Source organism: Panulirus ornatus, chromosome 2, assembly GCF_036320965.1.
Source record: "Panulirus ornatus isolate Po-2019 chromosome 2, ASM3632096v1, whole genome shotgun sequence".
Taxonomy (NCBI): Eukaryota; Metazoa; Arthropoda; class Malacostraca; order Decapoda; family Palinuridae; genus Panulirus; species Panulirus ornatus.
Window position 1 is genome coordinate 100,980,345 of NC_092225.1, and position 107,001 is coordinate 101,087,345.

At 41.2% G+C, this 107,001-nt stretch overlaps 2 protein-coding genes across 4 annotated transcripts; both read left to right on the forward strand.

The window, feature by feature from the left end:
- The first annotated feature begins 14,289 nt into the window (after nucleotides 1-14,289).
- On the forward strand, nucleotides 14,290-65,038 carry LOC139758862 (glutamate-gated chloride channel-like). 2 transcript variants are annotated; one of them, XM_071680736.1, is made up of 10 exons: nucleotides 14,290-14,434; nucleotides 39,949-40,028; nucleotides 47,668-47,777; nucleotides 48,453-48,514; nucleotides 49,494-49,560; nucleotides 52,632-52,779; nucleotides 55,204-55,286; nucleotides 57,525-57,659; nucleotides 58,206-58,537; nucleotides 63,730-65,038. In XM_071680736.1, exons 1-10 carry the CDS (start codon nucleotides 14,429-14,431, stop codon nucleotides 63,907-63,909), a joined length of 1,203 nt encoding a protein of 400 aa, XP_071536837.1. In that variant the 5' UTR covers nucleotides 14,290-14,428; the 3' UTR covers nucleotides 63,910-65,038. The 2 variants fall into 2 exon arrangements, with proteins under 2 accessions (XP_071536837.1, XP_071536830.1); XM_071680729.1 differs by lacking the exon at nucleotides 14,290-14,434 and adding an exon at nucleotides 31,283-31,400.
- A 2,166-nt stretch (nucleotides 65,039-67,204) lies between these two features.
- On the forward strand, nucleotides 67,205-102,827 carry mRRF1 (mitochondrial ribosome recycling factor 1). 2 transcript variants are annotated; one of them, XM_071680773.1, is made up of 6 exons: nucleotides 67,212-67,477; nucleotides 75,863-76,095; nucleotides 80,045-80,185; nucleotides 87,206-87,416; nucleotides 92,135-92,294; nucleotides 102,668-102,827. In XM_071680773.1, the coding sequence occupies exons 2-6, from the start codon at nucleotides 75,870-75,872 to the stop codon at nucleotides 102,749-102,751; spliced, it is 822 nt and encodes a 273-aa protein (XP_071536874.1). In that variant the 5' UTR covers nucleotides 67,212-67,477; nucleotides 75,863-75,869; the 3' UTR covers nucleotides 102,752-102,827. The 2 variants fall into 2 exon arrangements, with proteins under 2 accessions (XP_071536881.1, XP_071536874.1); XM_071680780.1 differs by lacking the exon at nucleotides 80,045-80,185 and having other exon boundaries at nucleotides 67,205-67,477.
- Nucleotides 102,828-107,001: the final 4,174 nt, after the last annotated feature.

Here is a 107,001-nt window from a genome sequence, read left to right on the forward strand (position 1 = left end):
TTTATTATCGTAATGGCATTAAACAGAGTTCCGGTAGAATTATGTAATGTTGTCTACACGTTTCCATAGCGCGAAGGAAAATTATTTTCCTTGAAACCATCCAGCACCGAACTTTCCACGTATTCCCTGCATGTCGTAGAAGGCGACTAAAAGGGGGGGGAGCGGGGGGCTGGAAATCCTCCCCTCTCGTTTTTTTTTAATTTTCCAAAAGAAGGAACAGAGAATTGGGCCAGGTGAGGGTATTCCCTCAAAGGCCCACTCCTCTGTTCTTAACGCTACCTCGCTAATGCGAGAAATGGCGAATAGTTTGAAAGAAAAAAAGAAAGATATATATATATATATATATATATATATATATATATATATATATATATATATATATATATATATATCATACAAACCTCCAACAGCCAGGATCGACCCGGGACTCCTGTGCAAGAGGCAGGCATGTTAACCGCTAGGCTATGGGACTGTATAATGGTACACAAATATTCGAAATAAGTTTGTTGAGTATTCCTGGTAAATTATATGGGAGGGTATTGATTGAGAGGGTGAAGGCATGTACAGAGCATCAGATTGGGGAAGAGCAGTGCGGTTTCAGAAGTGGTAGAGGATGTGTGGATCAGGTGTTTGCTTTGAAGAATGTATGTGAGAAATACTTAGAAAAGCAAATGGATTTGTATGTAGCATTTATGGAGATGGAGAAGGCATATGATAGAGTTGATAGAGATGCTCTGTGGAAGGTATTAAGAATATATGGTGTGGGAGGCAAGTTGTTAGAAGCAGTGAAAAGTTTTTATCGAGGATGTAAGGCATGTGTACGTGTAGGAAGAGAGGAAAGTGATTGGTTCTCAGTGAATGTAGGTTTGCGGCAGGGGTGTGTGATGTCTCCATGGTTGTTTAATTTGTTTATGGATGGGGTTGTTAGGGAGGTAAATGCAAGAGTCCTGGAAAGAGGGGCAAGTATGAAGTCTGTTGGGGATGAGAGAGCTTGGGAAGTGAGTCAGTTGTTGTTCGCTGATGATACAGCGCTGGTGGCTGATTCATGTGAGAAACTGCAGAAGCTGGTGACTGAGTTTGGTAAAGTGTGTGGAAGAAGAAAGTTAAGAGTAAATGTGAATAAGAGCAAGGTTATTAGGTACAGTAGGGGTGAGGGTCAAGTCAATTGGGAGGTGAGTTTGAATGGAGAAAAACTGGAGGAAGTGAAGTGTTTTAGATATCTGGGAGTGGATCTGTCAGCGGATGGAACCATGGAAGCGGAAGTGGATCATAGGGTGGGGGAGGGGGCGAAAATTTTGGGAGCCTTGAAAAATGTGTGGAAGTCGAGAACATTATCTCGGAAAGCAAAAATGGGTATGTTTGAAGGAATAGTGGTTCCAACAATGTTGTATGGTTGCGAGGCGTGGGCTATGGATAGAGATGTGCGCAGGAGGATGGATGTGCTGGAAATGAGATGTTTGAGGACAATGTGTGGTGTGAGGTGGTTTGATCGAGTAAGTAACGTAAGGGTAAGAGAGATGTGTGGAAATAAAAAGAGCGTGGTTGAGAGAGCAGAAGAGGGTGTTTTGAAATGGTTTGGGCACATGGAGAGAATGAGTGAGGAAAGATTGACCAAGAGGATATATGTGTCGGAGGTGGAGGGAACGAGGAGAAGAGGGAGACCAAATTGGAGGTGGAAAGATGGAGTGAAAAAGATTTTGTGTGATCGGGGCCTGAACATGCAGGAGGGTGAAAGGAGGGCAAGGAATAGAGTGAATTGGAGCGATGTGGTATACAGGGGTTGACGTGCTGTCAGTGGATTGAATCAAGGCATGTGAAGCGTCTGGGGTAAACCATGGAAAGATGTGTAGGTATGTATATTTGCGTGTGTGGACGTATGTACATGTGTATGGGGGGGGGGGGGGTTGGGCCATTTCTTTCGTCTGTTTCCTTGCGCTACCTCGCAAACGCGGGAGACAGCGACAAAGTATAAAAAAAAAAAAATATATATATATATATATATATATATATATATATACTTTGTCGCTGTCACCCGCGTTAGTGAGGTAGCGCAAGGAAACATGAGAGAATGGTCCAACCCACCCACATACGCGTCCACACACGCACATATACATACCTATACATTTCAACGTATACATTCCCGTCGCCACCCCGCCACACATGAAATGACAACCCCCTCCCCCCGCATGCGCGCGAGGTAGCGCTAGGAGAAGACAACAAAGGCCACATTCGTTCACACTCTGTCTCTAGCTGTCATGTATAATGCACCGAAACCACAGCTCCCTTTCCACATCCAGGCCCCACAAAACTTTCCATGGTTTACCCCAGACGCTTCACATGCCCTGGTTCAATCCACTGACAGCACGTCGACCCCGGTATACCAAATTGCTCTAATTCACTCTTTTCCTTGCACGCCTCTCACCTTCCTGTATGTTCAGGCCCTATGAATTCTACGTACGATTTTGTAGGACATTGGTAGATTCAAGCCCTCCGATTCCTTGTCTACTCGTTTTTGTGAAGGATTACCAAACTATCCCTCACCCAAACGACTCCCTCCTACCCTAGCTTCCTCAGCCTCCTTCACCACCACCACCACCTTTCCCTAACTGCCATATCCCCCCTCCCTAACTCTTTCCCCCTTCCCTGTTCATCACATCCTGAAGGGTGCAATGACATTGTTGGGTGGTTTGATCACTTACCGCTGCTAATTTTCTCTTCACACTTCCCTTGTTGGCGGAACAACCTTCCTGGTCAACTGTTTACTGATGTAGTACAATATTTTCCCGATATATCGTCCTAGCAGCAAACAAAATCTACCGTGCCAAGGAAATAGATGAATTATAAGCAGCTGTTTTATTGGAGTTAGTCGTCTTACGTCCTGCAATTGTCGACTAGGGACGGATGGATATGAGCACAAGGTTTACAACAGTAAAGCAAACAATAAAAACCCTTAAGTTGCGTTATTTTACAGGCGACCCCCAGTTCTTAAGAATTAGACTTTCTCTCAAATCTGAGTGGTAAGTCATTGTACTGAATAAGGGGAGTAAAAATTGTATTTCAGCTCATAACCTTCTGCCTCCTATTGCTCAGAGGATTCCTCTACGATATACATTTCCTTTTATACCTTAAGCATAGAATTTTTGTTTGACAAGGTATTATTGTTTCGATGGTCGTTATAAACTCCATTTAGTACATGCATCTAACTTACACAAACTTATTTTTGAAAAGTGTTTCATGAGTATGTTTGAGTGCTCTTATAGGGAGAATCAACTTTTGTATGTAGAATCAACTGGAGCGTCTTCCAGTTGTGTGTAGTGGTAAACAGAATGTGGTGTCTGGCGAGGTCGGCTGCTGCAGATGGTGGGTTGGGCCCAGTCTGGTGAGTGGGTTGGTTGCATAGGTTGAGGATATTGCTAGGATGCAGTTTGGTGTACTCAACGAGCTGTCCCCATAATAATGCATGAGGCCAAAACAAGAATTTGTTTCTCATGTTCGTTCACCGCACTTAAAGAAGCACAACGAGCCAACAGAGAAGGTCCAGAGGAGGACAGGAAAAATTATACCAGAAACAGGAGCTGGATTTTTAGGGAAAGTCGAGAAGCCTTAGATTCGCCCATTTTAGAAGAGAGAAGATAAAGGGGTGACCTGATCACAACCTTTAAGTTTTGAAGACATCAATCACAGGGAATAGTTCTTCGAAAGGCGTAGCGATAGAGCAACCGAGGACATAAGATGAAATTAAGAAAAAACAAAATGTGAGGAAGTGCTTTTAAAGTAAAGGAACGGTAGATGAATGGAATATCACCATTTATGACATGATTAATGCAGACAGCATACAAAATTTAAGAAACTGTATAACAGCAAAGAATGCTCAAGAGATGGGGCCCCCACGAGTGTAACACTGCATCCATGTACAGTATAAATGGGTAACTACAAATAGATAATAACACACATTATCACGAAGAGTAATTACACATACAACTGAAATAAGAGAAGTGATTTATATGGAGACTATAGATTTGTGAACATTATTGGGAATGAGACGAGAACTGATCACAAATCTCAGATTTCTGAATTTGGCAATGTTGACTGAATTATATTTCAAATTAGGAAAGTTCAACGAGATCAACGAACTCAGTGAGAAATATTGGGAAAGACGTGAGGAAGTAATTTCTATAATAACAACGTGGAAATAACTTTATTGATGAAACTGTCGAGGTAAAAGGAGTACACCAAGAATTGAATTGTAAAGGAGTAAGAGGCGGGGTCCCAACGGGTGTAGAACACCCTGTGCCTATTGTACAGCTCGCTACCCACACACACACACTCACTCGCACTCAACTTGGGGTCTGGTTGTATTTATAGTGATGACCCCCCCCCCCCACCGGGGAGTTGTTTGTGTGTGTGTGTGTGTGTGTTCAACTGTTGCTAGGCGCTAAAACTGAAGTTCGGGCCATTCCGTTAACATGTCCATGGTACGTGGAACATGTCCAAGGTACGTACGTGGCTATTATGTATACGTACACACACGATATTTTCGTTTCTAAGTGTTGTTTACCCAGGGGAACTCTTAACACCCTTCTCAAACCTGATTTTATTACTCATATGTTTGATAGTAATATATGAAAAGGAAAGTACCCAAGCATGGAATACAGTATGTGTCTTCACACGAGCGGGTGAATTGTTTAATTAAAGACAAGGATGTATGAAGAATAACTGATTACGGGTTACCAGCTACAAATATTCTCAGTGGACAGCCCAACTACTTTGTACTTGCCTTAAACATCTCATGTTCATATATGTTTTACACCATCCGTTCAAACTTACCTCTTACCTCCCAGTATATTCCTTGGGACAAGAGAAATTCTTACCTCTGACGAACAACAACGGGTGACCATAAACCAAACATGCAGCAGGGAGGCTACTGCCTGCCAAACATATGTGAGGGAGGCTACTGCCTACCAAACCTATGTGAGGGAGGCTACAGCCAGCCAAACACATGTGAGGGAGGCTACTGCCTGCCAGACATACGTGAGGGAGGCTACTGTCTGCCAAACATATGTGAGGGAGGCTACTATCTGCCAAACATAAGTGAGGGAGGCTACAGCCTACCAAACATATCTGAGGGAGGCTACTGTCTGCCAAACATATGTGAGGGAGGCTACAGCCTGCCAAACATATGTGAGGGAGGCTACTGCCTGCCAAACATATGTGAGGGAGGCTACAGCCTGCCAAACATATGTGAGGGAGGCTACTGCCTGCCAAACATATATGAGGGAGGCTACAGCCTGCCAAACATATGTGAGGGAGGCTACAAGCCTGCCAAACATATGTGAGGGAGGTACTGTCTGCCAAACATATGTGAGGGAGGCTACAGCCTGCCATACATATGGGAGGGAGGCTACTGTCTGCCAAACATATGTGAGGGAGGTACAGCCTGCCAAACATATGTGAAGGAGGCTACTGCCTGCCAGACATAAGTAAGGCAGGCTACTGCCTGCCAAACATATGTGAGGGAGGCTACTGTCTGCCAAACATATGTGAGGGAGGCTACTGTCTGCCAAACATATGTGAGGCAGGCTACAGCCTGCCAAACATATGTGAGGGAGGCTACTTCCTGCCAAACATATGTGAGGCAGGCTACTGCCTGCCAAACATATGTGAGGGAGGCTACTGTCTGAAAATTATTTGGAACGCTTACGTAGAGGAATTTAAGATCGTCGATTGTTGACTATAACTTGATACTGCTAACCTCATTATATATAACAGGCAACAAGGAAGGATCACAAAATGAAGCGCGTTTGGCGAACCTATTTTGAATACCCGGTGTTCACTATATTTGGATTGGTGGATGTAATACAACGTTGACGGCCTTATTAACCCAGGCAATTGGTAGGCCTAAAATTCAAATAACTAACCAACCAACAATGGTGATTTCAGGAGATAAAGTGGATGGTGGGGCAGGCTGAAACAGCCTGTGCTAGGCAAGGCCTGACAAATCTTTGAAATTGAGGGTCGCTTGCGATTAATTCGAAAACAGATATAACAGCTTAAAGACAAGCACCTATGTGGAGTGAAGGCTAAACAAATCCACAATTAGGAATACATTAAGAAAATTTTGGCATCATTGTAGGTTTGAATTGAGTTCCGATTTGTGGTTCCACGACCAATTCATCACTCATAGTCATCCATTCCAACGCCCATATCATACTTAACGGAAAATCCTCTACTCCTGAGCATTGATTAGAATAAGATATGGGGAAATAAAACATTGATAACTGAAAATAAATGTCAGGTATCATATTTTACGTTTCTCATTGATGTTACTTTTGATTTTTCCTGAATGATTGTCCTAAACATGTTTTGGACAATCACATGTTTACCAAATGGCGTCCTAGCTTCGTCTCTTCGATGTATATCAACTGACTGTTATATTTCTCTCTTGTGTCTCCCCTGATGATGTGATTATTACACGAAAGTGCACTTGGGAACTTTTCGTGTTTCATTTTCCCCGGGGACTCATAGGAATATCTACATCACGCGCAAAATTGTGATCCTTTCCATATATATATATATATATATATATATATATATATATATATATATATATATATATATATATATATATAAAACAGGGCATGTAAAGCGTCTGGGGTAAACCATGGAAAGTTTTGTGGTGCCTGGATGTGGAAACGTGCATTATACATGACAGCTAGAGACAGAGTGTGAACGAAAGTGGCCTTTGTTGTCCTTTCTTGACGCTACCTCGCTCGCATGACAAGAGAGAAATATAAGTCAGTTGATATACATCGAAGAGACGAAGCTAGGACGTCCTAGCTTCGTCTCTTCGATGTATATCAACTGACTGTTATATTTCTCTCTTGTGTCTCTCCTGATGATGTGATTATTACACGAAAGTGCACTTGGGAACTTTTCGTGTTTCATTTCCCCGTGGACTCATAGGAATATCTTTTCAGCGCGCAAAATTGTGATCCTTTCCAATATATATATATATATATATATATATATATATATATATATATATATATATATATATATATATATATATGTGTGTGTGTGTGTGTGTGTGTGTGTGTGTGTGCGCGGGTTGGGCCATTCTTTCGTCTGTTTCCTTCTGCTACCTCGCTAACGCAGGAGACAGAGACAAAGTATAATATCCCTGGGGATAGGGGAGAAAGAATACTTCCCACGTATTCCCTGCGTGTCGTAGAAGGCGACTAAAAGGGGAAGGAGCGGGTGGCTGGAAATCCTCCCCTCTCTTTTTTTTTTTTTTTTTTCAAAAGAATGAACAGAGAAGGGGGCCAGGTGAGGATATTTCCTCTAAGGCCCAGTCCTCTGTTCTTAACGCTACCTCGCTAACGCGGGAAATGGCGAATAGTATGAAAAAAGAATATATATATATATATATATATATATATATATATATATATATATATATATATATATATATATATATATCCCTGGGGATAGGGGAGAAAGAATACTTCCCACGTATTCCCTGCGTGTCGTAGAAGGCGACTAAAAGGGGAGGGAGCGGGTGGCTGGAAATCCTCCCCTCTCGTTTTTTTCAGTTTTCCAAAAGAAGGAACAGAGAAGGGGGCCAGGTGAGGATATTCCCTCATAGGCCCAGTCCTCTGTTCTTAATGCTACCTCGCTATCGCGGGAAATGGCGAATAGTACGAAAGAATATATATATATATATATATATATATATATATATATATATATATATATATATATATATATATATATATATATATCGACATATTTTGTTACCCGCACCGTTTCCTAACCCAGTTCATAGCCCATAAACCTATATAACTGTATAACCTGTATAACTATATAACCGATATATCCCAAACCTTCCCCACACCCACTCCCTTCCCCCCCCCCCCCTTATTTACATTATCATGGGTTATTATCTTCCTTGTGGTCGCCATGTGTACAGGGGCTGTAGGTCATGGGTTAATTTGCTTTCATTGAGCTTATAGAAAAAATTATACAAATGTTGGCTACACGTTTGATGATGATGATAGAATTTAATATGCACAACCACGACAGGGTTGTAAGGCTCCTTAAGGTACAAGAACTTGTAGAGAAACGAACACTTAAAGTATTCTTTCTCTTCAAGCTCAAGTTTCAGTGCATACCATATTCTGTTGATAATGCCCATCTTAGCCTGTAAACATGTGTTATCACTAATCAACAATAACTGGTGTAACGTAAACCATAAGGTGTTTGCAAAGTACGGTAGATTACCAGGTGACATATCAACATAATGTGATTGAACATATAATTATGCACGATAGAGTTAGTATGGTAGGATAAAACACTTTAAACAAACAGTTCTCGTAAAATACACATAACTGTATTAAACCCGATTTGGTTTGGGTATTGTATTATCAGGACTGGATTAAGTGCTAGCGGGGACCTAGGCCATTTTGAATGTTTACAGGAAGACCGATTGATGTAAACCATGACTAAAAGCACAGATTTCTGTTAGACATATTTTCGTATTACATTACAAAAATAAAGGACGTTATCTCTGGTTGAAAAATGATATAGCCATGTAAGAAAAATGTTACGTAGGAAGCCTAAGCCTAGTGGCTGGACTATAACCTAACTGGTCTACGACTTAATCCGGCCCTATCCATATAATAGTTTGATATCAACTTTTTTCCCGGGTAAGCATGGCATCTAACCATACAATCACATGTAGTTGATAAAAGTACAAAAAATTATCACATAAACGCCATATTTTTGGTGAGGTACGATAGTTGGAAATGATGTGTGATCTTGATAAGATGTACAATAACTTAGTGATCTTGAAGTTAATAGTACGATAACTTTCAGATAAACTAAGGCCATACCTGACCAAATATTCGGATTCTGGTTTTTTTTTTTATATATTTCCCTTCCACCATGCATGGCAAGTTGTTTCGTTTATGGTTAATATTTCCTGGTATTCCTATCTTTTCGGTTAGAGACTGAAGAATTCTCTTGAAAAGACAAAAAAAGAATTGGAATTCAGGGTCTCAGTCGGACCTGGTCCCCCAGACGTGGTATAAATAAACACAAGAGTTTGCCAAGGAAAAAGATCCAATGTTGTCAGACAAGCTTATAATTATAGTCTGGTAAAAGAGCTGTACTTAGGGTTGTTCCAGTTGTTAAGAACAGCTAGTCACCATTTCGATCAGAATCCGTTCTCTTGATCACACATCTTCGGTGCAGAAATAGTTCATGTATATGTTAAGTCGATGAGTTCAATGGTTATTATCGTGTAAGATTAAGCCAGCGTTCTTACCGTACCACATGAAGTACGAGAGGATATGTCTGTATGTGGGGAATGTGGAGAGAGAGAGAGAGAGAGAGAGAGAGAGAGAGAGAGAGAGAGAGAGAGAGAGAGAGAGAGAGATGTGTTACTGGACTCGCCTGCCAGAGGTTAACACCGCGAGTTAAAAGTTAATTTTGGCGAAGCTGTATCACTGCGAGTACAGTCTCGTCAAAATAATTTCTCACTCCAAAAGAGCGTGCATTTCCCTGCTACTGGAAGTAGCGCAGCCTAGGCTGCAGGGGCCTGGAGGAAAAATCTTAGATAACCTCAGAACTCTTTCAAAGAAACTCTCCCGGGGTAGTTACACACACACACACACACACACACACACACATATATATATATATATATATATATATATATATATATATATATATATATATATATATATATTTATATTTATATTTATTATACTTTGTCGCTGTCTCCCGCGTTTGCGAGGTAGCGCAAGGAAACAGACGAAAGAAATGGCCCCCCCCCCATACACATGTATATACATACGTCCACACACGCAAATATACATACCTACACAGCTTTCCATGGTTTACCCCAGGCGCTTCACATGCCTTGATTCAATCCACTGATAGCACGTCAACCCCGGTATACCACATCGCTCCAATTCACTCTATTCCTTGCCCTCCTTTCACCCTCCTGCATGTTCAGGCCCCGATCACACAAAATCTTTTTCACTCCATCTTTCCACCTCCAATTTGGTCTCCCTCTTCTCCTCGTTCCCTCCACCTCCGACACATATATCCTCTTGGTCAATCTTTCCTCACTCATTCTCTCCATGTGCCCAAACCACTTCAAAACACCCTCTTCTGCTCTCTCAACCACGCTCTTTTTATTTCCACACATCTCTCTTACCCTTACGTTACTCACTCGATCAAACCACCTCACACCACACATTGTCCTCAAACATCTCATTTCCAGCACATCCATCCTCCTGAGCACAACTCTATCCATAGCCCACGCCTCGCAACCATACAACATTGTTGGAACCACTATTCCTTCAAACATACCCATTTTTGCTTTCCGAGATAATGTTCTCGACTTCCACACATTCTTCAAGGCCCCCAGAATTTTCGCCCCCTCCCCCACCCTATGATCCACTTCCGCTTCCATGGTTCCATCCGCTGCCAGATCCACTCCCAGATATCTAAAACACTTCACTTCCTCCAGTTTTTCTCCATTCAAACTCACCTCCCAATTGACTTGACCCTCAACCCTACTGTACCTAATAACCTTGCTCTTATTCACATTTACTCTTAACTTTCTTCTTCCACACACTTTACCAAACTCAGTCACCAGCTTCTGCAGTTTCTCACATGAATCAGCCACCAGCGCTGTATCATCAGCGAACAACAACTGACTCACTTCCCAAGCTCTCTCATCCCCAACAGACTTCATACTTGCCCCTCTTTCCAAAACTCTTGCATTTACCTCCCTAACAACCCCATCCATAAACAAATTAAACAACCATGGAGACATCACACACCCCTGCCGCAAACCTACATTCACTGAGAACCAATCACTTTCCTCTCTTCCTACACGTACACATGCCTTACATCCTCGATATGTGTGTGTGTGTATGTGTGTGTGTGTGTGTGTGTGTGTGTGTGTGTGTGTGTGTGTGTGTGTGTGTGTGTGTATTAGTGTAAGCAGGGAGCAGGTTTTCTCTACGACTGCATATTTAAAGTGATTAATCTTCATAATGTTCTCTAATTTCCTCAGTATTATTCTACCATAAGGTGGATGCTCAAACATCAGTTGTCCATAGTTATTCATTCATTTCAATCGAGCTTTCGCCTTCACAGAGGCATCATCAGGAATCTACAAAAAGAAAAAAAAAAAACTACAGTAGAGCTAAATAATAATGGTAAGATTCCTTTCTTGGATGTAAGAGTTAGTGCCACAACAGGATCTTTCGTCACCGACATTAACAGAAAGTCCACCAACCAAGAAAAATGCATGAATAGAATAAGTGAATGTACTCAAAGTTAAAAGAGGAGTGTCATTCGTGCATACGTGAGGAGAGCGATCAAGGTGTGCTCAACCCGGCATCTTCTACACCAAGACGTGTCCGGCAAATGTTAAATAACGATGGATATACAAATACTAAATTGGATATCATTGTGAACAACATGCTGGAGCAACGTCTCGTGGGACACAGACAACCTCAACGTGACAACATTAAAGTTTACTCCAGGAACACATTTACGACAACATATCGAAAGGACGAGAAGGTCGTACGAGATATTGTGGCCAGAAACTGCAAAGTGATTGATGAAGACAAGGCTATCAGTCTGATAATATGTCACAACCATCCGGACACATGTTCGCTCGGTTGGTTGTAGGGTGGACAGACTCAGGACCCGCTCAACATGGGCCAATAGGCCTCTTGGAGTGTCCTCACTTCATATGTTCTTATATGGTAGGTCGCTCTGGAAGTTTGAACGTACCGATGCAACACTGGGGACTGCCAGCCCCACCACATAAACTTTATTGGACATACAACCTGCACCCTGAGCCGCCGCCTCTCGCTCCACTCACAAGAAGGTGGAATCAAACAACCATCATGAACCAAAGCATGGAACGAGGCTAACGAGGGAGATTATAATGAATAACACCAAAATCATTATTAAAGTTGCAGTGATCACAGGAGACAACAGATATCATAAGTAATTCACATCAGAAAGTATCTGTCATCCACATCCAGACGAATATATATATATATATATATATATATATATATATATATATATATATATATATATATATATATATATATTTATATGTACACCCAATTTTGCTCTCCAAGATAACGGTCTCGCCTTCCTCACATTCTTCAACGCTCCCAGAACCTACGCCCCCTCCCCCACCCTGTAACTCACTTCCACTTCCATGGTTCCACCCGCTGCCAAATCCACTCCCAGATATCTAAAACACCTCACTTCCTTCAGTTTTTCTCCATTCAAACTTTCCTCCCACTTGACTTGTCCCTCAACCCTACTGTACCAAATAAACTTGTTTTTATTCACATTTACTCTCAGGTTTCTTCTTTCACACACTACCAAACTCAGGCACCAACGTCTGCAGTTTCTCACCCGAATCAGCCACCACGCTGTATCATCAGCGAACAACAATTGACTCACTTCCTAAGCCCTCTCATCCACAACAGACTGCATCCTTGCCCCTCTCTGCAAAATTCTTGCATTCACCTCCCTAACAACCTCATCCATATACAAATTAAACAAGATGGAGACATCACGCATCCCTGCCGCAAACCTACATTTACTGGGAACCAATCACTTTCCTCCTTTCCTACTCGTACACATGTCACACATCTTCGATAAAAACTTTTCACTGCTTCTAACAACTTGCCTCCCACACCATATATTCTTAATACCTTCCACAGAGCATCTCTATCAACTCTATCATATGCCTTTTCCAGATCCATAAATGCTGCATACAAATCCATTTGTTTTTCTAAGTATTTCTCACATTCTTCAAAGCAAACACCTGATCCACACATCCTCTACCAGTTCTGAAACCACATTGCCCTTCTCCAATCGGATACACACACACACACACACACACACACACACACACACACACACACACACACACACACATATATATATATATATATATATATATATATATATATATATATATATATATATATATATATATATATATATATATATATATCACATACAAACCTCCAACAGCCAGGATCGAACCTGGAGGTTTGTATGTTCTATGAAGGTGCGCGTTCATATACACTTTATTCGTATATATATATATATATATATATATATATATATATATATATATATATATATCTTTCTTTCTTTTCTTTCATACTATTCGCCATTTCCAGCGTTAGCGGGGTAGCGTTAAGAACAGAGGACTGGGCCTTTGACAGAATATCCTCATCCGGCCCCCTTCTCTGTTCCTTCATTGGAAAAAAAAAAAAAAAACCAAGAGGGGAGGATTTCCAGCCCCCCGCTCCCTTCCCTTTTAGTCGCCTTCTACGACACACAGGGAATATGTGGGAAGTATTCTTTCCCCCCTATCCCCAGGGATAGATAAATAGATAGATAAATATATATATATATATATATATATATATATATATATATATATATATATATTTATTTTTTTGTTCATACTATTTGCCATTTCCCGCGTTAGCGAGGTAGCGTCAAGAAGAGACGACTGAGCCTTTAAGGGAATATCCTCACTTGGCCCCCTTCTCTGTTCCTTCTTTTGGAAAATTAAAAAAGAGAGGTGAGGATTTCCAGCCCCCCCCCCCCCCCCCCCCCCCCCCCCCCCCCCCCGCTCCCTTCCCTTTTAGTCGCCTTCTACGACACGCAGGGAATACTTGGGAAGTATTCTTTCTCCCCTATCCCCAGGGATAATTTATCTAGATATGACATGAAATATTTTTCAACATGATTTAAGAATTGTTTGTAAATTCTGTATATTCCTGAGCGCACTGGAATTGTTCAACGCTTATGATATTAAAGAATACAGAAATATGTAAATGACTGAGAGCATTTTGACACAGAGCATTGTGCAAAGGTCATGAGGTGCTTAAGTTTGTCAAAATAAAGTGAAGAAGAGGATGCATACTGGCGCGAGGGCGACCAGTACAATGACTGGCAGACTCTGTGTTCCTCGAGTGTATTTTAGGCGTATTTCACAGAGCCAGTAGACTAGGGTAGGCTATAAGCAGCTGTATAGATAGAAAACTAAATAGATAGATAAATACAGTATGTAAATTTGTTGAATAATCATTAAGATGGAATAGAAGTATATGAATTAACTTATTCATAAGCAAAATGTTATGTTTTTTTTCAGGGAAAGTATCTCGGTGACAATGAAATTCAAGAGACAGAAGAGGAACAGAAGAAAAGGGTACGGAGACCCAAAGTTACATGTACGAGGCAGTGGGTGGTTGAGGCGAGGCTCCCTCTGTCCCCCACACACACGACACTCAGTGTGGGAGGCTACAGTGGGCGAGTTAGCTGCCGCTTTCTGTGGACGTCCGCTGCAGCATTATACATGAAGGTAAGTTACTCCCCTAAATTCTCATATTTAGGTCTAAACGCATTATGATACGTGTGTGATCTTATCATTGTCATTATTGTGTGATGTCACATATTTGTTTATTGTTCTCTTCATTGGTGGTTATGAACTGATATTGAAGGCCTTAAGTACCCTGGGGTCTTATTTAAGACCATAGTTGCACTAATATAACCAACAAAAGACCCACAGAAGCAGACGTATGTACGTGACCCCGCCGTACTGTGTGACCTTAAGGCAGGCTGGTCCAACATGACCAGAAGTTAATGCTTACACACACACACACACACACACACACACACACACACACACACACACATTAAGCTTCAGTGATCATTTGATAACTAATTGCCATTACTTTCGTACAAAATATATCGTTTGAAATGGGAATGATACCCATTTCTTTCAGTTGGCATAGATAGACGAGGTGGTTTTATGTGCCTTAATCCTCCAAATGTGGCAATGTTAGTGAGGTGTTTGCTATGGATAATGTGGTAAGTTGTGGTTAAGGCTGTTGTCGTGTGTGAGAATTGTACTTTCAGTCTGTATTTCGGAATTACAGAACGTAAGAAAGTCAAAGACACTAAAAACAAGGCATATGGAACATGCTGCTTACCTCTGGAATCTATAAGACAAATAAATTTGTGCGACCTCAGCAAGAAATGTGTTTGTTCCAGTCTCCACATTCGTATATAATGTTCTTCCCAGTTGTTTACTGTTAATAAGTGTGCTTATACCTATAGCTATAATGCTTAACATATTCGTTTATACTTGAATACACTGGACGTGTAGCTATAATTGAAGTGTTTAACATATTCGTATCTTGTTAATATAGTGTCCGTATATTTACCTTCGGAATTATATGATGGTTCTGTTTTATAACTTGACCCCGCACAAGTGTCATGTTCTCCACTATAACTTTCTTAACTGATCTGTTCTCTGCCCTTCTTCACCACCCAATTAAAAAAAGAAAATGGGAGCTATTCTTTATCAGCCGTTCTAACGACAAGACTCACTCCCTCTGGACGACCTTGAAAAGTACTTGTAGGGAATAGAAATTTATGTCGCACGTCAGAACGGAGTCTACCACCAAGTGGCTGAGGGTGACTGGGGATTGCTTGATGGGGCAGGAAGCGGGCTGCTTCGTACTCACTTCATTCATGGGACAATAGAGGAGGAAGCCAACCCTAGCGTCGCCCCGATTGCTTTCAAGTCAGGATTCATCAGACATTTCCTCTCTCCCTTATTGATTTACAGTACACTGCTTGCCCTACCCACCGTCTCTGCTTGCCTGCACTACCAGTAACTACTATGGATGTTCCCTGCTTGTCACCACCCACCCTGCTTGTCATCACCCACCCTGCTTGTCACCACCCACCCTGCTTGTCACCACCCACCCTGCTTGTCACCACCCACCCTGCTTGTCACCACCCACCCTGCTTGTCATCACCCACCCTGCTTGTCACCACCCACCCTGCTTGCCACCACCCACCCTGCTTGTCACCACCCACCCTGCTTGTCACCACCCACCCTGCTTGCCACCACCCACCCTGCTTGTCTCCACCCACCCTGCTTGTCACCACCCACCTTGCTTGTCACCACCCACCCTGCTTGTCACCACCCACCTTGCTTGTCACCACTCACCCTGCTTGTCATCACCCACCCTGCTTGTCACCACTCACCCTGCTTGTCATCACCCACCCTGCTTGTCACCACCCACCTTGCTTGTCACCACCCACCCTGCTTGTCACCACCCACCCTGCTTGTCACCACTCACCCTGCTTGTCACTACCCACCCTGCTTGTCACCACCCACCCTGCTTGTCATCACCCACCCTGCTTGTCACCACCCACCCTGCTTGTCACCACCCACCCTGCTTGTCACCACCCACCCTGCTTGTCACCACCCACCCTGCTTGTCACCACCCACCCTGCTTGTCACCACCCACCCTGCTTGTCACCACTCACCCTGCTTGTCACCACCCACCCTGCTTGTCACCACCCACCCTGCTTGTCACCACCCACCCTGCTTGTCACCACCCACCCTGCTTGTCACCACCCACCCTGGTTGCCATTAAGCACCCAAACTTATCACCAAACACCATGTTTTTAGTCACCAAGCCCCCGGCTTACCATCAAGCTCGCTCCTCCCCACCTCACACCCTGCTTGCCATAATTCAACCTGTTACAGAGGGCCAGTCTGGTTACCTACCCCAGTCTTTTACAGGGGGTTCGTCTAAGGGCCCCAGTCTGTTAACAGGGGGTTAGTCTGTGTCCAAGCTTGTTACAGAGGGCCAATCTCCTACAATGACCGCCATAACAACGTATGTGAATGCGCTTGAATCGTACTCAGAGACCCATCACAGAAAACGTGATCTGAAAGTAAAGGCTTTGTAACATATTATGTTATTCGTACATGGCGTTAAACTCTGTATCGTTAATAAACTATATCGTGTGAGATATTTGGGGAGGTTAAAGAATGATAAATAATACTCTTCCGTGTCCGTCGAATGAGCATTACAACTCACTGCAATACTTATAATGGGAAACAATATCATAGGTTTGAATCAAATATCGGTCACCAAACAGCTGAATTTATTTCAAGGATAATACATACGCTGAGAGCGTGTGATATTAGAATATTATCGATTGCCCGAGGAAAGTGTCCAATATCTTTAATTTGGTGGTAATAACTTGACGTTAACGACCTTAACGACCCTGGCAGTTGTCGGGATTAAACCCCCAACTAACCATCCAACCAGTTAAAGATTATGTCAGTGTAATTGATTTTTTAGTCGAGATTGAATTCTGCACACCAACACAATGACAAATGACAAGCGTAATGATTAGAAAAGATATTATTATCATTATTATTATTATTATTATTATTATTATTATTATTATTATTATTATCATTATTATATTATTATCATAATTATTATTATTATTATTATTATCATTATTATTATTATATGCCGTAGTATTAGTAGTTGTTGAACTGCTACTACCACTAGTATTCGTACAATCAAACTATTATACAGTTAAAGTAAGAATTTCAGATCAGTCCCGTCCCATTACTTTTAAATGCCCTGGGAGGGTTGACAGCACATGTGTCAGCTGGAAGGGCAACTTGATCTTCATTTAGCATAACAGCTGTGTGCTTAGCTCCCCGTCCCCCATCCTAGGAGTGGGGTACCATCTGGCCTCTCACTCAGCCACTGTTCTTCCCATTCGTCCCCACAGACACGGTCAAACGGACAAGGAACCAGAGGGAATGTTAAGTCGGCGTGTCCTACCAAAAACTGCAACTTAGGAGTCTTAGACAACACTCAAGTACAAGAAATGATCTCTAAATGGCTTTATTATGCCACTATTCATCAACCAATTACGGTTTAGGGACCATATTTCCATGGAATTGAGGGCTTGTTTTCTTGCTAATGCGGTCCTCTTTCAGCTTATTTACTGATGATGTCATTTCCGTTGCAAAATGGACACCCGAGAACGTAGGTATTCACCTGAAGATATCTCTTACATGTATCATGTAATCACTCCGTATTTGGTTCATGTTATTTACGCAAAGGCGATTTTTTTTTTTCTTTACTCAAATAAGCGGCCGCTGAATATTTATGATCCATCGGTCATTTTAGAAATTTGAACTTAAAGGAGAAAGAAGAATTGACAGACGTACAAAAGAAAAATTAAATTGTTCAATATCAAGGTTACTGAGATGTTCACCATGAAATATAAGATATCTCGCATATATTAAGGTACTAAATGGCTTTAGTGACGCGATGCCACCGGCTGTGCAACACAAAATAAGTGATAGCGTACGATAGCGTTAATTTGGTGGTGCCAGGCGTGTGATTCAAACGCATGTTGACATGATGGTGCCAGATGCTCTGTTCCAGGCGATGCATTTTGTATGGTAGTGTTGAAACTAATTTGTCGCTAAAACGATACCATTGAACGAAACTGATTCTATAAGGAAATGACACGAAGACATCTCTCTCTGGCAAGATATAAATTGTTGGAAAACACCGGAGCGAGAGTTCCTGTACAACGCCATCTGTTGCATGGCAGTGACACAAATCGTACGAGGCGATGCGACATCTGTTGTATGACACTAGTCATACCCTGACATAAGCTTACGTCTGTTGTCTGCCACCATCCACGCCCTGACACCATCCGTGTGACACATGGCATGTCTCAGATGCTTACATTAAAGCCTTAGTAACAAGTTTTAAATGGCAACTTGAGGAGCGTAACCTGATGCTGTGGGAGGCGCTGGGTCTGGGCGGGAGACGCCGTAAGAGAGAGAGAGAGAGAGAGAGAGAGAGAGAGAGAGAGAGAGAGAGAGAGAGAGAGATAACAGTGGAGAGGACAATACAGGAGAGAAATAAAGAAACAGTTGCGTAGAGAAAGGAAATGTATAAAACAATGAAGAAGGGAAGGTAGCCACATATTTCCTGGGTTCGGAAGACACGCCAGTTAGATGATATATTGTTACTTATCATTACTGTTATTATTATTGTTATTATTATCATTATTATTATCATTATTATTAATTATTATATTTATTATTATTATTGTTATTATTATTATTATTAATTATTATTATTATTATTATCATTATTATTATTATTATTATTATTATTATTATTATTATTATTATTATGCCAGAAGGTAATACTGCGTGCGTTCACTTATTCACAAAGTACTAATTCCAGTGGCAATTTATTTCAAACTACTGATAACTAGAGATACTATTTTAAAGGGTTTTAGATGTATTGCTGTAGGAACTGTGATGTATAATGAATTAGGGACACAGACGTGTTGTGTTACAGGATAAGTGTTGTAGAAGTCTTGATGAATTGTACTGTAGGAGAGACGATGAGACCTGGTTGCCCGCCAGGGTCATTGAGGCAGGCCATCAACCTCAAGACGTATCCAGCGCTCACAATATCTTGAGCAATTTCAAGTGTTCAAAATAAGGTTTGGATCGCCTGAAAGCTTGCCCCACTCCACCAAGGTTTTCTACGGCAGGTTAGGTTTATACTGTGACCTAACCTAACCTGACTCAATGAAACGTTGGAGTAGGGGGGTTTCGCTTCACTTTCAGGGTAATTATAAAAAAAAACATTCACCATATATATATATATATATATATATATATATATATATATATATATATATATATGTGTGTGTGTGTGTGTGTGTGTGTGTGTGTGTGTGTGTGTGTGTGTGTGATCACACTTGCCCGTGATGATAGTATGAAGGTGAAATCGCAATTCAGTAGGAACTCAGACAATCTAACATTACGTAATTTTTCTATACATGTGGCACGACAGGATTCGTGGAGACAGTCCACCTCATAAGGTGCCAGTACTTAACAATGTTATTCAAATCCCAACATCACACATGGTTCCCGCCGTACAACACCAGTCTCTCTAGGCCAAGCCCTGTCTACTGTGTTTGGCCGTAACCCTTATAAGGTGTAGCCCGCCACCTGACCCCACCTTAATCACTCTCCCTAACAAGGGTTACGACCAGACTGGCACTTGATGATGAGGTGGATTGTCTCCACGAAACATGTCGTGCCACATGGATAGAAAAATTACCTGTTAATGAAAATTGTATGAACTCACACTAAAGTGCGATTTCACCTTCATATATATATATATATATATATATATATATATATATATATATATATATATATATATATATATAACGCGGGAGACAGCGACAAAGCAAAATAAATGAATATAGATTTCTTTTCTTTTCTTTCATACTATTCGCCATTTCCCGCATTAGCGAGGTAGCGTTAAGAACAGAGGACTGGGCCTTTGAGGGAATATCCTCACCTGGCCCCCTTCTCTGTTTCTTCTTTTGGAAAATTAAAAAAAAAAAAAATGAGAGGGGAGGATTTCCAGCCCCCCGCTCCCTTCCCTTTTCGTCGCCTTCTACGACACTCAGGGAATACGTGGGAAGTATTCTTTCTCCCTTATCCCCTATTCGCCATATCCCGTGTTAGCGAGGTAGCGTCAAGAGCAGACGACTAAGCCTTAGAGGAAAAAAATCCTCGCTTGGCCCCCTCTGTTCCTTCTTGTTGGAAAAGTAAAAGCTGGAGTGGAGGATTTTCAGCCCCCCTCTCCCTCCCCCTTTTAGTCACCTCCTACATGCAGGGAATACGTGGGAATTATTCTTTCTCCTCTATCCCCATATCTATATATCTATCTATCTATTTATCTGTCTATCTATCTATCTATCTATCTATCTATCTATATATATATATATATATATATATATATATATATATATTTTTTTTTTTTTTTTTTATTATACTTTGTCGCTGTCTCCCGCGTTTGCGAGGTAGCGCAAGGAAACAGACGAAAGAAATGGCCCAACCCACCCCCATACACATGTATATACATACGTCCACACACGCAAATATACATAACCACACAGCTTTCCATGGTTTACCCCAGACGCTTCACATGCCCTGATTCAGTCCACTGACAACACGTCAACCCCGGTATACCACATCGCTCCAATTCACTCTGTTCCTTGCCCTCCTTTCACCCTCCTGCATGTTCAGGCCCCGATCACACAAAATCTTTTTCACTCCATCTTTCCACCTCCAATTTGGTCTCCCTCTTCTCCTCGTTCCCTCCACCTCCGACACATATATCCTCTTGGTCAATCTTTCCTCACTCATTCTCTCCATGTGCCCAAACCATTTCAAAACACCCTCTTCTGCTCTCTCAACCACGCTCTTTTTATTTCCACACATCTCTCTTACCCTTACGTTACTTACTCGATCAAACCACCTCACACCACACATTGTCCTCAAATATCTCATTTCCAGCACATCCATCCTCCTGCGCACAACTCTATCCATAGCCCACGCCTCACAACCATACAACATTGTTGGAACCACTATTCCTTCAAACATACCCATTTTTGCTTTCCGAGATAATGTTCTCGACTTCCACACATTCTTCAAGGCTCCCAGAATTTTCGCCCCCTCCCCCACCCTATGATCCACTTCCGCGTCCATGGTTCCATCCGCTGCCAGATCCACTCCCAGATATCTAAAACACTTCACTTCCTCCAGTTTTTCTCCATTCAAACTCACCTCCCAATTGAATTGACCCTCAACCCTACTGTACCTAATAACCTTGCTCTTATTCACATTTACTCTTAACTTTCTTCTTTCACACACTTTACCAAACTCAGTCACCAGCTTCTGCAGTTTCTCACATGAATCAGCCACCAGCGCTGTATCATCAGCGAACAACAACTGACTCACTTCCCAAGCTCTCTCATCCCCAACAGACTTCATACTTGCCCCTCTTTCCAAAACTCTTGCATTCACCTCCCTAACAACCCCATCCATAAACAAATTAAACAACCATGGAGACATCACACACCCCTGCCGCAAACCTACATTCACTGAGAACCAATCACTTTCCTCTCTTCCTACACGTACACATGCCTTACATCCTCGATAAAAACTTTTCACTGCTTCTAACAACTTGCCTCCCACACCATATATTCTTAATACCTTCCACAGAGCATCTCTATCAACTCTATCATATGCCTTCTCCAGATCCATAAATGCTACATACAAATCCATTTGCTTTTCTAAGTATTTCTCACATACATTCTTCAAAGCAAACACCTGATCCACACATCCTCTCCCACTTCTGAAACCACACTGCTCTTCCCCAATCTGATGCTCTGTACATGCCTTCACCCTCTCAATCAATACCCTCCCATATAATTTGCCAGGAATACTCAACAAACTTATACCTCTGTAATTTGAGCACTCACTCTTATCCCCTTTGCCTTTGTACAATGGCACTATGCACGCATTCCGCCAATCCTCAGGCACCTCACCATTAGTCATACATACATTAAATAACCTTACCAACCAGTCAACAATACAGTCACCCCCTTTTTTAATAAATTCCACTGCAATACCATCCAAACCTGCTGCCTTGCCGGCTTTCATCTTCCGCAAAGCTTTTACTACCTCTTCCCTGTTTACCAACTCATTTTCCCTAACCCTCGCACTTTGCATACCACCTCGACCAAAACAACCTATATCTGCCACTCTATCATCAAACACATTCAACAAACCTTCAAAATACTCACTGCATCTCCTTCTCACATCACCACTACTTGTTATCACCTCCCCATTTACGCCCTTCACTGAAGTTCCCATTTGCTCCCTTGTCTTACGCACTTTATTTACCTCCTTCCAGTACATCTTTTTATTCTCCCTAAAATTTAATGATACGCATATATATATATATATATATATATATATATATATATATATATATATATATATATATATATATATATATATATATATGCGAATAGTTTAAAAGAAAGAAAAGATATATATTTATCACTTTGAATAAGTTTTTACCCTTTGGGAAGATAATAATAGCAACACGTAGAAGGTAGTTTACCAATTTGGCTTGAATGTTTAATTTGCTGTGACTAATTAACTGGTCGTTGAACAGTCAGTCGTTGTTAGTGAGACGGGTAGAGGTGAAGCAAGGAGGGTTATTTCCTTGTTAACCTGGTTAATGATAATCATTATTCATGGGCGTTTGTTATGTCTCACCCGAACCGTCCCTCTCCACACTATCTCATTTAAAATGTCTTGTGTTTGTCCAGTTTTCGTCTAAGAATGACTGGTGATCCAGGAGACTGGAAAGTCTCTGCTGTGCAGCTCCTTTGTAACGGTCTTGGTTAGTGTTACTGTAATATGTTGGGGCGACTTGGTTAGTGTTACTGTAATATGTTGGGGCGACTTGGTTAGTGTTACTGTAATATGTTGGGGCGACTTGGTTAGTGTTGCTGTAATATGTTGGGGCGACTTGGTTAGTGTTACTGTAATATGTTGGGGCGACTTGGTTAGTGTTACTGTAATATGTTGGGGCGACTTGGTTAGTGTTACTGTAATATGTTGGGGCGACTTGGTTAGTGTTACTGTAATATGTTGGGGCGACTTGGTTAGTGTTACTGTAATATGTTGGGGCGACTTGGTTAGTGTTACTGTAATATGTTGGGGCGACTTGGTTAGTGTTACTGTAATATGTTGGGGCGACTTGGTTAGTGTTACTGTAATATGTTGGGGCGACTTGGTTAGTGTTACTGTAATATGTTGGGGCGACTTGGTTAGTGTTACTGTAATATGTTGGGGCGACTTGGTTAGTGTTACTGTAATATGTTGGGGCGACTTGGTTAGTGTTACTGTAATATGTTGGGGCGACTTGGTTAGTGTTGCTGTAATATGTTGGGGCGACTTGGTTAGTGTTACTGTAATATGTTGGGGCGACTTGGTTAGTGTTACTGTAATATGTTGGGGCGACTTGGTTAGTGTTGCTGTAATATGTTGGGGCGACTTGGTTAGTGTTACTGTAATATGTTGGGGCGACTTGGTTAGTGTTGCTGTAATATGTTGGGGCGACTTGGTTAGTGTTACTGTAATATGTTGGGGCGACTTGGTTAGTTTTACGAGTATTCTGTTGGGATGTGTCATAGAATCTGTTAACATTTCATTTCTTGGGTGAAAGCTTGAGCTTAGTTCTCGTTTTTAAGCTTAGTTCTCGTTTTCTCATAGCCCTAGAGGACTATTTCTTGTATAATTGATCATGAAATGATAATTACAGTTAATTATGCCACCGGGAAACGGCGATCAGGTAGTATGAAAAATTATAGAAAAAATGGTTTTCAAACTTACGAAACTCTGTCATCTACTACCTCTATCTTCACTTACTTATTCATTATATTTCTTCTTCTCTAGCAAGAAAAAAAAAAAATTACAAAGTTCTCTTATATTTCATTTTCTTCCTCATATTTTTTTTCTTCTTTCGCGTTGCGAGGGACTGGGAGGGGGGGGGGGACTTGATTATTCTCACGACCAACTGGTCCAAACTGCAACAGCCTCTTATTCGTGTTGATTATAATGTTCTCCGTCTTAAGTAGCAGTAGTGTATGTCTCGTACAGGCTTCTTAAGTTACTTCTGTATGTGTGTGTGTGTGTGTGTGTGTGCGTGTGTGTGTGTGTGTGCGCGCCAAGGAAAATGTTTACAGTGTGTGTGTGTGTGTGTGTGTGTGTGTGTGTGTGTGCGCCAAGGAAAATGTTTACAGTGTGTGTGTGTGTGTGTGTGTGTGTGTGTGTGCTGTGGTGGGGGGGGGGGGAGGCACAGCTTTTTGTACATATCGCGGGGTAAGTTTTTGCTACGGGAGGCGACGGTGATGATAGTGGTAATGGTGATGGTGGTGATGGTGATGGTGGTGATGATGGTGATGGTGGTGATGGTGATGGTGATGGTGGCGGAAGTTGTAGCGGCGTTCCAAGCTCCTGGGAAGCCGTTGGCTCAGGCGTGCGGGCGTGGCTAGGTTTTTTTTTCTTTTTTGCTCTCCGCTGGGTAGGACTTAGACGCTTGTGTAGGGAAAACATCTGCTGGGGTCTGGGAGAGCTGCCAAGGGAACTAGAGAGAGAGAGAGAGAGAGAGAGAGAGAGAGAGAGAGAGAGAGAGAGAGAGAGAGTACTCAAGTGCTGCTATCAAGCTAGGCTACCCGAGCACCTTGAACATGCCAGAGGACTAGCAGAGACACCACTGAGCCTCCAACATTCTCTCTCTCTCTCTCTCTCTCTCTCTCTCTCTCTCTCTCTCTCTCTCTCTCTCTCTCTCTCTCTTGTGAGATCAACACGCCATTCCTACCTTTTGGGCAAAATTTCATCATAAAAAGTCGTAAGGCAGTACTTTATTTTCCTCACTTCCTATATTCCAGTGTTCATACCCAACATCATCTGATTTTGTCTCTTCTGTTTGTTTCAGTTTACGTTTTTTCTTACCAGTTCTCTCATTTGATGTTTTTCTTTTATATCTCGTGTTATTGGTATGTTGTGCTTTGGTTCATTTTCAACTGTTTAATTCTAATGTCCTGTATTATTCATTCGTTTAGTTTAGTTTTTTTTTGTTCCTTCTCTAAGATATTCGTGATAGCTTTGAAAACAAATAATTTGTTTATTTTTTCTTTTAATTTCGAAACGTTGTTCTTAACAGACAAAAATTTTCATGCATTCTTTTCTTTCAAGCGTATTTCTCAATTTCAATATCTTATCCCAAACACAGTGACAGACGATTGTAAAAACCAGCTTACATCGTAACTATATCTTTTTTTTATTACCATTTTTATATTTTGTTATTCAAAACTTCAGTTATGATTATTCAATTATATTTACATAAGAAATTCTTGGATTTACTTTTAATTTTATAGAAAAAATTTAATATAATTGTTAGGTTACTATGATAGCAACCAAATTCACAGTGATCTTACATTACCTTTAAAAATATATGACAAGGGAATGGTCTGCCCGTTGTATATATTATCATTTGTTATCATTTGTGATCTTCAGCGACAATTGTTCTGCTTCGGGTTTAGTGTCAGCTGTTAACACGTCATAGAGTGGCAGTAGACGTTTTCATGACGTCATCCTGACGTTTTTTTTTATCTCCATTTATCTTTATCCTTTTTTTTTTTTCCATCTCGTTTTTGTTAAAGGATTCTTCCGTCGCCATTAATTTCATAGATTAAAAACATTCCGCTTCCTTTTCTAAACTGCTTCACTCTACCACAGTTACTCTCTCTCTCTCTCTCTCTCTCTCTCTCTCTCTCTCTCTCTCTCTCTCTCTCTCTCTCTGTTCCCCAACTACCACCATGACAACCACCAACTTGGTAGTTCTCAGGCCACTCACGTAACCACTACCCTTCTCACAGAACAACGAGACATGGTAAAAAAAAGGAAAAAAAAAACGCATTTCTTACTGAGCAATGAATGGGTTATTATAAGGGCACGTTAATGATAATACTAGGTATAGAAATAAAAAGGGCTTAAGACCCACACTTTACGTGGCATTTGACTATCGTTTTCTGGATCTCTTGGCTGTGGAAACGAACTGTGTTTGTCTCCGTGAGAGATATTTCTAAGGTTATGTGTTGTACCCCAGCCCCAACCAAATTCTATGAAGTTCTTTCTGTAATAAATATATATATATATATATATATATATATATATATATATATATATATATATATATATATATATATGTATATATATATATATATATATATATATTCCTATGAGTCTACGGGGAAAATGAAACACGATAAGTTCCCAAGTGCACTTTCGTGTAATAATCACATCATCAAGGGGAGATACAGGAAAGAAATACAAGTCTGCTGATATGCAACGGATATATATATATATATATATATATATATATATATATATATATATATATATATATATATATATATTTTTTTTTTTTTTTTTTTTTTTTTTTTTTTTTGCCGCTGTCTCCCGCGTTTGCGAGGCAGCGCAAGGAAACAGACTAAAGAAATGGCCCAACCCACCCCCATACACATGTGTATACATACGACCACACACGCAAATATACATACCTACACAGCTTTCCATGGTTTACCCCAGACGCTTCACATGCCCTGATTCAATCCACTGACAGCACGTCAACCCCGGTATACCACATCGATCCAATTCACTATATTCCTTGCCCTCCTTTCACCCTCCTGCATATTCAGGCCCCGATCACACAAAATCTTTTCACTCCATCTTTCCACCTCCAATTTGGTCTCCCACTTCTCGTTCCCTCCACCTCCGACACATATATCCTCTTGGTCAATCTTTCCTCACTCATTCTCTCCATGTGCCCAAACCATTTAAAAACACCCTCTTCTGCTCTCTCAACCACGCTCTTTTTATTTCCATACATCTCTCTTACCCTTACGTTACTTACTCGATCAAACCACCTCACACCACACATTGTCCTCAAACATCTCATTTCCAGCACATCCATCCTCCTGCACACAACTCTATCAATAGCCCACGCCTCGCAACCATACAACATTGTTGGAACCACTATTCCTTCAAACATACCCATTTTTGCTTTCCGAGATAATGTTCTCGACTTCCACACATTCTTCAAGGCTCCTAGAATTTTCGCCCCCTCCCCCACCCTATGATCCACTTCCGCTTCCATGGTTCCATCCGCTGCCAGATCCACTCCCAGATATCTAAAACACTTTACTTCCTCCAGTTTTTCTCCATTCAAACTTACCTCCCAATTGACTTGACCCTCAACCCTACTGTACCTAATAACCTTGCTCTTATTCACATTTACTCTTAACTTTCTTCTTTCACACACTTTACCAAACTCAGTCACCAGCTTCTGCAGTTTCTCACATGAATCAGCAACCAGCGCTGTATCATCAACGGACAACAATTGACTCACTTCCCAAGCTCTCTCATCCCAACAGACTTCATACTTGCCCCTCTTTCCAAAACTCATGCATTTACCTCCCTAACAACCCCATCCATAAACAAATTAAACAACCATGGAGACATCGCACACCCCTGCCGCAAACCTACATTCACTGAGAACCAATCACTTTCCTCTCTTCCTACACGTACACATGCCTTACATCCTCGATAAAAACTTTTCACTGCTTCTAACAACTTGCCTCCCACACCATATATTCTTAATACCTTCCACAGAGCATCTCTATCAACTCTATCATATGCCTTCTCCAGATCCATAAATGCTACATACAAATCCATTTGCTTTTCTAAGTATTTCTCACATACATTCTTCAAAGCAAACACCTGATCCACACATCCTCTACCACTTCTGAAACCACACTGCTCTTCCCCAATCTGATGCTCTGTACTTGCCTTCACCCTCTCAATCAATACCCTCCCATATATTTTACCAGGAATACTCAACACACTTATACCTCTGTAATTTGAGCACTCACTCTTATCCCCTTTGCCTTTGTACAATGGCACTATGCATGCATTCCGCCAATCCTCAGGCACCTCACCATGTCATACATACATTAAATAACCTTACCAACCAGTCAATAATACAGTCACCCCCTTTTTTAATAAATTCCACTGGAATACCATCCAAACCTGCTGCCTTGCCGGCTTTCATCTTCCGCAAAGCTTTTACTACCTCTTCTCTGTTTACCAAATCATTTTCCCTAACCCTCTCACTTTGCACACCACCTCGACCAAAACACCCTATATATATATATATATATATATATATATATATATATATATATATATATATATATATATATATATAGCAGGTGTTTGCTCGTGTCAGAGGATGGGAAACGGCGCTAGTGTGTGTGTGTGTGTGTGTGTGTGTGTGTGTATACGAGAAAGAAATAAAATGGATGGAGTGGAAGGGATATTGGTGCCAACAGTTCATCCACGCTACAATCAAGGATCATGTTAGTAAAGAGGAGGCAACTCTTGCGACCTTTTCAGTGCACGTCAACAAACAAACGACGCACTGCACGTTCTCCCTCTCGTAAGCACTTGCAAACACTTGAGTCTCGTTGCAAGCAGTTGAGACTCGTTGCACGTATAACCCGTGCAGCTGTCGAAGCGGGAAGTAAGACCTACTTGAGCCATGCTTGTAAATAGCTGCCAGAATTATGTCCTACAAAGTGATGTGAAATACTTACTCCTCCTTTACCTCGAATTTATGCCATGGCGCGTGTTATTTTGGCCTATCGTGCTGGTGTCTATCACGGGGAGGAGTAGGTAAGAAGGGTGGGTGATCCTGTCGCCTATGATTATGGCTGACCTCCAGCTGCTGCCATGGAAAATGTCTGTTGTCTGTTGAGATAATACACTCTTAAAAATCTATTTTTTTCCTTTGATATGGACGGAATTGTCAGATACAGAACATTGTTACTGGCAGAGTTCTACATAATCAATCATGACCTTGAACTTAACCTCCTTATGCTTCGAATTCTCAACGAGACAGCTTCGTTCGGTGTCCGCAAATTACTGTTAGGTGTGCCAGTCTGACAGGAAAAGAAAGACTAGGAATTGTGAGATATACTGTACATTATTCATTGCATTATTCCTCTACAGGTTACGATACAAATGAACCACGGTAAGTGACAAAACAAGCAATCTCCACAAGTTAGAGTACGTTGATGTATCTACAAACGAACCAACACAAGTTCCAATACAAAGTGAACACTACGAACGAAACGCTATGCAACACACACGTTTGGTTAGGTTATGATATCAATTGTAATATCCTCAAGCGACTCCTGGCTTGCCATATTGATAATACATCTTAATCATATCGATTACAGTGCAACATGCTATTGAGTTTACATGATTTCCACATCAAGAATTCATGATGTAATCAGTTATTGACAGCTCTTTACACAGTAGTTGTCTGTTAAACAAGGTGGTTACCTCCCATTAAATGGGAGCATTAAGTCAAAATATATTCTGAGGAAATCAGACGGCCATAATGCAATAAATGTGATTGCGTGTTTCTGAATGCAATAGCTATCAACACACGACAGCTTAAGGTGACAAGCGTCACACATTTACCAGAGTTGCATGCAACATGACTGATAGTGGATTTAATGTCTAATCAATAGATAAGCTCTCTGAACAAAAAACAAACAAACAAAAAACTTTGCATACAGATGTATGAAACAAAATTTGTCCAATGAAAGTTTGGTTCGTAAGTTAGGCTTTTGGGCCTGTCGACTGCCAGGGGTCATTAAGGCCGTGAGAGTCAGGTTAAACCCACCAGCCGAAAGATGTTTAACATCTGGTGTTCCTGATGATGATGATGCTTGGGGGCCACGCTGGCTGGCTGGCTGGCTGCAAGCCACGAGAACCTCGAAATGTGAAGAAAAGGAAAAGTTTTGGGCGCCGAAGAATTTAAAAGAGCTGAGTTGGATGGATCTTGAGGAGATAAAATCCCGTCCGTCTGTTTTGAATCACTGAGCGGGCCGCCATAGGAAAGGCCCCGTCACCCGTGTCGAGCTTAATGTATGAAAATCTTTAGCGACAATGTTTACAAACAGCTTGTAAAAGAGAAGAAAGGAGCCGCAACAGTTCCCGAGTGTCAACCATGTGCTGTAAGAAAATATATGTCGTATTTTAATGATGGCGAGACGTTCCTGTAATGACAAAATATGAAGAAATATTTGGACAACTTCGTTCATTGAAGAAACTGAGGCGAAAGCTGACCAATCAGGTTGCGCGGAGCTGTCACGTGACCACGCACTTTCATTGCTCAAAAATTCATGATAACATTGTAAGATTTTATATATTCTCATGACCTTTAGATGAAGTTCATGTATAGTTAGAGTCTAAGGTGTTCAGCTGACAATACCACTGACTTAGAATTGTTTTTACTCAATTAGGTATTGGTTAAAAACAGAAAATCTTATATGTTCCTCACACTCGATATAAATCCTGAAAACTGAGAAATACACTGAACACATCTGAGGCCGAAAACTGATTATAATGGGAAAAATGGGTACATGGACCGAAAACAGAAATGAGACCGGAAGCTGAGAACGCAAAGCGAAACCTGAGGACACAGACCAAATGTAGTCTAATTACGTTTAGTGGAGTCGACTGAGAATTACACTTGCTCAGGATGAGAAAGGGTAACTAGGTAGTCATGAATTAAAAAGGGGAGAACAAATGGCTTTACAAAAGCATCTGTCAAAAGATGATGATAAAATGGAAGATGGTTATATCCAAAAGAACATGTTTAAGGTAGGTGGCAGGTTCAGCGTGGAAGATGTAGCCCCAAAAGAGTCCTAACGGGTCAGAGGGCATTAAGATACTGACAGGTGGGGGGGTTCAAGGAGCTGGGGTTTGGGGGGAGGGAGCTGGAGGGAGGGTTCCTGGTTGGTGGGGGGGATGTGAGAGAGGGGAGAGGAGGGCGTGGGAGAGAAGCATAGCTTCTGGCAGTCTGTCTCTCTCCCCGCAGTACTTGGCCGTCTTGTGGAGCTAGTGTTTGTCTTTTAAGAGTTGCGCTCTCACCTCACACCTCCGAGTAAGTATGGAAATAATCATCTACCTTCGCAACACCGAATAGATAATTGCTCTGTTTTCTTAACAGGTACACCACTAGTTAGTATGGCACCTGCCCAGTTTGTGTTTGTTATATACAGAATATATCACTTTTTTAGTTCGTTTTGCTTCGACTTGAAGGAATGTTTTGTGTTCCTTGTGTGTGATACGTGACATCAGACTGAGAGTTCTTGGTTTGCTTTACTATTATTTATGTCATCTAAGATTTTATTGATAGACTAATTTACATAATAGTAATATATGAATGACTTTGATATCACAGAGAATGGATGCGTTTTTGGTCTTATACACCAACTACTACTCTATACAGTAATTTCCTGTAACATTAATATTGATAATTTGTCATAATGTCGGATATAGTGTGGTTCATCATTCAATAATTTTTAGCAGTTAGATATCTTAACAAATTTCAATATCATGAACGAGAAACATCGATTGGAGCGATGTAGATGGTGGTTATACATTTTGCTTATGAAAAATATACTTGGCTGTTGTGACTATTTCAACTGGCCTTGAGACTTACGTGTATCATATGTCCACCATGGGTAGCCACAAGGGCCACCACATACATTGTAAGAGTGTATGTCGTCTTAGAATTACCCTTGACCTCTGAAGGTGTTTAAAAATTTTCGGTTGCTAGGTTGTAGCTTGACGCTAACGGCCTTAATGACCTTGGCTGTTGATTGGTCTAAAGTCCAAACATCGAACCAACCTTGACAGTGTGTTTGTGTGTGTGTGTGTGTGTGTGTGTGTGTAAAGATTCGCTTGGCACAGGTTCTTGTCAGTGACAGCTGTTGGGTGTTTCATTATTGGCTGAGGTCGGGTAATTGGTTTTTCATTTTTGTCGCAGGAGCTGCTGTTTTATTGTGCTCCCCTGTGAGCGGTGGTGCCTAAGGAGCTCCGATTCATATCGCACAAAAGGTCCAGGGACTGGACTCCATTAATTGAAATACGTTATCATTATATAGAGGGAAACGGGTTAACTTGTTTGGGGCAACGCAATGAATGATTTGGCATTTTATATGCTGTGTGAAGTTTACTACAGTTCAACAAGAATGACTGGATTACGTATCGAGATAAATGAAGAAAGATTATTACTTACAATAAGTAAATTTATACCAAAGTATCTGAGATGGAACATTGTTGCGGAAGAAATGTTTGCAAATATTTTGTAATGTTTAGTAAATCCCAGAACTCACTGATTTTACAACAGTAAAGAACAGGTCTCTAGTATGTGTATGCTCGGGGTGCCATTACTGGCACAGGCCGGATGTGTGTGTGCTCGGGGTGCCATTACTGGCACAGGTCGGGTGTGTGTGTGTGCTCGCGGTGCCATTACTGGCACAGGTCGGGTGTTTGTGTACTCGCGGTGCCATTACTGGCACAGGTCGGGTGTGTGTGTGCTTGCGGTGCCATTATTGGCACAGGTCTGGTGTGTGTGTGTGTGTGTGTGTGCTCGGGTTGCCATTATTGGCACAGGTCGGGTGTGTGTGTGCTCGGGGTGCCATTATTGGCACAGGTCTGGTATGTGTGTGCTCGGGGTGCCATTATTGGCACAAGTCAGGTGTGTGTGTGCTCGGGATGCCATTATTGGCACAAGTCAGGTGTGTGTGTGCTCGGGATGCCATTACTGGCACAGGTCGGGTGTGTGTGTGCTCGGGGTGCCATTATTGGCGCAGGTCAGGTGTGTGTGTGTGCTCGGGGTGCCATTACTGGCAAAGGTCGGGTGTGTGTGCTCGGGGTGTCATGATTGGCACAGTTCGGCCGTATATAACGATAGTGTAGTGGGCTCTTTAGGCAGATGAGTGTAGTGTAAACCGTGATGCCTGGCTATTTATTCTTGTAACTATGATTGTCTTAATGTCATGAATATATACATTTTCATAGAACACCTTTATATATATATATATATATATATATATATATATATATATATATATATATATATATATATATATATATATATATATATATATATATATTCTTCTTTCACACACTTTACCAAACTCAGTCACCAGCTTCTGCAGTTTCTCACATGAATCAGCGAACAACAACTGACTCACTTCCCAAGCTCTCTCATCCCCAACAGACTTCATACTTGCCCCTCTTTCCAAAACTCTTGCATTCACCTCCCTAACAACCCCATCCATAAACAAATTAAACAACCATGGAGACATCACACACCCCTGCCGCAAACCTACATTCACTGAGAACCAATCACTTTCCTCTCTTCCTACACGTACACATGCCTTACATCCTCGATAAAAACTTTTCACTGCTTCTAACAACTTGCCTCCCACACCATATATTCTTAATACCTTCCACAGAGCATCTCTATCAACTCTATCATATGCCTTCTCCAGATCCATAAATGCTACATACAAATCCATTTGCTTTTCTAAGTATTTCTCACATACATTCTTCAAAGCAAACACCTGATCCACACATCCTCTACCACTTCTGAAACCACACTGCTCTTCCCCAATCTGATGCTCTGTGCATGCCTTCACCCTCTCAATCAATACCCTCCCATATAATTTGCCAGGAGTACTCAACAAACTTATACCTCTGTAATTTGAGCACTCACTCTTATCCCCTTTGCCTTTGTACAATGGCACTATGCACGCATTCCGCCAATCCTCAGGCACCTCACCATGAGTCATACATACATTAAATAACCTTACCAACCAGTCAACAATAAATGTGAATAAGAGCAAGGTTATTAGGTACAGTGGGGTTGAGGGTCAAGTCAATTGGGAGGTGAGTTTGAGTGGAGAAAAACTGGAGGAAGTGAAGTGTTTTAGATATCTGGGAGTGGATCTGGCAGCGGATGGAACCATGGAAGCGGAAGTGGATCATAGGGTGGGGGAGGGGGCGAAAATTCTGGGGGCCTTGAAGAATGTGTGGAAGTCGAGAACATTATCTCGGAAAGCAAAAATGGGTATGTTTGAAGGAATAGTGGTTCCAACAATGTTGTATGGTTGCGAGGCGTGGGCTATGGATAGAGTTGTGCGCAGGAGGATGGATGTGCTGGAAATGAGATGTTTGAGAACAATGTATGGTGTGAGGTGGTTTGATCGAATGAGTAATGTAAGGGTAAGAGAGATGTGTGGAAATAAAAAGAGCGTGGTTGAGAGAGCAGAAGAGGGTGATTTGAAGTGGTTTGGGCACATGGAGAGGATGAGTGAGGAAAGATTGACCAAGAGGATATATGTGTCGGAGGTGGAGGGAACGAGGAGAAGAGGGAGACCAAATTGGAGGTGGAAAAATGGAGTGAAAAAGATTTTGTGTGATCGGGGCCTGAACATGCAGGAGGGTGAAAGGAGGGCAAGGAATAGAGTGAATTGGAGCGATGTGGTATACCGGGTTTGTCAGTGGATTGAATCAAGGCATGTGAAGCGTCTGGGGTAAACCATGGAAAGCTGTGTAGGTATGTATATTTGCGTGTGTGGACGTATGTATATACATGTGTATGGGGGGGGTTGGGCCATTTCTTTCGTCTGTTTCCTTGCGCTACCTCGCAAACGCGGGAGACAGCGACAAAGTATAAGAAAAAAAAAAAAGAATCTATATATATATATATATATATATATATATATATATATATATATATATATATATATATATGGATTTGTATGTAGCATTTATGGATCTGGAGAAGGCATATGATAGAGCTGATAGAGAGGCTCTGTGGAAGGTATTAAGAATATATGGTGTGGGAGGCAAGTTGTTAGAGGCAGTGAAAAGTTTTTATCGAGGATGTAAGGCATGTGTACGTGTAGGAAGAGAGGAAAGTGATTGGTTCTCAGTGAATGTAGGTTTGCGGCAGTGGTGTGTGATGTCTCCATGGTTGTTTAATTTGTTTATGGATGGGGTTGTTAGGGAGGTGAATGCAAGAGTTTTGGAAAGAGGGGCAAGTATGAAGTCTGTTGGGGATGAGAGAGCTTGGGAAGCGAGTCAGTTGTTGTTCGCTGATGATACAGCGCTGGTGGCTGATTCATGTGAGAAACTGCAGAAGCTGGTGACTGAGTTTGGTAAAGTGTGTGAAAGAAGAAAGTTAAGAGTAAATGTGAATAAGAGCAAGGTAATTAGGTACAGTAGGGTTGAGGGTCAAGTCAATTGGGAGGTAAGTTTGAATGGAGAAAAACTGGAGGAAGTAAAGTGTTTTAGATATCTGGGAGTGGATCTGGCAGCGGATGGAACCATGGAAGCGGAAGTGGATCATAGGGTGGGGGAGGGGGCGAAAATTCTGGGAGCCTTGAAGAATGTATGGAAGTCGAGAACATTATCTCGGAAAGCAAAAATGGGTATGTATGAAGGAATAGTGGTTCCAACAATGTTGTATGGTTGCAAGGCGTGGGCTATGGATAGAGTTGTGCGCAGGAGGATGGATGTGCTGGAAATGAGATGTTTGAGGACAATGTGTGGTGTGAGGTGGTTTGATCGAGTAAGTAACGTAAGGGTAAGAGAGATGTGTGGAAATAAAAAGAGCGTGGTTGAGAGAGCAGAAGAGGGTGTTTTGAAATGGTTTGGGCACATGGAGAGAATGAGTGAGGAAAGATTGACCAAGAGGATATATGTGTCGGAGGTGGAGGGAACGAGGAGAAGTGGGAGACCAAATTGGAGGTGGAAAGATGGAGTGAAAAAGATTTTGAGTGATCGGGGCCTGAACATGCAAGAGGGTGAAAGGAGGGCAAGGAATAGAGTGAATTGGATCGATGTGGTATACCGGGGTTGACGTGCAGTCAGTGGATTGAATCAGGGCATGTGAAGCGTCTGGGGTAAACCATGGAAAGTTGTGTGGGGCCTGGATGTGGAAAGGGAGCTGTGGTTTCGGACATTATTGCATGACAGCTAGAGACTGAGTGTGAACGAATGTGGCCTTTGTTGTCTTTTCCTAGCGCTACCTCGCACACATGAGGGGGGAGGGGGATGGTATTCCATGTGTGGCGAGGTGGCGATGGGAATGAATAAAGGCAGACAGTGTGAATTGTGTGCATGGGTATATATGTATGTCTGTGTGTGTATATATATATGTGTACATTATGTATGGGTATGTATATTTGCGTGTGTGGACGTGTAAGTATATACATGTGTATGGGGGTGGGTTGGGCCATTTCTTTCGTCTGTTTCCTTGCGCTACCTCGCAAACGCGGGAGACAGCGACAAAGTAAAATAGAATAAATAAATAATATATATATATATATATATATATATATATATATATATATATATATATATATATATATATATATATATATATATATATATATATATATGTGTGTGTGTGTGTGTGTGTGTGTGTTTGTGTGTGTGTGTGTGTGTGTGTGTGTGTGTGTGTGTGTGTGCAAAACCTTCACCGTAAAGAGGTGTATGCACAATCACCACTGGAAAGAGAAAATAAGAACTGTTCTTATTTTCTATGTCCACTGGTGATTTTTACGCTTCCAACGGAAGGAACGGAGAAGGGGGCCAAGTGAGGATTCTTCCTCTTAGGCTCAGTCCTATGTTCTAATATATATATATATATATATATATATATATATATATATATATATATATATATATATATATATACAAAACTATTTACTGTTTAGTGTGTTACAATGCTGTAGTCCCCCATGCAAACATTTCTATCCCCCCTTATTATACCTCAATGTCTCCTGTCTCCCGCCATTAATGACCACTTGTTTCACTTTCATGAACGACCATGCATCTTGTGATTATGATAATTCATTTAAATCTAGAGAGTGATCAATATGCAAATGTTAGGTCCACAGTGAAGTTAGCAGTAGTGTCAACTCTGTTTTAGGGGTAATATGTCGGCATGAGCAATGGCTGCTCGCTTTTAATGTTTCTGTGTCAACAGGTTCGGTGCGTTGATCAGCAGCAGTGAGATACAGGAATAGCCACGTATATTTCTACCACTTATTTACTTTAGGAGATAACCATCAGCCATCTCTGAAGATAAACTGTCACGCGGAATAGCGATGAAAGACTTTTTATGAATAAAAAAAAGAAGAAAAAGAAATCGAAGATGCGCTTTCGTTAGACATGTAAATGAGACTTAAATTCTGTGCAGGCTGTTGTTAGATGTGTAAGCGATGGGTCTACGAATGCCACACACACCCCTCAGGTTAAAACACACAGTCTCGTGGGGAAAAGCATATACACATCTCTGAGTCAAAGCCTGAGACGTGAACCCCCCTTGCTGTTCTGGCTAGGCTGGATATTATTTGTTTATCTTGGGTTTTAAAAAGACCATCAGCAGGTGTGGAGTGATGTATATATGAACAGATCACTGAGGGACGGTTGGAGGCCAATGGACGTCAGCAGGGGTTCACCCACGTCCACTTATTCCAAAATTAAGGTAAACTCCCTTACTGACCTCCATTTCCACCCCCCATACCTCTTGATCATGACCTGCCATGATCTTCAGTCCTACCCGCGGTACTTGGGCTTCGCTTTTGCCACACAGATTCCAGAGCTTCGTCTGCAAATTCCTTTGCGATTCAAAATAATGCTGCTGCTCTTACTACATACTGGAGACCATATGATCCTCTCCCTCACCGTCATTAAGCTAGGCTTTCTCATCCCTCACCCTACTCACTGTCGCCCTTACCTCCCTCGTCTGCCGCCATATGCCTTTAGCAATTGCTTTCTCCCCACCACTTTTTCCTCCCCATAACCATCCATTCCTCCTCCCGTCCCTCTGTTACCGTCTGCTGCCTCCCCCCCCCCCCCCCCCCCCAACACTCCATCGCCTCTCACGCCAACATCCACCATCCCGCCCCTTGCGTGACGTAACCTAAGCTGGGTTGTTGACGGCATTGAAGCACTTGTTCAGCTGTGGTCTGATTGCAGCTAGGCACCACTGGTCGTGGTGACCAGCTGGCTCGTTACTATGAATACCTCACTTGAAGAATTCATTTACAGACACAAGAGAACAAATGAGAACATCGGTGAAGGGGGCAAAAAGGGGGAGTGGTAACATGTAGTGATGAGGTGAGGCGTATTTTGAAGGAGTTGACCATGTGCTTCATAATAGGTTGGCAGATGTGACGTGTCTGGGGTCTGGGTGGTATTAGAAATGAGTCATGGCAGGTGGTTTGGTGAAGAGAGAGTTTATCCTTGAGTAAGTTGAAATGTGGTAAGGCAGCAGGAGTGGATGGTATGGTAAGGCAGCAGGAGTGGATGGTATAGTAAGGCAGCTGGAGTGGATGGTGTGGTAAGGCAGCAGGAGTGGATGGTATGGTAAGGCAGCAGGAGTGGATGGTATGGTAAGGCAGCTGGAGTGGATGGTATGGTAAGGCGGCAGGAGTGGATGGTATGGTAAGGCAGCAGGAGTGGATGGTATGGTAAGGCAGCAGGAGTGGATGGTATGGTAAAGCGGCAGGAGTGGATGGTATGGTAAGGCAGCAGGAGTGGATGGTATGGTAAGGCAGCAGGAGTGGATGGTATGGTAGGGCAGCAGGAGTGGATGGTATGGTAAGGCAGCAGGAGTGGATGGTATGGTAAGGCAGCAGGAGTGGATGGTATGGTAAGGCAGCAGGAGTGGATGGTATGGTAAGGCAGCAGGAGTGGATGGTATGGTAAGGCAGCAGGAGTGGATGGTATGGTAAGGCAGCTGGAGTGGATGGTATGGTAAGGCAGCAGGAGTGGATGGTATGGTAAGGCAGCTGGAGTGGATGGTATGGTAAGGCAGCAGGAGTGGATGGTATGGTAAGGCAGCTGGAGTGGATGGTATGGTAAGGCAGCTGGAGTGGATGGTATGGTAAGGCAGCAGGAGTGGATGGTATGGTAAGGCAGCAGGAGTGGATGGTATGGTAAGGCAGCTGGAGTGGATGGTATGGTAAGGCAGCTGGAGTGGATGGTATGGTAAGGCAGCAGGAGTGGATGGTATGGTAAGGCGGCAGGAGTGGATGGTATGGTAAGGCAGCAGGAGTGGATGGTATGGTAAGGCAGCAGGAGTGGATGGTATGGTAAGGCAGCAGGAGTGGATGGTATGGTAAGGCAGCAGGAGTGGATGGTATGGTAAGGCAGCAGGAGTGGATGGTATGGTAAGGCAGCTGGAGTGGATGGTATGGTAAGGCAGCAGGAGTGGATGGTATGGTAAGGCAGCAGGAGTGGATGGTATGGTAAGGCAGCTGGAGTGGATGGTATTGCATTTGAATTTCTTAAGAGAGGCGGTGACTGTGTTGTTGATTGGATAGTTAGGATCCTCACTCTCTGCACGGATCATGGTAAGATGCCTGAGGATTGGGGGAAATGCATGGATAATGCCATTCTAGAAAGGCAAAGGCGATAAAGATGAATGTTTACATTCCTGAGGTACAAGTTTGTTGAGTGGAATTGAGACATAGTTTACTCCGATTATGCGTAATACGTTTATTGCTTAAGTTCCCAAGGGTCGAGGCGTAAAAAATCATTTGATCTTTTATATATCTTATGATAAACGGGTTTTTATTCATTTACAAGCTTGTCAATAGCATAATGTCTTATGTTTGCAGGTGATATTCAAAGCTGGTAAGATGTGGGAACCTGGACGACACTTGGCTTTGGCCATCCTCCTCTTCGCCGGGACTAGCGGGTAAGGCTTGGCTAGGCTGCCGTGTTTTATTTATATGTGCTTGATTTCCACTTATATGTTAAGGCTTCTTAGACGACCGTGTTTTATTTATATGTGCTTAATTTCTACTTATATATTTAGGTTTCTGGCTCATGCCCAGCTAGTAGTCAAAAGCCACAAAATCCAGCTACGTACAGACATACAGATTAAAAGATCCAACGTGCATTAAATGCAATATACATTTCTTTGTTTGAGTTCTCATATTGCATACCTTGTCTTGTCTTACATTTCTTCAACAGTCTTTCTTGTCTTTTACTATATCATCCATTATCCCGTCACTTTCTTGTCTTTTACTATATCATTGATTATCCGGTAACTTTTCCTTCTAAGTGTTTGGGTACCTACTTGCACTGTACGGGGAGGGAGTTGTACACTCGTAGTGCCCTATCTCTTGAACATTCTCTACTGTCATACAACTTCAACTTCAATGTGCTGTTCGTAAATATTTTTTTTTCATTCAGTGTATGCCATTCATCCAGCACCCTTATACTGTAAGAGTACTTCATTGCATCTTTTCTAACGTGTCTCGGTTAATACCATGTTATGGCTTCTGGCTGTTGTAGCCATGCATTTTTCGAAGACCTGTTCACTGTTAACATCATCATGTTGGTTTAAAAACAGAAAGGTAGTAATAAGGTCATCCCTTACTCTTTTGCCTTTCATGGTGGACAAATTCATGGCCTGCAACCTTTCCCTGTAGCCCAATTCTCTTAACACAGTTTTCAGTTACTATATTTGTCCCTCCTCCCCCTCTGGACCTCCTCTATTGGTTCTTAGTTTTTATCAAGTTAATTGACCAGACATAACAAACTTTCTTTTTTTTTTTCAAGTTGGAGGCTCCAGTCTTGGACAAAAGCCCACATCAAGGCCGGACCTGAATTGGTATGTAGAGGGGTTACTGAAAAGGAAAATGATGAGACAAGGGAAAGTATTTAAGAAATTTTGGAGGAAGTGAAAACTTGTAGTTTTGTCGTAATGTAGTAAGTGAGTAGGTCGCTTCCTGATCTCCCATACTAATTCTTCCAAAGCGGGATTCTGGCAACGAGCTGGGGCCGATATTTACTCCCAGTTTTTCATGAATACATTTCTGTAGCTTAGTTCCTAATTGTTATTTTTCATATCGAGACCGTCTTTTACTGTTCCAGCGTCATTACACTTTGCTTGAACTTCATCAACCATGTATCAGACCAACTTTGGAGTTTGTCTAGGTCCCTTTGTAGGTAGATGCAATCCTTTTCGCTTTTCACTCTCCTCATCATCCGCAAACCTATTCACGTCAGAGTCCAGTCTGTCTGGTGAGTCGTGTACAAGGATCTTGTCAAGTAATGGTCCACAACAGACACCCTACGGCTCGCCGCTGGTGATCTTGACCTGTTCCGAGAGGCTTCCCTGAAATGCGTCCTTTGTTCCATTCCACTAGGATGATCTATTCATCGAGATAGTCTCCTCGTTATTTCTACCTGAAGTTACAGCATTTTTTACCAACCTCCTATGTGTTATTGTGTCAAATGCCTTCTGGCAATCCAGATAAAGGTAATCCAACCAAGCCTTCTCTTCTGTGTAGAACGGAGCTTACTCTCTAGTAGAAATCTAAGAGGTTCAGCACGCATGACCACTCTTACCTGAAACTGTCTTTTACTTAGGTAGCTTCTCCTCCGAAGGAAGTCATCTAGATTTTGGTCTTTGACTTGCCTTTCCAGTATCTAGGTCAGCAAGACCGACTCCGTAGCTCAGTGCCTCCTGTGAATGTGAGTGTAAATATTCTTGTTTCCTGACGGACCTTTCTTAGTAAAGGTACGTCTCTTTTTTCTTTTTTTAGGGGTAGGGATGGGGTATTTAGGCCCATCGACTGCCAGAATCTTAATATTAAGGCCGTTAACGTCAAGTCGTACCCACCAGTCGAAATCATCTTAAAACCTTCTACCTGGGTTCAAGATAATTCTAAGCCCAGACAAGCTCCAATTGTATATAAGATGCACGTATGTACGCCAGGGGCAGCCACGGACTTACCAATCTTATTAGATTACTATTTACGTCTTGTGGGAAAACACTTCGCACGAAATCAGATATTTGAACAGTAATGCCGTACCATGATCTGGTGGGTATAAATCCTGAGTTAACAATATTTCTGTCTTGACGTCAGCTGTTTGGAAAATATTTTTATGCTTCTCTCAGAAACGCTGAACGTAGATTTATGCATTTATGCATTTCGGTAAGAATACAATTATTTGATAATTTTCACTCAGGGTGAACTACACACTTAAATCATTCTTATACGTATCTTAGCACGAAAGACAGATCTGGCTCAAATTCTTCATCTTTGTTAAGATCATATGTTGAGAACCTGGGTGTAAACGAATGTGACCTTTTTGTTTGTTTTCCTGATGCTGCCTCGCTGAAGCAGGGTAGCGATGCTGTTCCCTGTGGGACTGGGTAGCGCCAGGAATGGATGAAGGCAAGCAAGTGTGAATATGTACATGTGTACATATGTATATGTGGGTGTATGGCGTTTATATGTATATATATATATATATATATATATATATATATATATATATATATATATATATATATATATATATATATATTATCCCTTGGGATAGGGGAGAAAGAATACTTCCCATGTATTCCCTGCGTGTCGTAGAAGGCGACTAAAAGGGGAGAGAGCGGGGGGCTGGAAATCCTCTCCCCTCATCTTTTCTTTTTTTTTTTTATTTTCCAAAGGAAAGAGCGGAGAGGGGGGCTAGGTGAGGATGTTCCCTCAGGGGCCCAGTCCTCTGTTCTTGACGCTACCTCGCTGATGCGGGAAATGGCGAATAGTTTAAAAGAAAAGAATATATATATATATATATATATATATATATATATATATATATATATATATATATATATATATATATATATATATGTGTGTGTGTGTGTGTGTGTGTGTGTGTGTGTGTGGGACATTCTTCGTCTGTTTCCTAGCTTTACCTTGCTGACGCGGGAAACGGCAATAAGTATTTTGAATAAATAGATAAGATATATATCAACTGTGATTAAGGTTAGATTTTGCTATTTGAATATAACATCGTTCCATTCAAAAGATGAGCATTTTTAACTGCGTTACCAAATAGTCATGACGAGTAAGTGTAGAAAACTTTGGTGACGATAATGGTCAATTGGCAACCAATGGCCTCACCTCTGTGTGACATACAAACAGCTGTGGCATCAGCAGAATGTGCTCCTGCTGAACTCATCAATAATCGTTCACCAGCCGTCCAACCCTCCGATACTTCTGACAGATGTGCTGACAGTTATGTATCAACAGTATATTTGTCGTGGCTGTATATCGAAGCTGAAGTCCAGGTCTAACCGAGCCATGATCATTCGAACGTTTGTTGACATCATTCCTCACTCGCAAGGGAGCGGTTCTCGTAACGGTCACTTCTCATTGCCGACAAGTTTGCTAAGTAACTTAACCTGAGTAAGGTTGGTTTCCTAACTTACTTTGATTCCCGAAATGATTTGTTAAAACATATCTCTCACATTTGGCCACTCGTTGTCTTCACTGTCGTGTGTAGTGTGTGTGTGTGTGTGTGTGTGTGTGGGTTTAGAATGATCTTGAATACCTCAAGAATGTGTTTGCCCTCCGACAGGTGATTATAACTTGACACTGACGGCCTTAATCACCGTGACAGTCGTTGGCTTGAAAACCACATAATCCAACTGACCGTTCGTTCGTTTGGTAATAAAGTGCTATATATCCAGTGACGGTATGTGTGGTCAAGAAATTTGCTTGTGTACTTGCTCTGAATTGAGTTTTCCTGGTTGTTATTTCTCACTGATGTTGGCGGCCTTACTAAACCAAGAAGTCCAACTGTGAATATTGTTTTCAGTTATGGATTAACAACCTGTAGCTGTGGAAACTTATTATAACTTGTAGCTATAGAGACCCATTTAAACTTATAGCTGAAGAGAGCCATTATAACCTGTTGCTGTAAGAGCTATGATAACCTGCAGCTTTAGAGAGGTCTTATAACCTGTAGCTGTATAGAGCTATTATATCCTGTAGCTGTATAGAGCCATTATAACCTGTAACTGTATAGTCATTGTAATCTGTAGCAGCAGAGAGACATTATAACCTGTAGCTGTACGGAGCCACTATAAGCTATAGCTGTAGAGAGCCATTATACCCTGTAGCTGTAGAGAGCCATTGTATCGTAGCTGTAGGGAGCTATTATAACTTGCTGTAGAGCTATTATAACGTGTAGTTGTTGACTGCAGTTATCGCTTGTAGCTTTAGAGATAGTATAGCCTGTAGCTGTAGAGATTGTAGAGACTTGTAGCCGTAGAGAGCCATTATAACCTGTAGCTTTAGAGAGCTATCATACCATGTAGCTGTAAAGAGCTATTATAGCCTGTAGATGTAGAGAGACATTAGTAGTGTATTTCACACAATGCTGCGAACAACAGCCTCCCGAAGCCTTACCTCTTCCATGTTATGAATAACTTGTACCAAGGGACTAAATCATATGTTCTTGAAAATTCAACAAAAGTCGCAAATAGTTTAATCTTTATTTCGTCTCTCTGTGACTGCCAGGAGGCGCGGGGTAATAAGGTTCTCTGAGCATCCTAGTAGGCTTCTCTGCGTCCCCCCCAACCTGCTACCCTTAAACGGCCGAAACCACTGACTGACTCACCCACCACCACCCGCTCGCTCGCTCGCTTAAAACAATATTACGTCAATTGGAAATACAATTGATTACGCTGGTTCCTCCATAGTTGTCGGTGTTCCATATACCGCCCTTCATAGAGATAATCAGACTTAAGCCCGTATCCATGAGCGCGGTTAAACACCAGAGAAGAAAATTCAAATATATATAGTGTTGTTATGGATGACGCCACGCCCGAGGGGCGAGGCCCATCTAGCCAGCACGCTCTCATCACGCTTCATCTTCCTCACTTGCTCATGCACCTGTGTGACCTCGTCTAGGACATCTGTGTTGACATCTGTGGTCACGTCACCTTCCTCACGACCAGCCAAGTCTGGGGCAAACTCAAGATAGCTTGAAAGTGAGTTCTGAACTTCCTCGTCACAAAGACTCAAGCTATCGCTATGCCTCACCAACGCTTGTGTCACTAACCTTCCAGCTGATGGCCCTCCACACCTTGGCACCGTCTAGTATTTTCTCACATCTACCCAGATTAACACAGCCCTGCTCCACTACACCCTTCTCTACTCACACGAATATAAAGGCATTTGTTATAGTGATCTCACAGTCATCAGTATCTAGATCTACGTCAATTTGGTCCTTAAGTGCAGTGTGTTTTAAATCTAAGTAGCTTCCTAAACCACTCTTGCCTGGCCAGCAATAGCATCATGAGCGGATTGGTCACCCAGCGATGCCGTACTGGGAAAATGTGTGACGCCTCTCGTACCGGGGAACATGTGCCACACCTTCCGTACCGGGGAACATGTGTCACGCCTTCCGTACCGGGAACATGTGTCACGCCTTCCGTACCGGGGAACATGTGTCACGCTTTCCGTACATTACATTACCAGGGAGAATGTTTAAGATGGGACTTTAAAGATCACGGATCATAAGCAAGGAATTATTCATGCATATGGCAGATAACAGTTCAGCGTTATCATTTGGTATATTGATATCATCATGAATCTAGGTATGACAGTTCGTTGGCGTTAGGTAACTCAGTGTCATTAACTACCTCACACTCCTACCGAACCCCAAGTTCATATCGCCAGTTACGACTTATCAGTCATGCATAAATCTCGAGTACAGTTTATTCTGAATTGATTCAATTGGATTATGAAAATAGCATCGTGAATCACATGGTGCAATACAACAGGAACCAAACATATATCCTCGTTGTATGTCACGGAATTGCAACCACATTTGGACCCCAGTTCCCGTGTTAGTAAATGAGACAGCCTGTTTTTACCACTTACCACCGTCCCTCCCCTGTCAGTAGAGCCAACCACTTTAAAGCACATTATATCATAATCAGCTGCTGTACATCTGGGTTACCTAATTTCGTGCATACTTTTTTAACGTCGCACGATACTATTCTCAAGTTGCTCACCTGCTGTGGTGGCTTTAGTATAAAAAAGGAAAAAAAATGCTGGTCGCTGCTATTGATGACGACTGCGTCCCTCTGTACAGCATGTGTTCTCGGGTTGAGTGTCTAGTTGACGGATGACTGCGCACCGGAAGCCCTCCGTCGCCTCTGCATCAGCGCAGGCGACGTCGGCCACTCCCTCCTGACGCTCGGGTGGACATCTCTCTTGACCTACATCCTGCTGTAGTTGTGGCCGGAGTGTCTCCGACGCGTAGCGTTGTCCCAGGATACGGGTGCGCTGAGTCTCGTCCACCAGCGTGAATGAAGAGTCCAGACACCTCAAGACTCCCTGGTTCGCCTCCAAGCCGACGTGTGTGTGTGCGCGCGCGCCAACCAGCGCCGTCCACGCCGACTTTTGAACAAATTTTAGTGATTCATTTTCTCTTGATTCGTCACAGCGCCATCCATCCAGTGCCTCATGCTCGTCAAGCGCACCCAGGATGATGATGCTAACCTCACGGTCCTTTCGACCCTGCGCCTCCCAAAACAACTGCTGCTTGCTTCGATATGATTTCCCTCCCCCATTGCCAATCTACGCGAGGCTTGAGCTCAGCGTAAGGTCTTGTTTTACCTAAGTACTTGTGGATGTGGGAGACGTCATCATATCTTTTAAAGTCTGCATTTCTTTCGTGACCTCATCAAGCTCTCTCTCGCTCCCCTCCTCTTCCCTGGACGGTGGCTGATATGCTGTCTGTTACATCATCTTTGTTGATGTTGGCTGACTGGTGACGCTGTGGCTTTCGTAGCTCACACGGGTTGGTTGGGTTCACGTGGACACGTCGACGCTACTCCGGCTGAACTACTTGTAGCTGTAGAGAGCCATTATAACCTGTAGCTGTAGAGAGCCATTATAAGCTGTAGCTGTAGAGAGCCATTATAGCCTGTAGCTGTAGAGAGCCATTATAACATGTAGCTGTAGAGAGCCATTGTATCCTGTAGCTATAGAGAGCCATTATATCCTGTAGCTGTAGAGAGCCATTATATCCTGTAGCTGCAGAGAGCCATTATATCCTGTAGCTGTAGAGAGCCATTATAACCTGTAGCTGTAGAGAGCCATTATAACGTGTAGCTGTAGAGAGCCATTATATCGTGTAGCTGTAGAGAGCCATTATATCCTGTAGCTGTAGAGGGCCATTATATCCTGTACCTGTAGAAAGCCATTATATCCTGTAGCTGTAGAAAGCCATTATATCCTGTAGCTGTAGAGAGCCATTATATCCTGTAGCTGTAGAGAGCCATTATATCCTGTAGCTGTAGAGAGCCATTATAGCCTTTAGCTATAGAGAGCCAATATAACGAACATAGATGGACACCTGACAAGAATTATGAAAATAAACATATTCATCCTCGCTTTCTTCATCGCCTTCCCTTACCATCTCTGCATCATCACCCCCCCCCCCCCCCCCACCACCACCACCACTGCTACACTCTCGTGTTCTGTGTCACATCTCATCCACCTGTGTGTTGTTTACCCCTGCAGGGTGTTGGCACAGGAGGAGCCCCCCACCACCTCGGCCAACAGGGAGGTGTTGGACATTCTCTCTGACCCGGAGCTGTACAACCGCGCCATTCGTCCTTCAGCCGACGGAGGTGAGATTCCGCCCATGTTGCGCGGAGTGTTGTGTTGACAGACAGACCTGGATGCAGCGCGCGGGAGACTCGTCTCTTTTCGTTGCCCGGCATTTATTATCTCAGTGGTTCCATATTTACCTTCATCCTCGAGCACAAGTTCAACTTATTTCCTCATCATCTTCAAAGCCTATTTTTTTTCCCCCCATGACCCGTAGGTTTTTGTTCGATATACCTACTTGGTTGGATTAGGGGCTTTTAATTCCTTTTATATCTTGAAGCGCCTTCTCTGTATTCCGACGCCAATTTTGTTTTACCTTTTCTTGGATTCCAGTTTCTCTCTCTCTCTCTCTCTCTCTCTCTCTCTCTCTCTCTCTCTCTCTCTCTCTCTCTCTCTCTCTCTCTCTGAAGGCTACAACTTACAACTTTCCCCGTACCTTCTGACGTGTGGTAATTTTTCCCTTTCCCATAAGTTTTAAGAAGTTCATTTTCTTGGGATTTTAAACGTTTAGTACTATTGCCCAAGGTTATGGAAGGTGTTAGTAAAGTTCATTTATCCTCTCCCTTTTATATAGTTCAGCATCAAAATCGATATACAGTTTTCTCTTTTCGTAATATAATCAATCATTGAAAATGGGATATATCATATAACGGCAGCTGACCGGTGAAGCTAACGTGTCTTTTCTCCTTCGCCAGCACCGACCACTGTCCAGCTACAGATGTATGTACGAGACATCGACATCGATGACGTGACCATGGTGAGTATAGGCGTAGTACTACTGATCCGTATGCTCTTTTGTCTTCTCCAGTCACTTAGAGGTAGAGAGTTGGATGATTCAATGTAGGATCACATCTAGAGACTTGATGGAATTCGGGTATTTTTTTTCTTTCACAATGGACTTCAGAGTTCGGTACTCTCTGCTTCTGCATTGATACATCTTCGATATATGTAACAGTGGATTTATGCAACTTCTGTAGATTTCATTAATACCTTGGAAATTTTATATAGTTTTTCTAGTGGAGAGAAAAATGTCAATATTATTGCGCGTAACACCGTCATGAGTGTACATGACAGTTCGTATACGGGTGTGCCATTGTGGCACAGGTCGGGTGTGTGTGCTCGGGGTGCCATTACTGGCCCAGGTCGGGTGTTTGTGCTCGGGGTGCCATTACTGGCACAGGTCGGGTATTTGTGCTCGGGGTTGGCCATTACTGGCACAGGTCGGGTGTGTGAGTGCTCGGGGTGCCATTACTGGCACAAGTCGGATGCGTGTGTGTTCGGGGTGCCATTACTGGCACATGGCAGCCCATATGTAACTCTAGTATAGTGAGCTCATAGGCGGGTGTGTGTGTGTGTGTTGTGTAAAATATGATGAATTGCTTCAACCTAATTTATTCAGTTGAAGGAATATCACTGCATATTGCACTTATCATCCTTCCTCTGCCTCAGTATCAAATATGACGGCATAGAATATTTGATATACTGCAGAGAATGTATGTAGTAACTAAAATTTCGAAGAATTTGAATAATTTAAAGCCATTAGATTGTTTGATATTAATAGGGACATCTTTCAAAAGTTGCTACTTATGTCTCTGTCATATCAATACGACATAAGCAGAAGGTTGTGGATCGACATAAAAACTTAGTGCATCTAACTTTCAAGAATATTGCTGTCCTCCCTGCAACACCTGATGTGATGTCATAATATTTTCCGTTTTCTCTCGTCTCCTCCTCAGGGAACCACCTTCGACGCCACCTTCCGCATGATCTGGACGGACTATCGTCTGGCCTACGAAGCCAAAGGTAAAACTGTCTTGTCCAGTGACGAATCTGAAGCGATTTTGGGTTTCGTTGTGAGAAGGTTCTGTTGTTATGGTGTAGGTCACAGGAGTAATTCTATTGGCTGAAAGAGCACTTTATGTCTTGTCCAGTTAGAAACTAGGCTAAAAATATGAAAAGCTTTTTTTTTTTTTCTACCTTGGCAACTGTGCAGCAACCGTTATTTTGTTAGCTTATTCTCACCGTTATTCATTTTCCTTAGTGGAACCTTTGAGGTGACACGGTGAGGTAGGTTGGGGTTAGGCGGGAGGGGGGGGTTTCTCTCTCTCTCTCTCTCTCTCTCTCTCTCTCTCTCTCTCTCTCTCTCTCTCTCTCTCTCTCTCTCATGGCTGGGGTTTAGGTAAGATAAATTGATTTTATTTCTTAATAACACTTTCCCTAGACTTCAAGATGGCGACGAGTTTGGCCTTCCCCGCGAACCCGGAGAACTTCATACACTTGAAATTGATATTTCAGCTCCTGAACTGATGTTAGTTCAGATTTCAGCATATACAAAAACTGTACTTTTGAAGAAAAAAAAGTCAATCAATCCAATGATAATATGAAACTATGGGATATTAAAAGTCGATTAATTACTGGATGGCTTACTGGTGCCGATTCGAAAGTATGTAAGGTGATTAATTATAATATCAGTATTCCTAGCACTTTGAATATATTTACCCCGGGGGTAATTCAAAGTGAATCATGCTCTTTAATTTATATGGAAAGAGACAAAACACCTGTCTCTTCGATATATATCAACTGACTGTTATATTTCTCTCTTGTGCCTCCCCTGATGATGTGATTAGTACACGAAAGTGCACTTGGGAACTTCTCGTGTTTCATTTTCCCCGTGGACCCATAGAAATATCTTGATCACGCGCAAAACTGTGATCCTTTCCAATATATATATATATATATATATATATATATATATATATATATTTTTTTTTTTTTTTTTTTTTTTTTTTTTTATACTTTGTCGCTGTCTCCCGCGTTTGCGAGGTAGCGCAAGGAAACAGACGAAAGAAATGGCCCAACCCCCCCCCCCCATACACATGTACATACACACGTCCACACACGCAAATATACATACCTACACAGCTTTCCATGGTTTACCCCAGACGCTTCACATGCCTTGCTTCAATCCACTGACAGCACGTCAACCCCTGTATACCACATGACTCCAATTCACTCTATTTCTTGCCCTCCTTTCACCCTCCTGCATGTTCAGGCCCCGATCACACAAAATCCCCTTCACTCCATCTTTCCACCTCCAATTTGGTCTCCCTCTTCTCCTCGTTCCCTCCACCTCCGACACATATATCCTCTTGGTCAATCTCTCCTCACTCATTCTCTCCATGTGCCCAAACCATTTCAAAACACCCTCCTCTGCTCTCTCAACCACGCTCTTTTTATTTCCACACATCTCTCTTACCCTCACGTTACTTACTCGATCAAACCACCTCACACCACACATTGTCCTCAAACATCTCATTTCCAGCACATCCATCCTCCTGCGCACATCTCTATCCATAGCCCACGCCTCGCAACCATACAACATTGTTGGAACCACTATTCCCTCAAACATACCCATTTTCGCTTTCCGAGATAATGTTCTCGACTTCCACACATTTTTCAAGGCTCCCAAAACTTTCGCCCCCTCCCCCACCCTATATATATATATATATATATATATATATATATATATAGCGTGGGCTATGGATAGAGTTGTGCGCAGGAGGATGGATGTGCTGGAAATGAGATGTTTGAGGACAATGTGTGGTGTGAGGTGGTTTGATCGAGTGAGTAACGTAAGGGTAAGAGAGATGTGTGGAAATAAAAAGAGCGTGGTTGAGAGAGCAGAAGAGGGTGTTTTGAAGTGGCTTGGGCACATGGAGAGGATGAGTGAGGAAAGATTGACCAAGAGGATATATGTGTCGGAGGTGGAGGGAACAAGGAGAAGAGGGAGACCAAATTGGAGGTGGAAAGATGGAGTGAAAAAGATTTTGTGTGATCGGGGCCTGAACATGCAGGAGGGTGAAAGGAGGGCAAGGAATAGAGTGAATTGGAGCGATGTGGTATACCGGGGTTGACGTGCTGTCAGTGGATTGAAGCAGGGCATGTGAAGCGTCTGGGGTAAACCATGGAAAGCTGTGTAGGTATGTATATTTGCGTGTGTGGACGTATGTATATACATGTGTATGGGGGGGGGGGGCATTTCTTTCGTCTGTTTCCTTGCGCTACCTCGCAAACGCGGGAGACAGCGACAAAGTATAAAAAAAAAAAATATATATATATATATATATATATATATATATAAGGTATGTATATTTGCGTGTGTGGACGTATGTATATACATGTGTATGGGGGGGGGGGCCATTTCTTTCGTCTGTTTCCTTGCGCTACCTCGCAAACGCGGGAGACAGCGACAAAGTATAATAAAAAATAAAAAAAAAAAATATATATATATATATATATATATATATATATATATATATATATATATTTATACTATTCGCCATTTCCCACATCAGCAAGGTAGCGCTAAGAACAGAGGACTGAGCCTTTGAGGGAATATCCTCACTTGGCCCCCTCCTCTGTTCCTTCATTAGGAAAACTAAAAACGAGAGGGGAGGATTTCCAGCCCCCAGCTCCCTTCCCTTTTAGTCGCCTTCTACGACACGCAGGGAATACGTGGGAAGTATTCTTTCTCCCCTATCCCCAGGGATATATATATATATATATATATATATATATATATATATATATATATATATATATATATATATATATATATTTATATATATATATATATATATATATATATATATATATATAGAGAGAGAGAGAGAGAGAGAGAGAGAGAGAGAGAGAGAGAGAGAGAGAGAGAGAGAGATAAATGGGCATTGGAAATCAATGCAAGTTCTGTTATCGATCGAAAATTAGATAAGAGACATGTGAACGGATGCAGATGAACAATATTGCTACTTTCTCTTAGTTTATCATTCTGACCTTAAAGATATTGGCTACTAAACCGGTGATTGTACCAGCAGGAGTGCAGTATGTGACAGTGCTGGATCCCACCTTGGCCTGGCTGCCAGACGCCTTCTTCAAGCTGGCCAAGATGACCCAGTACAAGTCGGTCCACCCAGAGAGCTACCTCAGAGTGTTCCCGGACGGCCGGCTCATCTACAGCACCAGGTGAGATGTATACGAGAGGCGTGCACGAGATACAGTGAATTGGAACGATGTAGTATACTAGGGTCGACGTGCTGCCAGTGGACTGAGCCAGGGCATGTAAAGCGCCCGGGGTGAACCCTGGATAGGTCTGTGGGGCCTGGATGTGGTGGGGATAGGGGGCTGTGGTTTCGATGCATTACACGTAACAGCTAGAGAATAGATGAGTGGATGTGGCCTTTCTCTATCTGTTCGTGACGCTCATTCGCTAAGGCAGGAAACGACAATCAAGTATATATATATATATTATTTTTTTTATTTTATTATACTTTGTCGCTGTCTCCCGCGTTTGCGAGGTAGCGCAAGGAAACAGACGAAAGAAATGGCCCAACCCCCCCCCATACACATGTACATACACACGTCCACACACGCAAATATACATACCTACACAGCTTTCCATGGTTTACCCCGGACGCTTCACATGCCTTGATTCAATCCACTGACAGCACGTCAACCCCTGTATACCACATCGCTCCAATTCACTCTATTCCTTGCCCTCCTTTCACCCTCCTGCATGTTCAGGCCCCGATCACACAAAATCCTTTTCACTCCATCTTTCCACCTCCAATTTGGTCTCCCTCTTCTCCTCGTTCCCTCCACCTCCGACACATATATCCTCTTGGTCAATCTCTCCTCACTCATTCTCTCCATGTGCCCAAACCATTTCAAAACACCCTCTTCTGCTCTCTCAACCACGCTCTTTTTATTTCCACACATCTCTCTTACCCTTACGTTACTTACTCGATCATACCACCTCACACCACACATTGTCCTCAAACATCTCATTTCCAGCACATCCATCCTCCTGCGCACAACTCTATCCATAGCCCACGCCTCGCAACCATACAACATTGTTGGAACTACTATTCCTTCAAACATACCCATTTTTGCTTTCCGGGATAATGTTCTCGACTTCCACACATTTTTCAAGGCTCCCAAAATTTTCGCCCCCTCCCCCACCCTATGATCCACTTCCGCTTCCATGGTTCCATCCGCTGACAGATCCACTCCCAGATATCTAAAACACTTCACTTCCTCCAGTTTTTCTCCATTCAAACTCACCTCCCAATTGACTTGACCCTCAACCCTACTGTACCTAATAACCTTGCTCTTATTCACATTTACTCTTAACTTTCTTCTTCCACACACTTTACCAAACTCCGTCACCAGCTTCTGCAGTTTCTCACATGAATCCGCCACCAGCGCTGTATCATCAGCGAACAACAACTGACTCACTTCCCAAGCTCTCTCATCCCCAACAGACTTCATACTTGCCCCTCTTTCCAAGACTCTTGCATTTACCTCCCTAACAACCCCATCCATAAACAAATTAAACAACCATGGAGACATCACACACCCCACCCGCAGCAACCTACATTCACTGAGAACCAATCACTTTCCTCTCTTCCTACACGTACACATGCCTTACATCCTCTATATATATATATATATATATATATATATATATATATATATATATATATATATATATAGTCGCTGTCTCCCGCGTTAACGAGGTAGCGCAAGGAAACAGACGAAAGAATGGCCCAACCCACTCACCCACACACACACACATCATAATGAGGCAGAGTTCATAATGTCATGTAAAGCTTCAGTATTTGAGTAATTACCTTTGATGAATACATATCTCCTAATGTTATACAGTTCACGATGACATCTGGTGTTTGAATTGTTTTTCCATAAAGCTTCCTTCATGACTGGATATGTTCCTGCACGAAGCCACTCATAATTCCATGTTTTTTTTTTTATTATCAATTTCTTCAGGCCCCTTCCTTGTATGGGTTATAACGTATATGACAATGGCCAAGCCTCACTTCATCTTGATTCAACACAATTTTAACAAAATGTAGCAAGATTTTGCGTACTTCATTCGGCCTAAACACATATTTTTCATATTATCTTGTGTTGGAAAGGATCACAATTTTGCGCGTGATCAAGATATTCCTATGAGTCCACGATTTTCTACGTGGACTCATAGGAATTATCTTTTGTTTGATCAGAATTGTCGGGTGTCCACCTGGAACGGACCCTTTTTTTTTTTTCATTATCAGTTATTGTAAGGTTAACCACGTCTTTGCTTGGCTTGGGCCCTAATTTTGATAACGAGATTTTCTTGAATCGTTATTATTCATTAATGCATTTTAGGTCTGTTGGTTATTCGGGCTTAAAACCAATTGATAGTCAGGATCAATAAGGCAATCCTAGTTAAGTTGTTCACACCTGTCGAAAATTAGTAAACCGTCAGGTGTTTATATATATATATATATATATATATATATATATATATATATATATATATATATATATATATATAGCTTATGGATATTGGTTGCAGTTTTTTATTGTTACTGATTACTTGTGTTTCAGGATATCCCTGCACCAGTCCTGCCCTATGGATCTGGCAAGGTTCCCGCACGACGTCCAGACCTGCTACATCAGGATAGCAAGCTGTTAGTACTGAGAGAATGATTACTTACTTTACTTACTTATGAGAGGGACTTGCCACAGTGTGTGGGTGTGTGTTACAGCTGCAAGTTAGAACGAAGGTGGACAACTCTTAGGATAGGGGGCGAAGCTTGAGATAAAGCTGCGCTTACCTTTATTGTGGACTCGGAGGGATACGTTAGAGCAGTCGAAAAAATTTAGGAGGATCTCGTTGGAGAATTCTGTTTCTATGTAATTTAACCCAGGACCCTTTTCTGAAAGGGCCTTGGTGTTCCCCATGACCCTTTTTTCCAGGGACTCCTGTGTCTCCAAAGCTTGCGCTACACTCATTAGCAGGGAGAGGATGAACTCTTTTGAAGCGAGTTCGATGATTAGACTAGTTACACTAACTGACAACGATACAGCCTCGCGGAAGTAGCTTTTCACTCTGTGTAATTTGAAGCAGGCGAAGTCCGGTAGCATCTTAAAGGATTCTTCGGAGTATTAATTGAAGAGACGAGTTATATGAGATTAAGAAAATTAGAGGTTTTTGATGGGCTCTTGGAGGTGGTAGTATGAATAAAAAGTTAGTTACAGTTATCAGGTTACTGTACAAGATGCGTAAGTGTATGATAACAACGAACAGTTACTTTAGAGTATAGATATCGGAAAACTGCGAGGATATTGTTTCATTTCTCCTGTCATAGATGAGCTTATCTGCGATAATTTCTGTTCAAAGATATATGTGAAAAGACACCATTGGCAAGCTCAGACCCTGAAATGTCAGGGGGTCTTCTACCGCTTGCTTGAGGTTTCGCTCGATATAGCGGACATCAATCTCGACGCTTATTGATATGATGAATAATTTGCAGTATTATAGCTACGGTGAGGACTTGATTATACCTCACATACTCCTTTCGTAGCCAAATGGTAACCAGTAATCCTAAAATAGTGGTAGGCTCAGAAATGAGTGTCGTCCTTTTCGCTTACGATGTTAAAAGATAGGACGTCTTAGGAAATATGGCGGACGTGAGAAACATACTCGAAATGTCTGATTTGAATGTTTTTTCTCGTATTCTCGAGTGATGAGGAGCCCCAACTAATTGTCGACTTTTAACAATATGCCGTTGTGCATTATGTCCAGACTTTGACAACCTCATTAGTACATCTTTAAAAATCTGATAGGTTTGTCTATTTCCTCCCGATCTAAAACTGGACAGTGTGTCACACTCTTAAATAGAACACTCTAGTATATTCTTTTTTCTATAAAACATCTTTATTTTTTGTCATCCTCAAAACTTACACTATATTTCAATTCATTCTTGTGTCCCAGACATAACTAGGTTAAATACCTCCTCCATAATTAGTCGTAACTAGGTTAAAAACCTCCTCCATAATTAGTCGTAACTAGGTTAAAAATCTCCTCCATAATTTAATCCAATCTTCTATGCTAAGAATAACTTCGTAGGATAACTAGGTAGAGTGATAGCCTAACGCCCTAAGAATGCTGGCATCTTCCAAGGAATTTATCATCCAAAACAACTCAGGATTTATGGAATAACTTGTGGTAACCCAGGTGACCTTTCCCAACCCAACTTAAACTAACCTGACCCACCCAAGGCTCGTACCGTCATGTTCAATGGTCTTACCGTCGTACCTAAGATGGACAATTTAATGATGTGCAGGTCAACGATGTGTATTGAATATCACACATTAGTAAGTAGTTAACTTTTATGTGAAACTTTCCATTACTAATACCTTGTGTGTATAGATATAGGTCAGTACTAAGCTTGGCATGGGCTCTTGCCAGTGACGACCCATTCTCAGGTGTGCCATTACTGGCACAGGTTGGGTGTGTGTGTGCTCGGGGTGCCATTACTGGCACAGGGCGGCCTCTGTGTAGTTGCTCCTAGGAGGAGGATGTGTGTGTGTGTGTGTGTGTGTGTGTGTTGCAGGAAGTTTCAAATACTTTTACTTTCGTTTTTCATCCTTTTTTCCCTAAAATGAACAGAAAACATTAAGATGTTTGTTTAACATGGTATGGACTGGTTTTAAATTAACGGTCATTACATTGATGAAAGCCAGTGAATCCAGCATATAACTTTCCCTGCACTTTATGATAATCTTATTCGTGTTTTTAATTCGTTTTCCTAACGCATCATTGTATATAATTCCTACATGCGACCTGCATATGGTCAAAGACATTTTAGACTGTGAGTGAAGTCCAGGTTTCAGACACCTAATGTTTCTCTCTGTCCTGCTAGACGGGTACACGACTGAGGACTTGGTGTTCGAGATGGCGAGCAGCAGCGGCGTTACCTTCGGCAAACAACTACACAGCAACAGGTTCTCCATCCAGAAGACCATGACGGACCACTGCGACTCCAAGACGTCCACAGGTACGAGGTCGCAAGCTGCACCATAGCTACTTGATCTTTATGTAAGAAAAAAAATATATTTAACAGACGCTAAACAGATGAAGAATAAGTGAAAAAAAAAAGGAAAGGGCAAAATTAACTAATTTAAAGAGGGAAAACAGGATTTGAACCCAGGTATATGTGATTAATACGAGGAGGTGAGCAATGAGATTAGAGTATAATTAGTGTAAGGAATATCAAAAATATTATTACTATTATCATTATTATTATTATTATTATTATCATTATTATTAGTATTATTATTATTATCATGTGTGACATTTAAGAGTGTCTTGATCAGTCTGTACGCATAATACTATCCAAATAAGCACTTAAATAAAATGTCATTGGTATCGATTTTAGCAGTAATGAGGACAGTAATTATAGTAATTTTTGTGATGGTTTGATTCGTATGATTATGATATAGACAATGATTCTAAACTTCTGATGTACAATTAGCAATCACCAAACTTCGTTGCTTATCTTTGTTTTTTTCTAATGACGTGTCGTTCATTCTCTGGTTCCCAGGTGACTACAGTTGTATGGAGGTGAGCATGACGGTCCGCAGGGAGTTCGGGACTTACCTGCTGGAGTGGTACCTACCCACCATCTTCCTCGTCATCGTCGCCTGGTTTGGCTTCCTCATCCCAGCCGGTCAGTTCCTGGCGCGGCTCCTCCTCACCCTCATCCCACTGATCACCATCGCCTCCTTCTACAACGTCTACAAGGAGTCCCTGGCCTCCGTGCCCTACATCCGCGCCATAGACATCTTCACGGCTATCTCCCTCATCGTCATCTTCGGGACCCTTGTGCACATAATCGTCTGCCAGATCCGGGGAAGCAATGCTCCCGAGGAGAAGGTGAGGGTCTTATGCTGTGGTCTCGTGTTCCTCATGTTTGTAGTATTTAATCAGTGGTGTTCTTTGTGGTCAGGAGAAGTCGTGTTCCTGATTTTGGTCAGGGGGAGGTCATGTTCTTGATATTTAACAGGAGAGGTCGTGTCCCCCTAACATTAGTACGGAGAGGTCGTGTTCCTAATATTAGTCAGGGGAGGTCCTGCTCCTGACATTCATCAGGAGAGGTCGTGTTCCTGAATTTGGTCGAGAGGTCGTGTTCCCGACATTCGTCAGGAGAGGTCGTGTTCCTAACATTGGTCAGAGAGGTCACGTTCCTGATATTGGCCAGGAAAGGTCGTGTTCCTGATATTGGTCAGAAGAGTTCGTGTTCCAGAATGTGGTCAGGAGAGGTCGGTTTCCCGACATTCGTCAGGAGAGGTCGTGTTCCAGACATTGGTCAGGAGAGGTCGTGTCCAGACATTGGTCAGGAGAGGTCGTGTTCCAGACAGTGGTCAGGAGAGGTCGTGTTCCTGACATTGGTGAAGAGAGGTCGTGTTCCCGACATCGGTCAGGAGGGGTCGTGTTCCCAACATTGGTCAGAAGATGTCATTAAACGAGAATTCGGACCATACCGTACGTCTTACTGGCCACATGCATAGTGAGAGTGTATGTGGTCTTATAATCATCCTAGCACCTGACGAAGGAGTTAAAAGATTTTTCAGTTGGTGGATTTTGCTTGACGTTAACGAGCTTAATGACCTTGGCAGTTGATAGGCTTACAGCCCAACCAACCAACCAATTTTGCGTCGACATAATTAGATATACGTAAAGACAAACAATGATTATCAAAACGTCAGATTTCCCATGTCAGGTTGGCTCGGACCCAACACACAAGTGAGCCCCACCTTTCGGTCTTCACCGTCCCATAGTATTTCGTCAGGACTCAGTAGCTATCGACTGGTGTGTGGTCCTTGAAAAATTCTCACATGTAAGTTTAGCGCACGTTACCACATAATGTTGGTTGGTTCGTTACCTGGGCTTTTAAGTCAATCAAGTGCCAGGGGCACGATAAGCCGCCACCGTTCAAGTTATAAACAGTCGAAAAATCTTTTAACACCTTCTTTAGGTGTTATGGATAAATCTAAGACACGATATCATTACCTGGATTTATATGACCCATGTAAATCGCAGGAGGCTGGAGATAAAGCCACGAAAATCGCTCGATTGTTAATTGGAGAGGAAAGGTGTTGGGAGTTTAGGAATTTTGGAGGTGTTGGTTGGAGAGCTTTTGGGAGTGAGGTGAGGAAGAGAAAGTTAGGAAAACTGAGAAGGAAATTTTTTTTGGAGGGTTGTTAAGAGTATGATGGGCATTAGAGAGTTAGAAGTAGAACTTTGGGGAAAAAGTAGATTTCAAAGCTGAACCCTAGCACCTCATTATAACTGATCTGTTGATGTTATACAATCTCAGGACTCCATGTTGACGAGTCCCTGCAACTCCAAGGCTGCGCTACAGTCAGCAGCAGGTACAGGATAGACTCTATAGCCTCGCCAAAGTTTACTCTGTACTTACACTGTAACCTTAAGTAGGCAAAGTTCGGTTACACCTTACTAGTCCATCACAGATTCGCCATTGGCCCACTGGGTCTGTTTGAAGCTGCGAAATGTGTTGTTTGGTTCGTTATGTGGGTTTTTCAGGCCCATCAGCTGTCAGAGTCACTTAACCCGTCATCGTCGAGTGATCACCACCACTCGAGAAATCTTCAACAATGTCTTCAGGTGTTCAAGATAGTCCTCAAGGCATACTGAATCTCATTGCATATACGGCCCAGTATATTTGCTGGTTGGTTATACAGGTTTTTGGCCTAAAACCATACACGCTCTCTCTTTTTCCGCTATATATATATATATATATATATATATATATATATATATATATATATATATATATGTGTGTGTGTGTGTGTGTGTGTGTGTTACCGTCCTCCGCCCGTTTGTGGTTGCACTGCCAGTGAAAAGGTACCATCGCCAATAGTATATATGTATATACGAACAAAGTGCATATGAACGCGCACCTTCATAGAACATACAAACCTCCAACAGCCAGGATCGAACCCAGAACTCCTGTGCAACAGGCGGGAGCGCTACCTCTAGGCTATGATCGCCTAGCGGTATCGCTCCCGCCTGTTGCACAGAGGTCCCGGGTTCGATCCTGGCTGTTGAAGGTTTGTATATATATATATATATATATATATATATATATATATATATATATGTGTGTGTGTGTGTGCAACAGTCACCACAGAAAAGTGAGTGGTGATTGTTGCATATATCTCTTCACGGTGAAGTGAAGGTTCTGTGTATATATATATATATATATATATATATATATATATATATATATATATGTATATATATATATATATATTCACCATGTCCCGCATTGGCGAGGTAGCGTTAAGAACAGAGGATTGAGCCTTAGAGGGAATGTCCTCACTTTCCCCCAGGGGATAGGGAAGAAAGAATACTTCCCACGCATTCCCTGCGTGTCGTAGAAGTCGATTAGAATGGATGGGAGCGAGGTGCTGGAAACCCTCCCCTCCAGTTTTTCCTTTAACAAAAGAAGGAACAGAGAAGGGAGGCAAGGGAGGATTTTCCCTCTAAGGCACAGTACTATGTTCTTGACGATACCTCGCTAACGCGGAAAATGGCGAATACGTATGAAAAAAATTATATATATATATATATATATATATATATATATATATATATATATATATATATATATATATATATATATTTCCCTGGGGATAGGGGAGAAAGAACACATCCCACGTATTCCCTGCGTGTCGTAGAAGGCGACTAAAAGGGAAGGGAGCGGGGGGCTGGAAATCCTCCCCTCTCGTTTTTTTTTTTTTTTAATTTTCCAAAAGAAGGAACAGAGAAGAGGGCCAGGTGAGGATATTCCCTCAAAGGCCCAGTCCTCTGTTCTTAACGCTACCTCGCTATCGCGGGAAATGGCGAATAGTATGAAAAAAAAAAAAAAAAAAAATATATATATATATATATATATATATATATATATATATATATATATATATGTATATATATATATATATATATATATATATATATATATATATATATATATATACATATATATATATATATATATATATATATATATATATATATATATATATATATATATATATATTTCCTGGGGATAGGGGAGAAAGAATACTTCCCACGTATCCCCTGCGTGTCGTAGAAGGCGACTAAAAGGGAAGGGAGCGGGGGGCTGGAAATCCTCCCCTCTCGTTTTTTTTTTTTTTTTTTTAATTTTCCAAAAGAAGGAACAGAGAAGAGGTCCAGGTGAGGATATTCCCTCAAAGGCCCAGTCCTCTGTTCTTAACGCTACCTTGCTATCGCGGGAAATAGCGAATAGTATGAAAAAAAAAAAAATATATATATATATATATATATATATATTCACATTTACTCTTAACTTTCTTCTTCCACACACTTTTCCAAACTCAGTCACCAGCTTCTGCAGTTTCTCACATGAATCAGCCACCAGCGCTGTATCATCAGCGAACAACAACTGACTCACTTCCCAAGCTCTCTCATCCCCAACAGACTTCATACTTGCCCCTCTTTCCAAAACTCTTGCATTTACCTCCCTAACAACCCCATCCATAAACAAATTAAACAACCATGGAGACATCACACACCCCTGCCGCAAACCTACATTCACTGAGAACCAATCACTTTCCTCTCTTCCTACACGTACACATGCCTTACATCCTCGATAAAAACTTTTCACTGCTTCTAACAACTTTCCTCCCACACCATATATTCTTAATACCTTCCACAGAGCATCTCTATCAACTCTATCATATGCCTTCTCCAGATCCATAAATGCTACATACAAATCCATTTGCTTTTCTAAGTATTTCTCACATACATTCTTCAAAGCAAACACCTGATCCACACATCCTCTACCACTTCTGAAACCACACTGCTCTTCCCCAATCTGTGAATCTGTGAATAAGAGCAAGGTTATTAGGTACAGTAGGGTTGAGGGTCAAGTCAATTGGGAGGTAAGTTTGAATGGAGAAAAACTGGAGGAAGTGAAGTGTTTTAGATATCTGGGAGTGGATCTGGCAGCGGATGGAACCATGGAAGCGGAAGTGGATCATAGGGTGGGGGAGGGGGCGAAAATCCTGGGGGCCTTGAAGAATGTGTGGAAGTCGAGAACATTATCTCGGAAAGCAAAAATGGGTATGTTTGAAGGAATAGTGGTTCCAACAATGTTGTATGGTTGCGAGGCGTGGGCTGTGGATAGAGTTGTGCGCAGGAGGATGGATGTGCTGGAAATGAGATGTTTGAGGACAATGTGTGGTGTGAGGTGGTTTGATCGAGTGAGTAACGTAAGGGTAAGAGAGATGTGTGGAAATAAAAAGAGCGTGGTTGAGAGAGCAGAAGAGGGTGTTTTGAAGTGGTTTGGGCACATGGAGAGGATGAGTGAGGAAAGATTGACCAAGAGGATATATGTGTCGGAGGTGGAGGGAACAAGGAGAAGAGGGAGACCAAATTGGAGGTGGAAAGATGGAGTGAAAAAGATTTTGTGTGATCGGGGCCTGAACATGCAGGAGGGTGAAAGGAGGGCAAGGAATAGAGTGGATTGGAGCGATGTGGTATACCGGGGTTGACGTGCTGTCAGTGGATTGAATCAGGGCATGTGAGGCGTCTGGGGTAAACCATGGAAAGCTGTGTAGGTATGTATATTTGCGTGTGTGGACGTATGTATATACATGTGTATGGGGGGGGGTTGGGCCATTTCTTTCGTCTGTTTCCTTGCGCTACCTCGCAAACGCGGGAGACAGCGACAAAGTATAATAAGAAAAAAAAATAATATAAACATATATATATATATATATATATATATATATATATATATATATATATATATATATATATATATATATATATTCTTACCATAAGGCAATATGACAATCAATGGGTAGTAAAAACCAACAACATACAAGCACTTAACCATCTTAATAACTTACATCATAATCATTCTTCGTACCTCTGTCTGCCCGTCTGACTTTCATACCTTCATAATTTGTACAGACGACGCTGGAACCGACCTCAGTTGTCTGTCACGTACCGTCGTCATTTCACTAAACCTCTTTGTATTTCTTCCCTTTTAGAAATCAGATAGTCCCGAAGATGGAGAAGGTAAGGTCACGAGTGAGGAAGAGACCTCTGGGTTCCGACGACTCCTGAAGCAGGTGATACAGAAGGCCAGCTTCATCTCTCGCGCCCTGCTCGTCGGCGTCTACTGCTTCTTCCTCTTCGTCTACTTCGTCGCCTACTGCGGCACTGGCTAGGCTTCGGCTCGCAACCTCAGGAGTTCGGTCTGGTTTCTCAGATCTACCAGTTTCCCTGGCTAAATGTAATTTAAGGTTTCTACTTCTTAGAATATATTCAGCATGTAAGTTTAGCAGTACTCGCACTGATACGTTCTGGAAATTGCCATCGGCAGCCTTTGATGTTGGGGGTACGTTTCAAAAGTGAACAAAACTGAAACTAAGAAACAATACTCACTGTTTGACTCTTGCATCGTCTCTTCAAATTTGAGTAATTGCCAATTTGTAGTGTACGGGGAGAGAAGTTCTATACTTGTGGGGCCCCATCTCTTGAACATTCTCTGCTGTCATGCAACTTTTTTTTTTAGATTTATGTATGCTCTCTGCATTAAACATGTCCTCAGTCAATCTATTCCATTCATCCACAACTCTTATACTTTAAAAGTATTTATTTGCATCGTTAATTAGGAGTTTCTTGCTCATTTCATTTTATGTCCTCTGGTTGCTCTATCCATGCATCTCTCGAAGAACTGTTCACTTTGTCGATCTCTTTTTGAAAAACTTAAAGGTTGTAATTAGGTTAACCCTTGGCCTTCTCTCTTCCAAAGTGGGTAAATCTAGTCTCCAGCCTTTCCCAGTAGTTTAGGTCCTTTTATTTCCGTGTGTTAAGGAAAATGCATTTAGTCTAAATCAAGAAATTTGGAAGATTCTATAAGTCTAAGATGTTACGCCTGACCAGGCTGAAATTCACATGGCATTTATGGGATACAGAACTTCACAGTAATTTTCATCCCATTAGTATTGTCAGTTGGTATGTGATCTTGACATCGTCTTATACTGCAGGAATGTTATAGGATACTTATTGTTAACTAAGTTAATTATTTCAATTAGTACATAGCTTTTTTTATACGGTCTTTGGGAGTGATGTCTGGTTAACATGTAAGTCGCGCGATTTTGTTCCGGTCATATTTGTGTGAAGTGGTTATAATACTTGTTGTTTGACTATTGTATTACACCATATAGTATTCTTGTATTATAACAATGTCAGGCTCACTACATGTACAAAATGTATTGATCATATTCATGGTGTTATTATTGTAAATGGCTTCTAGGTTAAGGAATGAAGAATAAAAGATGCTTTATTCTGTGATTAGTTTTGTTTTTCTACTACATTTCTTGGAACATTATAATGATACTATAGACATAAGTCAGATCCCCACAAGTACAGCAACATGAGGTAAGGCCAGAACAAGATTTTAAATGTCTCATAATTTGATATTTGTTCGCTGCTCATGAATCGAAAGTGTAAAACTAGATCGAAAAATTATCAAAATGGAGTGGGATTATTTTTTTTTAGTTTGGAAAGAGAAAGAAATCGAAGATTTAGTCACTGGGGATTCGTTTTATCCACTCCTATATGCAACAGAATTTAGTATTTGGGTTTGGGAGGGTGTGTGAGAAGAGAAAGTAAAGAGTAAATGTGAATAAAAGCAAGATTATCAGGTTTAGCAGTGAAAAGAGATTATTTGGAGTATTAGTATAAATGAAGAGAATTTGGAGAATGTGGAGTGTTTTAGATACCTGGAAGTGTATATGACAGCGAATGGAACTATGGGAGCTGAAGTGAGCCATAAGATGGGTGAGGGAGCAAATATTTTGGGCTCTGAGTAATATGTGGAAATATGAGGTCACTCTCTAAGGTCAAAGATAGGTATGTTTGATAGCATGGTAGTCTCGTCGTGCAACGGTTTTGTTTAAAACTTATGGTACATAGCTTGGAATAGTTATCTGTGATATACTGTGTTAGAAACCGTTCATGTTATTTGCATCGACTAGGCTCTATTGGAGAGAGCTGTGCCTGAGGGCCCTAAAATTAAGGGTACTTCTCTGTTGTGGAGGATCTTGCCTTAAGGGAGCTTGTCATGTTTCGTCCTCATCATTTCCTAGTCATACTTGTTTGATTATGAAGAAACTTTTTAAGGAATTAGAGGCAACTGCTCTGTTCAGTTGTATAACGATCCTCATCGTTTCATGTGGACGAGCATTTCGTCAACAGGTGAAAATATACACTGGTAAGGATATGATGGTCATGTTTGGTTTCCATATCCTTGTGGTGGAGCAATGTCCTTATGGTGTCTGTATTGTCATTTGCTTCCCACCTGGCGTATATGGGCTTCATATCACCTGAATAGGTCACCACATTGACCTGCAATGGTAGATGGTCACTTACACCTTAATACCATTGAATCTCTCTGAATTGCTAATGCTAAGAACTCTAATTTGGCCGCAAGGCAACTTTTAAAGCCCATCCTATTATCATCCACATTATTCTTAAAAAATGATCAACAAATGAAAACATAAAAACACCCGAACACACATCTTGTTACCCAAGCCAACCCCTTAACCAAGTGACACTGGCATTCCCAACTCTCCCTTTAACGGTCACTGTGGGTCAGTCAGGCCAGTGTATTGTCTGGCTGGAGTGGAGATGGAATATTGTGGTGGTGGTGGTGGGAATTATTGGCACCTGATGAGGCGGATTGTCTCCGTGAAACATGGTGTTCCACGTGTATTGAAAAATTACATGTCAAATAAAATGATATGATCTACTGAATTGCAATTTCACCTTCATAACTATCAACACGGACTTAATATATATATATATATATATATATATATATATATATATATATATATATATATATATATATATATATATATAAAGGCCTCACATCCCCTATAGCAGTATACCGGAACCTTAGCAACACCTTTTTCCCTGCAGAAGCATGCGAATTCTAGGAACGCTTTCTCTCTTCTACAGAAGCACCACGGGACTCTGGCAACCTTCTCCCTCCCCTGCAGCAGTAGTTTCTTTTTGTACCTGACTATGTTCCAATGAGATATCAAAAGGCAAATAAATACCACATATGGGTCTGCACAGTAAATCTGATTTTACCATGGTTGTGTACGTTGTAAAAGGTTCTGCGGCAGATCACTAGAAACCAAAGTAAGAGGGCACTTTGGGACCCTAATTGAGGTAGGGATCGCACATCGCTATGAGGCATTTTCCATGTACAATATAATCAATGTTGTGTGCCATATTTCTTTACCCCTCTCCAAGAACGTGTACCCTGCACGTAACCTATGATTATCAGGGCTTCAGGCCTGTCGACATCTACGATCATTAAGACCATCAACTTCAAGTTATAACGACCAGTTGAAAGAATATTGAACACCTTCACATGCTAAGATTTAAGATAATTCTAAGACCATACACACACATATATGTAAATTCAGCCATTCTCTCCTTAGTGTTTGAACGCTGCCACACTAGTATTTGCTCAGTGTGTTTACCGGCTCATGCTTGACAGTGTCTACATAAAATCAAAACCTAATTATGGTCTTTTAGGCTCAAGATTATTCATAACAAATAGAATATGTTGTAGATATTTTGTGCTATTGTAGCCTAATGTAACCCAAGTTTATCATATGAAGGTTAAGGCCAGCCTGGCCAGCCTCCCGGGTGTCTAGTGTTGTTGTGGTCGACCATCACAGTAACAACATTGGTGAATCAGCTGAGCTGCTGCCGGTAAATATACAAACTAATATTTTTCTCTACTTTGTCAGTATGTCATTTTTCCTTAGACTATTAATTATTTGTACATATTGTTTTTTTTATATGTATTGCCTCATTTTTCACTCAAAAAGCTGGGATGTCATGTTGTTATGGTGGCTTGGCGAACGTTTATGCTGTGGGATCTAAAACGTAATCATTGACAGTTTCCTCACCGTAGCAATATCATTCTTTCTCTTTCTCTCTCTTAACCCTTAAGTGCAAAAACTAGGTAGTACTTAGAATGTTCATAAGAAGTTCCAACTAAACTGAAACATGATAGGAGGACCACTATGAAATCACGAGATTTATGCAAATGATGAATATGCCGGGTAGACCTGTAATTATTAATAATATGGACTTAAAACTTTAGAAAAAAACATCATTATCATTGGCATTGATCTTTAAACCCAAAGATTTACAGGAGTGAGGATCTTATTGGAAATAGGTATTTGTTTATACTTTGAAGTTTTCCATAGTGAAATGAACTATCCCTGGTGAAATATGTATACATTTACACTGTATATGTATATTTTGCATGGTAGACAGGTAAGGGGCTGAATTTGATACTGGTGCCTCAGGGATGGAAGGCATGAAAGCACCAGCAGAGGCACGCCACAGGACAGTGTTATTTTTTTTTTTTTTTTTATACTTTGTCGCTGTCTCCCGCGTTTGTTATAAAACGTAATTTTAGGTCAAGTTTTATTCACCTCAAACTTTAAGACTCTTGCAGAACCTCACCCTAAACTTCAGTCACAGTATTCATCATGATCCTTACCTTTATCATACTTCTCAGCCTCGCAGGCTGCCACAGAAATGTTGAGACAGAAGACTAGACAAGTGCTTACCTGAACATAACCTCTAAACTCAGACATACCCTTACCCATTACCTTTCTGTCAACCTCACCCATGCATTTAAGCATAACCTCAACAGTTGCTAGCGATGCCTCATAGGACATTAGAATATACATGACAACAGCATTGCCCCACTGAACAAAGGAGTCTGATGCAAACACACCAGAGGTGTCCAACAGGTAAATGAAACTGACATAAACGCAACACCTCTGCCCGACAGGACAGTGTTAGAAAACAGCAGTTGTCACCCTGGCTCGTGTATCTCATCCACAGTATCATACTTCAACATCATCCTGAACTTCACTCTCAACCCGACTAAATTGTCATAAAGGAGATGCTGAGAAGATAAGACAACTGCTCATCCTAATGTAACTTTTAACTGGCACACAAACTCGCCCATAACCTTCCCATCAACCTCACCTTTAATGTTACCTTCAACCTTAATAAATGCCACTGGTGTTTTAGGTGACATTTGCCAAACAGATAATGGTGTCTCGCAAGGCAGTGCTGAAAAACAGTAATACAGACTAATATTCATCCTAACTGAACCATCCATATCATGCTCTGCCACATCCTGAACATCATCCGTAATAGCATGCATTAATCTCACCCATAACATCGTACGTTTACACAAAAGAGAAGTTGTAAAGAGAGAAGTTCAGACAGCTTATCGTTCTAACATAACCTTTTAAACTCATGCTTAACCTCTCCCACAATGTTTTGATTTTGAGAGTGATTGATGAGTGGAACAGTTTGACTGAGGACATTGTTAATTATATTTTTATATTTATTTATTATACTTTGTCACTGTCTCCCGCGTTAGTGAGGTAACACAAGGAAACAGACGAAAGAATGGCCCAACCCACCCACATACACATATATATACATACACGTCCACACACACACATATACATACCTATACATTTCAACGTATACATATATTTATATATACATACACAGACATATGCATGTATACACATGTACTTGATTCATACTGTCTGCCCTTATTCATTCCCATTGCCACCCCACCACACATGAGATGACAACCCCCTCCCTCCACATGCGCGCGAGGTAGCGCTATTAAGAGACAACAAAGGCCACATTCGTTCACACTCAGTCTCTAGCTGTCATGTATAATGCACCAAAACCACAGCTCCCTTTCCACATTAAGACCCCACAAAACTTTCCATGGTTTACCTCAGACGCTTCACATGCCCTGGTTCAATCCATTGACAGCACGTCGACCCCGACATACCACATTATTCTCATTCACTCTATTCCTTGGACGCCTTTCACCCTCCTGCATGTTCAGGCCCTGATCGCTCAAAATCTTTTTCATTCCATCCTTCCACCTCCAATTTGGTCTCCCACTTCTCATTCCTTCCACCTCTGACACATATATCCTCTTTGTCAATCTTTCCTCACTCATTCTCTCCATGTGACCAAACCATTTCAAAACACCCTCTTCTCTCTCAACCACACTCTTTTTATTACCACACATCTCTCTTACCCTTTCATTACTTACTCGATCAAACCACCTCACACCACATATTGTCTTCAGACATCTCATTTCCAACACATCCATCCTCCTCCGCACAACTTTATCTATAGCCCACGTCTCGCAACCATATAACATTGTTGGAACCACTATTCCTTCAAACATACCCATTTTTGCTGTCCGAGATAATGTTCTTGCCTTCCACACATTTTTCTACACTCCCAAAACTTTCGCCCCCTCTCCCACCCTGTGACTCACTTCCGCTTCCATGGTTCCATCCACTGCCAAATCCACTCCCAGATATCTAAAGCACTTCACCTTCTCCAGTTTTTCTCCATTCAAACTTACCTCCCAGTTGACTTGTTCCTCAACCCTACTGAACCTAATGACCTTGCTCTTATTCACATTTACTCTCAACTTTCTTCTTTCACACACTTTACCAAACTCAGTCACCAGCTTCTGCAGTTTCTCACCTGAATCAGCCACCAGTGCTGTATCATCAGCGAACAACAACTTACTCACTTCCCAAGCCCTCTCATCCACAACAGACTGCATACTTGCTGCTCTATCCAAAACTCTTGCATTCACCTCCCTAACAACCCCATCCATAAACAAATTAAACAGCCGTGGAGACATCACACACCCCTGCTGCAAACCGACATTCACTTAGAACCAATCACTTTCCTCTCTTCCTACTCGTTAACATGCCTTGCATCCATGATAAAAACTTTTCACTGCTTCTAACAACTTGCTTCCCACGCCATATACTCTTAATACCTTCCACAGAGCATCTTTATCACCTCTATCATATGCCTTCTCCAGATCCATAAATGCTACATACAAATCCATTTGCTTTTCTAAGTATTTCTCACATACATTCTTCAAAGCAAACACCTGATCCACACATCCTCTACCACTTCTGAAACCACACTGCTCTTCCCCAATCTGATTCTCTGTACATGGGGGTATGTGATAGAGTTTAAGAAAGTAAACACTAGATTGATATGGGTAAACCTGAAAGTGGATGGAGAGAGATGGGTGATTATTGGTACCTGTGCAGCAGGGCATGAGAAGAAAGATCATGAGAGGCAAATGTTTTGGGAGCAGCTGAGCGAGTGTGTTAGCATATTTGATGCACGAGACTGGGTTATAGTGATAGGTGATTTGAATGCAAATGTGAGTAATGTGGCAGTTAAGGGAATAATTGGTGTACATGAGGTGTTCATTGTTGTAAATGGAACTGGTGAAGAGCTTGTAGATTTGTGCTGAAAAGGGACTGGTGATTGGGAATGTCCTGGTTTAAAAAGAGAGATATACATAAGTATACGTATGTAAGTAGGAGAGATGGCCAGAGAGCATAGTTGGATTACGTGTTAATTGATAGGCGCATGAAAGAGAGACTTTTGGATGTTGATGTACTGAGAAGTGCAACTGGAGGGATGTCTGATCATTATTTTGTGGAGGTGAAGGTGAAGATTTGTAGAGGTTTTTAGAAAAGAAGAGAGAATGTTGGGGAGAAGAGAGCGGTGAGAGTAAGTGAGCTTGGGAAGGAGACTTGTGTGAGGAAGTACCAGGAGAGACTGAGTGCAGAATAGAAAAAGGTGAGAGCAAAGGATGTAAGGGGAGTGGGGGAAGAATGGGATGTATTTAGGGAAGTAGTGATGTCTTGCGCAAAAGATGCTTGTGGCATGAGAAGCGTGGGAGGTGGGCAGATTAGAAGGGTAGTGAGTGGTGGGATAAAGAAGTAAGACATCGTTAATACATTCGTGCATTTAAGAGGTTGTATGATTGTACCGAGTGTTCAAGATGTAGGACCCCATGAGTGTAAAATCTCTCCCCATAGAGTACAAGTAGGTAATGACAACCTTTCTATCTACATCACCTTTAATTTCACCCCCAAACTCAACTATTGCTAATGGCATCCCAATGGAGAGTGAGGTAAACATGCCAGCAGTGGTCCACAGACAGAGGCTGACCCAAAAACACCAGCAGCTCCCCATAGTCGAAGAAGACTGGCATAAATACGCCAGTGGAGCCCCACCGGAATATGTAATAAAACAGCAATCTCTGCCGTTGGTCATCCTAACCAAACCTTCAGACTCTTGCATATCCTCACCGTGAGCTTCATCCACAAAATGATACATCATCCTGAGCTTCATTCTTAACCTTGCAGAGTTGCCATAAATGAAGTGTAGAGAAAGACCATACAACTGCTTACTTTAACATAACCTTTAAACTCACACATAACATCACCCTCAACCTCTTCATTAACTTCACCTTTAATTTCACTCTCAGCCTCAACAGTTGCTACTGGTGCCTTAGAGGAAAGTTGCCTTATAGGATAGCAGCCCTCCACAGGGCAATGCTTCTTAGAAGACAAGTAATATGCCAGTCTACATCCAGACCAAACTCTCAGGCATATTCACAACCTTACCCTGAGCCTCATCCACATTATCATTAATAAACCACCTCACCCTGAACCTCACCCACAGTATCATTATTAAACCACCACACCCTGAATGTCACCCACAGTATCATTAGTGACCCACCTCACCCTGAACCTCTTCCTTAATGTTAGCCATAAACCTCCCTCAACCTCACCAGGCTGCCATAAGCGAGGTGTCCAGAAAGTTTAGGCAACTGCTCACCCTAACACTCGGCCTCATCCATGAATCTCACTCATAATTTCATCCTCAACTTTACTACGCAGCAGAGATGTAAAGAAAGAAGATTAGACAACTAGTCACCTGACGTAATCTTTTAACAAACAGAACCTCACCCACAAGCTTTTTGTCAGTGTCACCCATAATTTAACCCTCATCCACACCAATTCTACTGGTACCCCTGTGAACAGGGTAGTAATATATTCATACTGATGATTGCAGTAACTTTTTCTCATATGTCAAGCTGATCAGTCCACAGAAAAGTGGTGCAAGAAAGTAATAAATTGCCCTGAGTTGATGCTTGAAATAAGAAACTTGTGAGGGGAGAATGGCTTTCACATCCAGTCCATGTACTACCCTTTTCCCAGTTTAAGTAATCCTTTAGTTTTCTGTCACATTATGGCCATTACTTATAGTATTTCATGTCTGAGAATCATTTTTGATTCCCCCTCAAACTCTTTGAATATTTTATTAATCTTATTTTTCATCACCAGGACAGTATTTACAAGACAAGTTTAATATGTGACATGATTTCATTTCTAACTCATACCTAATCTTCTTATTTTAGAGACTTTGGGGAATTACATAGCATTGCCTTTGATTAGGTGATGCATGAACCTGATTTCTAGAATTCCATCCTTTAGCTTTTCTCTTAACTGAATTCCAGTGTTCTTTCCAGTCAATCCATGGCTGTAATTTTTATAGAGTTTTCCATTTCATTTCCTGCTAGCATTTGTGTTCTTCAGGGTTCTCATCTGTGGTCTATCATTTTTCTTCATTGCTTCATTAGTCTTATTTCAACCAATAGTCCTATCTTTTCTATACTGATCTAACTCTCTTCTCTTTTTGCAAAGTTAAAATTTCAAACTTCCATGCTTGCTTATTTTATCTTTTTCCTTTTGTCGACTACTTTCTCCAGTTTTGGTGTAGAGAGCACCTCTCAGTGGAGGAAGACAGTGTAGTCATGCACTCTGCTTACAAAGCTCATTTTTTTCTATATCACTAGAAAAAATTTTAACATTATTATTTCCTTTGAAGATTCCATTATTTAACCTCAACTCATCATTATACTTTGCATTAATTCAACCTGTAAAGTTTCCTAAAATCTTCACATACCTGAAATAGCTGTTTCCCCCCAGAAGATACTGTTTGGATCTCAAGTATATTTCTCTCCATAGCTTTGCAGATGATTATGTCTTTTTTTTTCATTTAAGGCTCCAGTCACAGATAAAAATCCACAGTTATGAAAGGGAAAAAGAAGAGACAAGGAAAGTATTTAAGTATTTATAAATTTTGGAGGAAGTGAAAAATCTTTCTTTTAAAGTGTGCCAGGTCATAGTTATTTGGAAAGACAAGAGAGAGAGTTCCAAAGCTTTAGGTACATGGAAAGGAACAGTTATCAAATGGCCCACCCTTGAGTTGCCAATGGCCACACAGTAATCATGTGACGTTGCAGCTTTCTAAGTATTGTGTGGTTTAGATTAGTGGTAGGGGTACACAAGTGGCCAGCTCTCAGGAACAAAAACCAGAGTAATACCTTTGGAAGAGGGAAAGTGAACCAACATTGCAACATAGGGCAAGCACATCAACTTTTGAAAATATGTAGCCGGGAGAGTATAAGTTGACCACTTTTGACCACTCAAGTCAAATAAGGATGTAGAGCTAAAACTACCCCAGATTTGAGAGTATTATTGCATCCAAGGATGAATCAATCCTTTGTGTAAATGGAACAACTGTTTAGAAGAAAAGAATTTTTGATATCTGAATAGGACTCCCAGTTTCTTAGAGGAAGACTTAGCTATTTACATAATGTGGAGTTCAAGAAAGAGTGGATGTTATTGTAATACCAAGTATGTTCAATGAGTCAAGAGGTGGAATTACAGAACTCAAATGAGAAACAGGAGTTGTGAGTTTTCGATAGTGAGATAGATAGAAACAGTGTCTTGGAGGCATTGAATGTAACTAGATTTTGTCAATCCCACAGAGATATCTTGTCCATAGTCTGAGTTTATTGTGGAAGTTCTGTTGAGATGAGATGCAGATCGAGTGAGAGAAGAAGGAGCAGAATTGAAGGGTGAGGAATGCACTGTTGAGTTGTCTGCATACGAGTGTGCTTGGTTATTTATGGAGGAGAGGAAGTTGTTGATAAAAAGGAGAAAAAATGTTGGAGGCAGGACAGAACCTTGAGGGACACTGCTTTTGATGGAGAAAGGGTGGGAAGCTGATCCATCAACAACTACAGAGATAGATCTGCTGGAGAGGAAGCTGGATATGAGGGAGGGAAGCCAAAAAATGGGGGATTAGAGATAAGACCCTGATGCCACACCCTGTAAACAGCTTTGGATATGTCAAGGGCAATTACATAAGACTCCACAGAATTCTTCTTTCTGGGATGATGGGCAGGCATTAGTAAGATTGGAAAGAATATCACCAGTGGATCTCACCTTATGGGACCCATACTAGTGATGAGAGAGAAGACTGTGAGATTCAAGATCTCTAAGGATATGGGACTTGAGGAGGGATTCAAAGACTTTAGAAAAGGTAGATGTCAAAGCGACAAGATGATAGAGGGGTCAGAATGTGTGATGCTTGCACATTTGAGAAGACAATTCCATCTTCTCAGTGGAATGCTTTATTGACTCCCTTTCTCTCTCTCTTCTTAATGTAAAGATCCCTTCTCTTTGTCACAGTTCTGTCTCTTTTTTATAGATATTACTTTGTCCTTTACTCCTGAGAGATGACTATGTGTGTGCCTCCTCTATCTCTATCCAGATTATGTGACACCATGGAGGTTTCTGCATCCCACATCCCATCATTAGTATCCTGAGAATTGGTTTATTAAATATCTTCATCTTTTCATCCACTGCTAAACTGCGGAACTCTGACTTCTTATTTTTCTTTTAAGTCATTCATTCTATCTTTGCTTAGCAGGCAGATCTTCCGTCACTTTAAGACAAGGTGTTATTCATCTTCCTGCAAGAGGGCCGCTCTAAGTAGAAAAAATTAATGAATGAATATGTGAATTCATGCATAAATAGACTTGTAAGAAAAGACATAATTAAAGGAATATATGAATTAGTGGATTGTTAATGAAGCAGGGCATCAAGCCCACAGACTTCTCCATACATCTAAAATGCTATAAATATTCCTTCAACAGCTTTTTTCTTATTGAAGGGAGTAGATGTTTAGTAAGAGAACAAGGTAGGTTATGACATGAAAGGAGGGTGAGTCATATTAAAAGTGAGGACCTGCATTAAGACAGGTATTTGCAAAACTTTCTTGCTTGGTCACTTCACTGTATATAATGGCATGCCAAATTTCATTAATTTTTTCCTTGTTGATCAGGATCCAAATGGCTGTGCGAGGACCCATATCAGTGAGGAGGATGAAGTTCATGCTCTCCCCAACCTGGTCCATTTGTAGGTCATCATATTCGTCGCACCTCTTCAGTCTTCCTGTTAAGGCTCAAGATATGGGTGTTTCTGTTACCTCCACATCTTCATCTTTCCTTACAGCTCTTGGAGTTTCTCACTGCCAAATAAGAAATTATGCCAAGGGCAAGGACAAGAAAGGGAGAAGTTAGTATTTTGAAAATAACCTTGCTTGTTTGACTGTACTGGTATTATATTTATCTGCAAGTAATATTACTATTTCAGATTTTGCATTGTTATGTACAGAAATTGCTCCAAATGTAGGGTAGTGGGTAAATTTGTCTGCTGGATTTATAAAATCAGGCTGGAAAATATATAGAAATTATATACCTCATGATGCATTAATCTTCACATTATGTTTAAATTTTTTTTTTCTAACCTGTGGACAGAATTAGATAAACATCTGAGTGAGACCTTGCTTAGGGGGAGGGGGGGGGTTTAGAATAAGAGTTTCACACAAAAAAATTGAGTGAATCCACCATAGAATATAAGAGGTTGTGGTAAGATAGTTAACTGGCTCAATGATCATACAATAACCTGCTTAGGCCCATGTCATCACAGTACAGAGATGACATGGTGGCACATTTCAGACCACCACCATTTACTTATTTCACTTGCTTGGTTGACAGTTACCTAAATCTTTGACAGTGGCTCCATTTTCATTCCTTCCCATCTCATTGCATAATTTGCTTTCTTTTCATTCATTCATGGTTCAAGGACACATATCTCAGGTAATTTGTTGTTCTCGCTTCTTTCAAGGAATTCATTGAATGGAGATACTACTGGCATCAGCTGTCAACTACATTTGTACTCACCACAACATGGTGGCCATAAGGATATTTTGGGGGACGGCAAAGCCAGCAATTTTTGTTTATACTGTGAGTGTTGTCTTTATGTTTTAGAATGATTTTAGACATCCTGATTTTTGTGGAAGCAGCTCTGTCAATGTCAGAATATTGAGAGAAGCGTCCACAGTATTCTCTTTGGAAATGTGTTGACCATAAGTCTGGATATATAGATATTTATTGGACACAGTTGCTGCCACAGTCATGAATGTGGTTTCTTCCATGTCATGTTTCATAGTTGTATCTCTAGCAGTGCTAAGCCTTTGCAGTTAACCTTAATGTGGTTGGTTCGAATGAACATTAGTGCCTGTCTCTGTGGCCTAAAACCCTGGTTGGTTAGTTTGTCAATTTACCTTTCATGACCTCACATACTATTGAGTGAGCAAGGCAGTACAAGCACTCACTAGGTAGATTATATATTATTACAATTTGGCAAGGAAGATTGTTTGATAATTTGGAGTTTGTGTTATCCTATTCTCATATGTTTTCTAATCCAACCTTCTGGGTATAAAGTGTTTTATCTTCAAATAAGCAGTAATAGAAGACTATGCTATCTTTAACTAACTAGGATAACTTTGATATCCTAAGATAGTTTGAGTGTAGGTTTTTAAGAAAGTCATCACTATCTATAGCATCTGGGCAGATGATCTAGTGAGATCTAGGCTTATTTTATGTAAGAAGATGCTGAATTGACTGCTTGTGGTTGGATCCTGTCATTAGGAATGAATCATCTCATGAGTATCTGTTCTCTCATACAATTTTGTTGCTGTATAATTTTCTGTTTGGGGCAGGAGGGATTTTGTTACTTTACAATTATTGATTCAAGGCAGTAGGGGTCAGGACCAAGGTTATAGTATGGATTTCTTGGCTGTAATTGTCTTTTTGCTTTCATAAAGACCCTTGACTTGATGAATTGATAATTTTTTTAAAGGTTAGGTGACTATAGTCGTGGTGCACAAGTGTGAAGGTTTCATTATCGTGCCCTGGCAACCTACCGGTCCACAGTGTGTGATTTTGTGTATAATATGATACGCATTGGAAACAGTTATCAGTATTATTTGAATGGCCAGATATGCAGGCAGTAATGATGAATACTGTCAATTATAGTTAATTTTGAGTTTCAAAGAATGAATACTGTCACAGACAACTTTTTTGTTAATTGATAAGGTTGCTGATTATAATTTACGAAGGGCTCGAACACTACCCTTCACAGACGAAGTAGTGCACCTAGCTGATCCACTATATGTAAATTACAAAATATTTATGTTGTATTCTGACATACCGTAATACTTAGGTTACCTTGTACCCTTATTTCCTGGATTATTATCTGCAAAATATGTGACATTGCAATATCATTGGTTATTGCTGGTGGCAGATTGATTGATGGCAGATAAATGGCAGGAGAAGGCAGGAAAGTTGAGTGTTTGCAGGTGATGTCCAGACTTGCCTTCTCTACCTAGTGCAACTATGCTCCATACACCCTTAATTGTATTCTATGCTCTCTCTCTCTCTCTCTCTCTCTCTCTCTCTCTCTCTCTCTCTCTCTCTCTCTCTCTCTCGTGTTAGAGCGACATTTTGAATCAACAAAAATAGTTGTCTGCTACAGTATTTATTCTCTGAAACCTAAAACCAAATGAATTGAAGTTATTCGTCATTACTGCCTGCATATTTTGCCATTCAAGTAATACTGACAAGTGTTGTCTATGCATATCATATTATACATGAAGTTGGACACACTGTGGACCAGTTGGTTGCCAGGGCACAATAATGAAACTTTCAGACTCATGCACTGCGACTATAGTAGCTTTGGAAAAGATATAAGAAGACTTGGAGCATAATTGTACATGCCAGTTGTTTCTCAAAATTTCTTGGACTTTAGTAGAACATCTTTACCATCAAAGAAGCAACCCACTCAGGGAATACTGAGCACAAGGATTGTTTTGTGTTATCTTCACCACTAGTTGTTTCTCATTATTTAAAGAATTGAATGGCATTAGACCCATGAATCTAGTTTGAATATGTGATATGTTTTACGTTCTGTGGAACTCCTTTTTAGTTTCTAACGAAACATGGAACTTTCTTTTTCATCCAAATGGGACCTGGCAAAGGTCCTGAATCTTTTATCATGCTAGTCTTGTGGGAGTTTGGCTATGAAAGATGTTTTGTAAAAATAGTGTTCCTTTTATTTTTGAGATCAGAATTTTTTTTTTAGTTGAGTGATGTATAGAGACAGATTTATCCTTTGGTTAAAGGTTATTCCAGACCCAAAGTTTCATACAAACTAAAACTTTTACATATAGGAATAGTCCCTTTTAGTACAGTACTGAAGACATTTTTCCAGTAAATCATCATTCTTGCTTGCAAATTAAAATTTACAAAGATTTCTTCATATAATTACCTACATTAGTCATCCAAGCTTCTTTTAAGCCTTTTATGAGCAAAGATGTCTATGAAAGTGAATCTGATAGTGGGATCTACTTCCACATCTTGAGTTGTATGCTAGAGAGCATCCACCATTGCCCTTTAAGGTACTTCTTATAGGATGAGAGTAGTTAGAGAGTTAGCCATTAAACAAGTGCTGTGGTTCAACTGTACAATATATTCTTGGATCCCAATGATCCCCCTTGTGTGGCTTTAGGTAAGGTGCTTCCTTCAGAATAGCATGGTCTGGAGTAGGCGGATAGTCATCCTTAATGGTAATCTTTTCTTTATTTTGTCCCTAAGAGTCTTCTATAAGTCCCTCTTCCATGTTGGTATGCTCATATGTGTTCATAGGTGAGACTAGATTTTGAAGAATGAAACATAATCTGTACCGAAGGCAACTCCCCATAAGCATCCACTTAGTTCTGTACTTTATTCCCGTCTGAGGCAGATGAGAGCAGTCAGTGAATGAATGATAGCAATTCAGAATGCATCACCACATCATCTCTGTACTGTGACTTAATGGGCTTTATGAGTTATTCTATCATCTACCCATTGAGAAAAAGCATCCACTAACCTCTTGTGTTTTATGGTGGTCAAAGGGGATGAATTCTCATTGACGTAAAACTGGTGTTGTAACTCCCTGTGAGGAGGTGCTCCTCCAGATGTTCAGAAGGCTCTGCTTTGTGTAGAGAAATTGTTTTCTCATTTTTCAGAATGTTCTTTTCTCACTCCTTGGCTTTTTATAGATATTTGGTACCATTTTTTTAGATAGATATATTTGTGACTTTCATATGTGATATTGATACTGGTATTTGTTTCCTTTTTAGATAAACAGACTACGGTACATGTATCAGATGATGATATGTCGGAGGTAGTGAATGTTGAACAGATGCGAGAGCAGTTTGCCCAACAAGTGGAGAAACTCAAGGAAACCTACATCAAGAATCTTTCCCTGAGAACTTCTTTTGGTATGGGAGTTGAATTTTGTCAGCATATAAATGCACAGTAATGAGGTAATAATCAGAATCTATAGGGTTTGTCTTACACAGGTAAAGATAAGTAGATGATTAAAAGAAAAAATTGCAAAGTAAGTTATGTAAAAGGAAAGCCTGCAACATGCTGATTGACTGTCAAAGATTTTGATGGCAGTGTTATAGATTCCCAGCTGATGAATGATTCCATATTTTGTCAGAATGTCACTACCAACGTATCTACTCAACTGGAAAAATATGCATCTCAGTTCAGTCGTAAAACATCAACAAGAGTGTTACTGCATTATGATTGCAGGAAGCCAAGTTCATACAGCAACTGTTTTAGTCAGTTCTATGATAAAAGAAATAGGTTCTCTTATTTTTTATTTTATTTTGCTTTGTCGCTGTCTCCCGCGTTTGCGAGGTAGCGCAAGGAAACAGACGAAAGAAATGGCCCAACCCACCCCCATACACATGTCTATACATACACGTCCCCACATGCAAATATACATACCCATACATCCCAATGTACACATATATATACACACACAGACATATACATATATACACATGCACACAATTCACACTGTCTGCCTTTATTCATTCCCATCGCCACCTTGCCGCACATGGAATAACATCCTCCTCCCCCCTCATGTGTGCGAGGTAGCGCTAGGAAAAGACAACAAAGGCCCCATTCGTTCACAGTCAGTCTCTAGCTGTCATGCAATAATGTCCGAAACCACAGCTCCCTTTCCACATCCAGGCCCCACAGAACTTTCCATGGTTTACCCCAGACGCTTCACATGCCCTGATTCAATCCATTGACAGCACGTCGACCCCGGTATACCACATCGATCCAATTCACTCTATTCCTTGCCCGCCTTTCACCCTCCTGCATGTTCAGGCCCCAATCACTCAAAATCTTTTTCACTCCATCTTTCCACCTCCAATTTGGTCTCCCACTCTCCTCGTTCCCTCCACCTCCGACACATATATCCTCTTGGTCAATCTTTCCTCACTCATTCTCTCCATGTGCCCAAACCATTTCAAAACACCCTCTTCTGCTCTCTCAACCACGCTCTTCTTATTTCCACACATCTCTCTTACCCTTACATTACTTACTCGATCAAACCACCTCACACCACATATTGTCCTCAAACATCTCATTTCCAGCACATCCACCCTCCTGCGCACTACTCTATCCATAGCCCACGCCTTGCAACCATACAACATTGTTGGAACCACTATTCCTTCAAACATACCCATTTTTGTTTCCGAGATAATGTTCTTGACTTCTACACATTTTTCAAGGCTCCCAGGATTTTCGCCCCCTCCCCCACCCTATGATTCACTTCCACTTCCATGGTTCCATCCGCTGCCAGATCCACTCCCAGATATCTAAAACACTTTACTTCCTCCAGTTTTTCTCCATTCAAACTTACCTCCCAATTGACTTGACCCTCAACCCTACTGTACCTAATAACCTTGCTCTTTTTCACATTTACTCTTAACTTTCTTCTTTCACACACTTTACCAAACTCAGTCACCAGCTTCTGCAGTTTCTCACATGAATCAGCCACCAGCGCTGTATCATCGGCGAACAACAACTGACTCACTTCCCAAGCTCTCTCATCCCCAACAGACTTCATACTTGCCCCTCTTTCCAAAACTCTTGCATTCACCTCCCTAACAACCCCATCCATAAACAAATTAAACAACCATGGAGACATCACACACCCCTGCCGCAAACCTACATTCACTGAGAACCAATCACTTTCCTCTCTTCTTACACGTACACATGCCTTACATCCTCGATAAAAACTTTTCACTGCTTCTAACAACTTGCCTCCCACACCATATATTCTTAGTACCTTCCACAGAGCATATCTATCAACTCTATCATATGCCTTCTCCAGATCCATAAATGCTACATACAAATCCATTTGCTTTTCTAAGTATTTCTCACATACGTTCTTCAAAGCAAACACCTGATCCACACATCCTCTACCACTTCTGAAACCACACTGCTCTTCCCCAGTCTGATGCTCTGTACATGCCTTCACCCTCTCAATCAATACCCTCCCATATAATTTACCAGGAATACTCAACAAACTTATACCTCTGTAATTTGAGCACTCACTCTTATCCCCTTTGCCTTTATACAATGGCACTATGCACGCATTCCTCCAATCCTCAGGCACCTCACCATGAATCATACATACATCAAATAACCATCAAATAACAATACAGTCACCCCCTTTTTTAATAAATTCCACTGCAATACCATCCAAACCTGCTGCCTTGCCGGCTTTCATCTTCTGCAAAGCTTTTACTACCTCTTCTCTGTTTACCAAATCATTTTCCCTAACCCTCTCACTTTGCACACCACCTCGACCAAAACACCCTATATCTGCCACTCTATAATCAAACACATTCATCAAACCTTCAAAATACTCACTCCATCTCCTTCTCACATCACCACTACTTGTTATCACCTCCCCATTAGCGCCCTTCACTGAAGTTCCCATTTGCTCCCTTGCCTTACGCACTTTATTTACCTCCTCCCAGAACATCTTTTTATTCTCCCTAAATTTAATGATACTCTTTCACCCCAACTCTTATTTGCCCTCTTTTTCACCTCTTGCACCTTTCTCCTTACCTCCTGTCTCTTTCTTTTATACATCTCCCACTCATTTGCATTTTTTCCCTGCAAAAATCGTCCAAATGCCTCTCTCTTCTCTTTCTCTAATAATCTTACTTCTTCATCCCACCACTCACTACCTTTTCTAATCAACCCACCTCCCACGCTTCTCATGCCACAAGCATCTTTTGCACAAGCCATCACTGCTTCCCTAAATACATCCCATTCCTCCCCCACTCCCCTTACCTCCTTTGTTCTCACCTTTTTTCCATTCTGTACTAAGTCTCTCCTGGTACTTCCTCTCACAAGTCTCTTCCCAAGCTCACTTACTCTCACCACCCTCTTCCCCCCAACATTCTCTCTTCTTTTCTGAAAACCCATACAAATCTTCACCTTCACCTCCACACGATAATGATCAGACATCCCTCCAGTTGCACCTCTCAGCACATTAAAATCCAAAAGTCTCTCTTTCGCGTGCCTATCAATTAACAAGTAATCTCTTATATTTGAACTTATATTTTAATGCAAGTAAGGTATATTTTGTATTTACCTGTTCAAATAGATGTTGTTCTGTATTTGTGAATGGTACGTAATTTTGTAAATAATGCACATATGCAAAAGTACATAAGTGGAAAAAATATCTATGGCATGTGTAAAATTACTGATGGAAAGAAAACCATAAAGTGTGTAATGTGCTTAAGTGTTTTGGAATGATATCACACAAAGAAAAATAAGCTCATACTCATTGTGTACTTAGGTAAACAAGGAACACCCATGCCACCAGCAAGGGCCCTAGGTTAACATGGAACACCCATGCCACCAGCAAGGGCCCTACCCTTTCAATTCAGTCCCTTCCCTGACCAGTATAGCATTAGTTTTTTTTTTTTTTAAGTATTTTCTTCCGTAGTATATGATATAGAGATTTTTGTTTTGTTTATTCACAGTATGAGCATCATTTCAGGCATATGCTAGAGTTTTAGACTTCAAAGGTCATTAACACTTTTGCTTGCTAATCATGCCACATATGCATGTAATATATTCAATACCTTTTGGGCAGTCATCACACTACATACATGTCTTATTGAAAAGTGTTTTTTTTATGATATGGCTTCTTAAGTTACGGACAAATACTTTTACTCAGTTCCATTCAGGAATGACATAAAAGATTATTGTGGGAAATAAGCATAATATAAATGCAGTCTTTTTTTTATGCTTGCTACTTCCTGCTTGAACAAGTTAGTTCCCAGACCAGATGATTGAGTTATAGAGGAAAACAATCCTCCCTTGGCTTCTCCCTCTGTTCTTCCTTTTGGAAAGTAACACAGGAGGGGGGGGGGGGATTTCCAGATTTGCACCCCTCCTCTTAATCACTTTCGGTGACATGCAAAAGATACATGGGCAGTACTCTTTCTACCCTACCCCCTGGGATAAATGTAATTATAGCTTATATTTACAGCCCTTCCATGGGGATAGGGGAGAAAGAATACTTCCCATGTATTCCCTGTGTGTCATAAAACGTGACTAAAAGGGGAGGGAGCAGAGGGCTGGAAATCCTCCCCTCCAGTTTTTACTTTTTCCAAAAGAAGGAACAGAGAAGGGGGCCAAAAGGGGATAAAGGTAAGTGTTCAAATTACAGAGGTATAAGTTTGTTGAGTATTCCTGGGAAATTATGTGGGAGGGTATTGTTTGAGAGGCTGAAGGCATGTGCAGAGAATCAGATTGGGAAAGAGCAGTATGGTTTCAGAAGTGGTAGAGGATGTGGATCAGGTGTTTGCTTTGAAGAATGTATGTGAGAAATACTTAGAAAAACAAATGGATTTGTATGTAGCATTTATGGATCTGAAGAAGGCATATGATAGAGTTAATAGAGATGCTTTGTGGAAGGTATTAGGAGTATATGGTGTGGGAGGCAAGTTGCTGGAAGCAGTGAAAAGCTTTTATCAAGGATGTAAGGCATGTGTACGAGTAGGAAGAGAGGAAAGTGATTGGTTCCCAGTGAATGTCAGTTTGCGGCAGGGGTAAGTGATGTCTCCATGGTTAATTTGTTTATGGATGGAGTTGTTAGGGAGGTGAATGGAAGAATTTTTGGAGAGAGGGGCAAGTATGTAGTCTGTTGTGGATGAGAGGGCTTGGGAAATGAGTCAGTTGTTGTTCGCTGATGATACAGCGCTTGTGGCTGATTCGTGTGAGAAACTGCAGAAGCTGGTGACTGAGTTTGGTAAAGTGTGTGAAAGAAGAAAGCTGAGAGTTAATGTGAATAAGAATAATCTTATTAGGTACAGTTGGGTTGAGGGACAAGTTAATTGGGAGGTAAGTTTGAATGGAGAAACACTGGAGGAAGTGATGTGTTTTAGATATCTGGGAGTGGATTTAGCATTGGATGGAAGAATGGAAGCGAAAGTGAGTCACTGTGTGGGGAAGGGGGCAAATGCTCTGGGAGCATTGTAGAATGTGTAGAAGATGAGAACATAATCTCAGAAAGCAAAAATGGGGATGTTTGGAGGAATAGTGGTTCCAGCAATGTTATATGGTTGCGAGGCGTGGGCTATAGATAGGGTTGTGCGGAGAAGGGTGGATGTGTTGGAAATGAGATGTTTAAGGACAATATGTGATGTGAGCTTGTTTGATCGAGCAAGTAATGAAAGAGTGAGAGAGATGTGTGGAAATAAAATGAGTGTGGTTGAGAGAGCAGAAGAGGGCATATTGAATTGGTTTGGTCACAAGGAGAGAATGAGTGAGGAAAGATTGACAAAGAGGATATATGTCCACCTTTGACTCACTCATTCTATCCCTATGTCCAAACTATTTCAACATACCCTCTTCTACTTTCTCAGTCACACTCTTTTCACACATCTCTCTTACGTTTTCATTACTTACTCGATCAAACCACACATTATATCATATTATTTATTCCATTATAAAGAAGGAATTCATGAAAAGATCAGAGAACTGAGAAATACACAGAGCTTTACTGCCACATGACCATACCACAAAAACAGTGGTGTGGGTTATAACAACATAGAGTAAACAGCAGTTAACTCTTGAAATGAGTTCTTCATGTTGGCAGTAATCTTGAATGTGCTGAGCCTTTGATTGTGGGAATTTTCAAATTTTAGAAATAAGGGTTTATATCATTGGAATACATCCTTGTTGAAGAACTGTTTACTCGAAAGGAGTCCATTATTTTCCTTATGACTGATTTTAGAGCAACTGTAAGACTGCAAGTTCCTATGAAGTAGGATTCCTTGGGTTATATAATGACAGTGATAGCAGACTATGATTATTGGCAAGTTTTTTTGGTTTAACATTTGTTTCATTTAGTCCTGGTGCAAGTAGGTACTTGCCAATGTACCGTTTGGTTCCCTTGCGAGATTCATTGGTCATTTTTGGAGATTCCTCAGCATCAAAGAGAGGTCCAGCATCATATTCTGGGTGTTAGAATCTACTCTGCCAAAGCTGGGCATTATGGTAATCATTTTCAGATGTTCCAAGGTATACCTAAATATTATCCTCCAGGTTTTCTTGGCAAGAGGAGGAGAGTCAACCCTTGTGAATTTTGCATCTTCATGACGAGTAACTGATTCCACTGGAAGAGGTTGTACAGGTTTTTGTTATAAGAATATACTTAGGGTAGTCTGCTTGCCATGCACCTTTACTTAGTACAGCTCCTTGTAGCAGTTGATGGTTTCCTCAACTTTTCATTTTGCTTTAAGTCTCAGTTTACACTTTAAGGTCCTGTTTACAATTTTGGTCATTTTATGTGTAAACCTGAAGAGTCTTATCCAAGTGGAAGAAACACACTGCAGCTTTGTTATCAAGATCTGTTTAGCTGTGGCAGTGTTTCCTCAGCCTTTTCTCCAGCAGCCTGATCTTGATCCATTTCCATCAGATCATCATTTGAGAGTTTCTCTGTGTGTGTGACTCTAAAAGTTTGTTGATTTTACTTTCTCGTAGTTCAGTAAATCTCGCATGATAGGTAAGTTCCACTTTCTCTTTCAAAACATGCTCTGGTTTGAGAGATATTTTAGATTTTTTCAAATGCTCCAGCCAGAATTTTTGCCACATCCCATTTATGTTTTTGTCCTTGACTTCTAAAGAGCATCTCTGAAGTTACACCTCTTCCAAAATTTTAGAAGCATTGTGAAAAAATATAGCTGTAGGGTTTTTCATCAGGAAGTTGAAGCGTGGTTTTTAGTTGAAAATTTTGTAGCTGCAAAAATCAATGAATTAGGCATTTTATGAATACAGGTAAAGAATCTTTCGTAACTGAATTAGTATCTAGAGTTTTTCTATAGTATTTCTCAAGAATGATGCCAGTAGTACTTTTGCCTCAAGAAGTTTCAGTGTATCTAAATGTTCTCCTCCTTATTTTTCAGGCAGCATAGAAACTCTCCCAGTTCTGTTAGAAGGGGATGAGTATCCTCTTAATGAGGTAGCACAGGTCTCTCGGAAGTCTTCACAGATGTTGATTATCAATGCAGCCGCCTTTCCTCAAGCTACGGTGGGAATTATGTCAGCCCTGCAGGAATCTGGGATGAAACTCAACCCACAGCAGGAGGGGACAAAAATAATTGTCCCTCTTCCTAAGTAAGTTGTTAGTGCACATAAAGAGCAGGGAGAAAAATGAGAATTCTGAATTCTTGGTAGATCGACAACTTCCAGGTTACTTAAGCTTTTGAATGTTTGCTATATAAAGAATCTTCATTAGTTTATAATGAGTGACACTGAGTTAACTTACAGTTGCACACTTTGCATAGATTTGTTAAATAGTAGTTCTGGACCTCAAGAGCATTATAGATGGAGTATTGAAATGCTAAGAAAAGATTTCAATTTCAGTGGCTTTAATCAACATCATATGGTCAGAATGTGCTTATGTACAGTAGATAATTTCTGATCATAAGAATAACCTTCTTGATTATTCTGAAAGGACTTTGCATCACCAAAGGCATGAGCATGTCCTTCTGCCAGAGATCCAGTAACATGCTACAAAAGCTTGGCATAAAACACTGCTTGCAGTTTTAATGATTAGATTGGTGATTATGACTTCGTCTTTTACCTGGCACTGTCATGTTGACACAAGGAGTGGCAGGTGAGTGTTGGGGAGAAGAAAAGAATGTATATGTTATAATTTTCCTCTTTTCTTTCATGCATTTCAGCTGTTTCCTGTGGGGTGGGATGGCATTGGGAATAGATGACAGCAAACAAGTATGAATATGTACACTCATCCAGAGGAGTTCACGACCATGTACCTAGTATGTTTGTGTCATCTGAGTAGGTGGAAGAGTAGGTGGAACATAGTAGAGTGACCTGAAGTGTTAAGTAGATGGCCACTGATATAAGTCAAATTGTTTTTGCAGATAGGTCTGGAAGGATGTTTTGTATAATTGATAACGATCGGGCATGTAAAAAACACCCATGAACGTGAATGAATGTAATAGCATGTGGTGTTGTCGAGAACTGCTGTTGTCGTACGACAGCTGTCATTCATCAAGTAATGATTATGTTAGATGTGAGCCATAGATATGTGGTGGATAGGTAGGTAGCAAAGTCATGTGAGTTACTGTCATGGTGAATCAGAAGTAGATCAAAGACCATACTGTTTCAGTACTTTGATTAACTCCAGTTGAGTGATTTCGGTTTGACATCTTACTGCATATGATGCATTTAGGTTTAAACTCTGTCAAACATGATTTTGGTAGTAGCTTCACTTGAGGGAATGCTATTTCATGTACAGTAGAACCTCTTTATTTTATCCCTGACTGAATTTCCATTAAATAGTGGGAGTGATCACATGATCTATTTAGCAGGCACTGGGAGTAATCACAGGAGTGCTAGCTTTCACAGGCTTATTTCAGATATCTAGCCAGTCTTATGACACTTGTATAGCTGCTAAATGTCTTTTGGTCACTGCAGTTTGGATGTAATTTTGAAGTGTAGATATATGTATGTATGTATGGAAGTAAATTTAATTATGTGGAAAGATATTGATATATGTTAATAAGGTTTATACATACGGAGAGAATGGAAGAGGGTGCATGTGTCAGAAATGGAGAAGACAAATGAAGATAAGGCTGAACTGGAGATGGAAGGTTGGAGTGAATATACTCTTGGGTGATTGAGGCCTGAACATGTAGGAGGGCCTGAGGAGTGTATGGGTTACAGCAGATTGAAGCAGTGTGGTGTACAGGGGTCTAAGTGCTTTCAGTGTATTGAATGAGGGCACATTAGGTGGTCAGGAAAAACCACAGAAAGATCTCATGTTTTGCCATAGAAGGGAAATTTTGTTTTGGTGCATTATATTTGACAGCAAGAGAGTGGATGGGAGCAAATCAGGTCATTCTTCATCTATTCCTGTCGCTGTTTATGTGGGGAAACAGCAAACAAGTATGAAATAAAAGATTTTTATTGTTATATGTAAATTTTGTTACGAACTCCTGGCAAGAACGTCAGTTTCATTCCTTTCATACGCTGGATAATGCTATCTTAAGGTCATGGGGTGAAAGCAAACACCAGGGTTAAATCTACATATGGTACAAGAAATAGGAATACAAGATAACAGAGCACATTAATCTGGTACAAACTCTTTTGTTAACACTTAACATTCAATATTCCACATTCTGCATTCCAGTTAAGATTTCAGACTGGGAGATCTCTTTCCTTTATGACAAGTTGACTATAAAAGCATGATACAAGACACTTATTTGTTGGGCAATTCTATGACAAGTAATTATACATTGTTACACTCAGACCTGACATGACACAGTATAACATCTTACAATCTAGGGCAGCGGTGGCTACGGGGTTCGAGGCAAGGAAAGCGTACATTACCTTTCAGGGCACAGGTCTGCTGAAGGAACTGCCTTCTAGACTATCGTCTGAGCTTTTTATCTGAAGGAACAGCCAGGTGGAAACAGCTAGCCACGCCTTGACCTGCCACCTATGGCTACAGTAGGTCAGAATGGCCACAATTACCCTTGATTGGTCAAACGACCAATTGTCACACCCTCATCCCAACATGATTGGCTGGAGGAGACCTAAGATCTGGCCCCCATATTGTCTAACAGCCCAGCTCAGCATCTCTGATGACACAACCAGGATGGGTGGGCAAACTTTCCCAGGCATGACCTCATGGCTGACCCCAGGTCACTTGACCATGGGATCTGAGGAAGTGATTAACGGCCAGGTGCGACATACACTGCTAATCTTGGCCATCTGACTTGAGGTGTGTGAGGTCACAGGTACACGTGGGACCGGTTGAGGAATATCTTGGGACCTCCCAGGTCGCCATGTGGCTTATCTAAGCATACAAATTCTCTATCATAGACACAACGAATGTGCAGGTTCATTACAGTGTGTATGTTAATGTGTGTAAATAGTAACCGAATAGTAATAATGTCATTTAGTGAATGTGCTTAACAAGGCTTGCTCATCCCTCTGCCTTCGCTAGGGGAATTATGCATTATCTCTAAGGATATTTCATGGCCATATGTTGTGTTAGCTTACTTTTTTCTCCACACCCTTTACATTTCTACGCACCCTTTACATTTTCATGGATGACTTTTATAAGTAGTGATGAGTCATTATTACATCTGATGCTCACTCCTCTGCTCATCTTCCACCTCCTCACCCCTTCAGCCATTCTTCTTCAGAAGCTATATATGTTAACTTCATCATTAAGATATGGCTGTGTAAGTTAGGTTAGTTTTTTTTTTTATATTTCTTTACTTGTATTTCTTTCATTTCACAATGAGAAACAGAAAATTTGAAGACCCCATTCCCTTGCCCATACTGAGTGATATTTTACAAAGTTGCCCATTGTGTTTGATGGTAAAAAATCATTGCAGGTTGTACAATAATTCAAGCAGGCTTTAAGTTTACCACTACAGTGAATAAAAGATAAGTAAAACAGAAAAGCCACATCTTACAGCTTTTAACTTTTGGCTGAAAAAAAATTACTGGTAATCCTTTAGAATTCACTCCCTAAAACCAAATCCTGTCCTTTAGACTCACCACCAAGAATTCTTTTCTCTCCTATTACCCCTCACCAAAGCATTTGTAAATAGACCAGTATTTTTGTCAGTGCTGCTCCAGTGAAAACCATACTTTATAGTACTTTGAGTGTTTGTTGTTAAGATTTACAAAGTTATTATTTAGTGTTAGCCAGCATATCTCAAGAGTAATTTAACTGAATGTTGACAGTGATTATGTAACCGTTCTTGCACTTAAAAGAATTCTTTTATTTGAAAAAGATGATGATGGTGATGTTTGTTTGATAGTTAGAAGGGCAGAAAAATATTTGCGGTCCTGGAATAAGAAATATGTTAGACTGATTGAGGGAGTCTCCTTAACATAGGCAGAACTAGTTGCTATTAATGAGGCTGTAAAGGATGAGAAAAAGTTGATTATAGAATGATATCCTAGTAGTAAGTGGCTCTAATTGTGATCTGAATAACCTTAAAAGAGAGGATGTTATGGATGAGGATGTGCATATAGGAAGATTAGTGGTAGTGGTGGTATTTTAGAAAATAGGGTAAGAAATGTTTCATTTCTTTGGTTACTTGTACATGATGGACTCTTTGGAAATGAAATAACTGACACTGTGGCAAAAGGTAAATGCAGGAGGAATGAGGTAGATTTTCATGTACCCAAACAGATATGAATTTTGATTGTAATATCCTCCCACAACAACATTCCTTCACCACTAAATACCACTGCCATGCACAAACACTCACACAGTCACATTGCAACTCAGTTTATCTAACAATACCAACCAATTTGAACACCATCTCACCCCTTAAGTATATAACTGAACTAATGCCCTCTCAGGAAATTATGGCGCATTAATCCAGGTTCTGCTGCAACCACCGCTTGCTGCTCATCTAGTAACAGCTAAGGCTTCAACAGATTCATCACCCACTTTACCTGTAGATGTTGCCAAAATCCTGAGGACCATCATCATTGTGAACATGTAAATCTTGAACAACAACACAAACAACTAATATATAGATGCACAGTATATATATGTGAAGTGTCTTGTTGCCCAGTTGGTAAATGGAAAGTCTTTTCAATTTCTTTTGCAAGTGTGATTTACAGTGTCAGAATGTTAAGAGGCATATATGCTTGATAACCTCTGTTTAACCTTAGGAAATCAAAACTTTTTATGTTGGCAATCCAAACTTTTGGGAGAAACATTAGAGATCAGAGATTTTAGTCATCACTTTATATTTCATGAATAATTCTAAAGTGTATTCTTCAAGGTATTTTGTACATCAAAAAGGAGAATAACAATCTTTGTACTTTTTCAGAGTTACAAAGGATCATCGAGAAAATTTAGCAAAAAGTGCTAAGACATTATATAACCAATGCAGAGATCACCTCAGAGATATACAGAACCACCATATTCGTAAACTCAAGAAAAAGGAAGGAGAGGTATCAGAGGATCTTATACATAATGTCCAGTTGAAGGTGAACTTTACAATCTTGTTTCTCTTGCCACATGGTGAGCAGGATGTTTAGTATAATCTAAATGGATGAATGTAGATCTGACAGTATGTCTGTTTATTTGTTACCATTGCTCATTAATGGATAATGCCAAGGACTGGATATAAGTTGCTGTATATTAAGAAAAACACCATCTTTATATCACTCGATAATACATGAATTGCTACCTTGCTTGTAGCACCTGTCATTCTTGCCTTTTGCACATCCATCAGACAAGCTTATCAGCTTTGGTGAGAGTGACCTCCATCCACTACCACACAGTGGGTTACTATTATTTATTATTTTTATAATGCTTTGTCGCTGTCTCCCGCGTTAGTGAGGTAGTGCAAGGAAACAGTTGAAAGAATGGCCCAACCAATGCACATACACATGCATATACATACATGTCCACACACGCACATATACATACCTATACATTTCAACATATACATATATATATATATTTTTTTTTTTGCTTTGCCGCTGTCTCCCGCATTTGCGAGGTAGCGCAAGGAAACAGACGAAAGAAATGGCCCAACGCACCCCCATACACATGTACATACATACGTCCACACATGCAAATATACATACCTACACAGCTTTCCATGGTTTACCCCAGACGCTTCACATGCCTTGATTCACTCCACTGACAGCACGTCAACCCCGGTATACCACATCGCTCCAATTCACTCTATTCCTTGCCCTCCTTTCACCCTCCTGCATGCTCAGGCCCCGATCACACAAAATCTTTTTCACTCCATCTTTCCACCTCCAATTTGGTCTCCCTCTTCTCCTCGTTCCCTCCACCTCCGACACATATATTCTCTTGGTCAATCTTTCCCCACTCATTCTCTCCATGTGCCCGAACCATTTCAAAACACCCTCTTCTGCTCTCTCAACCACGCTCTTTTTATTTCCACACATCTCTCTTACCCTTACGTTACTTACTCGATCAAACCACCTCACATTGTCCTCAAACATCTCATTTCCAGCACATCCATCCTCCTGCGCACAACTCTATCCATAGCCCACGCCTCGCAACCATACAACATTGTTGGAACCACTATTCCTTCAAACATACCCATTTTTGCTTTCCGAGATAATGTTCTTGACTTCCACACATTCTTCAAGGCTCCCAGAATTTTCGCCCCCTCCCCCACCCTATGATCCACTTCTGCTTCCATGGTTCCATCCGCTGCCAGATCCACTCCCAGATATCTAAAACACTTCACTTCCTCCAGTTTTTCTCCATTCAAACTCACCTCCCAATTGACTTGACCCTCAACCCTACTGTACCTAATAACCTTGCTCTTATTCACATTTACTCTTAACTTTCTTCTTTCACACACTTTACCAAACTCAGTCACCAGCTTCTGCAGTTTCTCACATGAATCAGCCACCAGCGCTGTATCATCAGCGAACAACAACTGACTCACTTCCCAAGCTCTCTCATCCCCAACAGACTTCATACTTGCCCCTCTTTCCAAAACTCTTGCATTCACCTCCCTAACAACCCCATCCATAAACAAATTAAACAACCATGGAGACATCACACACCCCTGCCGCAAACCTACATTCACTGAGAACCAATTACTTTCCTCTCTTCCTACACGTACACATGCCTTACATCCTCGATAAAAACTTTTCACTGCTTCTAACAACTTGCCTCCCACACCATATATTCTTAATACCTTCCACAGAGCATCTCTATCAACTCTATCATATGCCTTCTCCAGATCCATAAATGCTACATACAAATCCATTTGCTTTTCTAAGTATTTCTCACATACATTCTTCAAAGCAAACACCTGATCCACACATCCTCTACCACTTCTGAAACCACACTGCTCTTCCCCAATCTGATGCTCTGTACATGCCTTCACCCTCTCAATCAATATCCTCCCATATAATTTACCAGGAATACTCAGCAAACTTATACCTCTGTAATTTGAGCACTCACTCTTATCCCCTTTGCCTTTGTACAATGGCACTATGCACGCATTCCGCCAATCCTCAGGCACCTCACCATGAGTCATACATACATTAAATAACCTTACCAACCAGTCAACAATACAGTCACCCCCTTTTTTAATAAATTCCACTGCAATACCATCCAAACCTGCTGCCTTGCCGGCTTTCATCTTCCGCAAAGCTTTTACTACCTCTTCTCTGTTTACCAAATCATTTTCCCTAACCCTCTCACTTTGCACACCACCTCGACCAAAACACCCTATATCTGCCACTCTATCATGAAACACATTCAACAAACCTTCAAAATACTCACTCCATCTCCTTCTCACATCACCACTACTTGTTATCACCTCCCCATTTGCGCCCTTCACTGAAGTTCCCATTTGCTCCCTTGTCTTACGCACTTTATTTACCTCCTCCCAGAACATCTTTTTATTCTCCCTAAAATTTAATGATACTCTCTCACCCCAACTCTCATTTGCCCTTTTTTTTCACCTCTTGCACCTTTCTCTTGACCTCCTGTCTCTTTCTTTTATACATCTCCCACTCAATTGCATTTTTTCCCTGCAAAAATCGTCCAAACGCCTCTCTCTTCTCTTTCACTAATACTCTTACTTCTTCATCCCACCACTCACTACCCTTTCTAATCAACCCACCTCCCACTCTTCTCATTCCACAAGCATCTTTTGTGCAATCCATCACTGATTCCCTAAATACATCCCATTCCTCCCCCACTCCCCTTACTTCCATTGTTCTCACCTTTTTCCATTCTGTACTCAGTCTCTCCTGGTACTTCCTCACACAAGTCTCCTTCCCAAGCTCACTTACTCTCACCACCCTCTTCACCCCAACATTCACTCTTCTTTTCTGAAAACCCATACAAATCTTCACCTTAGCCTCCACAAGATAATGATCAGACATCCCTCCAGTTGCACCTCTCAGCACATTAACATCCAAAAGTCTCTCTTTCGCGCGCCTGTCAATTAACACGTAATCCAATAACGCTCTCTGGCCATCTCTCCTACTTACATAAGTATACTTATGTATATCTCGCTTTTTAAACCAGGTATTCCCAATCATCAGTCCTTTTTCAGCACATAAATCTACAAGCTCTTCACCATTTCCATTTACAACACTGAACACCCCATGTATACCAATTATTCCCTCAACTGCCACATTACTTACCTTTGCATTCAAATCACCCATCACTATAACCCGGTCTCATTCAGCTCATATATATATATATATATATATATATATATATATATATATATATATATATATATATATATATATATATATATATATGAGTATTTTGAAGGTTTGTTGAATGTGTCTGATGACAGAGTGGCAGATATAGGGTGTTTTGGTCGAGGTGGTGTGCAAAGTGAGAGGGTTAGGGAAAATGATTTGGTAAACAGAGAAGAGGTAGTAAAAGCTTTGCGGAAGATGAAAGCCGGCAAGGCAGCAGGTTTGGATGGTATTGCAGTGGAATTTATTAAGAAAGGGGGTGACTGTATTGTTGACTGGATGGTAAGGTTATTTAATGTATGTATGACTCATGGTGAGGTGCCTGAGGATTGGCGGAATGCGTGCATAGTGCCATTGTACAAAGGCAAAGGGGATAAGAGTGAGTGCTCAAATTACAGAGGTATAAGTTTGTTGAGTATTCCTGGTAAATTATATGGGAGGGTATTGATTGAGAGGGTGAAGGCATGTACAGAGCATCAGATTGGGGAAGAGCAGTGCAGTTTCAGAAGTGGTAGAGGATGTGTGGATCAGGTGTTTGCTTTGAAGAATGTATGTGAGAAATACTTAGAAAAGCAAATGGATTTGTATGTAGCATTTATGGATCTGGAGAAGGCATATGATAGAGTTGATAGAGATGCTCTGTGGAAGGTATTAAGAATATATGGTGTGGGAGGCAAGTTGTTAGAAGCAGTGAAAAGTTTTTATCGAGGATGTAAGGCATGTGTACGTGTAGGAAGAGAGGAAAGTGATTGGTTCTCAGTGAATGTAGGTTTGCGGCAGGGGTGTGTGATGTCTCCATGGTTGTTTAATTTGTTTATGGATGGGGTTGTAAGGGAGGTAAATGCAAGAGTCCTGGAAAGAGGGGCAAGTATGAAGTCTGTTGGGGATGAGAGAGCTTGGGAAGTGAGTCAGTTGTTGTTCGCTGATGATACAGCGCTGGTGGCTGATTCATGTGAGAAACTGCAGAAGCTGGTGACTGAGTTTGGTAAAGTGTGTGGAAGAAGAAAGTTGAGAGTAAATGTGAATAAGAGCAAGGTTATTAGGTACAGTAGGGGTGAGGGTCAAGTCAATTGGGAGGTGAGTTTGAATGGAGAAAAACTGGAGGAAGTGAAGTGTTTTAGATATCTGGGAGTGGATCTGTCAGCGGATGGAACCATGGAAGCGGAAGTGGATCATAGGGTGGGGGAGGGGGCGAAAATTTTGGGAGCCTTGAAAAATGTGTGGAAGTCGAGAACATTATCTCGGAAAGCAAAAATGGGTATGTTTGAGGGAATAGTGGTTCCAACAATGTTGTATGGTTGCGAGGCGTGGGCTATGGATAGAGATGTGCGCAGGAGGATGGATGTGCTGGAAATGAGATGTTTGAGGACAATGTGTGGTGTGAGGTGGTTTGATCGAGTAAGTAACGTAAGGGTAAGAGAGATGTGTGGAAATAAAAAGAGCGTGGTTGAGAGAGCACAAGAGGGTGTTTTGAAATGGTTTGGGCACATGGAGAGAATGAGTGAGGAAAGATTGACCAAGAGGATATATGTGTCGGAGGTGGAGGGAACGAGGAGAAGAGGGAGACCAAATTGGAGGTGGAAAGATGGAGTGAAAAAGATTTTGTGTGATCGGGGCCTGAACATGCAGGAGGGTGAAAGGAGGGCAAGGAATAGAGTGAAATGGAGCGATGTGGTATACAGGGGTTGACGTGCTGTCAGTGGATTGAATCAAGGCATGTGAAGCGTCTGGGGTAAACCATGGAAAGCTGTGTAGGTATGTATATTTGCGTGTGTGGACGTGTGTATGTACATGTGTATGGGGGGGGGGGGTTGGGCCATTTCTTTCGTCTGTTTCCTTGCGCTACCTCGCAAACGCGGGAGACAGCGACAAAGTATAAAAAAAAAAAAAAAAAATATATATATACACATACACACACACATACATACGCACATATACACACACACACACATACATATATATATACATATGAAAAATGTAAGAAACAATTTAGAAAACTGAAACTTCTAGCTTGAAATGAAATGAAAAAATGGATGTCACATAATGGTTCAACCTCTGGCTATGGAAAAAGGAAATGTATAATTTATTTACACAAACGTCAGTAGTAGTTCTCATCAATTTGACCACTGTATCAATAAGCTTCAATGTATATATATATATATATATATTTTTTTTTTTTTTTTTTCATACTATTCGCCATTTCCCGCATCAGCGAGGTAGCGTTGAGAACAGAGGACTGGGCCCCTGAGGGAACATCCCCACCTGGGCCCCCCCCCCCCCTGTTCCCTCTTTTGGAAAATCAAAAAAAAAAGTGAGAGGGGAGGATTTCCAGCCTCCCGCTCCCTCCCCTTTTAGTCGCCTTCTACGACACGCAGGGAATACGTGGGAAGTATTCTTTCTCCCCTATCCCCAGGGATAATATATATATATACATACACAGACATATACCTATACACACATGTACATAATTCATACTTGCTGCCTTTATTCATTCCCTTGGCCACCCCTCCACACATGAAATGACACCCCCATCCCCCATATGCGCATGAGGTAGCACTAGGAAAAGACAACAAAGGCCACATTTGTTCATACTCAGTCTCTAGCTGCCATGTATAATGCATCGAAATCACAGCTCCCTTTCCACATCTAGACCCCATAAAACTTTCCATGGTTTACCCCAAACGCTTCACATGCCCTGTTTCAATCCATTGACAGCACGTCAACCCTGGTATACCACATTGTTCCAATTCACTCTCTTCCTTGCATGCCTTTCATCCTCCTTTATGTTCAGGCCCCAATCGCTCAAAATCTTTTTCACTCCATCCTTCCACCTCCATTTTGGTCTCCCACTTCTCCTCGTTCCCTCCACTTCTGACACATATATCCTCTTTGTCAGTCTTTCCTCACTTATTCTCTCCATGTAACCAAACCATTTCAGTACACCCTCTTCTGCTCTCTCAACCACACTGTTTTTATTACCACTCATCTCTCTTACCCTTTCATTACTTACTCGATCAAACCACCTCACGCCACATATTGTCCTCAAGCATCTCATTTCCCACACATCCACCCTCCTCCACACAACGTTATCTATAGCCCATGCCTTGCAACCATATGATATTGTTGGAACTGCTATTCCTTCAAACATACCCATTTTTGCTTTCCAAGATAATGTTCTTGCCTTCCACACATTTTTCAACGCTCCTAGAACCTTTGCCCCCTCCCCCACCCTGTGACTCACTTCCGCCTCCATAGTTCCATCCGCTGCCAAATCCATTCCCAGATATCTAAAACACTTCACTTCCTGCAGTTTTTCTCCATTCAAACTTACCTCCCAATTGACTTGTCCCTCAACCCTACTGTACCTAATATTATTACCTTGCTCTTATTCACATTTACTCTCAGCTTTCTTCTTTCACACACTTTACCAAACTCAGTCACCAGCTTCTGCAGTTTCTAACTGGAATCAGCCACCAGTGCTGTATCATCAGCGAACAACAACTGACTCACTTCCCAAGCCCTCCCATCCACAACAGACTGCATACTTGCCCCTCTCTCCAAAACTCTTGCATTCACCTCCCTAACAATCCTATCCATAAATTAAACAACCATTGAAACATAACGCACCCCTGCCGCAAACTGACATTTACTGGGAACCAATCACTTTCCTCTCTTCCTACTCGTACACATGCCTTACAATCTGGATAAAATATTTTCACTGCTTCTAGCAACTTGCCTCCCACACCATATACTCTTTATACCTAACACAGAGCATCTCTGTCAACTCTTATCACATGCCGTCTCCAGATCCATATATGCTACGTACAAATCCATTTGTTTTTCTAAGTATTTCTCACATACATTCTTCAGAGCAAACACCTGATCCACACATCCTCTACCACTTCTGAAACCACACTGCTCTTCCCCAATCTGATGCTCTGTACATTCCTTCACCCTTTCAATCAATACCCTCCCATATAATTTCCCAGGAATACTCAACAAACTTATACCTCTATAATTTGAACACTCACCTTTATCCCCTTTGCCTTTGTACAGTGGCACTATGGGTTACTATTTTTTTTATTTTAATGAACATTACAAATAAATGATATGATATATTTTATTCACTTATCTAACTTTAGGTGGCAGTGCTGCTGCTGCAAGCTTACGTACTGTAAATCTGTTTTGATTCTTACATTGTCATATGTACTGTTACCATCTGGAGGTGAATATTAGTAGAAGCAGTAAAGGAAGAGTGAGTGCAGAATGGAAAAGGTGAGAGCAAAGGATGTAAGGGGAGTGGGCGAGGAATGGGATGTATTTAGGGAAGCAGTGATGGCTTGTGCAAAAGATGCTTGTGGCATGAGAAGTGTGGGAGGTGGGCAGATTAGAAAGGGTAGTGAGTGGTGGGATGAAGAAGTAAGATTATTAGTGAACGAGAAGAGAGAGGCATTTGGACAATTTTTGTAGGGAAATAGTGCAAATGACTGGGAGATTTATAAAAATAAGAGGCAGGAGGTCAAGAGAAAGGTGCAAGAGGTGAAAAAGAGGGCAAATGAGAGTTTCGGGTGAGAGAGTATCACTGAATTTTAGGGAGAATGAAAAGATGTTTTGGAAGGAGGTAAATAAAGTGCATAAGACAAAGAGTACAAATGGGAACATCGGTGAAGGGGCAGGAGGTCAAGAGAAAGGTGCAAGAGGTGAAAAAGAAGGCAAATGAGAGTTTCGGGTGAGAGAGTATCATTGAATTTTAGGGAGAATGAAAAGATGTTTTGGAAGGAGGTAAATAAAGTGCATAAGACAAAGAGTACAGATGGGAACATCAGTGAAGGGGGCTAATGGGGAGTTAATAACAAGTAGTGGTAATGTGAGAAGGAGATGGAGTGAGCATTTTGGTTTGTTGAATGTGTTAGATGATAGTGGCAGATATAGGGTGTTTTGGTCAAGGTGGTGTGCGAAGTGAGAGGGTCAGGGAGAATGATTAGGTAAACAGAGAAGAGGTAGTGAAAGCTTTGCAGAAGATGAAAGCTGGCAAGGCGGTGGGTTTGGTTGGTATTGCAGTGAAATTTATTAATAAAGGGGGTGACTGTGCTGTTGACTGGTTGGTGGGGATATTCAGTGTATGTATGGTTCATGGTGAAGTGCCTGGGGATTGGCGGAATGCATGCATAGTGCCATTGTACAAAGGCAAAGGGGATAAAGGTTGAGTGTTCAAATCACAGAGGTATAAGTTTGTTAAGTATTCCTAGGAAATTGTATGGGAGGGTATTGATTGAGAGGGTGAAGGCATGTACAGAACATCAGATTGGGGAAGAGCAGTGTGGTTTCAGAAGTGGTTGAGGATGTGTGGATCAGGTGTTTGCTTTGAAGAATGTATTTGAGAAATACTTAGAAAAACAAATGGATTTGTATGTAGCATTTATGGATCTGGAGAAGGCATATGATAAGAGTTGATAGAGATGCTCTTTGGAAGGTATTAAGAGTATGTGGTGTGGGAGGCAAGTTGCTAGAAGCATTGAAAAGTTTTTATCCAGGATGTAAGGCATGTGTACGAGTAGGAAGAGAAGAAAGTGATTAGTTCTCAGTGAATATCGGTTTGCGGCAGGGGTGCGTGATTTCTACATGGTTAATTTGTTTATGTATAGGGTTGTTAGGGAGGTGAATGCAAGAGTTTTAGTGAGAGGGGCAAGTATGCAGTCTGTTGTGGATGAGAGGGGTTGGGAAGTGAGTCAAATTGTGTTGGCTGATGATACAGTGCTGGTGGCTGATTCGGGTGAGAAACTGCAGAAGCTGGTGACGAGTTTGGTAAAATGTGTGAAAGAAGAAAGCTGAGAGTAAATGTGAATAAGAGCAAGGTTATTAGGAACAGTTGGGTACAGGGACAAGTCAATTGGGAGGTAAGTTTGATTGGAGAAAAACTAGAGGAAGTGAAGTGTTTTAGATATCTGGGAGTGGATTTGGCAGCGGATGGAACCAACCATGGAAGTATAAGTGAGTCACAGGGTGGGGAATGGGGTGAAAGTGTTATTTAATGTTCACGTAATAATTTTATGCTATCTTTATCTAACCTACAAAATACTGCAGCACTGTTCTGCCAAGATATGAAATATTTTCTTAGAAATGAGATTGACAGCTTTTGTCAAAAAAAAGAAAAAAGAAAAATGTTTGGAAGTGTGAACATTGCTGATAGCACCAACAATGACAACAAAATACAGAGTATTCTGTAGCCCCTTTTTGAAGTATGCTTAAGAATTGTGTATTTACCAAGTTTTTTCTATCTTTCTATATCTCTGATGCCTGTTCCTTCCCAAAACTCCCTCAAGAGAATGACCACAGCAATAGAGTTCCATAACTAGTGAACTCCAGTGCCACTTCTTAGCCTTTAGTGGCTCATCCTTAACAGGCCATTGGCAGAGGGCAACTCTGTTGCAGTGTCAGAGGCTCCTACCTAATGTTCCTGCTGACTACTTCTACCTAATGTGTCTAGCTAATGTTCCTGCTAAATGTTCTAACTTACTACTACTCCCTAATGCTCCTGTCTGATGTTCTCAACTGCTACTTCTGCATAATGTTTCTGCCTAATGCTCCTGCCTAGATGTTCCTACCTACTATTTCTGTCTATTGTTCCTGCTATTTTACCACAAGGCAGGGCTAGCACATAGTGATCACCACAGGAAAATCTAGAAATACAGAGAATGAGCGGTGCGAGTTAAATGTTGTCAAGTAGTCCATGTGGCAAGGAGAGAATATATGTTTGTGGACAGAATGCCTGTTGTCCATGTGTGGATGAGGCAGGAAAAAAGGCGGCTCTCAGGGTCAGAGTGCAACTTGACAGCTACTGAAATCCTTGCTCACTACACAGTCATCACTAACCCTCTAGACAACCAGGTGGGGGATACTGGTAATACACCTCCCTTCAGAAGGGAGAATGAATAAAACTGTGTGGTGATATTACTCATGAAGGCAGTATGTGAAAAAGCTAGGGATCAAATTTGCAACACATATAGATGTGTTATCCTTGATTTTGTTTTGGATAATGCACACTGTTACACACTGTACTTATGCAGAGTACTGTCATATGATTTTGCCTAGGATATTGATTGTATGTGCATTTATTTCTCATTCTTTTCTAACAGATCCAAGAGATAGCTAAAAGCCACATGCAGGAAGCTGAGAAAATTATGACATTGAAGCAGAAGGAGCTACTCCAAACAAACTAAGTATCTTAGACCCTTCACAATTTATTTTTGAAACATAGTGATGTGAGATTATTAAAGATTTTTAAGTCCCCATTTTTCTGCTGGTTTCTTTTGCTGCCTTACAAATGACTGACATATAAAATGATATTTTGCTGTTTCTGTCACTGGCATGGCTGGAGGATGACTGATTGAAGGAAGAAATTATCATGCACAGACACCTTGTCAACAACCCAGGTTCAGTGAGTGTGGCCTTGAAATAGAAGCTTGAAACTTGATGTATAAATTAACTTCTCAAGGAGTTGTCCCACTTCAATAAATATTCATCTAGTGAAGGTAAGAGGATAAATTTTGTCTGATTTACCCATGAAATGGCAACAATTGTTAAACCATATAGTCTATATTACATTTTTAGACTGTAGCATTTTGGTCAGGAATGTTACCCACATTATAATATGGGTCCCAGTGACATGTATAACAACTGATTACTAGAATGACAGATCTGGAATATATTCTTGTCACTGTACAAGGTTCAAGTGTAATTCTCTCACTTTTCTTTCCATTTGCCTCAGTAGTGCTGTTATACAAGCAGTTTGCCAGTCCTCTGGCACCTAATCTTGGGTCATACTTACTTGTACTTTTGAATATCCTGACTATCCATACAATAATACTATCACACACTTTTCGAGAAACTCAATTGTAGTCTCATCCACTCTAGCTGCTTTGTTGCACTTTGTCTTACACAAGGCTTTCATCAGCTCCTCCCTTTTCTCTAAACTATTTGCCAGGACTCTCTCATTTTGTGTATATTATCATCCCAAACACAGAGCATCTGCCACTCTGTCTTCTAACACATTCAGCAGTTTCTTGAAATATGCACTCCATCTCCTCGGTTGTTAGCATCTTTCCATTCGCTACTCTCACTGATTTCTCCATATCTTCTCAAATTCTTTTCTTTTTACTCATCTCCATAAGAACCATTTTTGTATTTGCCCTGAAGTTTGCTAATACTCTCACCTTATTTCTCTTTTGCCATCTTTAAAGCCTCTGCACATACCTCCTTACCTCATGTATTTTTCTCTTTCACACCTCCTGAATTTGTACTCCTTTCCTGCTGGTGCTGCCCATACACATCTTTTTTTTGCTACCAACTCAGTTCCTTATTCCATCATTGATCACCACCCTTTCTCAGAGGGCCACATTCCATCCATTCCTTGCTCACTCCCCTAATTATGTTTAGTGTCACCTAATGCCTTTTTATCTTGTCTGCCTGCAAGCCTGTTTTCCATGCTCACTCACTTTCACTACACTCTTCTCACCCATGTCGGTTCCTCACCCATGTCGGTTTTCGAAAGCCACTACAAACTTTCACACTCACCTCTACCAAGAAATGATTGTACATCCCACCAGGTGCCCTTCTTGACACATTAATATCCAGTTGTCTTTCTTCTGCATGCCTGTCAGTTAGTACATAAACCGGTAACGTCTGTTGATCCCAGACCCAACTCACCAGTGTATAAAGTATTAACCTTTTTTAAAGGGGATACTTCCAGTCATTTTTTTCAGTATATATATCAAGCTGTTCACCATTTTCGTTAATACTGGGTACATTATCCCTTCCAACAATGCCCTCAAGTGCCACATCATCCACTTTTGCATTCATGTATCCCACCACAAATACTTGATCCCATGCATCAGAAATGGTGCGGCATTCAGCTCCTCCTAAGAGACTTGTTTTGCTTCCATGTTTAAATATTGACAGTATCTCTCTTTTTTTTTTTTAATGTTTTCCTCCTAACCCATACCAGCGTAGAAAAATCACCCCCTAACATTCTTTAACACATTCTCACAAACAGAAATGTCACTACTTATTTTGCTCCTCTCCTTACACTAACCCTGGACTTTACCTGTCAGATATTCCCAAACCTTTCTTCCCTCTTTCTGTGATCATAGTTGCATTTGGTGCCAGAACATATAGGTTTCTTTCCCAAAACATAGTTATATATGTTTAATCATTAAGTATATGTATGTAAGTAGGAGAAATGGTCAATGGCTTTATTAGATTACATATTAATTGATGGGCATGTAAAACAGAGACTTTTGGATGTAAATATCCTGAGAGGGGCACCTGCTGGGTTGTTTGATCTCTGTCTTGTGGAGACGAGGGTGAAGATTTGTAGAAGTTTTCAAAAGAGAGCAAACATTGTCAGGGAGAAGAGAGTGGTAAGATTTAAGTAAGCTTGGAAAGGAAATTTGTGTGAAGAAATACCGCAGAGAGATTGGGTGTAGAATGGCAAAAGTTTGAGAGTAAATGATGGGAGTGGTTGAGGAATTGGATGTATTCAAGGAAGCAGTGATGGCATGTGCAAGAGATACATGTGGCATGAGAAACATGAGAGGTGGGCAGATTAGAAAGAGTAGTGAGTGGTGGGATGAAGAAGTAAAGTTACCAGTGAAAGAGAAAAGAGGCATTTGGGTGGTACAAGGAAGTAGTGCAAATGACTGGGAGATGTATTAGAGAAAACAGCAGGAGGTAAAGAGGAAGGTGCAAGGGTTGAAAAAAGGGCAAATGAGAGGTAGGGTGAGAAAGCATCATTAAACTTTAGGGTGAATGAAAAGATGTTTTGGAAGGGGTTAAATGATATGCAAAAGACAAGAGAACAAATGGGAACATCGGTGAAGGGGGCAAAAGGGGGTAATAACAGGTAGTGATGGAGCAAGGAGGAGATGGAGTGAGTATTTTGAAGGACTGTTGAATGTGCTTGATGATAGAGTGGCAAATGTAGGGGGTTTTGGTTGGGGTGGTGTGTGAAGTGAGAGTCAGGGAGAGTGGTTTGAAGAGAGGTGGTGGTGAAAGCTTTGCGGAAGATGAAATCTGGCAAAGCAGTGGGAGTGGATGGTATTGCAGATGAATTTATTAAGAATGGGGGATTGTGTTGTTGATTGGTTGGTAAGGATATTCAGTGTATGTATGGATCATGGTGAAGTCCCTGAGGATTGGTGGAATGCATGTATAGTGCCATTGTATAAAAGCAAAGGGGATAAAACTAGAAAGGTGTTCAAACTAGAGGCATAAGTTTGTTGAGTATACCAGGAAAATTATATGGGAGGGTGAAGGCATGTACACAACATCATATTAGGGAGGAGCAGTGTGGTTTCAGAAAAGATGGAGGATGTGTGGAGAAACGTGGGAGAAATACCTAGAAAACAGATGGATTTGTATGTGGCATTTATGGATCTGGAGAAGGCATATGATAGGGTTGACAGAGATACCTTGTGGAAAGTCTTTATGAATATATGGAGAAGTTTTTATTGAGTGGAACGTATGTGTACGAGTAGGAAAAGAAGAGAGTGATTGGTTTCCAGTAAAGGTCGGTCTGTGGCGAGGGTGTGTGATTTCACCATGGTTGTTTAATTTGTATATGGATGAGGTGTTGAGGGAGGTAAATGCAAGAGTCTTGGAGAAAGGGACAAGTATGCAATCTGTTGGGGATTAGAGGGCCTGGGAAGCAAGTCAGTTGTTGTTCGTCAGTGATACAGCATTGATGGCTGATTCAGATGAGAAACTGCATAAGTTGGTGACTGAGTTTGGAAGAGTGTGTGAAATGAGAAAGTTGAGTGAATGTGGATAAAAGCAAGGTTATTAGGTACAGAAGGGTTGAGGGACAAGTTAGTTGGGATGTAAGTCTGAATGGAGAAATATTGGTGGAAGTGAATTGTTTTAGATATCTAGGAGTTGACCTGGCAGCAAATGGAACCATGAAAGCAGGAGTGAGACATGGGGGGGGGGGGGGGGGTGAAGTTCTGGGAGTGATGAAGAATATGAGGAAAGAGAGTACATTATCTTGGAAAGTAAAAATGGGTATGTTTGCAGGAATAGTAATTTCAACAATATTATACGGCAGTGTAGTGCCAGGAAAACAGACAAAAAAGGCCACATTCATTCACACTCAAGTATCTAGCTGTCATGTGTAATGCACCAAAACCACAGCTCCCTATTCGCATCCACGCCCCACAAACCTTTTCCATGGTTTACCCCAGACGTTTCACATGCCTTCGTTCAGTCATTGATGGCACATCGACCCTGGTATACCACATCGTTCCAATTCACTCTGTTCCTTTTATGTCTCTCTCTCTTGTATGTTCAGGCCCAGGCCCCCCCCCAATCGCTCAAAATTTTTTCACTTTATCCTTCTACCTCCAATGTGGTCTCCTGCTTCTTGTTCTCTCCACCTCTGACACATCCTCTTTGTCAGTCTTTCCTCGCTCATTCT

Excerpts from the sequence above, each read along its gene's own strand:
- LOC139758862 (XM_071680736.1), top strand. Across the intron at positions 47,778-48,452 it reads TCGTCCTTCAGCCGACGGAG|CACCGACCACTGTCCAGCTA; the intron begins GTGAGATTCCGC and ends CTCCTTCGCCAG. Across the intron at positions 57,660-58,205 it reads CGACTCCAAGACGTCCACAG|GTGACTACAGTTGTATGGAG; the intron begins GTACGAGGTCGC and ends TCTGGTTCCCAG.
- mRRF1 (XM_071680773.1), top strand. The coding sequence starts at position 75,870 with ATGGCTGTGCGAGGACCCATATCAGTGAGGAGGATGAAGTTCATGCTC. Across the intron at positions 76,096-80,044 it reads CAAGGACAAGAAAGGGAGAA|ATAAACAGACTACGGTACAT; the intron begins GTTAGTATTTTG and ends TTTCCTTTTTAG. Across the intron at positions 92,295-102,667 it reads TACATAATGTCCAGTTGAAG|ATCCAAGAGATAGCTAAAAG; the intron begins GTGAACTTTACA and ends CTTTTCTAACAG.